The following is a 144,179-nucleotide window of genomic DNA, read 5'->3' as shown; positions in this document are numbered from 1 at the left end:
CTGGATTTCATCAGGAAAAATTAAAATGAATGCATTTTCATCTCTGACCACCTCTGTACTATGTGCACATCCTCTGACCACCTCTGTATCATTCATGTCCGCATCCTCTACCACCTCTGTATCATTCATGTCCGCATCCTCTGACCACCTCGGTACCATGTCTGCATCCTCTGACCACCTCCTCTGTATCCTGTCCGCATCCTCTGACCACCTCTGTACCACGTCTGCATCCTCTGACCACCTCTGTACCATGTCTGCAATCTCTGACCATCTCTGTACCATGTCTGCAATCTCTGACCATCTCTGTACCGTGTGTGCATCTTCTGACCACCTCTGTACCATGTCTGCAGTCTCTGACAATCCTCTGTACCATGTCTGCAGCAGCTAACCATCTCCTGTATCATGTCTGCAATCTCTGACCATCTCTTGTCTTGTATCATATCTGCAGTCTCTGAGAGGGAGCCTGGAGAGGCATTGAAAGTTAGAACGTCCCCAGGATGGGGATTACGGGAGGAGTCAGTGTGGACTGTGGAGAGGAGACTATAGGATAAATAGGATAAATATAGGATAAAACCAGAGCCACCAAGCTGGAGCTGACTGACTGAGCCCTGCACGGTGCACCAAAGAGGAGGTCAGTCTTTCCGGCACTGCACTCGATAGACTCTACACCTTCATTCCATCGATAACAATAGTGTCCATGAGGATTTAAACTACAGGACAGCTTCTATTATGAGCCTGTCCAGATAAAGTTCCACCTCACAGTATGGGAACATTGCTCTGGCCATGCTCCATGAGCCACACTTTTTTTCACCACAGGTGAAATTGTTTTATGTTTGGGAATTACAGCGTTTGAAGTGTTAAAGCCCGTATGGTCCCTGAGGAAGATCTACTCTGTATGTGTAATCGAAACGGGTCAGTCATCAGTCTGCGGGCCTCCTTCCTTCCTTCAGCTTGTTTCCATACTCGTCTCCCATACATATGTTTTTATCATTGGCTATTTATGTTTTTCATGTTGTAATTCACTGTACCGCATAATAAATTTTGTAATTTTTATACTTATCACTGCCTGGTGTCCATTTAAAGTCCCATTTTTGAGGAATCTTTTTTCTACTGAAAGGAGGCCAGTGACATCGCCGTCAGGCCTGTCTGGGGGGGGGGGGGGGTCACTGGTGTAAGGAGGGAGTGAATACAATAATGTAAGGGGGCTCTGATATAAAGGTTCCCCCTTATATCAGTAACCCCCCTTATGTTAGAGTATTCACTCTGCAAAAGGTGGACTCTGATCTCCAGAGTGCCCCCCACATCAGAGTTCCAGGTGTTCCCCTTTACATCAGTCTACAGGGGGAATTCTGCAAAACCTGATTTAAAGGAGAACTCTTATATAAAAGGCAATGCTGCAGACCCTAATGTAAGTGGGAACTCAGATGTAAAGGGGAATGCAGTGGACTCTGCTAAAGGGTGGTCTTTGGTGACCAGAGCTCCCCCCATTTTACATCAGAGTTCCCCTTTAGATCATGATCTGCAGAATTCCCCTTTATGTCAGAATTCTCTTGCACTGTAAAGCCCTGTACACACGGTCGGATTTTCCGATGGAGAAAATGTGATCGGATTGTGTTGTCGGAAATTCCGATCGTGTGTGGGCTCCATTAGACTTTTTCCGTCAGAATTTCTGACACACAAAGTTTGAGAGCAGGATATAAAATTTTCCGACAACAAAATCCGAACGTTTAAATTCCGATCGTGTGTACACAAATCCGACGCACAAAGTGCCACGCATGCTCAGAATAAATTAAGAGACGAAAGCTATTGGCTACTGCCCCATTTATAGTCCCGATGTACGTGTTTTACGTCACTGCGTTCAGAAAGATCGGATTTTCCGACAACTTTGTGCGACCGTGTGTATGCAAGACAAGTTTGGCCCAAAATCCGTAGGAAAAAATCAGATGGATTTTGTTTTCGGAATGTCTGCTCAATGTCCGATCATGTGTACAGGACATAAGGGGGAATCCTGCAGACTCTGATGTAAGGAGGAACTCTGTGTTTTTGACATTTGTTTAACTTAAAGACATTACTAATAGCACTAGCTATATGTTTATAGTGTAAATATTGATCTTTGCATTGTTTAGCACTGAAAACGGGCGTTTTGGGTACTTTTGCAGTGTCAGTAAAAAAAAAAAAATCGGCTGTCAGTAAATTGCATGATTTTTGCCAGTAAAAATTGGTGGTTTGTAAATTTTGGCATCCTGCCAGTAAATTGCACTTCAGGGGGGTTGGAAACACTGAATCCTGGTAATCAACTACAAGAAACGTCTTCCCTCTATGCTTGCCAACAAGGTTTTCTCCACCAAGTACTAAGTTGTATTTTGCATGGGGATCAAATACTTATTTTACTCACTGAACTGCAACTCAATTTATAGCATTTGTTTTATGTGGTTTTTCTGGATTTTTGGTTGATATTCTGTCTCTATCATTTAAAATACACCTATGATAAAAAAAAAAAAATATAGACCCTTCATTTCTTTGTAAGTGGGCAAACTTACAAAATCTACAGGGGATCAAATAATTATTTTCCCTACTGTATAATATTTGGGTGTTCTAAGTAATTTTCTAGTAAAAAATACAGATTTTTATTTGAAAACAACAAATGTAAAAAAAATCCTGGTCTTAAAGTGGTTAAACCTTTGCAAACTCAGATGGCAATCACACCTCAGTCAGCACTATTCCCATGACTGCTTTATAAATATATTTATGATTATATTACAATAAAATGTAACCACGTTCTTTCAAAAGAATATAAATAGAACTCAAACATTAAAGCTTAGATGAAAGCAGAAATCAAAGAGGTGAAGTTCAGCATTGCAGGACGATGGATTCCACAACACATAAACTCTATCATGTACATGGAATGGATCCCAGAAGTTATCTTGATATGTATTTCTCTAATAAGGAGGACATGGTCTTTGCAGAGGATTGTTTAAAATTTCCAATGGCAATGATTCACTATAAGCTCAGCTCTGGTAGGTACAGCATATATTAATATTTTCAACATAAAGACTAATGTTGTTAATAAATCTAAGAGTATCACTCACATAAATGACAGTCCCCATAGCTCTGACCTCACAGCTTCCTATTTCTGGTAGAGAGGGAATGCTTTATTTCTTTTTTTTCCCTTCAAGAAAAATTTTATTGAACAAAAGAAATCTTACATTGAGACAAGACATACAAGGCAAGTTGCTGATAATGTGGGTAATACATTATACATGGGAGTGAGACATCATAGTTATTAGCTGAGGCAAACCAGTTTAACTTTAGTGAGTGGTCTGTTATTGCCCCAGACAAAGGGTTTCAGTATGGCCTCCATCAACCTGAAATGCCTGAATATTAGATAGACTGGTGAGTGCCACAGTATATATAGGATTTTTGGCAACAGGACTATCTTTATGAGATTTATTTGGCCCATCACACCCAAAGGGAGGCGGTCCCAAGTCTGGGTTTCTTGTTTAAGCATTTCATAGAGTGGAGTTACATTCAGTGCTATATAGTCCGTTGGATCTCTGGTGGTCCGTATGCCAAGATATTTGATGCTGTCAACTCTTTGTAGGGGAAGTTCAGCTCTGTCTATGGTGGGTGGGTAGCTGTCGAGTGGGAGTATTTGGGACTTGTCCCAATTAATGCGGAGCCAGAGAAGATTCCAAAGCACGCTATGAGGGTTAGGACCGTGGGAAGAGAGACCTCTGAGTCCTCCAGAAATAGTAAGGTATCGTCAGCGTAACTACTGATAATTTCTGTCACCTCCCCTTTGCTGAGTCACACTATCTTTAGGTGTGTGCGTATAGCCACTGCTAGTGGTTCTGCCGCCAGGGCGTAGAGTAGTAGCGACAGAGGGCACCCTTGTCTTGTGCCCCTGGACAGGGGAAAGCACTCGGAGGGCCATCCATTAGCAATCACTTTTGCCACAGGGGCCTGGTATAGCAGCTGTGCCCACTTTATAGACCTTGGGTCTAATCCAAATTTATTCAGACAGGTCCAAAGGTATCCCCATTCAACCGAGTCGAATACTGTAGCTGTATCTAAAGCAACTATTATCCTGGATCCAGATCTATCGTGCACCGATTGAAGGTTGTTAAAAAGTCATCTGAGGTTGAAAGAGGTGTTCCTATCTGGCATAAAACCTGCCTGATCCCCATGTACAAGTGACAGTATGACCTTATTAAGGTGGTTAGCAAGCACTTTTGCCAGTACCTTAACATCTACCTGCAAAAGGGAGATGGGCCGATACGACTCAGGGAGATGGGGGTCTTTACCTGGCTCTGGAATTAGTACTATGGTGGCCTCACGCATAGAAGCTGGCAATTCAGACTTTTCAAAAATAGAATTATAGAGTGATAGTAGTTTAGGGACAAGTAGTTCTGAATAGGTGGAATACAATTTCACTGGTAGGCCATCTGAACCCGGGGCCTTGGACCTAGGAAACTGTGCTACAGCTCCAGCAATCTCATCTGCTGTGAGCGGTGCCTCCAGTTCCTCGACCTGCTCCTCCGTTAACTGTGGAAGAGGCAGATCGGAGAGAAACAAATCCATCACAGCTGTATCGCCTGGGGCTCGAGTGGTATATAGTGAGGTGTAGAAATCTCTAAATTGTGATGTTAACCTCCTGGGCTCCGTCACTAAAGTACCTTCAGGGGAGTAGAGTGAAACTACTACTGGTGGTCTTTCTTCACAGTGTACCAGATAGGCTAAAAGTTTCCCCGCCCTTTCCCCATGCTCAAATGAGTTCTGCCTGTGGAAAAACATTTTGCGTTTAGATTTCTCATAATGTAGTAGGTCAACTACCTTGGACCTTAATTTAATAGCGTGAGCTTTGTCAATGGTGGAGTCCCTGTGATATTCACTCCCAGCTGTAGTCAAATACTCTGTCGCCTTGTCAATAGCTTGTGCGGAGGTGCGTTTGATCTGATTCATGCCTGTCGTGAAAGTCATGCGAACGTGTAGTTTAAACGTGTCCCAGACTGCTTGTGGTGTTGCAGTGCCCTCATATATAGTGAGGTATTGCTCTCAGCCTGTGGCAATGTCATCATCTTCTGGGAACAAAGTCAGCCAGAAGGGGTTTAGTCTCCAAGTAGCTGATGGTATTTCATGGGGTAGGGACAACATGGCCCAATAGGGGCAGTGGTCAAAGAGTGATCTGGGGGAGAACCCTGTTTTAGTCAATCTTGGTTGTAGGGATTGGGACATAAGAATTAGGTCTATACAAGACATGGAGTCTAGTAGTATCCTGGCAAATCGAGTCGGGTGGGTAGGTCGTGGGGAAGTCGTTTTTCTACATAGTCTATCCATATTAGGATCAAGGACATTGTTGAAATCACCTAACCACAGTGCTGGAATTGAGGAGTGCATAGCCATAAAGTCAAACCCAGTGGATAAGATGGTGGAATTAAACGGTGGTGGTACGTAAAAGGCTAATAACAGTAGTATATCCCCATGTATTTTAACTTTCAAGAACACGTATCTACCCCAGGGGCGGATCCGGGGGGGGGCAACGGGGCAATTGCCACCCCCGAGAAATTTGTTGCCGGCCGGGCGAGTGAGATAGCGGGCGGGTGAGATAGCGGGCGGCTCCATGGACGGGTGAGATAGCGGGCGGCTCCGATAGTGGGCAGATCAGGCGGCGTGGTTTGTGGGCGGGGGGCGCTGTTTGTGGGCGGGCCGGGCTGCCAGGTGGCTCAGTGTGTTTGCAGGTGAGAGTGAGAGGCTGAGAGCAGGCTCTGTGTGGCAGCTGGCCAATCATTTAGCCAGGGGCGGGGGAGCAGAGAGATGACATCATCTCTCACCGCCAGCCCTGCATCCCTGCAGTAACTTCCGCCCTCACTGGGCAGGCAGCACTGGGAGTCTGGGACACAGCAGGAGACAACCAAAACACCACCTTAGCCGGCAAGTGGCAATCCGCAAGGTGTGGCAGGTGACATGGCAAGTGACAATCTGCATCTGGTGGCAGGCAAGTGACAATCCACAAGGTGTGGCAGGCGACGTAGCAAGTGACAATCCACAACGTGTGGCAGATGTCGTGGCAAGTGACAATTCGCAATGTGTGGCAGGTGATGTGGCAAGTAGCAATCTGCAAAGTGTGTCAGGTGATGTGGCAAGTGACAATCCACAAGGTGTGGCAGGTGATGTGGCAAGAGGCAATCCACAAGGTGTGGCAGGTGATGTGGCAAGTGGCAATCCGCAAGGTGTGGCAGGTGATGTGGCAAGTGACAATCCACAAGGTGTGGCAGGCGACATGGCAAATGACAATCCGCAACGTCTGGCAGGTGATGTGGCAAGTGACAATCCACAAGGTGTGGCAGGTGATGTGGCAAGTGACAATCCGCAACGTGTGGCAGGTGACGTGGCAAGTGACAATCTGCAAGGTGTGGCAGGCAACGTGGCAAGTGACAACTCGCAATGTGTGGCAAGTGACACACTCAGGTCTCCCACAGATTCCACATTATGGTGAGTTGAACTATTTCATTTTATATTACAATGTAATTATATAAATAATGCGCCTCAATCATCCTGACACTGTAACAACCATGGTGGTGGGATGATTGAAGCGATAACACCAGCAGTTTCCCCGATAAACTGCCCACAAAAAAAACAGATTTTCTGGCAGTGCCCCTCCCGAGACTGGACTCTGGATCCGCCCCTGATCTATCTTCTGGGTTGATCACTGAGTCCTGGAGCTCGAAGTGTGTATGTTTTGAAATAAGGACTAACACCCCTCTAGACTGGGCAGTGTGGACTGAGTGGTAGGTCCAGCCTATCCACGGGCATTTGAATGCCTTCAGCACTGGGCCCTCAAAATGAGTTTCCACCAGAACCGCCACATCAGCCCATTCTTTTTTAGGTAACGAAAATATAGCAGACCTTTTCACTGGATCCCTCATGCCTCAGACATTCCAGGTGAGGAACTTCAAGAAGGCCATAGTATCAGATGTGAAATAGATCGTGGCGCTCCAGAACTCAGCAGCCCCGGCAGGTTAAAGTAGTATAAATCATGTTTGAACAGTCTAGTTGGCTTGTCATTGTAGCATGAATAGAATTCTATAACATAATACATGCACCTGTCCCTCAATATTAATAAGCTTACATCCCCCCTCCCCGCCCTGCACTGACCCAAACTTGTGCGGGCATGTATCCCTAACTGCCAACGTGGCATAAACAGTGTCCAACCAATGAAGGAAAAGTTAGAAATTGACAGCGTTTGCGGATGTGGTTCTAACATCAGGGTGACAGGAGTGCTGTCATGTACAGAGAATCTGTGCATCTCGGTGCTGATCCTCTTTATATTTAAATATTTTTTTATTGAACAATGTACAAGATATGATACATACATTTGTGTTCTGTTATCTTTCGTTCCATAGTACTGTAGCATACTACACATTTTTCTCATTATAATAACTGTATGTTACATTATGTTGAGTAAATGCGATAAACCTGTTGTGGTGTTTATTCATGGCCTCTCCATCTTTGGATTAAGCGATCTCTCAATATGGTCGCATCCTCCGACATGAAGCCATGTTTGCTACAACTTGCTTTTAGTGCTTCTAGCGGTTACAAATACTGTGGCTGTCTGCATTAGTAAGTTATTATTTGCTTGTACCTTCATATATAGAGTATCTCTAGTCTTAACAATTATTTAAGGTAACATAAAGAAAAAGAAAACAAGTAAACAAATATAGTTTGTCCCAACAGTCTAATTGCTTCCCCTGGGTAGATGTCTCAATTTAACTCACTTTTACTTTCAATAAGTCAATCGTCTTGAGTACCATGTATTCCATGGTGCCCATAGTTTGGATATCTTCTCATAATTCCCCATAGCTGATGCGTGTAAAACTTCATATGTACCGTAATTGTGAACTGTGGTTATTACTTCTGTAATGGATGGGGGCTCTATATCCTTCCAGTGTCTAAGAATTGTAAGCTTGGTTACCAACAATATGTGGGAAATTATCGTTCTAACCTGGTTCGGAATAGATTCTAGGTTTATTGATAATATAGCCATTGATGAGCTTAAAGGAGGGGTTTGGTGCGAAAAATTTCGTATTATGCTTTCTATTTGCCTCCATAATGGTTTTATTTTAGGGCATTTCCATAGGATGTGGGATAACGTGCCGCACTCTCCACATAATCTCCAACATTCAGGAGAGGAGTTGTGATAGATTTTAGATATACGACGGTGTGAGGTACCACTTGTGGAATATTTTTTGCTGCATCTCCCTTAGGTTAGTGCTTTTAGTGGAGTTGTATATATTGTTGAAAGTTGTTTCCCATTTTTCCACCGGGTAATATTGTCCTATTTCCATTTCCCAAGCTGGTATGTTTGGGGATTTGGTGCAGACCTTTTTTTCTTGGAGACCCAGATATAGGGTTGATATCCCTTTTAGTTTTGTTGTGGTTTGTGTTAGATATTGGAGTATCTTTGTTGGTAAGTTAGTAAATATGTTGGGGTGTTTTTTCAGGAATTGAGTAATCTGTACGTGTTTATAGTATTCTGTGTGTGGTATACCAAATTCCTCCTGTATCATGTTGAATGATTTAATTGAGCTACCCTCTACTAAGTCCTCGATGTGTTGTATACCCCTCGTCTTCCATGTCTTTAAGTTAATATCTGGAATGATATGGCTAAGTGCGGAGATCTGGAGCTTAAGTGGAGCCAATGTGCCCATCCAATCTGGGTAATTTCTAAGATAACCCCATGCTCTTATTGCTGCAAGTATGGTTGGGGATAGTTTTACATCTAGGGAAAAGTTCATATGGGCTGTCATGAGAAAATCTTTCAATGATTTATTTTTTATTTGGATTTTTTCTATCTCTGTCCACAGTGTAGACAGATCCCTCTCCGATGTCATCCAATTTCTTGTTTGTGCTAGTATAGTTGCAAAGTAATAGTCCTGCATGTGTACGTGTCCCACCCCTCCTGCTGTCCTGTGCTTTATAAGCGTAGTGAAGGCACATCTTGCCTTCTTTCCTTGCCATATGTATCTATTTATTATAGGTTGCAGGGAATTAAAGAAAGAGTTTGGTAGTGGGATTGGAAGGGTCCTAAATAGGTAGAGTATCTGTGGCAGAATTTGCATCTTGAAAGCTGCAAGTCTGCCCAGCCACGAGAGTTCAGTTTTTGCCAGTTTTTTTAGTTTGTCGGGAAGCTGTTTCAGAAAGGGGATGTAGTTGGCTGTCAATAGATCTCCAGACTTAGGAGTTAGTGTAATGCCCAAGTATTTTATTCCCTCCTTTTTCCATATGTATGGGAAATTTTGTTGTAGCTTGTGACTAACCTGTGGCGATATTCCTAGGTTTAAGATATAGGACTTAGATTTGTTTACTTTATAGTACGATACTCTATTGAATGTTTGTAGGGCCTTATGGACTGATGGTAGGGAGGTTTCTGCATTTGTGAGCATCAGTATGATGTCATCTGCGAATAGGCTGATGGTATGGCTTCTTTGGCCTATCTGTACCCCGGAGATGCTTGGGTGTGTTCGCAGATGGGTTGCCAATGGTTCCATTAATAAGTTAAAGATCAGGGGGGAAAGAGGGCACCCCTGCCTCGTCCCGTTCGTAATCTGGAACGGGGCGGATAGCGCTCCTGCTATGAGTACTTGTGCTGATGGATGTGTGTATAAGGCCATAATGGCTGAGTATACTGAACCCTCAAACCCAAACCTCTCCAGTACTTGAGAGAGAAACTGCCAATGGATTCTATCAAACGCCTTCTCTGCGTCCAAAGCGAGGAGCAGAGAAGGCGTTTTACTTCTGTCCGCAATGTGGATTACGTTGATCAATCTTCTTGTGGCATCTGAAGTTTGCCTTCCCTTAGTGAACCCTGATTGATCTATGTGAATAATTTCAGGAAGAATGTGCATTAACCTGTTCGCTAATAATTTTGCATAAGTCTTAATATCCGTATTTAATAGGGATATAGGTCTAAAATTTTGTGGGGAATCCGGAGCTTTCCCTGGTTTAGGCAGTGCAATTATAGTTGCTTTCAACATCTCTGGAGGGAATGACGAGGAGGCAACAGCAGCACCGAACATCTCTGTCATATGTGGGGTTAGTATATTGTGAAAGGCTTTATAATATTCCCCTGAAAAGCCATCAGGTCCAGGGGATTTGTTTATAGGCAGTGACTGTATGGTAACACTGACTTCTAATTCTGTAATGGGGGAATTCAGTGTATGAAGGTGTTCTGCGGTAAGTTTAGGTAAGTATATATTTTGTAGGAATGTTTCTATATTTTCTATATTGGGTTGCGGTATAGTGGAGTCATTTTTAAGATTATATAAAGAGCCGTAGTAGTGGCTAAAGGCATCGGCTATTTCTTGTGGGTGTTGGTGTTTGATTTGTGTTTTTGGATGCGTAATATATGGTATGTGTGTTTTATGTCTGTGACCTTTTAGTTGATTAGCAAGTAATTTCCCTGCTCTATTACCGCTAGTATAGTATGTCAGTTTTAACTTCCTGGAGGCCTTTTCAAAGTCCTCCAGTAGAGTTAGCCTCAGCTCTGTACGGAGCATATTAAGTTGATCTATCAATTTTTGAGAAGTAAGTGTCATATTTTGCCTCTCCAAAATTTCAATTTGGTTTATGATTCTCGTTGTCTGCTGTTGCCTCATCCTCCTGGTCCTTGCCTCTTGTTGCATCAACACCCCCCTTACAAATGCCTTGTGGGTATTCCACAGGGTGAATGGATCTGAGACCGACCCCTTATTGAGTGAGAAAAACTCCTTCATCTGCTGTTCTATGTACAGCTTGGTCGGGCCATGCTGGAACAGCCTGGGGTTGGCTCTCCATATGGAAGTGTTTTTAATCTTAGAAGGTTTCCCCACTTGTAGCTCCACTGGGGCATGATCCGACCAAGCTATACTGTGTATTTTAGCATTGCTACATTTAAACAGCAACCGTTTATCAACCAGAAATAGGTCTATTCTACTGTAAGATTTATGACAGTGGGAAAAAAAAGAGTAGTCTCTTTCATTAGCATTGAGGCATCTCCATGCATCATACAGTGAATACTTGCGAAGTATAGGTTGTAGAGTTGGTGGAGATCTTTTAGGGTTGGATGTTGAGTCCAGAGCAGAGTCAGGCACCATGTTGAAGTCTCCGCATATCACTGTTGCTCCTTGGCGTACCTGATCAATTTTCTTGAGGACTGAGTGCAGGAATTTGGATTGCCCTGCATTTGGGGCATAAATGTTTGCCAAAGTGAAAGTTTCAGAGTTAATGTCACACACCATAACTATGTAGCGGCCTTGTGGGTCCAATAGGATCTTATGCAGGAGGAATGTTATTGTATCCTTAATTGCGATCATCACCCCTTTCGTTTTAGCTTTTGCGTTTGCGCAGAAAATATGGGGGAATCTCGGATGGGAGCATTTAGATGGTGAGTCAATGTGGAAGTGGGTTTCTTGTGTGCATAGGATGTCGGTGTTTTTTTGTATCGCTTCCTTCCATAAGGACTTTCGCTTGGCCGGGTGATTAAGTCCCTTTGCATTAATGGTCAGGAAATTCACTGCCATATATTCGGTTTATGTGATGGGGTGTTTGACTTATAATATAAGTGTCACTTACTTCGTCTAGGTGCTTGGCCTGTAGGTTGATTTCTTGCTGGACGTTGAGACTTCCTGGAGATGACTTTTCTTGGTTGGTGCAACATCCTCCCAGGTGTGAAGCAATGGTCTTGACTGTCGGCGTGAGAAGAGAAGAAAAAAAAAGGAAAAAAGAAAAAAAAAACTTGTAGGAACTGAGGTTCAACATTTGTGGCTGCGTGCCAACTAGCAAGTAGAAACGTTAAAGTGTGACTCTCGGTCACTCAGGTAATAACTTGTGGGTAGTAAGTTTAAATAAACTTAACGGAATGGTGGTGTGTACTCCAACGCGGGTCGTTGGTGGTGTGAATTGCCCATGCTGGTATCAGTGGTGAGTGCGGGCATTCCTGCGGTCAACCGTGCGCCATTCTGGACTCAGGCTTGTGTTGGGGCTTCTTGATCTAGGGGGTGTCTGGTTGTCTGAGATTATCCCCCAAGAGCTGAGTAGTGCCATGCCTTTAGCTAGGGAATCCATCACATACTCCTTGCCTTCTTTTGTTACGATCAGTTTGGTTGGAAAGCCCCATTTGTACCCAATCTTGTGGTTTCTGAGTGCTTTAGTTAGGGTCGTCATATTTCTCCTTTTTTGTAGCGTGTATTGTGATAAGTCTGCGTAGAATTGCAGGTTTGAATATGGCGATGGAATCGCTTCCCTCTGCCTTGCAGCCGCCATTATTCTTTCCTTGGTGTGGTAGAAGTGAAGGCGCAGGATCACGTCCCGCGGTATGTCTTCTCCTAGGTAGGCGGGTTTAGGTAATCTGTGGATTCTGTCCACCGTAAGATCTAATGTCGATAATTCTGGTAAAATGGCTGTGAATAGCTGGGTGGCATAGTCCCTCAAATCTTGTTGTTTAACGGTTTCTGGGACCCCTCTGATCTTCAGGTTATTTCTTCTGGATCTGTCCTCAATGTCCGCCATTTTGACTTTGATCCCCTCTAAATCTTCATCTTTGGCTTCATTAGCATCTACCAAGTTGTTTATTGTTGTAGCGTATTCCCCCATTTTATGTTCTATATGGGTCACTTTATTAGTCACTGATTTGATCTCATTACTAAATTTGTGCATACAGGAGATCATATCTGAGTGCAGTGATCCTCTCAGTGACACTAACATCTCTTTTAGCATAGTATCTATGACAGGCTGGCCGTTTGTAGGGAATGTATCAATGGAGTCAGGCAGCTCCCTGGTGTCATCACCTGAGTCAGGGGGAGAGCTCACCTCAGTGCTGTCATCCATGGCATCCGCCTTGAATCTGGACTTCTCCGGGCTCCCTGTTGATGGGGTGGCTGGGGGAGACCTTGAGTCTTTAGGAGGGCTGCTTCTTTTTTGTGTTTTCAATTGCTTGCAGTTGTTTTTAGCCGCAGATGTCGGCGTGGACGCCGGGCCGGCGCCATCTTGCCTGGCTTCATAGGAGTAAAACTCTGTCAGTCTCATCGGCCGGTTCCCCTCCTTTTTCCTCCTGGTCATGGTATGGTTACGTTCCCTGGGTTCGTGCGGACCGGAACGCCGTGGTTTGCGCTCAGGATCGGTCCTGGGCAAGGTGCTGTGAGCCGCGTTATTCCAGCTGGTGATGGAGCTCTGCTCTTACACGTCCATCTTGGACTCCGGCTAGCTCCGCCCCCGGTGCTGATCCTCTTTATCCCACCCAGGTTGCAGGAGTAATAGAACGGGGTGAAACTTCACTGCATAACGATGCATAATGAAGGACTTTGCTCACTTTGCTTGGTGAGCTCTCTAGGGAAGTGTCTTTCTCCGCCGGAGTAGGCTATTGATGGCGGGTATTGTTAAAGTAATGGAAAAGCAAAATAAAATAAACGGGAACAAGAATTGACCCCAAAGGTGGGAGTGATAGGCACGGTATGTTCCAGAATGCGAGTATCTGAAAGTAAAGGCATAGTTCTGATGCCTGCTATATTTGCTATTGATCAGTCATTTTGCTGCTTACCAGGAGTTCTCATCCAGGGTTGATCAAAGTGAGCATTTTCATCAATGTGACTAGGGAAATTAAACTGTGACTATCTCAGTGCTTAGGGAGCTGGCTAGAGTAAAAAGTGTAGCCAGCTCAGGTAGTGGGAAGTGGGACAAGGCAATGTACAGATACTTATCTGTGTGTCTCTCTCTCTGCTCAATCCACGCCAGGGCAGCTTCAGCTCCTCAAAGAAATGCGCTCTGTCCTCTCCTTCCACGCGTAGTCGCGCGGGGAATAACATGGCATACTTAACATTTTTAATGCGGAGGTGCCTCTTTACTTCAGTAAAGGATTTACGTCTACGTTGGATCTCTGCAGAGAAGTCAGGGAATATGGCAATCATTTTGTTTCTGAAGGGAATGTTCCCTTTCTCCCTGCTGAGGCGTAGGATGGCATCTCTATCCCTGAAGTTGAGAAACTTTGCGATGAAGGTGCAGGGGGGTGCTCTAGTCGGTGGAGGTCTGCCTGACATGCGGTGTGCACGTTCAATGACAAACGTGGAGGAGAAGGCTTCCCTCCCATAGGTATCACACAGCAGCTTTTCCAAGAATGTAGGGGGGTCCTTCCCCTCCACCCCCTCTGGCATACCAATGAACTAGAGATTACATCTGCGAAGTCTATTTTCGATGTCATCCTGTTTCTGCAAGATCTGGTTCACTTGTAGCTGCATGGCTTCTGTGGAATTCTGGAGAGGGGAGAGAATCCTCCATGCTGCTGAGGTGGGCTTCTGCCTCCGTGACTCTCTCCCTTAGTTTTTGAAAGTCCTGCCTCACTAGTGATATATCAATTTTCACCTCCGCGATCTGTGTGGTGAGGTTTGTCTGACATGCAGTAAATTCTGCCTGGCATGCCGTGATAGCTTCAAGCACTTTAGCTGTATCTGAGCTTGGGATGTGTCCTCCTCCGGTGGATTGCTGCCATCTTGGTCTGGGGGTTCTTGATCCAAACGATGATATTTCCCGAGTTTGGCCACTGCATCTTTGCTTTTCTTTGGTGGTGACATGCTCCAGGCAGGTTCCCCTTGCTGAGGTGGTGATCAGCGGGCTTTCGGTGCAGTCTAGGGTCACAGGATTTGCAATAAAGGATATTCGCCCGGCGGAGCTCAGGTCTTTAGCATCCTATCCCATGCCGCTCCAGGCTACGCCCCCTTGGCAATGCTTTATTTCTTACTCAAAAATCAAGCTGTTTCTATATATAAAAAAATATATACCTCACTATGGGCTCTTCCACATTTTGTTAAAAACTGCAATTAAAATTTATTTGATTGATATTTTATAACACTGAGGTACTTGAATTTAAATTGAATTTGTTAATAAATAACAAAGATCAACACAAAAAAATTGGGTTTCCTCTGGAGCAACCAACCATGCTCTGATTTAGTATCATTAGTTGAATGAAGTCTACTTTTGGGTAATTAATGTTCCTGGAGTAAGCAAGTCCAAGATAAGGGTTTAGCCCAGTACTAATTAAGGTTGGGTTCTAGAAATAATTTTTAGAAACTTCTCCAGTGGGTTTTAAAAAACATTTTATTGTGAAAAGCTGTCTTGGGTGCCACTTCCATGGGAGGCAAACAACAACTTCAAAACTTATGCCCTGTACACACGACCAGTTTTGCCGTTGGCATAAACTCCGAAGGTTTCTCCGACGGAACTCCGCTCAAGCGGTCTTGCCTACACACGCTCACACCAAAGTCCGACCGTCCAGAACGTACAACACTTACGACGGGACTAGAAAAAGGAAGTGCAATAGCCAGTAGCCAATAGCTTCCGTTTCGTACTTGCTTCAGAGCATGCGTTGTTTTTGGTCCGTCAGAACAGCATACAGACGAGCAGGTTTCCCGATAGGAATTGGTTCCGTCGAAAATATTTAGAACATGTTCCATTTCTAGGTCCGTCAGAATTTTAGAAAAAAAAGTCTGATGAGGCATACACATGGTTGGAATAGATGATGAAAAGCTTCCGCCTGTCTTTTTCTGTCGGACATTCCGCTTGTGTGTACACGGCATAAGCCTCTGTCCATTTACTCCATCCAATGGCACAATAAAGGGATGCATAACTCCAACTTGAGGTGGAGAGGTCAACAGTGGCAGCCTGATCCAAAGAAGATTATTGTAAAAGAGAATCATAAACTGGTACCACATTATGATGAGATGATAACAAACAATAATTTATTTCTTATGACTGTTTTATTTGGTGAATATGTCACTCAGTCATTATATTATCACTTTTTATGTATTTGCTTGCAAAAGGTCAGTTCACAAACATTATCATACTTGTTTTCTATCTTTAAGGCCCATTTTACACTTCTAAGACTTGTCATGAAACTTTGGACCCCAAAGTCACATGACAAATTTGCACTCCATGTTTTCCAATGAGTACTGTTCATATTTGTGCAACTTAAAATGGTTGTAAACCCTTTACAACCACTTTATACTACAGACAAGACCAGAGGCGTAGCTTGAAGCTTGTGGGCCCGATGCAAAAGTTGACCTGGGCCCCCTCCACTACCACCCACCACTTCCACCGTGTGTGCAGATACACCCACTGCACGCCAAGACACTCAAAGTGGCTTAAGAGTTTAGAGTTCCCAGAGTTCCTCCTTACATTAGAGGCCAGGGATCACTGCTGGAGAATCAGAGGACAGGGACCCCTGGCAGTTCATTTGGCAGGGCTACTTTCCCATTCCAGCACTATAAACAGCTCCTCCCCCCCCACAATACACAGGGCTGAAATCACATTCCTTTACACACAGTCTGTCAGTCTTCACAGGGTGTATCTGGCTTTTATGTTGCCGTTCTGATCTCTGAAATCCCCTGGTTGGAAGGGCAGTGCAGTTGCAGTAGGCAGATACACACTATGCAGATCATGGCTGTGACAGACCTAGCCGGGAGAGAGACTTTTGGAGGGGACTGTATGCTAGCCTCTTGCCAATCGATCATGGGCCCTGGCATTTGGGGGAATGGTGCTCTTTGTGAGCTGTATGCCTGGGGACCCTTGAGGCGGTATTACTGTGGATTCGGGTCCTGGTCCCCCAGACTCTGGGGACCCTGGATTTGCCATATTAGAATAGTGACTGATTCATACCGTTGGGACTCCTACTGTTAAATGCTAATGTCATCAATTCCAGCTAATATGACTCCAACTCCAGTAATATGAGCCGGAGGTATGCACCTCCACTGTTAGTGTATAAAAGAGCCTGTATTTTTGAATAAAAGAGATTCCTGGTTGAACTTACATACAGCCTGCCTGGTGTTTGTTCTGAGCTATCACAATTGGGTTAGAACGGCACATAGCTGTAGTTCTAATCCCGGAGTATTGGATGACCGAACAATCAGATGTTGCGATCTGCAATCTGATTCTATAGCTGCAGAGGAGTGTTGGGAGAGTGGAACCGAGCAAGCAAGGGGCTCGTTACAATGGCTGACTGGCTGTGGTGTAAAGGAATGTGATTTCAGCCTTGTGGAGGAGGAGCAGTATAGAGTGCTGTACTGGGAAAGAAGCTCAGCAGCTGGGTATAGAATCCACGGCGGAGGGGATGGTCAGGAGGCTTTGGGGGGGTGCAACTTAGATCTGGGGGGGCAAAGCCATGTGACACAAAATCTGGAGCCTGCAGCCCATAAGGAGGTGTTAAGGGATTTGTTTTAGCAATTTCTGAAGGTTTCTCTGTCAGTGTTGGCAAGTGGTGGGGGGAGGTCACCTCCCGGAGGTGTGTGTCTTTTCCCCAGTTGTCAGGGAAGTGGGGTAAGTGGACATCCCCGGATGGGGGAGGGTACAGAAAATCCCAGCTAGTGACTAGAAGACACTGAGTGGTGTCTTACCTCACCAGTGACATCGGTCCCATCGTGGCTACAGGACAGTTCTCTCCTCCTCTTAACTTGCTTAGCTTGGTTACCATTCCATGTTGCCAGCACACAGTACAGATACTTCCCCATTCTGGGCAAGTCTATAATTAGGCTTACTTGTAGCTACACTGGATATCTCCTAAACCTTCATGGTTTAGGAGATATCCCTGTATTTGCATGTGCCAACGTCATTGGCACATGCGCACTTAAGTAAACGGAACATACGTGCCGTTACCAGTGGCTCCCGTGCGCATGTGCGGGAGTGACATCATCGTGGCTCTGGCCAATTACAGTGAGATGTTGGCTGCCAGAGCAGTGAACGAGCACAGCTGCGGGGGCTTCGATCTCAAGTAAGTCATTCATAATGAGCTAGTAAGCTATGAATGCAAGCCCATTATGCCTTTATATTGCAGGGTTTTTTTTTAACTTTTTAAAAAGGTTAAAACTACTTTAAGACTCAGAACTTTTTCCTTCCACTTTTAGGAGCGTCAGGCGTTTTGTTTTTTTTTACATATTAAAAACGTCTCTCTATTTTATTCTTTGTGTCCACATAAGCTTTTAGGAGCTTTTAGTGGCATAGGCGTTTTCAAGCTGCAAAAAACAACCCCAGGGCCAGCGCATTCTTGAGCAGCAGCATCACAGCTGTAAAAATGGCTGACGCGGCTAAACGCATGTTAATGCTATATACAGCGTTAGGCCGCGTCAAGCGTTTTTAAGCTGTAGTAATTGGATTTGGGAGGGGAAAATAGAAGAGGGCAGAGAAACACTGCTAAACACTAATGCAGCTAAACGCAGCTAAATGGGCATTAACGCCAATGCAAAATGCTTCTAAAAGCGTGTTTTTCCTGGTGTCAGTACTGGCTTTGCAGCTTGTTTTTTTAACGCACTGTGTGCATGAGGCCTTAAAGTCACAGTGACTTAAAAGTAGTTCCTGTACTACTTTGATTGGACTTTCGTACAACATGAGGGCCATAGACTTCAATGTAAACCCTCAAAAGTCGCATGAAAGTCACACCTGATTCATATACATGTGTGTGCGACTTTGTAGAGCACACACAGTCACATGGTCAAAGCCAAAGTCGCAGCAAACTCGCACTAGTCCAAAGTAGCAAAGTCGCATGAAGTCACACTGTAAAGTCACAGTGGAAATCATACAATTTTGAAGTCGTACAAGTGTGAATGGGGCCTAAATAATCAGAACAGATGTAGAGCAAAGTGACTGTTTCTCTGCAAATGGCCCTCTGACCCCTTTATACTCTCCTTATTCTCTCTCTCTCTCTCTCTCTCAGCTCCTTGCTCATCTGGTGCTTTCATATAGAGGATAATGTGACATATAATGGTGGCTAACCTAGCAGGAAATCCCAGAGCCATATTATATGTTGGTTGGGAATAATTTTTTAAAGCTATTTTCAACTAGCAGTGTCATTAAATGCCAAATGTTATGAAAATGTGAAATCTCTTTTTTGGCAGTGAAATTAGTTTCGGGTAAGATAACATCTGAATCTCTAATATTCCTCCAGGTCGAGCTGGAGGGTACATTTTTGATTGGCATCAGCCTTGGTTCCATCATTCACCATCTTTATTCCACCTCTAAATTTTTCAAAAAAATAGTCCTATTAAAATTCCAAGAGAAATGTATTATGGAACTGAACAGATGGCTATATGACCGTACCGGAGCATATGATTGGTTGCATACATCATCAGCTGCAGCTGAGTTAGAAGGAACGAGGTGACTTGTCCCCTTTCTGATTTTTGCATTTTAGGTTGCAGAAGATTGTTTTTTTAAAGGCAACTTCTATTGTTTTTGAGTATATTTAATTCATTAAGTTGTTTAAAATACAAACTTTCTTGATCATACATCACGGGACACAGAGCAGCCATAGTAATTACTATGTGAGTTATACATCACCTATAGGTGAATGGACACTGGTACACTCAAATAAAAGGAGGCCCCCCCTCTATATAACCCCTCCCATACCGGGAGCACCTGAGTTTTTTTGCCAGTGTCTTAGGTGTTGGTCACGGTTATGTTGTGTTAAAGATAGTTCCGCTAAAAAGGATTATCATAACCGGAAGGTTGTCTGGCAGGGTGCTATGCAGGTCCAAGGGAGAGGAACCCCATATACAAGGGACCCAGTCCTTGAAGGTCTACCATGACATGCCCACCGTGATGGGTGAAGATTGGGTCTGTCTGTACTCCAGCAGCATCCTGCGGCGGGAATGGTAAGTGAGAAGATTCTAAAGTATTACACTTGAGGATTTCTCTATTGAGTAGCTTGTGCTAACCTGTTGTCTCCACTAGAGAGTGTGAAAGAACATGCTAAGTTTTCATTTACCATGCTTCAGCTCCTGTTCAGCATTAGTGTCAGATTGTAAGCTTGCTGTAGGCCACCAGGTAAGGGCAGGGGTCTCCTGCCTGTGGGCGTTGGGTCCCCCTGGAAGAGCACCTTCCCCCCACCACCCTCCCCCGCCATTCTGTTCAATCCACGCCATCCAATTGTTCCATCTGATCGAACCACACCATCCGATCGGACCACGCCACCAAATCGGACAATGCTAAACGCGTGTGAGCTGGAATCTGACTTCTTTTGTAAGTTAGGAGGGGGAGGCGATCCTAGGACGTCCGGGGTGTGGCTTAAGTGGCCAACGTGCACGAGGAATGCCCTGCACAATGCACAGCGCAGGTGCAGGGCCCATTTCCTTAAAAAAGTTTGCTTCTATGTAAAAAACTGGTTGGCTGGTGTAATAAAGGACACAGAGCATATATGGGGCATGTAAGCTACATGGTTGGTGTACACAGGCAATTTTAAAAGGCATATCTACTCAGCATCAGGCTGAGAAAATTATTAGCAGCATAATATTAATTGTTGGACTAGTGCTAGGCAGTAGATGCACGGTGTTAGTACCTCTGCTTTGTGCTTAGGACTATGTCTTCCCCTAATACAAGGTGAAATGCCTCAGGTAGAAGTGCAAGGGTGTTACAGTCAGGGTCTGAGGATCCTAGTCATGCTTCCGTGCCTATCAATGTCCTAGAGATTTGGGCAGTACATCTAGCATTAACAGTCTGGACATACAGATTGCAAGGCTGTCCTGTCCGGATACAGTCCGATAATGCCACGGCAGTGGTCTATATCAATCACCAAGGGAGCACCAGAAGTTGTGCAGCCAAAAAGGAGGTGAATCATGTTCTGATATGGGCAGAGAAGCATGTGCCTTGCCTATCAGCAGTCTTAATTCCAGGGATAGAGAATTGGCAGGCGGATTTCTTGAGCCGTCAACAGGTTCTCCCGGTAGAATGGTCTCTCCACCCCGTCATTTTCTTGGCCATATGCCAAAGATGGGGTACCCCAGACATAGCTTTATTGGCATCCAGGTTCAACAAAAAGTTGGACAACTTTGTGTCGAGAGTAAGGGATCCTCTTGCACAAGGGATAAACGCGCTAGTGACCCCATGGGATCAGTTTGCGCTGATTTATGGGTTCCCCCCAGTTCAGCTGCTACCCCGGCTTCTTCACAGAATCAAGCAGGAATGAAAGCTGGTGATTTTAGTAGCCCCAGCGTGGCCCAGAAGATATGCAGAGATCATCAGAATGTCAGTTGGGAGGCCTTGGACTCTCCCAGATCGTCCAGACCTCCTGTCGCAGGGGCCAGTATTCCATCCTGCCTAAGACCTCTTTCACACTGGGGCGGTTTGCAGGCATTATTGCGCTAAAAATACCGCCTGCAAACCGCCCCTAAACAGCCTCCGCTGTTTGTTCAGTGTGAAAGCCCGAGGGCTTTCACACTGAAGCGGTGCGCTGGCAGGACGGTAAAAAAAGTCCTGCGAGCCGCATCTTTGGAGCGGTGAAGGAACGGTGTGTTCACCGCTCCTAAACCGCTCCTGCCCATTGAAATCAATGGGACAGCGCGGCTATACCGCGGCAATACCTATAGCCACGCTGTATGAGCAGTTTTAACCCTTTTTCGTCCGCCAGCGGGGGTTAAAACCGCACCGCTAGCGGCCAAATACAGCCGCAAAAACGACGGTAAAACAGCGCTAAAAATAGCGCTGTTTTACCGCCGACGCCCCCACCGCCCCAGTGTGAAAGGGGCCTTACAGTCGCTAAATTTGACGTTCTGGCTTTTGAAGCCCATATTTTAAAGAATCGAGGGCTTACAGGTTCTATGGTAACCACCCTGATTAATGCAAGGAAGCCAGCTTCCAGATCCATTTATTATAGGGTCTGGAAGGCCTATATTTCCTGGTGTCAGGCTAGAAAATGGCATCCTAGAATGTCATAGGTAGAATTCTTACCTTCCTTCAGTTAGGGGTAGAAATGAAATTGGCCTTGAGTACAATTACAGATTTCAGCCTTGTCAGTAATTTTTCAAAGGCCGCTTGCCTCACATTCCTTGGTCCGAGCGTTTATACAAGGGGTTATGCATATGGTTCCACCGATCAGGAAACCCTTGTGCCCATGGGATCTGAATCTAGTCCTGTCGGTTTTACAAAAACTGCCTTTTGAACCAATACAGGATATTTCTTTAATCTTCTTGACAAAGAAATAGTTATTTTTGGTAGCGGTAATTTCCGCAAGAAGGGCATCAGTGTTGGCAGATTTTTCCTCTAAAGAGCCATACCTCATTGTCCATAAGGACAAAGTAGTGCTGCATCCCCACCCAACCTTTTTGCCTAAGGTAGTGTCAGGTTTTCATCTGAACCAAGATGTGGTCATACCCTCCTTTTTTCCTCAGCCTCGTTCTGCAGAAGAAAAACTTTTGCACTCTCTTGATGTAGTAAGAGCAGTTAAAGTCTATCTGAAAGAGACAGCTCAGATAAGGAAAACTGATGTTTTGTTTGTGCTGCCAGATGGCCCTAGGAAGGGGCAGGCAGCAGCAAAATCGATCATTGCAAAATGGATTTGTCAAGTTATTTCTCAGGCCTATGACCTGAAAGGGAAAGTTCCAGCTTTTCAAGTAAAGGCGCACTCTACCAGGGCAGTCAGTGCTTCTTGGGCAGTGCATTACCAGGCTTCTATGACTCAGATTTGCAAAGCTGCAACTTGGTCATCAGTTTATACATTCACAAAATTCTATCAGATGGATATAAGATGGCAGGAGGATGCCGCCTTTGGGCGCAGTGTACTGCAGGCAGAAGTTTAGATCCTCATGTCTGATGGTGACCTGCCTTATTTGTAGTAATCCATGCGCCCCACCACACTGTATAGCCAGGTGGGTGATCATCTTCCCGGCTATTTAGTGGGCAAGATATGTGTGGTTAAAGAGAATCCTTTTATTACAGGCACATATACAGTAAACCTGCCTTATTTGTGTCTCCCTCCCCTCAGTTGGCATTGCTTTGGGACATTCCACATAGTAATTACTATGGCTGCTCTGTGTCCCGTGATGTACAATCAAGAAATTAGGATTTTTATAACAGCTAACCTGTAAAATCATTTTCTTGGAGTTCTTCACTAGGGATGAGCCGAACACCCCCCGGTTTGGTTTGCAGCAGAACATGCAAACAGGCAAAAAATTTGTTCAAACACGCGAACACCGTTAAAGTCTATGGGACATGAACATGAATAATCAAAAGTGCTAATTTTAAAGGCTTATATGCAAGTTATTGCCATAAAAAGTGTTTGGGGACCTGGGTCCTGCCCCAGGGGACATTTATCAATGCAAAAAAAGTTTTAAAAACAGACGTTTTTTCGGAGCAGTGATTTTAATAATGCTTAAAGTGAAACAATAAAAGTGAAATATTCCTTTAAATTTCATACCCGGTGGTGTCTATAGTATGCCTGTAAAGTGGGTATGTTTCCCGTGCTTAGAGCAGTCCCTACATAAAATGACATTTCTAAAGGAAAAAAGTCATTTAAAACTACTCGAGGCTATAATGGCAATACAGATAAAAGAAGTCATTGAAAAAAATGGCATTGGATCCCCCCGAGCACGTAACAAGGCAGGCCGCAAGAAAAGAGGGAGGGACGAGAGAGCGCCCCCCTTCTGAACCATACCAGGCCACATGCCCTCAACATGGGGAGGGTGCTTTGGGGTAGCCCCCAAAGCATCTTGTCCCCATGTTGATGGGGACAAGCGCCTCATCCCCACAACACTTGCCCGGTGGTTGTGGGGGTCACGTAAACGGGTGGCCCCACCCCCCTTTGGCGCCCCGGGAAAAGCCATAGGGAAGTTTATTTTTTAATAAAGGACTTGTCCCAAGCCGTGTCTTGTCATTTTTACCATTTTGACACTTTTTTTTGTAAAATGGTAGGGGTACATTTGTACCCCGTTACTATTTCACACAAGGAGGAGGCCGGGATCTGGGGTCCCCTTGTTAAAGGGAGCTTCCAGATTCCGATAAGCCCCCTGCCCGCAGACCCCCACAACCACTGGGCAAGGGTTGTGGGGATAGGGTCTTTCACCACTGCCCATGTTCAGGCTAGAGCAATGTTTGGATGTATTGTATTGTTTTTCATTTTTGCTGCCAGAAGGGCGATACCTTGTGACTTAGTGTATTAATATACATGTCCTTATGACAAACGGCGCCATATTGTAGGTTGTATACACCGGACATTGTGCCATTTTAAGCCACATCTGCTCCTATATGTCCCCCAGAATAGCGGTGCCATGTTTTTGGCTGTTTAAACCAGTCACTGTTCCACATGATGTCACATCCTCTTTCACATGTTAAAATGAGGCTTGGAACTCTTGTCCGGGCACCATTTTGGCAGAACCAGGAAGTAATCCTCCTCTACATATGAAAACGAGGCTTGGAATGCAAGCCCGGGACATGGGGGTGGTGGAAGTTGTCTCCAGCCTGTCTGCCTTGCCGCCACCGGTGGTGCACTAACTGCATCACCTTGTCTTGGGATGTTTAAGTTTGAATTGTTTTGTGCAAGCTGTTCATGTCCCAGGTATTCTGAATTCCATTGCCAATTCATTGCCTCGTTTCCAGTGGGAGAGGTTCGGAAAGCTGGCACTGGAAGCGGAACAGTGGGGGGGATCCTTGTCCCAAGCAGCTGTGGAGACTGGCATTGGAGTAGCAGGGGAGCTGTTACATCAATTTGTGAGGAAAGGTACGTGGGCTGTATATATGTCGGTTTGGGGTGAGTGGTCTGCTTTGGTAAGTGCAGTCGGTGGTTGTTTTTTCCACTCTGGATCAATTGTCTGCTTTTGGATTTTTTTTGTTGGGATGGAATTTGCCAGGGGCACATCAGTTTTGCAACTGAACAGGGGAATGGCCGCTTTAGATCTCCTCTTCTGGATGCATGGCTTGAGTGATGTTACCAAAGACTTTATGGTGAGACAGGCCATGAAGGGTTTTCAGCACGGGAGCGTGAAGCTAGATACCAGGCACTCAGTATCATTTGATTTGCGTCAGGAATTAGTGGAGGAGTTGCCCGGGGTCTGCACCTCTACTTATGAGGTGCGGCTGTTCACTGTGGCTTTTTGCTAAGCTCAGGGGCATGGTGGTTCGCCACCGGAAGCTGGAGGATCAGTCTTTCTGCTATTGGAGGGATGATGGAGTTCACCTGAATGCAGTAGGGACAGATATTTGGTCTTTGGACCTACAGGAGGGGGTGCTGAGGGGGCTGCAGGTGTGGAGGGATTCGCTTGAAGGAGGTGTCACTCAAGCTCATGTGGCGGGTCAAGGGGTCTTTGGGGGTCAGTAATTACATGGTTATAAAATTGTGGGGCCCATCTAAGGTATGGCACTTCCACTTGGTTAGTGGTGGTTCTCCCAGGAGCGAGGTCTCCTGGGTGAAGGGAATATGGAATTATCTGTGATGTCGTAATGTCTTCGAGCTAGTTGGGGCACGGCTGAGGACATGGATGATTCCAGTTAAAATTGTGCCTTAAGGACACCTAAAGACCTCTTGTTGGGCATTACATTGTTGAATTTGCACTTATTGGTATGTTTTAATATTATATTATTTTATTCTTTGGTTAATAAAATTGTCTCCTGTGGCCATATAAAACACACGTCACTCAGTCTGTGTCTTTATTCTAAGTTTGTAAGGACCTAGGTTGACAAATCCTTTAGTCAAGTGAGACCTGGAGAAGAAAATGGATGGAGGGGCTGCATGACTAATGGAGGAACAAGGTCAGGGAACGGTCAGCTAGGTCAGTGTGTTTGGTGGGGGTGTAGCCCTTATCTGATTGGAGACAGAGGTCGAAGGGGCAGGGTTCAGATTAGAGGGTCTTTGTGGTGAGGTAGTTCTCTCACATTCCAAGGAGTCAGGAGAAGTGGCACCTTCCCACACACCCACCCTGGTGTTATGGATTTACCGAAGTGGATAGGTAAGTGGTTGTATTTATGTGTCTAAAGTTTTTATAGAGTTTATATATTATATATATATAATTTACTAAATGGTGTATGTTGCTTATTTTGTCAGAGCAGTCGGCGGGTTAAGGGGTCTTTGGGAGGTCAGTAATTACATGGTTACAAAATTGTGGGGCCCATCTAAGGCGCTTCCACTTGGTTAGTGGTGGTTCTCCCAGGAGCGAGGTCTCCTGGGGGAGGGGAATATGGAGTTATGTGTGATGTCAGAATGTCTTCGAGTTGGTTGGGGCGAGGCTGAGGACATGGACAATTCCAGTTAAAATTGTGACTTAAGAACACCCAAAGGCCTCTTGTTGGGTTTTACATTGTTGAATTTGCACTTATTGGTATGTTTTAATATTATGTTATTTTGGTTAATAAAATTGGCTGCTGTGGCCGTATAAAACCCATATCACTCAGTCTGTGTCTTTATTCTAAATTTGTAAGGCCCTAGGTTAACAAATCCTTTAGTCATGTTTTACGCATTGTTTTGGTAGAGGTTTCAGTACTTCAGCATGCTCCCACAGAGATTATCATATTATATTTTATATACCAAACACTTAACTTATTGCTTCCACTTTTTTTCTCAGTGGACACTCTGATTGGTATGCATGGTTTATTATGCTTTTTTGCAGTGCCGTCACAAAGTAATCTAGAGCGATGTTTAGATGTATGAGCATTATTTTCAGCAAAAATCCCCCCCCCCCCACAAAATTGAGCACTAATATGCATGCTTACCCCCAAGTACAAATCTGCCCCCTGCTGAAATCCCCCTCCGAGCACAAATCTTTGACCCCCCATCCCCTAAATCCCCCCAACACAAATACCCCTCCCCAAAAAGTCATGCCTCCTGCCACAAATCCTCTACCCCTCAAAATTCCCTCCAAGTACAGGTACCCTCCCCCTCAACCTCCTGGCAGCACCCCCCTCCTCTCATGAACCCACAGTGCCCAGTGCAGCCAGTTCTGCCCACCCCTTGTCCCAGGCCTGCTTTTTTACACATGAACTTCCCCACCAGTGTAGCACATTGAGAGGGTGGTCTTGTATTTACACTAGTAATATTTGCATATTTGAGCCATTTTGAAGGTTTTTTTGTGATTATAGTCTATTCCATTATCAAGGAGAGTATCACCATCCTTTCATACGCATTTAATCAGATCAGGATTAAGGCCCCATTCACACTAGCGCGTTTTTTGATGCATTTTGCATTTTGCAGAAATGCACGGGAATTTTTTAACATGGGTTCCTATGGAACATGTTCACATCAATGCTTTTTTGTATCTCTGCGTTTTTGGAAAGGGTCGGGGACTTTTTTTCATGCAAAAAGCAGCGTTTTGCATGTAATGGTTTTCAATGGACAAGCATCAAAAACGCAAGTGCACCGTTTTTGCAGCATTTTTGATGCGTTTTTGGTGCGTTTTTGGTGCGTTTTTGCCTTTTTTTTTTTTTTTTTTGTAATTTTTTTTTAAGACTGTAAAAAAAAATGAAAAAAAAAAAAAAAAAAAAAAAACGCAAAACGCAAATCGCGGCAAAAACGCGGCAAAAACGCCGCAAAAACGCTGCAAAAACGCGGCTCAAAAACGTGCCAAGCATGAAAAAAAAACCTCCAAAAACGCTCAAAAGCAACATGCATAGGTGTGAATCGAGCCTAAGGCCCCATTCACACTAGCGCGTTTTTTGATGCATTTTGCATTTTGCAGAAATGCATGGAAATTTTTTAACATGGGTTCCTATGGAACATGTTCACATCAATGCTTTTTTGTATCTCTGCGTTTTTGGAAAGGGTCAGGGACTTTTTTAAACGCAAAATGCAGCGTTTTGCATGTAATAGAATTCAATGGGCATGCAAGAAAAACGCAAGTCCATAATTTGAGATGCGTTTTTGATGCGTTTTGCATTTTGCTTTTTTGGAATCACCATGTGATCAAACACCTGCCCTTTAAAAATAAACTACCCAGGATGCCTTGAGAACCAGCAAATCCCAGTTTGGACTCTAGCAAAAATGGTGAGAACTGAACATCTTATCAGCTTGGTGAGGCCAAGAACATATCTTTATACTCCTTCTGATCCCCAACACAAGGATTGTAGAAAACGGGACCAGGGGTGGCTTGAAATTGCCAAGGAGCTGTATCCACAATGGGATCTTTTCTCCAAGAAACAAGCAGACCTCAAATGTAAGTAATAGATAAAAAGTTTACACACACTTGTTAAACTTTGAGTTTTCAGTGATGTTGAAAAATTTGACAAAGAGAAATCATTGCTAGAAATTTTTAAACCTTAATGTGACCTATAAACTGTACAAACTCAACAGAAAACTTACTAAAATCTTTTATTGGGTAGTCAATATAAGAAACTCAAATAATGTTGTTTTATAAGTGTGCACATCCTCTTCTAACTGGGGATGCAGCTGTGTTCAGAATTAAGCTATCACATTCAAAAACATGGTAAGGAGTCAGTCCACACCTGCCATCATGTGCCTCTGACTAACCCCAAACAAACTTCTGAATTAATTAAAGATGGAACAAGTTCATCAATTATATATGTTTGTTTCATTTTTAAACATCACATAAACCTGACATTTTACCAGGGGTCTGTAGATTATTAGATCCACTGTAATTATGTATGTGTTCATGTGCATGATCCAAACATTTTTGACAGTTTATGTTTTTTAAATTATTTACTGACCTAAATACATGTATTTAAATTAGCTATTTTTTTGAGGATCGAGTTAGTGGAGTTCTGCTTTAGATTTTGGCCAATATCCCTTAAATTGCGCGAATTTCCCTCAAATTGGGTTAAATTTCCCTCAAATTGGGTCAAATTTCCCTAAAATTGGTCAAATTTCCATAAAATTGGGTCAATTTTCCATAAAATTGGTCAAATTTCCATAAAATTGGGTCAATTTTCCATAAAATTGGTCAAATTTCCATAAAATTGGGTCAAATTTCCCGCAAATTGTGTTAAATTTCCATAAAATTGGGTAAAATTTCCCTCAAATTGGTCAAATTTCCATTAAAATGGGTTACATTTCCATAAAATTGGTCAAATTTCCATAAAATTGGGTCAAATTTCCCGCAAATTGTGTTAAATTTCCATAAAATTGGGTCAATTTTCCATAAAATTGGTCAAATTTCCATAAAATTGGGTCAATTTTCCATAAAATTGGTCAAATTTCCATAAAATTGGGTCAAATTTCCCGCAAATTGTGTTAAATTTCCATAAAATTGGGTAAAATTTCCCTCAAATTGGTCAAATTTCCATAAAATTGGGTTACATTTACATTTACATTACATGGGGCGTTTTGAGCGTTTTGAGCGTTTGAAACGTTTTGCGCGTTTGTGAGCGTTTAGGAGGCGTTTTGAGCGTTTTGAGCGTTTGAAACGTTTTGCGCGTTTGGGGCGTTTGGGGACGTTTTGAGCGTTTTGTGCGTTTGAAACGTTTTGTGCGTTTGAAACGTTTTGCGCGTTTGGGAGCGTTTTGGGGCGTTTTGAGCGTTTGGAGCGTTTGAACGTTTTGCGCGTTTGGGGGCGTTTTGAGCGTTTGAAACATTTTAAGCGTTTAGGAGCGTTTTGAACATTTGGAATGTTTTGAGTGTTTTAAGCGTTTGGACCGTTTAGGACCGTTTGTGAGCGTTTGGAGCGTTTGGTGAACGTTTTGAGCGTTTCAGCCGTTTTTGTATGTAAAAACGCCTATGCCATTTGCATCTCAAAAATGCCTAGGTGGGCATAAAGCCATAGACTAACATAGACAGGCGTTTCAAAGCTGGCCAAAAGGCAAGAAAAAAATTGTGTACATGGACACATAGGATAACAGTGAATTAGTTCAGGTGCAGTTGGAAAAACTGTCCAACTGCCTCTGAATGCACGTTTAACAGCGCCTCATGGGCATGAGGCCTAATGTTCATTGAATAAAATTATTACACCAAAAAATGGACAAATTAGGATATTTGTTTTTAATAGTATCTTAATGTCAGATACACATTTTTCAATGCATAAAAAAAGTACAGCATACGTTGCAAAATTTGACAAACATAAGCTTCAAAAAAACACACATTTACAATGTTTAGAAGATCTGTTACATTGGGTCTATCTAGGCTATTGCATCTAGCTGCCATGGCAGCTGACCTTCTGGAGACATGAAATATGAACATAAAGTTTCACGTAAAGCAGCACCACTCCTGCTGCCCCGAGTGGATGTCATTTCAGCTCTTGTCATGGCCTGATTGGCAAGGGTGTCCTCAAATTGGAAACCGTCATGCTCTCTAATAAAATTATGGAGAGCACAAATAGCTTTCACTGCCTGTATAGCGTGTTGCATCTTTAGATATATTGGTGTGTGCAACAAACGCCATTTGTTGGCCAGTATGCCAAAAGCACATTCAACAACTCTCCTGGCCCGAGTGAGTCTGTAATTGAACACTCTTTTTTCTTGGCTCAAAGAGTGGCTTGAATAGGGTCTGAGAAGGTGTTCCCCTAGCGCAAAAGCTTCATCAGCCACAAACACATACGGCATTGCAGGCCCAATCGTTCCAGGGAGTGGTGTATTGGCTGGTAGTGCCAGCCTATTTTCTTGCAGAAGATGCCCTAAGGTTGAGTGGGTAAATATACTAGAGTCTGAGCTTCTGCCATAGGACCCTATATCAACATATATAAAACGGTAATTGGCATCTGCCATTGCAAAAAGCACAAAAGAAAAATATTTTTTATAGTTATAAAAGCTGCTGCCACTGCCTACTGGCTTCTGGATGCGTATATGTTTTCCGTCAATAGCACCCACGCAATTTGGAAAATTGCACTGCTGCCAGAAGATATCTGCTATCTTTGCCCATTCATCAGTTGTAGGTTTCGGGAAGACAACCTCTTTAAGAACGTCCCAAATGATGGAACACGTGTCCCGGATTAGGTAGCTAGCAGTTGATTTCCCAATCAAGAACTGATAATGTAAACTAGAAATGGAGTGTCCAGTTGCCAGGTATCTGAAATTAAAACAAAAATATTTTTTCATTGTTTTGCAGTAAAAGCTTTGCAAACCAGATGGCGGAGCGCAAAGGATAGTTTTAATAGTCATTTGAAAAAGGAAAAGAGTATGAGAAGTGGTTCAGGTGCAATGTCTTTCAAACCATACTCCTATGCGAAAGACCTTGAGTTTTTGAGACCTATTCTGGAGATGCGAAGGTAATTATTTTAAAAAGGATATTATGATTCTGTGTTTCTGTGCAATTATTACCCACACACCCTAAAAAAAATGGTCTGTTTTGTTGTGATTTGCAGCACAGACACCTGCTGGGAGGATGAACCTGCAGAAGAAGAATCATCAGTGCAAACACAGGAGCCTACAAACCCACAATCTCCAAATCAGGAAATTGCAGAGATACCTGGAGAAGAGGAACAGGAGGAGGGGGCTGCTGCACCATTGCGCACTACTAAAAGGGGGGGTGCCACCAAACGGCAAATTCAGAAAGAGTCTGATAAAATGTACAGTTTATTAAAAGATCTGTCAGATCGTTTCACAGGGCAATTGACACTCTCACAACAATTTGCCAATACCCTGGTGCCCTATTTTGATCAGGTGCCCGATGCTATGAAAATGGATATGCAAATTTCTGTCATGCAGACCATAAAATCATATATCCCCAGTCCCCAAAATATTTATCACACAGACAGAAGTCTTCCAATGCAACCAACACAGACAACCAATTATGCTTCTTGGCAAAATCCCCCTTTATCTTACCAGATGCCTAGGCACCAAACTTACAGAGCTGAAAATCCTTACGAATCTAGACAAACACTTCGACGGCTTGACCACCACCAACCTCCTCTACCTCCACCATCTGCACTTGGGCCACCAGGATCAGGTTTTGGAGCACCAGATGTGGGCAATAGGGGTCCACCTTACCATTTCCAAAATGTCCCAAGTGTTGCTCAGGAGCAGCAGTATGTAGAAAGTGCTCCTTGTTTGTCATCCCAGCAACCTGAATCATGCCAAGACCCATTTAATTATCATACTTTATAATTTAAAATGCTAGTTATGTTTTTGTTATATTTGTAAAAAACATATGGTGGAAACCTAACTGAACTCATTTGTCTATTGAAATTGCGATGAGCCTAATACTTCGTTACTTATTTTGTTATCGGAACATTGTTATTTTGAAAGAATGAAGCAATTCTACACATTATATGTTTGTGTTCAAAATTACAATTAAAATCATATTTAAATTATTTTGTGGAAATATAAACTTTGTGTGCCTGTTCATTTGATTAACACTTTGTGTGTTAAAGTCTAAAAGCAAAAAGTTTACATTTACCTTAATGTAATTATTAGCCTTTCAACTGGTGGAATACAATCTCTGAAAGATGTGTTCTGACGTTGCAGCTTGCTGCTGAGTAAACCAAGCAAAACATCAAAACTGTGTGGGCAAAAAAGGACATTGAGAAAACCACAAGCACAATGTCACCTAGACAAGCACCTACATTGAGCCTATTTAGTCATTCGATTTCACTTTAAAAATTTGTTTAGGGGTTAAGACTAACCCTAACCCTACTTTAAATCCTAACCCTAACCCTACTTTAAATCCTAACCCTAACCCGACTTTAAATCCTAACCCTAACCCGACTTTAAATTCTAACCCTAACCCTACTTTAAATCCTAACCCTAACCCTACTTTAAATTCTAACCCTACTTTAAATCCTAACCCTAACCCGACTTTAAATTCTAACCCTAACCCTACTTTAAATCCTAACCCTAACCCGACTTTAAATCCTAACCCTAACCCGACTTTAAATTCTAACCCTACTTTAAATCCTAACCCTAACCCGACTTTAAATTCTAACCCTAACCCGACTTTAAATCCTAACCCTAACCCTACTTTAAATTCTAACCCTACTTTAAATCCTAACCCTAACCCTACTTTAAATCCTAACCCTAACCCGACTATAAATCCTAACCCTAACCCGACTTTGAATTCTAACCCTAACCCTACTTTAAATCCTAACCCTAACCCTACTTTAAATTCTAACCCTACTTTAAATCCTAACCCTAACCCGACTTTAAATTCTAACCCTAACCCGACTTTAAATCCTAACCCTAACCCGACTTTAAATCCTAACCCTAACCCGACTTTAAATTCTAACCCTACTTTAAATCCTAACCCTAACCCGACTTTAAATTCTAACCCTAACCCTACTTTAAATCCTAACCCTAACCCGACTTTAAATCCTAACCCTAACCCGACTTTAAATTCTAACCCTACTTTAAATCCTAACCCTAACCCTACTTTAAATCCTAACCCTAACCCGACTATAAATCCTAACCCTAACCCGACTTTAAATTCTAACCCTAACCCTACTTTAAATCCTAACCCTAACCCTACTTTAAATTCTAACCCTACTTTAAATCCTAACCCTAACCCGACTTTAAATTCTAACCCTAACCCTACTTTAAATCCTAACCCTAACCCGACTTTAAATTCTAACCCTAACCCTACTTTAAATCCTAACCCTAACCCGACTTTAAATCCTAACCCTAACCCGACTTTAAATTCTAACCCTACTTTAAATCCTAACCCTAACCCGACTTTAAATTCTAACCCTAACCCTACTTTAAATCCTAACCCTAACCCAACTTTAAATCCTAACCCTAACCCGACTTTAAATTCTAACCCGACTTTAAATCCTAACCCTAACCCGACTTTAAATTCTAACCCTACTTTAAATCCTAACCCTAACCCGACTTTAAATTCTAACCCTACTTTAAATCCTAACCCTAACCCTACTTTAAATTCTAACCCTACTTTAAATCCTAACCCTAACCCGACTTTAAATTCTAACCCTAACCCTACTTTAAATCCTAACCCTAACCCGACTTTAAATCCTAACCCTAACCCGACTTTAAATTCTAACCCTACTTTAAATCCTAACCCTAACCCGACTTTAAATTCTAACCCTAACCCTACTTTAAATCCTAACCCTAACCCGACTTTAAATCCTAACCCTAACCCGACTTTAAATTCTAACCCTAACCCGACTTTAAATTCTAACCCTACTTTAAATCCTAACCCTAACCCGACTTTAAATTCTAACCCTACTTTAAATCCTAACCCTAACCCGACTTTAAATCCTAACCCTAACCCTACTTTAAATCCTAACCCTAACCCTACTTTAAATTCTAACCCTACTTTAAATCCTAACCCTAACCCGACTTTAAATTCTAACCCTAACCCTACTTTAAATCCTAACCCTAACCCGACTTTAAATCCTAACCCTAACCCGACTTTAAATTCTAACCCTACTTTAAATCCTAACCCTAACCCGACTTTGAAACCTAAACGAACTCTAAACAAGATTATGGCTAGGTAATGGTACTAAATCAAGAACTCACCTTTTAATAGACATACGTGTGTAATCCATAAACTTGTCTTCATGGGCTCGGAGGTCGTTGTAAATTATCCAGAATTGACCTCTCTGCTCCCTATTGGCAATCACTGGATGCACCCAAAATCTTCATTTTCTCCTTTGTTCTTCTTCTTCAGCTTCCTCTTCAAGCAAAACTGCAGCAGCAGCTGTGGCTACTGCTAGAAAAAAGGACATTGAAGCCAGGATAATCTAAGCACCAAAAGACAGCAAGACTAGGGAGGAAGCAGGAAGTACTAATGTCAGCTGACATTCTGTGATATAAGCAGTGATGTTTTCCAATTGGTTCTTTATAAAACGCATAATGAAAACCGCAAAACGCGGCAAAAACGCGTCAAAAACGCAGCAAAACGCGTCAAAAACGCATGTTAAAAAACGCGGCAAGCATGAAAAAAAAACCTCCAAAAACGCTCAGAAGCAACATGCATAGGTGTGAATCGAGCCTAAAACATTTCTACCATGAGGGCTCGTTCACACCATACGTGCATGAAAACTGATTTGAACTAAGCGAAAACCGCACAGATTTCACTTGCAGAGACATCAGTTTCACACCAGTTTTCATGCGTGTCAGTTATGTGCGCTGTTCACACCAATGTTGATGCCATGTCAGTTTTTTTCCCATGCAGAAAACTGCATACACGTTGCAGATTCCTGTGCAGAAAAAATCTGCATGTTGAGGTGTGAACAGGGCACAAGGCCTTAGCCCCTGGATCACACCATGATGTAGAGACTCCAGTTTTTCTGCATGCATTCTGAAAGGGCAAAAAAAATGATGGTTCTCTATGTGCCCTGTTCACACCACAACACTGGTATCACGTGTGGATTTTTTCTGTGTGGAAATCTTAAACGTGTATGCAATTTTCCACACAGAAAAAAAACTGACATGACATCAACATCGGTGTGAACAGGGCACAGAATTGACATGCATGAAAATTGATGTAAACTGACGTGAAACTAATGTTTCTGCAAGTAAAATCTGCATTCCCTTCAGTTTCCATCATTTTCACACACGTATGGTGTGAACGAGCCTTTAATCTTGCCTCAAGGTTACTTTTTTCTATGGGCTACATCACAGTCCTGTGATATTTAACCACACATATTTACCTCTGAGTTCAGCACTTAATTTATTCCTGTGGACTTATTTTTACGTTTACATATTCATCATCTTTGCTGGATTCCATGATATCTCATGAACCTACACAGACTATTCATTTTCCCTTTTTTTCTCAGTTGGAGATCATCTATTCACTCAAGTGAATCTTGTAAATAGACTCATCCCAGTTTATTGTGTCCCTATTGGTTACTTTATCAGTTTTTCTCCTGTCTTAAAACATGTATTTTTTTTTTAGCTTTTTCATACTAGATATTTTAAAGTGAACACCAATAACCAAACAACATTAAAAAATGTAATCCTTAAACTTCTACACTTGTTCAATCATATTTTTGAAGCCTCCACATATAGACAAATTGGATAATCTTAGATTTCATACCCTCCTCTGCCCCACTCAGATGCAGATGTCACCCAGTTCTCTCAGTGTCATTCAGCCTATGGGGTTCCCCACTATCACATGACCGCACTAACCTACTGTACCATTACAAAAGGATAGGGATGGGCGAAACACCCCCTGTTCGGTTCACACCAGAACTGGAAATGTTCTAACCCAAACGGCGAACCCCATTGAAGTCTATGAGAGCCTAACAGGAAAAGTCAAAAGTGCCCATTTTGAAGGCTTATATGCAAGTCATTGGCCATGGGGTATGGGGGTCTGGGTACTGCCCTGGAGGACATTAATCAATAACATTTTACTTTTTAAAAAGTAGCAGTGATGTTAATTATGCTTAAAGTGCAACAATAAAAATGTAAAATTCCTTTACTTTCCTTTAGTGCCTGGGGGTCCCCTTAATGTGCCTGTAAAGTGGCGCATCTGTAGCATGCATAAAACATGCTACAGCAAAAATGAGATTTCTAAAGAAAAAACTAAAATGACTTGAAGTTATAATTGCCGACACCCAGCTATTGCAAAAATAAAGAAAAAATGGTATTGAGTCCCCCCTAGTCCATACCGAGAGTCGTGTCTGCTTGAACATTATCCTAATCCCGATATGGATAAGTTCACTAAAATCATTAAATATGAAACCCTATTCCTAGCTAGAAAACTAATTGCAAGAAGTTGGATGAGGGCTGACCCCCCTATACTCAACTCCTGGATTTGTTAAAAACTAATAATACATTGCTTTATAAGAAATTGCCTTATAAGAAATTTATCTATGTCCATAGAGGCTGCCTGTCCAAATACAACAAAATGTGGGATAGATGGTTGCAATCGTAAGCAACATGTGGGTGACTTTGAAATATGTGTTTCTATGCCACATGAAGGATAATGGACCAACTTGTGTACTGCTTTGCCCCATGTTATGGTTGCCCAATCAGGGCTGGGCTCAGTCCTTCCTTCTCTGAGCTGGTCGCTCTGCTGTTGGCTAATTGCCAGCTCCCATCTCTCTCCACAGTTACTCAGCTGTTGTTGATATCCTGCTTGTCAGTCTTGCCTACTTAAGCCATCCAGTCCAGAGGAGCTCTGCCTTTGCCTTGGTCGACATCACATGAAACATCTCCTGTGTTCCTGTTTAAAGACTGGCTTTGCTGACATCCCTTCTGGCTCTGGATCATACTTGCTGTTCCACTACTTTGGTCCCTGACTTCAGGCTTGGCTGACTATCCGTTCCGGTTACTGAACTTTGGCTATGTTTTGACTACGTTTATTCTTTTTACTTATCTTATTAAACAAGTGTGATTTGACTGTACTTATGTCTCGGTCTGATTTCATGGTTTCTGACAAAGGGTCCTTTATTAATGGGCCACATGCCTTCTATTTGTAAAATTCCATTGACCTTATCACACCTATGCTCCACTTCCACTAAAGCCCCATACAAACTATCAGATTTTCTGCTGATTTTTTCCTTCAGATTTACCAAAACCATATAATATGAAGTCAAACCTTAGGAGTTTCAATTTGTATGCAAATCAGGCAGGCCCTTGCACTACATGGTTTTGGTAAATCTGAAGACAAAAATCAGCAGAAAATCGGATAGTGTGTATGGGACTTTACTGTTATTTGTACTCAGTTGACATGGATACCTTGTTTAGGAGTCAACCGCTTTGTTATTGATTGCAATATTGTATTACACTGTCCATTGTACTGTATAGTGTTGTATAGGGATGAGCTTCGAGTTCGAGTCGAACAGCGAACAATTTGGGGTGTTCACGGCAAATTCGAAAGCCGCGGAACACCCTTTAAAAGTCTATGGGAGAAATCAAAAGTGCTAATTTTAAAGGCTTATATGCATGGTATTGTCATAAAAAGTGTTTGGGGACCTGGGTCCTGCCCCAGGGTACATGTATCAATGCAAAAATAAGTTTTTAAAACTTATTTCTGCATTGATACATGTCCCCTGGGGCAGGACCCAGGTCCCCAAACACTTTTTATGACAATACCATGCATATAAGCCTTTAAAATTAGCACTTTTGATTTCTCCCATAGACTTTTAAAGGGTGTTCCGCGGCTTTCAAATTTGCCGTGAACACCCCAAATTGTTCGCTGTTCGACTCGAACTCGAAGCTCATCCCTAACTTCAGTTTTTTCGGGAGCAGTGATTTTAATAATGCTTGAAGTGAAACAATAAAAGTATAATATTCCTTTAAATTTCATACCTGGGGGGTATCTATAGTATGCCTGTAAAGGGGCGCATGTTTCCCGTGTTTAGAACAGTCTGACAGCAAAATGACATTTCAAAGGAAAAAAAGTAATTTAAAACTACTCGCGGCTACAGTATAATGAATTGTCGGTCCGACAATACACATAAAAGTAAACGGCATGGGATTCACCAACAGGGGAACCCTGAACCAAAATTTTTAAAAAAATGGTGTGGGTGTCCCCCTAAATTCCATACCAGGCCCTTCAGGTCTGGTATGGATATTAAGGGGAACCTAGCGCCAAGATTACAAAAAAAATGGTGTGGGGGTCCCCCTCAAAATCCATACCAGACCCTTCAGGTCTGGTATGGATTTTAAGGGGAACCCCGTGCCAAAATGTAAAAAAAAAAAATGGCGTGGGGTCCCCCAAAAATCCATACCAGACCCTTATCCGAGCACGCAAGAGTGCCCCCCCTCCTGAAACGTACCAGGCCACATGCCCTCAACATTGGGAGGGTGCTTTGAGGTAGCCCCCCCAAAGCACCTTGCCCCCATGTTGATGAGGACAAGGGCCTCATCCCCACAACCCTTGGCCGGTGGTTGTGGGGGTCTGCTAACGGGGGGCTTATCGAAATCTGGAAGCCCCCTTTAACAAGGGGACCCCCAGATCCCCCCCCTGTGTGAATAGGTAATGGGGTACAAAAGTACCCCTACCATTTCACAAAAAAAGTGTCAAAAATGTTAGAAATGACAATTCCTTTATTTAAAGTCTTCTTCTTTTCATCTTCTTCGGGTCTTCTTCCTTCCTTCCTTCCTTCTTCCTTCGGTTTCTTCCTCCATCTTCTTCTTCCTCTGCTTCTTGCTCCACGGTTCTCGTCCCGCATCTTCCTCCGCGGCGTCTTCTTCCCCACTTCGTTCTTGGGCCGCTTCGCATCTATGGGAGGATCCCGCTGTGTGACGCTTCTCTTCTTCTGACACTTCTTAAATAACGGAGCGCAGGGCCACCCAGTGACCCCGCCCCCTCTGACGCACAGGGACTTGACGGGGACTTCCCTATAGCATTCCCCGTGATGTCAGAGGGGGCGGGGTCATGGGGAATAGTTTTTAAAAAAATATTGTTTTTTCAGGAGCAGTGATTTTAATTATACCTCAAAGTGCAACAATAAAAATGCAAAAAATCCTTTAAATATAGTGCCTGGGGAGTCCCCTAATGTGCCTGTAAAGTGGCCCTTCAGATCGGGTATGGATTTGGAGGGGAACTCCACACCAAAAAAAATGGTTTGGGTTCCCCCAAGATCCATACCAGACCCTTATCTAGGCATGCAGCCTGGCAGGTCAGGAAAAGGGGGGGGGAGGAATGAGCGAGTGGCCCCCCTCCTGAAACATACCAGGCCACATGCCCTCAACATGGGGGGTGGGTGCTTTGGGTAGGGGGGCTCTGCCCCACCACTGTGGTCGGTGGTTGTGGAGGTCATCAGGCGGGGGGGCTTATCAGAATCTGGAAGCTCCCAGATCCCGCCCCAATGTGAAAACCTAGCAAATTGTGTCCCTAAATGTAAATCAATTGTCAATAACTCCGCCCACCAACCTCAAAAAATAAATAAACACTCCCACCTCCAGGAATGCCACTCCCACTGAATGCCTGCTCTGCGCTTTGACATTTCTTATAAGTAAGATAAGGGGCGGAGCCACCTGGCTACATCACCTGGTGTCACCGCCCCTCTTTTGACCTCATGGACTAGTGCATGCTGGACCTGTGATGTCACAAGGGGCCCCTGGGTGACGTGGACAGTTGGCCCCACCCCTTACCTATATGAAAAATGTCAAAGTGCAGAGCAGACATTTGGCTGGAGGCCATCCCAGGAGGCATAGCAATTTCATTTTTTTTTTTTTTTAAATTGTATTTTTATTAAATTTTTACAAAGAAAAGATTACAGAACGTTTGAGTATAGGAATGAATCAAAGGTTTAAAACACAAAAAAAAATGTTCACAAAGGCAGGACACAGAAGTTTACTGCACATCTTAATATAAAGAATGTACATCAACTTATAAGCATAACAAAACATATGCAGAGGTAATACATGTAAGGCAAAGCTGATTTAGGGTATATAAGTATGGTCAAAAAACTCCATAGGGTATTAATTTACTATATACCTAGGAGGGATGGGAGTGAGGCGAGTCTCTGCAAGTAGAGTCAGAGAGTGGAGCATGAAGATTTCAGGATTTGATGGATGAAAGTTGTGCCCCATATTCCGAACTGTCCCAAGGCTCCCAGATTTTGTCAAATTGGGGTATAGTATCACGCACAATGGCCATCATATATTCCATGCTGCGAGTCTCTGCAATAAGCTGAAGAAGTCTAGACCATGGTATTGCATAGCCAGCATAAAGGAATCAGTCTCTTAGCAGCAAGGAGGATGTAAGAAATTAGCCTATTACTTTTTTTAGTAATACCAGAAAAAGGAAGGCCCAGTAAGTAATGTAGTGGGTCAAGCGGTAGAGATACCTCCATCACTTTCTATATTAGCAACATCACTTCATGCCAAAAGTGCTGTATCAGAGCACAATGCCAAAAGATATGAAATATAGACCCCACAGCCTGCCCACATCGCCAACAATTAGCTGAGCTTGAAGGGTCATACTTATGGATGATTTCTGGGGTCTTATACAAGTGCATGAGGATCTTAATGGATGTCTCCCTCTGTAGGACACATTTGGAAGACTTGAAAGTGGAGGACCAGATCTTATCCCAAATCTGAGAGCTAATGGGCCGACCTATCAGATCTTCTCATATACAAATGCGTGTCCTCAGTGAGGTTGGGGGGGTTGACTCCTGGAGGATGTGGTAGATGGAAGAGACCAAATGTAGTTGGCAAGAGCCCTGCGCACATATATATTCAAAGAGGGAGGGTTTTTCAAGAGTCAGAAATGGAGCCTAAGAGTGAAAGAAGTGCCTAATTTGCATATAAAATGAAACTGGTGTAGAGGTATGTCAAATTTTTCGCAGAGGGAATCAAAAGTATGAAACCTACAAGAGATTGAATGGACCAAGTTTCGGAGCTAAAATAAGAAATTATTTATCCAAGGGAGAATATGTCCCAAGGATAAACTATCAGGTATAGATGGATTAAATAACACATTCATAAGAGGAAAACACGGGGAAGAAATAGAGAAGTTCTTAAGGCATTTACGCCATATGGTTATTGTGAAATTCATTGGTGCCGTACATTGTCTAAAAATGGGGTATATATAGTGCAAATGAGACCAGACTAGGGAGTAGGGATGAGCCGAACACCCCCCTGTTCGGTTCGCACCTGAACATGCGAACTGGAAAAAAGTTTGTTCGAACACGCGAACACCGTTAAAGTCTATGGGACACGAACATGAATAATCAAAAGTGCTAATTTTAAAGGCTTATATGCAAGTTATTGTCATAAAAAGTGTTTGGGGACCCGGGTCCTGCCTCAGGGGACATGGATCAATGCAAAAAAAGTTTTAAAAACGGCCGTTTTTTCAGGAGCAGTGATTTTAATAATGCTTAAAGTCAAACAATAAAAGTGTAATATCCCTTTAAATTTCGTAGCTGGGGGGTGTCTATAGTATGCCTGTAAAGGGGCGCATGTTTCCTGTGTTTAGAACAGTCTGACAGCAAAATGACATTTCGAAGGAAAAAACCCATTTAAAACTACTCGCGGCTATTGCATTGCTGACAATACACATAGAAGTTCATTGATAAAAACGGCATGGGAATTCCCCACAGGGGAACCCCCGAACCAAAATTAAAAAAAAAATGATGTGGGAGTCCCCCTAAATTCCATACCAGGCCCTTCAGGTCTGGTATGGATATTAAGGGGAACCCTGGCCAAAATTAAAAAAAAAAATGACGTGGGATTCCCCCTAAATTCCATACCAGACCCTTCAGGTCTGGTATGGATTTTAAGGGGAACCCCGCGCCAAAAAAAAAAAAAAACGTCGTGGGGTCCCCCCAAAAATCTATACCAGACCCTTATCCGAGCACGCAACCTAGCAGGCCGCAGGAAAAGAGGGGGGGACGAGAGTGCGCCCCCCCTCCTGAACCGTACCAGGCCACATGCCCTCAACATTGGGAGGGTGCTTTGGGGTAGCCCCCCAAAACACCTTGTCCCCATGTTGATGAGGACAAGGGCCTCATCCCCACAACCCTGGCCGGTGGTTGTGGGGGTCTGCGGGGGGGGGCTTATCGGAATCTGGAAGCCCCCTTTAACAAGGGGACCCTCAGATCCCGGCCCACCCCCTCTGTGAAATGGTAAGGGGGTACTTACCCCTACCATTTCACTAAAAAACTGTCAAAAATGTTAAAAATGACAAGAGACAGTTTTTGACAATTCCTTTATTTAAATGCTTCTTCTTTCTTCTATCTTCCTTCATCTTCTTTTTCTGGTTCTTCTGGCTCTTCTGGTTCTTCCTCCGGCGTTCTCGTCCAGCATCTCCTCCGCGGCATCTTCTATCCTCTTCTCCTCGGGCCGCTCCGCACCCATGGCATGGGGGGAGGCTCCCGCTCTTCTCTTCATCATCTTCTTCTCTTCTTCTTTTCTTCTCTTCTTCCCTTCTTCTCTTCTTCATTTTCTTCTCCGGGTCGCTCCGCACCCATGCTGGCATGGAGGGAGGCTCCCGCTGTGTGACGGCGTCTCCTCGTCTGACGGTTCTTAAATAACAGGGGCGGGGCCACCCGGTGACTCCGCCCCCCTCTGACGCACGGTGACTTGACGGGACTTCCCTGTGACGTCACGGGGAATGCCACAGGGAAGTCCCATCATGTCCCGTGCGTCAGAGGGGGGCGGGGTCACCAGGTGGCCCCGCCCCCCGTTATTTAAGAACCGTCAGATGAGGAGACGCTGTCACACAGCGGGAGCCTTCCTCCATGCCAGCATGGATGCGGAGCAGCCGGAGAAGAAAATGAAGAGAAGAAGAGAAGAAGGAAGAAGAGAAGAAGATGAAGAAGAAGATGAAGAGAAGAGCGGGAGCCTCCCCCCATGCCATGGGTGCAGAGAGGCCCGAGGAGAAGAAGATAGAAGACGCCACGGAGGAGATGCTGGACGAGAACGCCGGAGGAAGAACCAGAAGAACCAGAAGATGAAGGAAGATAGGAGAAAGAAGAAGCATTTAAATAAAGGAAATGTCAAAAACTGTCTCTTGTCATTTTTAAAATTTTTGACAGTTTTTTAGTGAAATGGTAGGGGTAAGTACCCCCTTACCATTTCACACAGGGGGTCCCCTTGTTAAAGGGGGCTTCCAGATTCCGATAAGCCCCCCCCGCAGACCCCCACAACCACCAGCCAGGGTTGTGGGGATGAGGCCCTTGTCCTCATCAACATGGGGACAAGGTGTTTTGGAGGGCTACCCCAAAGCACCCTCCCAATGTTGAGGGCATGTGGACTGGTATGGTTCAGGAGGGGGGGCGCACTCTCTTCCCCCCCTCTTTTCCTGCGGCCTGCCAGGTTGCGTGCTCGGATAAGGGTCTGGTATGGATTTTTGGGGGGACCCCACGCCGTTTTTTTTTTTTTTTTGGCATCGGGTTCCCCTTAAAATCCATACCAGACCTGAAGGGTCTGGTATGGAATTTAGGGGGAACCCCACGTCATTTTTCTTTAAATTTTGGCCGGGGTTCCCCTTAATATCCATACCAGACCTGAAGGGCCTGGTATGGAATTTAGGGGGACTCCCACGTCTTTTTTTTAAATTTTGGTTCGGGGGTTCCCCTGTGGGGAATTCCCATGCCGTTTTTATCAATGAACTTCTATGTGTATTGTCAGCAATGCAATAGCCGCGAGTAGTTTTAAATGGGTTTTTTCCTTCGAAATGTCATTTTGCTGTAAGACTGTTCTAAACACGGGAAACATGCGCCCCTTTACAGGCATACTATAGACACCCCCCAGCTACGAAATTTAAAGGGATATTACACTTTTATTGTTTGACTTTAAGCATTATTAAAATCACTGCTCCTGAAAAAACGGCCGTTTTTAAAACTTTTTTTTGCATTGATCCATGTCCCCTGGGGCAGGACCCGGGTCCCCAAACACTTTTTATGACAATAACTTGCATATAAGCCTTTAAAATTAGCACTTTTGATTTCTCCCATAGACTTTTAAAGGGTGTTCCGCGGCATTCGAATTTGCCGCGAACACCCCAAATTGTTCGCTGTTCGGAGAACTTGCGAACAGCCAATGTTCGAGTCGAACATGTGTTTGACTCTAACTCGAAGCTCATCCCTACTAGGGAGCATGAATGAACAACACCCCCTTCTCAATGTCAGCCCAGTGACTAAAAGCTTGTAAGCTAGACCAGGAGGCAATGGCCCTTAGGTGCGAGATGTAATAGTATTTAGCAATATCCGGTGCCCCCAGGCCCCCTAGATCTCAAAGCAAGGACAACTGAACTTGCAATGCGATGTGCCTTACCATTCCAAATAAATCTCTGAAAACTTCTCTGGATGACCTTAAGTTGGGAAAGGGGATGGCAACTAGTAAGGTTTCAAAGTAGTATAAGAACATAGGCAGGATGGACATTTTCAGTACATTAATCCTTCCAAGGAGGGAAAGGGGACACCTAGCCCAGCTTTGTAGAGATTTATTGATATCTGCAATCAAGGAAAGGTAATTTACCGAGTAAAAAGAGGAGTAAGTGGGAGTAATATGAACTCCCAGGTATTTAAGAGAGGTGGAGCACCACCTATAGGGATAGGATTCCTTGAGTTGAGATAGAAGAGACGGTGGTGTGTGTAAAGGAAGGGTTTCGGTTTTTGTAGTGTTTGACTTATAAGCAGATATGGCACCGAATGAGGACAGAATGTTGTGTAATGAGGGTAGGGACAACAACGGATTTGTGATAGTTAGTCGAATGTCATCCGCAACAACAATAGCTTATACTCCCTTTGTCGCATCACCACCCCACGTAAATCTGGATAGATACGAATGGACTCGGCAAGAGGTTCCAAACACAGGATAAAAAGTAGTGGGGATAGGGGACACCCCTGCCGAGTGCCATTAGTTATGGGAAGGCTAGGCGACAAAAAGGATGACATCTGAACTTGAGTCGTGATTTGTGAGTATAGAGCCTCCAAAGCTTTGAAAAAAAGGCCTTTTAATCCACAAGCTCGCAGACTGGAGAACATATAAGGCCAGCTCAACCTGTCAAAGGCCTTTTGTGCATCCAGGCTCAGAATAAGAGCCTGGCGGGGAGATCTATTCAATAGATTGATCAAATTTATAGTGCGGCGAGTGTTGTCTCCAGCATGTCTATTTGAAACAAAACCCATTTGATCCCTGTTAATCAATTTGGGAATATGTTTGGAGAGTCTAGACGCTAGAATTTTTGTAAGTATTTTGTAATCTGAGTTTAGGAGAGCTATAGGTCTATAACTATCTGGGACGGAAGGGTCTTTACCCGGTTTATGGATAACTGAGATATAAGAATGTGAAAACTGGGGATGCGGGGATTGTCCTTTGAGCAGAGTGCCATATAAAGTTAGCATTTGGGGAGATAGGATATCCAGGAAGGTCTTATAATAGAAGCAGGGCAGTACATCTGGGCCTGGTGATTTATGAAGTGGGAGATCCTTAATTGTATTTTGAAGTTCTTCTGCAGTTATAGCTGTGTTTAGATCGGTCAGGTCGGAGGGGGACAATTTTGGAAGTTTAAGAACAGAAAAGAATTTGTCAAATTTTGCTTGGGTAAAGTTAAAATGGTTATCAGGGGTAAGGTAGTTATACAACTGGCGGTAGAAGCTGCCAAAAATCTTGGACATCTCCATGGGGCAATGGGTTCTAGACCCATCAGCCCGAAGGAGATAATCAGGAAAAGAGTTAAAGGGTCATGGACGCAGTTTATTGACCAGCATCCTGTGTGGCTTATGATGTTTCGCCCAGAATATGGATTTGGCCGCCTTACCAGGGTGCAAGGACTTTATCTGTTCCTTGAGGGAGGTGACCCTACGCAATTTCAACACTCACAACAGCCAGCGCTCTGCTTTCTGCAGGGCATCCGTCAAGGACTGTAAAAGTCTGTTTCTGTCTTTCGGGAGCCCTCCGTGATACAGGCACCACGGAAGACCAGCTTGTGCACCTCCCACAGTGTGGAAAAATCTGAGACAGACCCCAAATTGAATTGAAAAAACTCCTTTAGGTCTGTTGCCAATTTTGTGCGTGAGATCTCAGATTGTAAAACATGGTCATTAAGGCGCTAGTGACATGTTCTGGTGGGGGTCTGAGATAACATAACATCCAATACAATAGGGGCATGGTCCGACCAAGTGATGGGGAGTATGTCAGAATCTACAATGCAAGGTATGGGTGGGGCGAAAATAAGAAAATGATCCAGGCAAGAGTACATTTTGTGGGCCATGGAGTAGAAAGTATATTGTTTAGCCATGGGGTGTTTAATCCTCCAGGAGTCAAAACGTTGGTGGGATCTAATGCATTTGCGAAAAGAGTTGGCTTGGGAGGTGATCCTCTATGAGGGGACGTCTCTAATTATGGCTTGTCTATCTCTAGTGGGGGACATGATCAAGCTGAAGTCTCCTCCAAAAATCATAAAGGGTTGAGAGTGATATTGAGGCGCGTCAAAAACCTTGTTGAGGAAATCAACCTGTCCAGTATTGGGAGCATATAAATTAACTCGGGTGAAAGAAGGGGTCATGTAGCCACACTCCAGGATAAGTGCGATAGTGGAAAGTGCGTCTCTTGGAGCATGGCCACATCCGCACCTGAGGATCTGAACTCCTTCAGAGCCATCCAACGCTTCCGAATGGAGCCCAGACCCTTTAGATTATACGACATGATTCTCAATGCCATGAGAACAAATCATCAATGGTAGCCAACATTGGCATATAGACCCTGTGGAGAAACATAACATAAAAGGCATGATAACTGTTAGATGAATAATTATGAACATAGCAAAGGGAACTAGCCCTATGGTATCTGTGAAAGAACATATATACCTCACGGGAAGAAACCCATATCAATAGAGATAAAACAAAGTGTTGCGACCTTAACCTACAAAGCTGAGAAACGTGAGCGTTGAGGTGTGGAGGCTTGCTTCCTTGATTGGGGGTCCAGGCGCGGCTGGGAATAGTAGTAGGAAATGGACGGGCTTGTCCAGGGGGAAGTAGCAAATCTTCTTCAGGCAATGGGGGAAGATTTAAACTTTTCACAAAGGCTTCACCTTCCTGCAGATCCCGAAGGCTGTATTGGACCCCATCTCTGGACACGGTTAGACAAACGGGGAATCCCCAGTAATACTGGACCCGGTGATGTTGCAGGTGCGCTGTTATTGGTCGTAGGTTTCTCCGTTTTGCTAATATGATGGGGAGATGTCACTAAATATCTGTAGCTTAGCCCCCTGGTACGTGATCTTGCATTTATTGCATGTGGCCAATGTCAGGGCTTCCTTGCTATCATAAAAGTGAAACCTCACAATTACATCTCTGGGCCTAACTCCAGCCGGGGATTTCGGACCCAGAGAATGATGAGCCCTGTCCAGGTGCCAGTCCACATCCACCACCGAGGGAGCCAAGGTGTTAAAAAGCCCCAGAAACGGAAACATAGATTTTGGCTTCTTTCCCTGTTCTCCAAGTCCTCCTGCTGTAGCTGGGAGACTGTGTGTTTAAGGCTGGAGTTCTCATCTTCTATGACCTGCACATAATTCACCATTTCCTCAAATTTATGCTCTAGAGTGTCCGTGCGTTCCCCAATTTGGGTGATTTCCCCCCTTAGTTCTGAAGATATTTTGCTCACAGCAGCCGAAACGGATTGGGTAATTTGCTGAAGCAGAAGCTGCAGTTTAGCATCCAATTTGGCATCTAGGATGTCTGGGGTTAGAACTGCTGGTGTAAGAAAGGGTATGAGGCCCGGAGCCTGTATTGCAGCCTGTATTGCAAGGGAAGGGAGATTCCCGGCTTCCTCCGCCCCCAGCGAAGGATTCATCATTAAGACAAGTAAAAGAAGGCGCAATACAAAATACCTTATATACCATTGCCTATGCACACAAGGGCAGGATCCATACAAACATATATATGGCATATATATGGGTGGAGTAAAAAGTCATTCAAGGCAGCCGCCAGAAAGAACCAAAAAGCCAGGTCCAATGTGCTAGAGAAAAACAAGGAAGAGGGGCGCCACTGAATATGTATCAAATTAAATTTATTATTAAAAACAATAGCCACTCACATGTAAAACTGAAGTGTAGATCTCAGGTACATCTCATAACACAAGAAGGAGCAGAGGACTACAAGTGGCAACAAGTCCGGATGCACTGTCATCACCTCTCATAGGCTGAAGCTGCACTGAGCCAATGTTGTAGTCCATAAACACACCAAGTACAGGAGAGCAGGGGAGCCGTCTAATATGGTGTGGATTCCAGGAGACGAAGGTGAGGGCGTCCAAGCTGGTACTTCCGTGTATAGCAGTGTATCCCACAATGTCTCGTCCGGCGTCCGTGATGGAAGTAAAGCACGGCCGTGTGATCGGAGCCAGAACGAGGCTTGGATCGCAAACACAGTGGCGCCGAGCTGTGACGTCACTCCTGTGCGACGCATTTCCGAGATAGCTCGCTATCGATGGAGGAGATAGCGGCACTCCTTTATCAAGCATAGGGGAGTGATACTAGACTGAGATGTTATATAGTCCATCAGGGGGTGGGGCCGGGATAAAAAACATTAAATACACATTGGTAAAAATCAAATGAAAAACCAAACGGACATAGAATAAAATAACATAAAAGTAAAATTAAAAAAACACAGATAACATGGTTCTATGAAGCAGTAGATATTACAAAAACTAATCATAAGAATAAAGGGAAAAAGAGCAGGTATTACTGCGTACATAATTAAATGAAACCAAAGGAAGCATTGGCCCTGGGAGTGAATATATGTGGTATAAAATGGGAGATGTTGGATGAGAAGGCTCATATGAAGTATATAATTATTTTAAGTGAAAATTTATTTTAAAAAGTATATTACGGTTATGAAAAAAACGTCCCTACCTAGGGAGTAAATGAATGTGGGTGGTAATATAATGGAATAATCTAAAAAATATTAATAATAATAATAAATGATAAATGATAATAAAAAATATATAATAAATGATAATAAAGAAATAATAATAAAAAGAAAAAGAAAAAAATAATAATAATAAAAAAAAAAAAAAAAAATCTATATATATATATATATATATATATATATATATATAAAAAATAAAAATAGAAAGGGAGTATAATATGTTATATATATTAATTAAATCTGAACTCCAGAGGTACTTGGACTATGAAGGTAAATGTTTAATAGGCATATTAAATAAAAAGGCTCATATGGAATATACCTATATTTTATAGTAAGATGTTCCTGTTAAACTAGAATATCCATATATAGAGAATAGGTAGATATTAGTAGTGGTTTAATAATAATAATAAAACCACACATGATATTAATATCTAAAGGTAGCATAATCTAAAGGACAGAATACAAATATATTATCCAAAGGTAAAATAAAATAAAATAAATATATATATATGTGTGTGTGAGCACACACACATCTATATGGAGATAATGTATGAGAAAATATCTGATCTGTAAAAAACTTTTATAAAACAGTAAAGATTTCTATACTCTCGTTGAGGCCACCAGGCGAAAGAACATCGAGAGTATACATCCAAAAAGTCTCCCTGGCACAAAGCTTTTTGAAACGTTCTGCTGCAGTGAATCATTCGGGAATTTGTTCTTTTGTTCTTTTAAGGATCCATCATTGCAAACGGATCGGCGGGGGAACTGGAGGCCGAGGATTGCGGCCTAGTAACATATCGGTCCATGTCAGAAAGGACGGAGTCTGAAGCTCTCTCAGAAGACGTCCGCCATGATCAAGAGCCGTGCATGCACCCCCTCAATCTATTTTTATTTTTGGGGTCGGCAGTGCGGCGGGTGGCGTGATTGACCATGGATTTACATCGAGGGAAACCATTTCTTTCCAGATACTTATAAGTCGCCCATCTGCAGATCCCCACAACCAATGGTCACAGTTGTGGGGATGAGGCCCTTGTCCCCATCAACATGGGGGCAAGGTGCTTTGGAGTGGCCCCAAGGCACCCATCCTCCATTTGAGGGCATGAGGCCTGGTATGGTTGGGGTGGGGGCGTTTGCCCCCCTTTCCTGACCTGCCGGGATGCATGCCCAGATAAGGGTCTGGTATGGATTTTGGGGGGGACCCCAGGCCATTTTTTAAAATTTATTTGGCTTGGGATTCCCCTCCAAACCAATATCAGACCAAGCCATTTTTTCTATGTTTTAACTGGCACTTTTTTTGCTCAGCTGTCAGCGGGGGAAACCCCTTGACAGCTGATGACTCATCGGTGGAAACCCCTTGACAGCTGATGACTCATCGGTTGTTAAGGACGCTGTGGCCAACTTCCTGGCCCTGCTCCTTAACAACCATGATTGGGGCACAGAATGCCCTGTGCAGCGCTCATTGGCTTGGCCTCCTTCAGGATGGTATTGCATTTCCTTCTCCCTTGCTTCGGAAAATAGGACACTACTATCTTGTTGTTTATTTGAATTAGAGTTTTCTTACTCTTGATTAGAGAAACCAAGAAGTACAATGTTTGTCATGCTGCTCAAAGTTCCAGAATATTGAAGACTTTTATTCTAAAAAAAACATTTCTTTTAAAATAAACCACTTTGAAGCAAAATAATGGTCAGTGAGCATCAATGCAGCCTGATTAGAGCCCATCTGCAGCCTCAATGTAGCCTAATCTGTGCCCATCTGCAGCTTCAGTGCAGCCTGATCTGTGCCCAATATGCAGCCTGATCTGTGCCCATCTCCCCCATCAATGCAGCTCACCTTCTCATGTCTCACAGGAAATCACTGAGCCATTATCTCCTGTTTACTCGGCTCTCAGTGGGCAGTCACATACACAGTCCCGCCTCTGCCATCGGCATTGGACCAGCTCCTGTGGTAGACAGAACACTGGTCCAATGCCGGTGGCAGAGTCGGGACTGTGCGTGTGACGTTAGAGCTGACTGGAGAGCCGAGTGGAGAGGAGATGACAGCTCGGTGAATTCCAGCAGCACTTGTCCCCCTCCGAGGTATGCTGTCGGTGTATAACACGCACCCGCGATTTCCTCCCCTATTTTCAGGGGAAACAGGTGCGTGTTATACACGGATAAATACGGTAATTAATTTCTTGCTAGGGACTGTAGCTGCATAATATTAATGTGAGGATAAAAAAAAAAGGATTCTGGTGCTAGGTAGAGTTTTTTTTTATTCATGGAGTAGTCAGTCTTGTAGCCCTGTAAGGTTTGACCCATCAGTATGCTGCCATGTCATGCACAGGAAAGGACTATTATGCAGGCTGCAAAAATGAGAAATGTTCGGCCCTGTCTCCCGGAAGTGGGAAACAGTACCTGTCAAAAACAGGTACCCATTCCCCCTTCCCTCTAAAAGGTGTCAAATGTGGTCATGAAGGGGGGGACGGATAAGCGGAAGTTCCTCTTTTGAGTGTAATTCCACTTTAACAGGCGTTGACCAAAGAAACAAATTGTGATAAAGGGACAGCAAGAGCCATTTACTGTGTTTGGATGTATTGTACGCTATGTGGTAAGAAATATCAAATAACATTAAAATAAATGCACACATTATATTGCCTCTGTTTTTTAAGGTGCTATTATCACACTTTTTGGAGTTAATTTCCTAAAGACAAATAGACATTGCAAGGGAAGTTGTACTTTGCAAGGGAATTTTAACCTGCACTTAGCGAATAAGGTGAAGGTCTGCTGACTTCCATTATCTAATCACATGCAAGTAATTTTTTTTCACTTTCTTTGTGCTTGATTGTGCTATTCTTTGCAAAGTGAAATATCACCTCATTCACTAAGCTCTGGGGAAAACGCTCTTGCAAAGTGCAACTTCACTTTCAGAGTCGACCAGCCTTTTTGCCTTTAGTAAACCACCCCCATTGTCTTACCAGTTCAAGGAACAACAAGCAAAGACAAACATGTAATTTCAGTGACAATAGCAGACCTCCAGAGGACCTAACTTAAACATAAAATATGACCTCCTATTGACTGCAATGTAATTTAATTTCAAAATCCTAGTGTAGCACCCTCCAGTGTGTACTACTAGAAGGAAGATTAGCCACTAGCCGACCAGCGCACGGAGATGTATGTCGGCACAATGGCACGGCTGGGTAAATGGGCGTACAGGTACGTCCCCTTTAAATTGCGGCATAGTGGGCACTCTGCATACTCTGTGACCGTGCCCGCGGGTCCTGCGGACTTGATGTCTGCCGGGGGCCTGCGATCATGTCATGGAGCAGAAGAACGGGGAGATGTCTTTGTAAACAAGTCATTTCCCCGTTCTGCCTAGTGACATGACAGGGATCTACTGCTCCCTGTGATCGGAGCAGTGATCGCTGTCATGTCAGTGGTAGCCCATCCCCCCACAGTTAGAATCACTCCTTAGGACACACTTAACCTCTTGATCGCCCCCTAGTGTTTAACCCCCTCCCTGCCAGTGTCATTTACATAGTAATCAGTGCATTTTTATAGCACTGATCATTGTATAAATGACAATGGTCCCAAAATGATGTCAAAAGTGTCCGATGTGTCCTCCATAATGATGCAGTCATGATAAAAATCGCAGATCGCTGCCATTACTGATAAAAAAAATGAATAATAAAAATGCCACAAAACTATCCCCTATTTTGTAGACGCTATAACTTTTGCGCAAACCAATCAATATATGCTTATTGCGATTTTCTTTTCCAAAAATATGTAGAAGAAGAATACACATCGGCCTAAACTGAGAAAGAAATTAGTTTTTTTATATATTTTTTGGTGATATTTATTATAGCAAAAGTTAAAAATATTGCTTTTTTTTAATTGTTTCTCTTTTTTTGTTTATAGTGCAAAAAATAAAAACCGCAGAGGTGATCAAATACCACCAAAAGAAAGCTCAATTTGTAGAGAAAATAAGGACATCAATTTTGTTTGGGTGCAACGTCGCATGACTGCGCAATTGTCAGTTAAAGCAATGCAGTGCTGTATCGCAAAAAGTGCTCTGGTCAGGAAGGGGGTAAATCCTTTCGGGGCTGAAGTGGTTAGGTAAACTATAGTCTAGCCCAGGGATAAACCTGTTGCTGGATCTAGGTCAGGGTTATTAGAGGACAGGGCTGGTTGACTCATAGCAGCTCTCTGATGCCTCCACCCTGTTTCTAGAATGTTGGACAACATTCTGGAAGATAATGGGCAAAGCTAGGAGGGTTTGCCTTGAATATTTAGGGGTCCTTAGCCAATCCCCAGGTTGGGGGCCTAGTAGGGAACTAATGAGCCATGACAGCAGAGGAGTTAAGTGGCAGAAGGACAAGCAGTGTTGAAGAGAGTCTGTCGGTGGCCCTTGAGGGACCCCTGCCAGGAGGAGTTTTACCTTGGGCTGGAGCTTGAAGGGCTGGCCTGGAAGGATCCCATTACAGGAGTGGGAAGAGAAAGCAGCCAGGTGGGCTAGCATTTCTTCAAGCAGTAGAACTGGGACAAGTGTCTACGAAGAGGCAGAAGGTTGTGTAAGATGCTGTTCACTCCACATTGCAAGTTTACCAAGGGACTGTTCCTAGCCTGTAATGGGCTATTGCTGAACTAACTAGGGACTGTTAGTTCCCCCAGGAGTGAACCAGCAGGAGCTGTACAATGGAACCAAGTTTGTGCAGGTGGAAGGAAGAAGAGGAATCTGTAAATAGGGAGGAAGTTGTCCCCGGTTTTAATTGTTGGAGATTTTCAAGTTGGGTATCCCATAATCTTTTAAAGTTACCCCATCCAATGTATCATCCCCTAATAGGGATGAGCCGAACAACCCCCCAGTTCGGTTCGCGGCAGAACATGAGAACAGGCAAAAAATTTGTGCGAACACCATTAAAGTCTATGGGACTCGAACGTGAAAAATCTAAAGTGCCAATTTTAAAGGCTAATATGCCAGTTATTGTCATAAAAAGTGTTTGGGGACCCAGGTCCTGCCCCAGGGGACATGTATCAATGCAAAAAATAAATAAATTAAAACGGCCGTTTTTTGGGAGCAGTGAAATATTCCTTTAAATATCATGCCTGGGGGGTGACTATAGTATGCCTGTGAAGTGACACATTTTTCCCGTGTTTAGAACAGTCCCTGCACAAAATGACATTTCTTTTTTTTCAAAATTTTATTTTTATTCTTTTTTTTTTTAAAAGAACGTATATAAAATTGTTACATAGTGATATCAAACAAAGAAAAAAGAGGAACAAATAAACAATGTCCATACATACAGAGCACAGGGGTGATCTGTACAGCTTGTCAAAAAGGCAAAAAAAAAAAAACAACTGATAGGTAAGTAATAGAAATCAAAAACAGAGGGCCTTCATAAAAGTAAAAAGACAAAGTGTTTTTGTATAGGATAAATGATAAACAGGAGACTCAGGAAGGTACCAAATGGCATATATATTGACAAGGGGGGAGGAAGGGTACGTAATCAAGGATAATATAATGTTAATGTAATTTATGATGTGACACTTGGCATAGGGTTCCCATATTCCGATCGATCCCAAGGTTTCCAAACTTTATCAAACTGGGAGATAGCATCATGTACAGAGGCTGTTAGATATTCCATTCTCTGAATCTCAGCCACCAGGTGAGGAAATCTGGACCACGGTGGAGGTGTATTAGACAACCAGCACAATGGAATAAGCCTTTTGGCAGCTAACAAAATATAGGAAATTAGCTGATTGACTTTTTTGGTTATGCCTGAAAAAGGGAGACCCAGTAGATAATTTAAGGGATCGAGCAGAAGGGACATATCCACCACCTTTTGTATCAGGAGCCTCACGTCATGCCAAAAGGGTTGGATCATAGAACAGTGCCAGAAAATATGAAATAAAGAACCTGTATCAGTCCCGCAGCGCCAACAGTGTGACAAAACTGAGGAATCAGATTTGTGAATGACATCAGGGGTTTTGTACCAAAACAATGTTAATGGATGTTTCCCTTTGGGTTACACATTTGGAGGACTGAAAGTAGAGGACCAGATCCTATCCCATACCTGGACCGAAATAGGTCTACCTATAAAGTGGGACATCTCCTTGTGTAGTGATGTGTGGTCTCAGTAAGAGGGGTCGACTCATGGAGGATACGGTGGATGGAGGATATTAAATGTAGTTGGTGAGGACCCTGGGCGCATATATACTCAAAAGCGGTTGGTTTATCGAGAGTCAGGGTTGGGGATTTGGAGTGAAAGAAATGTCAAACCTGTAAATAAAAATGAAATAGTTGGGGAGTATATCAAATTTCTCATGTAGAACATCAAAAGTATGTAATCTCTTGGAGCTGGAAGAGGGGGCCATTAAGCCATGGGAAAACCCTGCCCAGGGACAGACTGTCTGGTATGATTGGGCTAAACAGTACATTCACAAGAGGAGAGCAAGGGGAAGCAAAAAGAAAGCCTTTAAGGCATTTACGCCAGATGTTAAAGTGAAGATCATTGGCGCAGTACATTGACGTTTAAAGAAGGGATCTAGGGATGGGAGGGCATTCCAAACGAAAGAACACGGGTGAACCGGATATAACACTCCCTTTTCAATGGCTGTCCATTGATTTGGTGCATGTAAGGAGGACCATAAAACAATAGCCCTCAAATGTGAGGCGTAATAATATTTAATAATGTCCGGGGTGCCGAATCCCCCCCCCGGGTCTTGGGGTAAGTATCACCGAACTCGCTATGCGGTGGGCACTGTCACCCCATACGAACTTTAGAAAGCTCCTCTGAAGTGCTTTTAGTTGAGAGGAAGGGATGGCAACTGGTAATGTTTTCAAAGTGATATTGTAACCTGTGTAAAATAGTCATTTTTAGGACGTTAATCCTACCCAACAGAGACAGGGGATACTTTATCCAGGTCAGCAGGGATTTGTTAATGTCTAGAACCAGAGGGGGATAATTAACATGATAAAGGGAAGAGTAAGACGGGGTAAGAAGGATACCTAAATATTTGAGGGAGGTAGTGCACCATTTGTAAGGGTATGAATCTTTAAGCTGAGATAACATGGAGGATGGGATGTGTATGGGGAGAGCTTCAGTTTTAGAAGTGTTAATCTTATAACCGGAAATGACACTAAAGGAGGACAATAATTTGTGCAGTGAAGGGAGAGATATTAATGGTTTGGTAATAGAGAGCAGGATGTCATCTGCGAAAAGCGACAGTGTATATTCCCCCTATCGCATCACCACACCACGGATATCTGGATGAATGCGGATGAACGGCCATTTTGTAAGTGTATCTCCAGCCAAAAAAATCTATTTTTAAGCTTTTTGAATAACATAGGGAAAGGTTATCATCACCCCTGTAACATTTGTTTTGCTTTCTGTGCCCCTGTTCAGAAGATTTCACCTCACTTTCTGTCCCAATGACAATTCGATTTAGAAAATTTGGGGTTATTGGGGAAACAAGGATTGGTGATAAAGCATTAGTGGAGACACCTTTTTCCCATATTAACTCTTACAGGAGAGAATTTCCATTTCTAGGGGTAGATTTTCTCTCACTTCCCGTTGTCTCCCTCCGTTTCTAAGGAGGAGTCGTTTGTAAGTTGGATGTTTGAAAATAGGGGACCGCCTGTATATACTATACGGCCTGCCCTGTACACTCTGCGGAAAATTTGGCCTTAGGTGTTGGTGGTACCAGAACACTGTAAGCCCTCACAGTTACTCTTGGTGGGTGCTTGAACGGGCCCTGCTGTGAAATATTATCAAGAATTGTATTTACATGCCCCTGTTGAACAGGGGCAGAAAAATTGGGCATTAGGCGGTGGTGGTGGTGGCACAACACTGTAAAGCCTCACAGATACTTTTGTTGAGCGCAGGAACAGGCCCTGCTGTGAAATATTAGATCAGAAATTGTAATTACGCATCCCTGTTAAACAGAGGCAGAAAAATTGGGCCTTAGGCAGTGGTGGTGGTGAAAATATTCCTAAAAGCTATCATCATGAAGATTGAGGAGGAATAGGATAGTCACTCAACATATGCAGTCTTTAAGGGATCCTACTTTCATACAAAAATAAATCGGTTACATCAGCATCAGGTGCTTGGTAGCTGATGACCCAAGACTGACTCATTTTTATGAATGTGAGCCAATCAACAGAGTCTGTGGACAGGCGGACCAGTGGTCCATCCTCAAGACCCAGTAACCCAGTGGATGTTCTGGTGGAAAGGTCTCCAAGTCTGATCTTGCCCCTAGATATTCCTGCACAATGTAATTCAGACGCTGGCGATGGTTGCTGGAACTGATCAGACCTGGCGCTGAGGACTGAAGAATTGTCTGAAGGCATCGGTCAGCCGGCCACCTTCTGCACCACTGTTTCTGTGACTGAACAAAGCCTCAGCAACACGTTGTCCAGCACCAGGAAATTGTAACCTCCCAGGCTCTGGAATCGCATTGCACAAACCTTTCTGCAAGGCCTCCCGAAGATGTTTCATACTCTGCTCCCTCTGTGAAGGCTGGATAAGTTCTGCAACCTTATCCTTGTAACCGGGGATCAAGAAGGGTTGCCAGCCAGTAATGATCCCTCTCCTTGATACCATGAATCCTAGGGTCCTTTTGCAGGATTTTCAGGATCAGGGAGACCATGCAGTGTAAGTTTGCAGAGGCATTTGATCCTGAACCTCTGGGTCACTAAGGATCAAAGGATACTCAACCACCTCCTCCCAGCCACATACAACTCCATGGGTTTCTGGGGACTGCAAACCATCCCTTGAAGACTGCTGCTGATGCTGAGTGTTATCCTCCACCTCTATGCTGACACAATCCTCCTCCTCCTCTTCTTCTTCCTGTGTGATCAGCGGGCCTACAGGAATACTAGTATCTGGATAAAGGGGGCCTTGAGAGGTAAGGAAGTCCTCCTCTTCCTCCCGCTGTTCTGCCCCAAGTGCCCTGTCCATTATTCCACGAAGCATGTGCTCCAACAGGAAGACAAGAGGGACAGTATCACTGATGCATGCACTGTCACTGCTCACCATTAGGGATGAGCCGAACACCCCCCGGTTCGGTTTGCACCAGAACCTACGAATGGACAGAAAATTTGCACGAACGTTAGAACCCCATTGAAGTCTATGGGACTCAAACGTTTGAAATCAAAAGTGCTAATTTTAAAGGCTAATTTGCATGGTATTCTCCTAAAAAGGGTTTGGGGACATATTTAAAGGAATAAAAGTCATTTAAAACTGCTTGCGGCTTTAATGTAATGTCGGGTCCTGACAATATGGATGAAAATCAGTGAGACAAATGGCATGGGTACCCCCTGTCCATTACCAGGCCCTTTGGGTCTTGTATGGATATTAAGGGGAATCCTGCACCCAAATCAAAAAAGGAAAGGTGTGGGGCCCCCAGGCCCTATATACTCTGAACAGCAGTATACAGGCGGTGCAAACAAGACAGGGACTGTATGTTTGTTGTTAAGTAGAATCTGTTTGTAATTTTGAACTGGTACATTTTTAAAGTGTAGCTCCAGCAAAAAAATCTATTTTTAAGCTTTTTGGAAAACATAGGGAAGGGTTATCACCCCTGTGACATTTGTTTTGCTGTCTGTGCTCCTCTTCAGAAGATTTCTCCTCACTTTCTATCTCAATGACAAATGTTTTTAGAAAATGTGGGGTTTTTAGTGAAACAAGGATTGGTGATAAAGCATCAGTGGAAAGGAGAAACGTTTTTTTTATTAACTCTTACAGGAGAGAATTTCCCTTCCTAGGGGTAGATTTCTTCTGTTGTCTCCTTCCATTTGCAAGTAGGAGTCGTTTGTAAGTTGGATGTTTGAAAGTAGGGGCCTGCCCTATATACTCTGCAGAAATTGTGGCCTTAGGTGTTGTTGTTGCCACAACACTGTAAGCCCTCACAGGGCCCTGCTGTGAAATATTAGATCAAGAATTGTATTTACATGCCCCTGTTGAGCAGGGGCAGAAAATTGGGCCTTAGGCACTGGTGCTGGTGGTGGTGCTGGTGACACAACACTGTAAGTCCTCACAGTTACTCTTGTGGGCGCTGGAACGGGCCCTGCTGTGAAATATTAGATCAAGAATTGTAATTACATGTCCCTGTTGAACAGGGGATGAAAAATTGGGCCTTAGGCACTGGTGCTGGTGCCACAACACTGCAACCCCTCACAGATACTCTAGTTGGAGCGCAGGAACGAGCCCTGCTGCAAAGAATTGCATCAAAAATTGTAAGTACACGCCCCTGTTAAACAGGGGCTGAAAAATTGGGCCTTAGCCACTGGTGGCGGCACCCAGAAACAAAAATATTCTTACAAGCTATCAGCATGATCATTGAGCAGGAAGAGGATAGTCACTCAGCATCAGCATAGGCAGTCTTGAAGGGATCTGATATTTCAAAAAAATGTATTCGGTTACATCAGCATCAGGTGTTTGGTATCTGGTGGTGATCCAAGACTGATTCATTTTTATGAAGGTCAGTCGATCGACAGAGTCGGTGGACATGCGTACCCTGTGATCGGTTACAAAGCCTCCAGCAGCACTAAATGTGCGTTCCGAAAGAACGCTGGACGCAGGACAGGCCAGTAGCTCAGTTGCATACTGTGCAAGCTCTGGCCAGTGATCCATCCTCAAGACCCAGTAACCCAGAGGATTTTCGGTGGGAAAGGTGTCCAAGTCATATCTTGCCCCTAGGTATTCCTGCACCATGTAAAACAGACGCTGGCGATGGTTGCTGGAACTGATCATACCTTGTGTCTGCGGGCTAAAAAATTGTCTGAACGCATCGGCCAGACAGCCACCACTCCTTCTTTGACTGACCAAAGCCTCGGCAACACGTTGTCCAGGAACAGGAGTTTGTAACCTCCCAGTCTCTGGGAACGCGTTGCACAGACCTTTCTGCATGGCCTCCCGAAGATGTTTCATCCACTGCTCCCTCTGCGATGGCAAGATAAGGTCTGCAACCTTACTCTTGTAACATGGATCAAGGAGGGTTGCCAGCCAGTAATGATCCCTCTCCTTGATAGCACGAATACGAGGATCCTTCTGCAGGCTTTGCAGGATCAGGGATGCCAAGCAGCATAGGTTTGCTGAGGCATTCGGTGCGGAGTCCTCTGGGTCACTAAGGATGACATGGTCAGCAGCAACCTCCTCCCAGCCACGTACAAGTCCATGGTTTTCTTGGGAATGTAAATGATCCCTTAAAGACTGCTGCTGATGCTGAGTGCCAGGCTCAGCCTCCATGCTGACACAATCCTCCTCCTCCTCTTCCTGTGTGATCAGCAGGCAGGCAGGAACACTGTACCTGGATAAAGGGGGCCTTGAGAGCTAAGGAAGTCCTCCTCTTCCTGCCTCTGTTCTGCCTCAAGTGCCCTATGCATTATTCCACGCAGCGTGTGGTTCAACAGGTGGACAAGGGGGACAGTGTCACTGATGAATGCACTGTCACTGATCACCATCCTCATGGCCTCCTCAAATGGTGACAGGACAGTGCATGCATCCCTGATCATGGCCCACTGGCATGGGGAAAAAAAACATGCTCCCCTGACCCTGTCCTGGTGCCATAGTAGCACAGGTACTCATTGATGGCCCTCTGCTGCGTGTGCAGCTGCTGCAGCATGGCCAAAGTTGAGTTCCACCTGGTGGGCATGTCACAGATTAGGCAGTTCTTGGGCAGGTTAAATTCCTTTTGGAGGTCTGCCAGCCGAACACTGGCATTATATGACCAGCGGAAATGCACACAGACTTTCCTGTTAAGCACGTGAGCCAAACAGGGCACATGGGTCAGTTGTCCCTGTCAGAGGGCGGAGAGGAGGTTGGTGCCATTGTCGCAAACCACCATTCCTACCTTAAGTTGGCGTGGTGTCAACCACCTCTGAACCTGTCCCTGCAGAGCTGACAGAATCTCTGCCCCAGTGTGGCTCCTGTCCCCCAAGCACACCAGCTCAAGCACTGCATGGCATCTTTTGGCCTGCGTATTTCTGTAGCCCCTTGAACGCCTATGGAGTACCACTGGTTCTGAGGATAAAGCACAGGAAGAGGCCATGGAGGAAGAAGAAGGGGAGGGGGTGGAGGAGAGAGGTGTGTCAGAATCACCAGTAGTGGCATTTTGGAGGTGTGGTGGCGGAACAAGCTCCAACACTACTGCACCCTTCCCAGCTGCCAGCAGAGTCACCCAATGCGCCATGAAACTTAGGTAACATCCCTTTCCATGCCTGCTGGACCATGAGTCAGTGGTAATATGCACCTTACCGCTGACCGCCCTGTTCAGCGAGGCCAAGACATTGCCTTCCACATGCCGGTAGAGAGCCAGAATCGCCTTCCGTGAGAAAAAGTGGCATTTGGGAACCTGCCACAGGGGAACCACACATTCCACAAACTCACGCAAGGGGCAGAGTCTACCAACTGAAAAGGTAGCAGTTGAAGTGTTAGCAATTTTGCCAAGCTAGCATTCAACTGCTGAGCATGTGGATGGCTGGGAGCGAACTTCTTTCTGCAGTGCAGCAGCTGGGGCAGGGAAATTTGCCTGGTACAATCTGATGTTGGTGTACTGATAGCAGATTGCCCGCAAGTACTTGGCTGTGACATACCTAATTCTACACCTTCATTCCTCTCAGTGCAGGTCTCAGAGAGGACTGAAGGTATAGTGGGGTTGGAGATCCCAGCTGATGAGGAGCAAGGAGAGGTCCTCTTTGTTCTTTGGCATGGCAGGTCAACATATGTCTGGTCAAACATGTGGTGCCCAAGCGGGAGATGTTTTGGCCATGCGAGGTACGCTTGAGACATATGTTGCAAATAGCAGCGGTGGGATCTGATGCACTCGTCTCAAAAAAAGCCCACACCAAAGAACTTTTGGAATAACGTGCAGAGACAGCAGCGCCCTGCACATGCAGAGCTCTATGGTGTGATGCAGTCAGTGTGCTGCCCTTAGGCTGGCCCCTGGAGGGCATCCTGCCTCGTTGGTGATGTGCCTCCTCCTCCTCTCTCCTATCAGGCACCCACGTGGAGTCAGTGACCTCATCATCCCTTCTCCCTCCTCATCACTGGAGCAAACCTGGCAGTATGCTGCAGCAGGGGGAACACGACTGCCAGATTGCTGTCCTTCTTGGACACCTCCTCTGTCTGGGCTCACGTTACTGCCTTCCTCTAGCTGAGTACCATCATCGGAGCCTTCAAAATGCTGGGCATCCTCCTGGGCATGTACCCAACACTATGGTGAAACAGTTTGGGGGACTCCTCAGGAGGACATGGTGGGGCTAGGGAAGGAGTCACTGATGCCATTGAGCCGAGACAAGAGGCCGCATTGGCAGCTGCTTTGCCAGAAAAGTACCCTGAGCCTGGGTGAGAGAGGATGAGGAGGATGAGGATGGCTTGGTCATCCACTCGACCAAGTCTTCAGCATGTTGCTGCTCAACACGGCCAGCTGCCGAAAAAAGGCCAAGCGTATCCCATGGCCACGTGCTGATGAGGATGCCCACGACCAGCACTGTTGCCTCTAGACACAGAGCCTGCTTGCCCTCTTTTATTGGTTTGTGACTGTCTGTCTCTCCTTGTTGGCCTTCCAGACATACTATTGGCCTGTAGTGAGATGTAGCTGCACAAAACTGGGATATATACTGATTATACTGCAGCTAGCAGAATCAACTGTCTGCCTGTAGTATTAGAAACCAAAATAAGTGTAGCGCTTTTGAAGAAAAATCAGATGTAAAGTCTATGGACTGACAGTTCAAAATGCATGTATCCAAAGGCAAGATATCCTTGAGAAAAAATTATTTTCTCAAAATCCCCTGGAACAGATCTCTTCAAGGGTGTAAACCATCTGGAGAGAAAGCCCACACACCACCACTGAAAGTGAAAAGGCTTACCGGACTCGGTGGACTCAACAAGGCATACGCTAGGTGGAGTCAGACAGGCTTGGGTGGTGCTGGACTGTAGGTGGCCCAGAAGGGCAACGTTGGTGAAGTGGCTTCCACGAAGCTGTGTTCCTTGGATGATAACGAACCCGAAAATATGAGGCAAAACAAACGTGGATCGTATCCCTCGGACCAGCGTTGGAACCAATGATGATAGCAGCAAGTGAAGGGAAAGAAGGAATTGCCAAATAGTGTAAATCCGTATAAATGGGAATTTATTAAAAATAATATACACTCACATGAAAAGATATCTAAAAACAGCGCTGTAAAGAAGTGTCGACAGTGGGGTCCTACCCGACGCGTTTCGTCTGCATAGACGTCGTCTGGGGGGTTCCCCCCACTGTAGCCACCAAAGTATATATAGGGAATATGTCAAAATTAATGAAAAACAGCTCCACGGTAGTGAAAAACGTCACTTCCGGTATCGGAGGAAAATGGCCGACCGGCGTGCGTTCCACGCCTCCGATTGATAAAGACCGGAAGTGTGGAAAATAGACTGCCCCTAGGATTAACATGAAAAAAACGACCAAATAGGTGATGATGATTGCACAAGAATCCAAGATGAGTGAACATAGGAAGTGATGTGCGGTAGTATTGGGCGTGTAAGTGGCGCAACGATGTGCGCGCGCATCAAATTAGGAAAATATGCACAGCGCATGTGCATGAGGCGCGTGCATCATAGGACAGTGAAGGGGCGGAACGGCAGCACTAGGGATGACACTCACAGCGCATGTACGTGGGGTGTGTGCGTCATAGGACGGTGAAGGGGCGGAACGACGGCAATCTAAGGCCAGCCCAGGCAATGTGTCAAGTGCGTGCATAGTGGTAACCTCCCAAGGAAGCGGGCCGATGTAAATGCCAAGAGAGACGGTTGGGTAGCTATAGTAACAGACCACAACAACGGCATAACATGCAAATAGGAAAAACGTAAGAAAAACGTAAACAACACAATGAAAAGTGACATGATGTGACGGACTGGTGACACAAAGGTGTAATGAAGTCCCCAAAAGAAAAATCTATAAATAAAGTGAGAACAAATGCATGGAAAAAGTGCAATGATGCAAATTTAACCAATGATATAAAGAAACTGGTGATGTTAACCCATAAAAGGAGGGGTAGATAATATTCAAACTCGTGGAGCTGGTTTACACGATATGGTAATCACAAATGTGGTAATCAATGAACATATGTACTGAATAACATGTGTCTGTATATGGAACATATCCGCAAACCCAAATTACATTATTATAAGCTAAATTAAATAAATGTCTATACCTATCGGACTAAAATAAATAAATGTCTATACAAGTGTGGCCAAAGTAAGGTGTATAGAATAAAAAAAGGGAAAAAAGGGGTAAAATACATACAAATAAATGGAATGTATATACAAAATATATAAAAATGTTATTATATTAAAGGTGTTATTATATAAAAGGAGAGAGAGTCGCCTCAGAAGATGGAAGGCAAAAATTGGGGCAACAAAAACAGGCTTTGTTGATGAAAGCATTAACATCTATTTCAACATTCATACCTAATGGAAAGAGTGTACAGAGCTCATGGATCCAATAGGAGGTCTCTAGACGGGACACACCCCTGGTCATGGCACCACCCCTCCAAGGGGGGACATATCTGTCGATAACCACAAATTGCATCCCGTCAATCACGCGGTTGTGATGTAACTTATAATGGCGGGGGACAGTGTGTTTGGTGTCCCCGCTTTTAATAAGCGCAATGTGTTCCGCCACTCTTATGGCAAAGGAACGGATGGTGCGGCCCACATATTGTTTCCCACATTGACATGTAATTAAGTACACGATATAGCTGGTGGTGCAGGTACAAAATTGTTTGATTGAATATGTTTTGTGGGTAACTGATGACATGAAGGATACAGTTTTCCTCCCTATGCCAGAATTGTGTAGGCAAACAATACATCTTTTACAAGAGTAAAATCCCTCCATCTCATAAAAGAGAGGTTGGCGTACGGGAGGGTTGATGATGTTTGGGGCGATCTTGCTTTGTGCACTGAGGTTTCCTGCACTGAGGTACCGCACATTCCACAAATTCACGAAAGGGGGCATAGTCTACAATCTGAAAAGGTAGCAGTTGCAGTGCTAGCAATTTGGCCAAGCTAGCATTCAGACGCTGAGAATGTGGATGGCTGGGACCGAATTTCTTTCGACAGTTTAGCAACTGGGGTAGGGAAATTTGCCTGCTAAAATTCAATGTTGGTGTACCGCTAGCAGATTGGCCGCAAGTACTTGGGACACCTATTTCTATACCTTCATTCCTCTCAGTGCAGGTTTCTGAGAGGACTGGAGGTATAGTGGGGTTGGAGATCCCAGCTGATGACGAGCAAGGAGAGGTCCACCTTGTTCTTTGATGTGGGTCTTTTAAATGCTGTTGCTAACGGACTGCATGGGAGGTCATCATATGTCTGGTCAAGCATGTGGTGCCCAAGCGGCTGCTGTTTTGGCCATGCTTGATACGGACATATGATGACATATGTTGCAAACAGCAACGGTGCAATCTGCTACACATGTGTCAGAAAAAGCCCACACCAAAGAACTTTTCAAAATATGTGGGGAGTCAGCAGCACCCTGCACCTGCTTAGGTCTGCGGTGTGATGCAATAGGGTGGCTGCCCTTAAGGTGCCCCCTGGAGGGCATCCTTCCAAATTGGAGATGTGCCTCTTCCTCCTCTCTATCAGGCACCCAAGTAGTCAGTGACCTCATCATCCCCTCCCTCCTCGTCACTGGAGCAAACTTGACAGTATGCTGCAGCTCGGGGAACATGACTGCCAGTTTCTTGACCTTCTTGGGCACCCCCTCTCTCTAGGCTCACGTTACTCCCTTCCTCAACCTGGGTACCATCATCGGAGCCTTCAAATTGCTGCGCATATTCCTGCAGCATGTACCCGACACTGTGGTCGAATAGTTCAGGGGACTCCTCCATGCATGATGGTGGGGCTAGGGAAGGAGTGGCTGCTAACATGAAGCCGATGGAATAGGCCACTTTGGAAGCTGCAGTGGCAGGCAAACTGCTCTGAGCCTGGGTGACAGAGGATGAAGATGGCTTTGTTATCCATTCCACCAACTCTTCTGCATGTTGTGGCTCAATAACACGGCCAGCTGGAGAAAAAAGGGACTAGCGTGCCCCACGGCCACGTGCTGAGGATGCACCGTGTCCATGACCAGCACTATCGACTGTAGACACAGAGCCTGCTTGCCCTCTTTTTGTGGCCTGTGAGCGTCTGCCTCTCCTTGGTGGCCTTCCGGACATGCTGTAAATTTTGTTTAGCAAAACCACACTACACTGTATTGTTTACTGTGTACACCACCAGAAAAGTAGTAGCAAGTGCACTGGGGGTGCGTGGTACTGTGTACACCAACAGAAGTGTAATAACTATGGGTGTACTGTATGTATTGTGTATACCACCAGGAAAGTAGTAGCAACTACACTAGGGGTGCACGGTATTGAGTACACCAACCGAGGCTGTTTTTTGGCCTAGGTTGACAAGGTCCAGGGCAGCACTTTGTGGGGGGGGGGCGGCGTATGAGAGAAAGCCCCCATCTTCCTAATTCCAGGCTCCCGCGGCTGCCCCCCACACACATGCAGCCCACATCGGCTGGCATGCTGTAGTGGTGCTGCTGTGTATGGATGTGCTTTGCAGTGTAGTGGGGCATGTGATTCACGCCCCCATAAGCAGCCGGTGACTGGCGGACGTGGAGCCTTATGCTCTGTCTACCCTCCTCCACACTGCTTTCCTTCTCCTCTGCACCAGGGCAGGGTCTGGCTGTGATGTCAGGAGGAAGAGAGAGAGAGGAGCACGAGGAAATCCCCCAGGACAGCAGCAGGTAAAATTTATTGAATAAATTATATCAGTGTTATGGGCACAGTAGCAGCATTTGATGGGTACAGTGGTGACATTTGATGGCACAATAGCTACAATTGATGGGCACAGTGGCTGCCTTTGAGGGCACAGTGGAGGGCACAATGGCTGCATTTGAGGGCACAGTGGCAGGGTTTGATGGGGAACAGTGGCTACAATTGATGGGCACAGTGGCTGCTTTGATGGCACAGTGGCTACAATTGATGGGCACAGTGGCTGTAATTAATGGGCACAGTGGCTGCAATTGATGGGCACAGTGGCTGCAATTGATGGGCACACTGGCTATGTTTGATGGCACAGTGGCTGCATCTGATGGCACAGTGGCTGCATTTGATGGGCACAATGATGGTCACAATGGCTGCAATTGATGGGCACAATGGCTGCATTTGATGGGCACAGTGGCTGCAATTGGTGGGCACAGTGGCTGCAATTGGTGGGCACAGTGGCTGCAATTGATGGGCACAGTGGCTGAATTTGATGGCACAGTGGCTGCATTTGATGGGCACAATGGTGGTCACATTGGCTGCAATTGATGGGCACAGTGGCTGCAATTGATGGGCACAGTGGCTGTGTTTGATGGCGCAGTGGCTGCATTTGATGGCACAGTGGCTGCATTTGATGGGCACAATGATGGTCACAATGGCTGCAATTGATGGGCACAATGGCTGCATTTGATGGGCACAGTGGCTGCAATTGATGGGCACAGTGGTTGCAATTGATGGGCACAGTGGCTGCAATTGATGGCACAGTGGCTGCATTTGATGGGCACAATGGTGGTCACATTGGCTGCAATTGATGGGCACAATGGCTGCATTTGATGGGCACAGTGGCTGCATTTGATGGGCACAGTGGCTGAATTTGACGGGGCACAGTGAGGCTGTAATTGATGTTTTTTTTCTGAAGTTTTTAGTTTGTTTGCACCCCCCAAAAATTTTGAGCATCAGCTGCCACTGGCATGTGCAAAGTGCTCCATGCATGCTAAAATCAATGCAAACCCATTAAACTGTCCACATTTAGTGAAAGTGCATTAATAAGCAGATCATGATATTGCAATAAAGTGCTCCATCAATGCAAACTCATTAAAACTCAGCAGCTACAAATACTGTAGCTGCTGACTTTTAATATTAGGACACTTAACTGTCCAGGGATACCGTGATGTTGACAGCTCAGCCGATTTTCGGATTGGCTCTCGGGTTTTGCCACCATCATTCATGTTAAGGGAAAACGGTCGGTTCCCTTCTGCAAATGTGCGAAGCGCGTTGCACTTTCTGAATGGCCCAGTGAAGGAAGAAGGAGGGGGGCCGAACTTCAAAGGGGGCAGCGCAGTGTCCCGGGAGTGGGGAAAGGTACCTGTCAAAAACAGGTACCCGTTCTCCCCTCCCCCCTGAAAGGTGCCAAATGAGCCTAAAGAGGAAGGGTGTGGTTTACAGATGATAGCATGGGTCTTAAACAGGAAGGGGTGGGACATATTTAAATTAGGGGGGTACATGAGTTTAGTCAGGCCTAGGGCAGCACAAAACCTAAATACAATACACCACTGACACCAACAGAAGTTTAATAACTATGAGTTCACTGTATGTATTGTGTACTGTGTACACCACCAGAAAAGTAGTAGCAACTGCACTAGGGGTGCACGGTACTGTGTACACCAACAGAAGTGTAATAACAACTATGGGTGTACTGTATTGTGTACACCACCAGAAAAGTAGTAGTAACTGCACTGGGGTGAACAGTATTATGTACACTACCAGTCTAATAACAACTATGGGTGCACTGTAGGGATGAGCCCGATGTTTGAGTTGAACGTAAGTTTGACTCAAACATCGGGTGTTCGCCTGTTCACCGAATAGCGAACAATTTGGGATGTTTGTGGCAAATTCGAAAGCCACAGGGCACCCTTTAAAAGTCTATGGGAGAAATCAAAAGTGCTAAATTTTAAAGGCTTATTTGCTTGGTATTGTCATAAAAAGTGTTTGTGGACCTGGGTCCTGCCCCAGGGGACATGTATCAATGCAAAAAAAGTTTTAAAAAAGGATGTTTTTTCGGGAGCAGTGATTTTAATAATGCTTACAGTGAAACAATAAAAGTGAAATATTCCTTTAAATTTCGTACCTGGGGGGTGTCTATAGTATGCCCGTAAAGTGGCACATTTTTCCCGTGTTTAGAACAGTCCCTGCACAAAATGATATTTCTAAAGGAAAAAAATCATTTAAAAGTACTCGCGGCTATAATAAATTGTCTATGGGAGAAATCAAAAGTGCTAATTTTAAAGGCTTATATGCATGGTATTGTCATAAAAAGTTTTTGGGGACCTGGGTCCTGCCCCATGGGACATGGATCAATGCAAAAAAAAGTTTTAAAAACAACCTTTATTTTGGGAACAGAGATTTTAATAATGCTTAACGTGAAACAATAAAAGTGAAATACTCCTTTAAATTTTGTACCTGGGGGGTGTCTATAGTATGCCTGTGAAGTGGTGCATTTTTCCCATGTTTAGAACAGTCCCTGCACAAAATGACATTTCCAAAGGAAAAAAGTCAATCAAAAGTACTCGGGGCTATAATGAATTGTCGGGTCCGGCAATACAGATAAAGGAATAGATTCTGGACATCCGCACTCTTGGATTAGCCTTGTTTATTTGAGAAGATTCACATCAAAATCAAAGGTAACAGCAGACAAAAGAGAGCTGACGTTTCGCACTAACCTTAGTGCTTACTCATAGCTGACAATCACATGACAGGAAATGGAATAAATACCATTTCTAGATGTTGTACTCATGTGGCCAAGTAATTAGCTGATGACCCAGACTTTTATTGAGCACAGGTGTGGGTGAAGTCCATAGTTAGCCATCATGGGCAACACCCCTTGATAATATAACAATTTCTCATACTCAATTGTGATTGAGAAGTAATGAAATGGATATATAAATGATACATGAAAGAAAGAAAGAAAACAGTGTAGTGCCGTAAATGAATTGTTAAAATATGTATGAATGAAAAATGTATATATACAAAGAAGAAGAAAGGAAACGTGAATGAATGTGCTAATTAGGCAAAGCAAGAAGCACAAATGTGTGTGGAAATGAAAACTGTGATATAAAGTGAATGAAGGGAGCTGTTTATGTATAATACATGTAAAATACTACCAATAAACTTAAATATTTAAAAATGAAAATGTGAAGATGATGCTAATAAATGTGATGAGTGCGATAGTGAATGTGAAAGTAAAATAAATGTAAAAATGAATAATTGGGAAATGAAAAGTAAAATGAAAAAAAAGGGAGTATATATAGATTAGTTTGTATGTAAATATGAATGGGTTATAAATGCCCCTAAATACAGATCTGTACAAGCATTGGTGCTCCCATGATGAACTAACTATGTCCATATACTATAATGTAAAAAACATTGTAACACTATACATAAACAATGCATGGATAGATGGGATATACAAATGCAACAATAGCCAGTCGTGAAAAAAAAGAAAAAAAAAAGAAAAAAAGGGAAGAGAAAAAAAAAAAAAATGAGTAGAATCAAATGACAATAGATCTATCCATGTGCATAAAAAACAACCATTATATCGACACAGCTTGTATTAAATGTCAAAATTCGGTTACACAAATGATACAGACATGTAAGTGAGAGTAAATAAAAATACATAAAACATTTATCTATTAAAGATGTGCATATATGCCCAAATAGAAATCAGCACTAATGAACACCTAAAAACCCTGGAGGATAATATGTAAATAAAGAAACAACCCCCTTTTTTTTCTGTGAAAAAGTGTTTACAAAAACCTTCTTTTTATACATATATAGTTATTAATCGTAGGTACAAACAAAGTAAGTACCGTCACTAGAAATAGGGGGGAGGGGAATACCCAAGAAACGGGAGAAAGGTGTACAAATAATATTTAAAATAAATGTAATATATAATATATAAATCCAAGTTCAAAACTTACAGCAGAATCCTTAATTCTGATATAATTTTATTCTTGTATATGTTCCTTAATATCAGAATTAAAGGCACTTCTATCCCTCAAGGAAGAATCTATACCTCGAAATTGTATATAACTGTATCATGGCCAACAATCGATGGCCCGATGTAGAACGGGAGGATAAGAAAATGGTAACCGTTGTAATGCCCCGTACACACGGTCGGACATTGATCGGATATTCCGACAACAAAATCCATGGATTTTTTCTGACGGATGTTGGCTAATACTTGTTTTGCATACACACGGTCGCACAAAGTTGTCGGAATTTTCGATCTCCAAGAACGCAGTCACGTACGACGAGACTAGAAAAGGGCAGATCTGAACCAAGCACGGCACTCTTTGGGCTCCTTTTGCTAATCTCGTGTTAGTAAAAGATTGGTGAGAGACGATTCACGCTTTTTCAGACTCGTGGTTTTCAGATCGTTTTCTGCTGTTCAGTTTGTGCTTGTGGGTTTGTATCTGCTCTTCAGTGCGTGCAGCGAGTTACGCGTGACTTTATCATTGTGTTCTTGTTCGTTCATTACTGTTTTTCAGTTCGCTCTTCACAGGCCTTGCTGTTCTTCAGCGTGTTCTGTTACTTCGTTCTGAGCAGCCGACCATTTTCTAGCCATGTTTCGTATGCGTACTCCTCGTAGAGTTCATACTGTGCGGGGGCTTGGTGTTGGGGTCCTGACCTTGACACAAGTCCAGTCCATGAACAGGGTGGGGAGGAGTTCATGGACCAAGAATTGGTTGCTTCAGCATGACCAGTTCTGTCATATGCCTTTGCTCCGTGAGATCCGTGAGAATAATCCTGATGATTTCAGGAATTTTCTCCGGATGACGGACCCCGTATTTCACTGTTTGTTGGCTTTGCTGACCCCTTATATTAGCAGGCTGGATACCTGCATGAGGCAAGCCATCACTCCGGAGCAGAGGCTCGTCGCCACCCTGCGGTACTTGGTGACAGGGAGAAGTCTGCAGGACCTCAAGTTCTCGACAGGCATCTCCCCCCAGGCTCTGGGGATCATTATCCCAGAGACCTGTTCTGCCATCATTCAGGTCCTGCAGAAGGAGTATATGAAGGTAAATTCGGTCAAATTTTTTTTGAATGCGGTAGAATTTTTTCGAATTTGATAGTTTTTTTTCGAATGCGGTAGAATTTTTTCGAATTTGATAGTTTTTTTTTGAATGCAGTAGAATTTTTTCGAATTTGATAGTTTTTTCAAATGCGGTAGAATTTTTTCGAATTTGATAGTTTTTTTTTCGAATGCGGTAGGATTTTTTCGAATTTGATAGTTTTTTTCGAATGCGGTCGAATTTTTTCGAATACGAAACTAAACGAATCCCGAAAACGAATGTAACGAATGCAACTAATTTAACGAAACAAATTTAGTTAAATAACGAATCGAAACTAAACTAAACTAAACAATTTTTTTCATCCTGCACATGTCTGTTCCAGGTGTCCCCCTTTACATCAGTTTGCAGGGGGAATTCTGCAAAACCTGATGTAAAGGGGAACTCTGATGTGAAAGGCAATGCTGCAGACCCTAATGTAAGTGGGAACTCTGATCTAAAAGGGAATACAGTGGACTATGCTAAAAAGTGGTCCCTGGTGACCAGAGTAACCCCCCTTTACATCAGAGTTCCCCCTTAGATCATGATCTGCAGAACTCCCCTTTACATCAGAATTCCCTTGCACTGTAAGGGGGAATCCTGCAAACTCTGATGTAAAGAGGAACTCTGTGTTTTTGACTTTTGTTTAACGTAAAGACATTACCAATAGCACTAGCTACATGTTTATATTGTAAATACTGATGTTTGAACTGTTTAGCACTGAAAACTGGCATGTTAGATACTTTTACAGTGTCATTAAAAAAGTGGCTCGGTCAGTAAATTTCATGATTTTTGCCAGTAAAAAATTGGTACTGTTTGTAAATTTTGGCATCCTGCCAGTAAATTGCATTTCGGGGGGTTGGCAACAGTGAATCCTGGTAACCAACTACAAGAAACGTCTTACCTCTGTGCTTGCCAACAAGGTTTTCTCCACCAAGTACCAAGTCATATTTTATATGGGGATCAAATACTTATTTTACTCACTGAACTGCAACTCATTTGTTTTATGTGGTTTTTCTGGGTTTTTGGTAGATATTCTGTCTCTATCATTACAAAAATAAACCCATGATAAAAAAATTATAGACCCTTCATTTCTTTGTAAGTGGGCAAAATTACAAAATCTGCAGGGGATCAAATATTTATTTTCCCCACTGTATAATATTTGGGCGTTCTAAGTAATTTTCTAGCAAAAAATACAGATTTTTTTCTTGAAAACAACAAAATGTAAAAAAAAAAAACCTGGTCTTAAAGTGGTTAAACTTTTGCAAACTGAGATGGCAATCATACCTCAGTCAGCACTATTCCCATGACTGCTTTATAAATATATTTATGATTATATTACAATAAAATGTAACAAGCTTATTTCAAAAGAATATAAATAGAACTCAAACATTAAAGCTTAGTTGAAATCAGAAGTCATTGCAGGACGATGGATTCCACAACACATAAACTCTATCATGTACATGGAATGGATTCCAGAAGTTTTCTGGATTTATATTTCTCTAATAAGGAGGACATGGTCTTTGCAAAGGATTCTTTAAAATTTCCAATGACGATGCTTCACTATCAGCTCAGCACCGGTATGTACAGCATAGATTGATGCTTTTAACAAAAAAAGACTAATGTTGTTAATAAACATACACTAACATACATGGGAGTCCCTATAGCTCTGACCTCACATTTTTCTTACTAAAAAATCAAGCTGTTTCTATAAAAAAAATTATTCACCTCACTATGGGTTCTTCCACATTTTGTTGTGTTACAACCTGCAATTGAAATTGATTTGATATTTTATATCACTGATGTACATGAAATTGAATTGAATTTGTTAATAAATAACAAAGATCAACACTAAAAAATTGGGTTACCTCTGGAGCAGCCAATCGCCCTCTGATTTAGTATAATTGGTTGAATGAAGTCTACTTTTGGGTAATTAATGTTCCTGAAGTAAGCAAGTCCAGGATAAGGGTTTAGACCAGTTCCAATCAAGGTTGGGTTCTGGAAATAATTTTTAGAAACTTCTCCAGTGGGTGTTAAAAAGTATTTTATTGTGAAAAGCTGTCTTGGGTGCCACTTCCATGGGAGGCAAACAACAACTTCAAGATTAAGCCTCTGTCCATTTACTCCATCCAATGGCACAATGAAAGGATGGAGAACTCCAACTTGAGGTGGAGAGGTCAACAGTGGCAGCCTGATCCAAAGAAGATTATTGTAAAACAGAATCATAAACTGGTACCACATTATGATGAGACGATAACAAATGATAATTTATTTCTTATGACTGTTTTATTTGGTGAATCACTCTTATGCCCCGTACACACGGTCGGACTTTGTTCGGACATTCCGACAACAAAATCCTAGGATTTTTTCCTACGGATGTTGGCTCAAACTTGTCTTGCATACACACGGTCACACAAAGTTGTCGGAAAATCCGATCGTTCTGAACGCGGTGACATAAAACACGTACGTCGGGACCATAAACGGGGCAGTGGCCAATAGCTTTCATCTCTTTATTTATTCTGAGCATGCGTGGCACTTTGTCCGTCGGATTTGTGTACACACGATCGGAATTTCCGACAACGGATTTTGTTGTCGGAAAATTTTATCTCCTGTTCTCCAACTTTGTGTGTCGGAAAATCCGATGGAAAATGTCCGATGGAGCCCACACACGGTCGGAATTTCCGACAACACGCTCCGATCGGACATTTTCCATCGGAAAATCCGACCATGTGTACGGGGCATTAGTCATTATATTATCACATTTTATGTATTTGCTTGCAAAAGGTCAATTCACAAACATTATAATACTTGTTTTCTATCTTTAAGGCCCAGTTTACACTTGTACGACTTGTCATGTTACTTTGAACCCCAAAGCCACATGACAAGTTGCACCCCATGTTTTCCAATGAGTACTGTTCATATTTGTGCAACTTTGACTCAGGACTTTTTTCCTTCCACTTTTAGGATTAAACACATCTCTCCATGTTATTCTATGTGTCCACATAGGCTTTTAGGAGCTTTTAGTGGCATAGGCTTTTTTAAGCTGCAAACAACCCCACTGGCCAGCATGTTCTTGAGCAGCAGCGTTACAGCTGTAAAAATGCCTGACGTGGCTAAATGCATGTTAATGCTGTATACAGCGTTAGGCCACGTCAAGCGCTTTTAAGCTGTAGTAATTAGATTTGGGAGTGGAAAATAGAAGAGGGCAGAGAAACACCGCTAAACGCTAATGCAGCTAAACTCAGCTAAATACAGCTATGCAAAAATGCGTTTTTCCTGGTATCGGTACTGGCTTTGCGGGCTCGTTTTTTTTTTTAAAAACTGTGTGCATGAGGCCTTAAAGTCACAGTGATTTTAAAGTAGTTCCTGTAATACTTTGTTCAGACTTTCACGCAATATGAGGGCCATAGACTTCAATGTAAACCCTCAAAAGTCGCATGAAAGTCACACCTGAATCATATACATGTGAGTGCGATTTTGTAGAGCACACGCAGTCACATGGTCAAAGCCAAAATCGCAGCATAGTCACATTTGTCCAAAGTAGCATCAAAGTTGCATTAAGTCACACTGTAAAGTCGCAGTGGAAATCACACAATTTTTAAGTTGCATAAGTGTGAATGGAGCCTAAATCATCAGAACAGATGTAGAGCAAAGTGACTGTTTCTCTGCAAATGGCGCTCTGATCCCTTTATTCTCTCCTTACCCTCTCTCTCGCTCTCTCTCTCTCTCTCAGCTCCTTGCTCATCTGGTGCTTTCATACATGGAGGATAATGTGACATATAATGGTGGCTGGCCTAGCAGCAAATCCCAGAGCCATATTATATGTTGGTTGGGAACTATTTTTTAAAGCTATTTTCACCTAGCACTGTCATTAAATGCCAAATGTTATGAAAATTTGAAATCTCTTTTTTGGCAGTGAAATTAGTTTTGGGTAAGATAACATCTGAATCTCTAATATTCCACCAGGTCGAGTTGAGGGTACATTTTTGATTGACATCAGCATTGGTTCCTTCATTCACCATCTTTATTCTGCCTCTAAGTTTTTCAAAAAAATAGTCCTATTAAAATTCCAAGAGAAATGTATTATGGAAATGAACAGATGGCTACATGACCGTACCGGAGCATATGATTGGTCGCATACATCATCAGATGCAGCTGAGTTAGAAGGAACAAGGTGACTTGTCCCCTTTCTGATTTTTGCATTTTAGGTTGCAGAAGATTGTTTTTCAAAGGCAACTTCTATTTTTTTGAGTATATTTAATTTATTAAGTAACTTAATTACAATTTCTTGTATTTCAAAAGTTCAAATCTATGTTTTCATCCAGCAGATGGAGCTCTCAGCTCTTTATAATGTTTTTATTCCAGCTCTCCTTATCTACTGTGCTGAAAAAGCACATTCACATTGTTTAAAGTGGAAGTCCAGTCAAATCTAAACTTAACCCTGCTCTCACCCCCATTCTAAGCCATATACTAACTACTCTGTAAAGGAAGGATGTCTATGCTTACCTATTCTGAGGGCCCTCCAGTCCAAACCAACTACAGATGCCCCATAGTAAGCCTATAGGTGAAGAGTAATCATCGCTCAAGGTTGGTCTCCACCTGTACCACCTCCACTGCACACTACCAGGTGCTTGCCCTGTCCATTACAGGATTCACAGTAGAGGAAAAGGGTCTGGTTGGCCGCACATCTGATAAAATCACTTTTATTAAGGAGACATATTCCAAATAGACACTCCACAATGTACAATTGAGGGAAAATAGCACTAGCTGGTGTGCCATTTTCCCTCGATTGTACATTGTGGAGTGTCTATTCGGAATATGTCAAAGTTAAGGTGATTTTATCGGATGTGTGGTCAACCAGATCCTTTTCCTCTACTGTGAAGCCAATACCAAACAGGGCCAGTACCTGGTAGTATGCAGTGGAGATGGTACAGGTGGAGACCAACCTTGAGAGGTGATTACGCGTAACCTATAGGCTTACTATGTGGAATCCTTAGCAGGGCCGATCCTAGGGTCACAGGCGCCTGGGCGCAGAAATATTTCTGGTGACCCCACATGGGCGTGGGCATCTTACCAACTCCTCCCCTTTACAAATGTTTCTATGGCAACAACTCAAACACAGAGATGCTCCCCTAATAATTCTTTGTTACCTTGGGATCCTCCCATGATCTCTTAACAATAAAGAAAATACAGGAAGAGAGTACACTATTGAGACCTGGAGGGGAGTCTCTCTGATGCACACACAGAGGGTTGCCTGTTAGAAAGAGCCCCCAGACATAATACAGGATACAGTCAAAGACTGCAGACATGTTACAAGAGACGGTCAGAGACTGCAGACATGCTACAAGAGACGGTCAGAGACTGCAGACATAATACAGAAGATGGTCAGAGACTGCAGACATAATACAGGAGATGGTCAGGGACTATAGACATGATACAAGAGATGGTCAGAGACTGTAGACATGATACAAGAGATGGCCAGAGACTGCAATCATGGTTCAGGAGATGGTCAGAGACTGTAGACATGATACAAGAAATGGTCAGAGACTACAGTCATAGTACAGGAGATGGTCAGAGACTGCAGACATGATACAGGAGATGGTCAGAGACTGCAGACATGATACAAGAGATGGTCAGAGACTGCAGACATGATACAGGAGATGGTCATAGACTGCCGACATAATACAGGAGATGGTCAGAGACTGTAGACATGATAAAAGAGACGGTCAGAGACTGCAGACATGATACAAGAGATGGTCAGAGACTGCAGACATTATACAAGAGATGGCCAGAGACTGCAAACATTATACAAGAGATGGTTAGAGACTGCAGATATAATACAGGAGATGGTCAGAGACTGCAGTTCCTATGGACGTTAGTCACCTGACCCAGCGATACTGCAACGGTTCCTCTGATCAGGAGTCTGCTCACTCTGCATTGCCCGTGGCGACTCCGCTGGGTAGCACCCAGATCTGTATTCTGGCAATGACTCCATTCCTTGCTCCACCAGGGATGGTGCTAGACTGTGTGGCTTTCTCTCTGGTGGCGCAGGGCAGCGGTGTTCTCTCTCTGATGGTGTTCTCTCAGCACTGTCCTCTCCCTCTGGAGTCCTGGGAGTACTTCCCTGAAAGCAAAGCTTTCAGGGATCTCCCATTCATCTGAGCATGCTGTGTGGGCTGCAGTTTCCGTGTTACAGTGGGGCTGCCAATCCTCGGGACTACATGTCCCACAATCCTCTTCTCTGCTCATTTTTCTATTCTATTTCTTCCCTGGCTGATATGAAGGCGGGGGAAGAAACACAGTGGGAGGCTGTGCTAGCCAGCGCTGATCACTAGTACAGCAGTGCATGTGAGGAGGAGAGGGAGGGGGGAAAGAAGAGCCCGCAGCTGCAGTGGTGTCACTAGGGCTGTTGTTACCAGGTGCGGTATAACATGGTGTCACCCCCCCTACACCAACTATAGTCACCCCTCAGTACAGACGCACTCCACTAAGTATAGACCCCCCTTCGTCAGTGCAGACTAAGTATAAACCCTCCCTCAGTACAGAAACCCTTCATCAGTATAGACCCCCCAAGGACAAACCACCCCCCTTCATTAGTACAGACCCCCACCAGGACAACCCCCCCTCCATTAGTACAGACCCACCCAGGACAAACCCCCCCTCCATTAGTACACACCCCCCAGGACAAACCCCCCTTCCATTAGTACAGACCCCCCAGGACAAACCCCCCTCTATTAGTACAGACCCCCAGGACAAACCCCCCTTCATTAGTACAGACCCCCAGGACAAACCCCCCTCCATTAGTACAGACACCCCCAGGACAAACCCACTCCATTAGTACAGATCCCCCAGGACAACCCCCCTCCATTAGTACAGACCCCCCTGGACAAATTCCCCCTTCATTAGTACAGATCCCCCCAGGACAACCCCCCCATTAGTACAGACCCCCACCAGGACAAACCACCCTCCATTAGTACAAACCCCCCCAGGACAAACCCCTCCTCCATTAGTACAGATCCCCCAGGACAAACCCCCCCTCCATTAGTACAGACCCCCCAGGACAAATCCCCCTTTCATTAGTACAAACTCCCCCAGGACAACCCCCCTCCATTAGTACAGACCCCCTGGACAAACCCCCCTCCATTAGTACAGACTCCCCACCAGGACAAACCCCACTCCATTAGTACAGACCCCCAGGACAAACCCCCCTCCATTAGTACAGATCCCCTCAGGACAAACCCCCCCTCCATTAGTATAGCCCCCAGGACAAACTCCCCCCCTCCATTAGTACAGACCCCCCCAGGACAAACTCCCCCTCCATTAGTACAGACCCCCCCAGGACAAACCCCCCCTCCATTAGTACAGACCCCCCAGGACAAACCCCTCCTCCATTAGTACAGACCCCCCAGGACAACCCCCCTCCATTAGTACAGACCCCCAGGACAAACCCCCCTCCATTAGTACAGACCCCCCAGGACAACCCTCCCTCTATTAGTACAAACCCCCCAGGACAAATCCCCCTCTATTATTAAAGACCCCCTCTCCATTAGGGTACATAAAAACACCCGGGCGACAGCTAGAGAGGAGAGGACACTGTGCAGCCGCCCGGGTGGAGAGCAGATCGAGACAGGCTTGGGCAGGAGTGAGAGACAGAGGAGGAGAACATGTGTCAGGCTTGGACCGCCCCCCCAGCGACGTCACTGCACAGCTGGTCTCTCTTCACACAGAGACCAGCCGCTCCGATCTCCGGCGGCTGCTCTCCTTCTCTGACAGGAGGAGGGAGGGGGGACGGGCTTGAGCAGCGAAAAATACAGCGGCGGCGGTGACCTGCTGAGAGAGCGCCCCCTGGACACAGAGAGGAGGAGGAGGAGGAGGGAGGGGAGCACTCTTCCGCGCCCCCCACCTCTCTGGCGCCTGGGTGCACTGCACCCCATGCCCCCGCCTGGGATCAGCCCTGATCCTTAGTCGGTTGTCCCTCCAATACACTGAAGCCGTCTCTGGGAGCCATTCATGTGACCAACCAGACCATTTTCCTCGGCTGTGAAGCCTATGGGTAATGTCACCACCCAGGCACTGCAGCTGTTGTCGGCGATCTCTCTTCTCCAAGGAAGCCGGCTGCTGAGAAGATCATGTGACTGGACCAAAACACCTGGTACCTATTTCCTTTACAGGGTAGTTAATATAGGCCTTAGAATAAAGGTGGGAGCAGGTTGAAGTTTAGAAAGTATTTGATTAGACTTCTACTTCAATAGCTCAATCTATAACTTATAAATAGAACTTAGATCAGCAATGCCTTGGATTTGAGCAGTTCCATCTCTCTCTAGTTTTTCTGATTGTCTGCATTGGGGACACCCAAGCTGATGTCTAAGCATTTCAACAGTGTTGAAGTCAATAGGGGTACGTTTTTGATGGTCACTTTTGGCCCTTTGATAAGGGAGGTGTATTAAAAAATCCCAGCAGGCTTGTGTTTCATGAGCAGCTGGTATTGATCATTAACATGCAGAAGAGAAAAGTACAGAGATCTTGCACTTACTGTAACTGCTCATTAACCACTTGCTTACTGAGCACTTAAACCCCCTTCTTGCCCAGGCCAATTTTCAGCTTTCAGCGCTGTTGCACTTTAAATGACAATTGCGTGGTCATGCAACACTGTACCCATATGACATTTTTATCTTTTTTTCACACAAAAAGAGCTTTCTTTTGGTGGTATTTAATCACTACTGGGGTTTTAATTTTTTGCTAAACTAATAAAAAAAGACTGAAAAAAAAGAAAGAAAACAGTTTCATAGTTTGTTATAAAATTTTGCAAACAGGTAGTTTTTCTCCTTTATTGATGTGTGCTGATGAGGCTGCACTGATGGGCACTAATAGGCTGCACTGATGGGCACTGATAGGTAGCACTGATGAGGCGGCACTGGTGGGCACTGATCAGGAGGCACTGATGAGGCTGCACTGATGGGCATTGATAGGTGGCACTGAAGGGCACTGATAGGCGGCACTAATAATTGGCACTAATAGGTGGCGCTGATGATGCAAAACTGGTGGGCAATGATTGGCAGCACTGGTGGGCACTGTGGGCCTCTCTGTGTGAGTGACCGATGTCCTGTTTACAGAAGCCAGTGATCAGCTTTTTTTTTTCTCTTCACACTGTCAGCACGTGGTAAAAAAAGCTTATTACTTCTGTTTACATCACGTGATCAGCTGTCATTGGCTGACAGCTGATCACGTGGTAAGGGATCTGTGATCCGCCAAGTCTCATTGACTGGATGAATAAGGTGAATATTTATGCATATAAAAAGAGAAAAGTACACTGATGGGCACTGATCGGCTGCACCGATGGGCACTGATAGGTGGCACTAGTGGGCACTTATCTGGAGGCACTGATGAGGCTGCACTGATGGGCACTGATAGGTGGCACTGAAGGGCACTGATAGGCGGCACTAATAAGTGGCACTAATAGATGGCACTGATAGGCACTGGTAGGTGACACTGATAGGCAGCACTGACAGGTGGCACTAATGATGCAAAACCAGTGGTCACTGATTGGCAGCACTGGTGGACACTAGTGGGCACTGATGAGGCGGCAGTGCCTCTCTGTGTGAGTTACCAATGTCCTGTTTACAGAAGCTGGTGATCTGTGTTTTTTTTTCTCCTCACACTGTCAGCACAAGGAAAAAAAAGCTTATTACTTGCTTCTGTTTACATCACGTGATCAGCTGTCATTGGCTGACAGCTGATCACGTGGTAAGGGATCTGTAATCCACCAAGTCTCATTGACTGGATGAAAACGGTGAATATTTATGCATATCAAAACAGAAAAGTAATAATCATTTTCTATAACGAGATGTATTTTATATGTATATATTAAAACTGAATTCTAGGCAGATATATAAGACTCAGATTAACGGAGCTCTGTAATCATTTTAAATGTAAACAGTGTAAGTACCTGAATCCAACCTGTTATCCGCCTCTTGCAGTCTCTGTACTACAGGACTGGAGTGTGAGAGGAAAAAGCAGCACATGTTCATGTGGCGATAGAAGGAAGGAGCAGCGTGACAGAGAGACAAGACCATCACTGTGCTGCTTCTCATATCACTGTCCAGTCACAGAGTGGGGAGGGTCCAGGACAACCTGGAAGGAAGTGGGTTCAATGATCCCGGGCCATCAGACCGAGGACATCAAGTGGCAGAAAAATGGTAACATGGGGGATATCTCTGGACTGAAGGTGAATATTGTAGAAAAATCTGGTTATATTATTTTATCTTTTAACATGCTATTCATCTTGTTATTTGTATCTGGAGTTCTGCTTTTTTTTTTTTAAATCCTAAAATTGATAGATATAGTATAGAGTAGATATAAAATAAAATCCTGTTTATTTGTATTTGATCAGAAATTAGTTTGATGTGTTTTCCAGTGTAGCACCCTGATGTTTAGGCAGGGTTGCTCCTAAATTTACCTGCCAGATGTATTGGCCTTTGCCAATTGTTAGGAATCAATTGAGTTCACCCTGGAATTGCTGCACTTCTCTCTTCTGTCACTAGATGGCCGGGTATCTGGTGACATTAGATAAGACAAAGGCATTGCAAGGACGGATTAGGAATGGGTGAGGTGTCTCAGCCAATGGGCATGGATCTTCTTGGGTCCCTTGGCCTGCTGGGAGAGCCTATTTGTTTGGGTGGGGTCAGGTGATCGGGGTTTCTGTGCCAACTGGACAGTTTTCTGGGTGGACGTGTATTGTGCTAGCCAGGGCTGCTAGGCCAGAATTTGGGCCTATCCCTGGCTCATCTGGCCGCTAGGCTGTCTGAGGGCCTATCCAGAAGCAAGAGAGCAGCGTAGGGTTGGTATTGCAGTCCAACCAGAAGTGACGGTTCTACCGGCCGGAGAACCTGTCATGGTCTGAGGTAGAGGGGAAGTTGTCGCCACTAAAGGACCATCCACCTTGTTATCAGGGACCACAGTGAGTAGCTGAAGCAAGTGCTGGAGCTGTATTCTCACCAACCGGGGACAGTGAAGAATCAGGTAACTTCAGCAGGTGCCAAGCTAGGGACCCAGCCAGTGGGGTGACAATTGAGGAGTATCTAGAGTGCCAAGCCAGGGACCCAGCAGGGAAATGGGGGTGATGCTTGAGGAAGATACTAAAGTAAGAAGATTAGAAGAGCTCACGGGATTCAGTGGCAGTGAATCAGCAAGTCTAGTGAGAGAGACTGAGAGCTCAGTGGGCTGGGAATCTCCAAGAAGTGATTGTATAAAAGTAAAGGAGTTTGTTGCAATTTGTGTTAGGAACTGTTCTAAGACTGTTGCCATAGGAGACAGCATTCCTACACATGCAGATGTGGTGTCTTGCTGGATGCCTTTCTCTGCATGGCTGTCTACCTGTAGAAGTCTTGGAGTCTGCCAATTGAAACTGCAACTACCTAAGGGTGTCCTGGCTCCAAACTCTCTCTCCCACCGTTCTGTTCAAGAAAAAATAAATCTGTTTGCATTGAAGAAGTGTCTGGCACCCATAAATCTACCTTACATTACACCCATTATGCCTTGCACCCCACTCTATACAGAAGGATGTCAGCTGTCCCTTGCTCTGGAGGTTCTCATTAGACTAAAGGAGGCCTGGGACCTTGCTACACCAGATATGTTGGAGCAGCTAGTGCGTATTAGAATGGTGTATTAGGCTGCCCATAAATGAGCAGGCTGAATGAAAAAAAGTGATCAGATCCCCCTATCCACACATTTAAGGTGGATGAATGAATCCTCCCTGCTGTGTCATTATCTTCCTGAAGCACTGATCGAGTGTAGAAAATTCAAGAGGGTGGTTGTACAGAAATCAATCAGTAGATCGACTTCTGTACAACTACAGTGCCCATACATAGATCGAAATTCAGTCAGTCCCTGCTGAACCAGTCTAATTTTGATCCATGTATGGCCAGCTTTAGATAGTAGATACTGAAATATAAAATATTGAAAGACACATACAAATCAGAAAACTATATACTTACCTATGGTAATATTCCTTTATTAACACGTACAATATGTATGGCATCATTCTGATAGTATATAACAATATAAAAACAGGGTAAAAATTGCAGGCTATAAAGTTTAAAGGAGAAGTCCAGCCAAAGCTTGTTTTGCTGAGCTTCTCCTATGGATCACAGGAGTACAATTTGTCCGTTCCCTGCTGACTTCATAGATATCAGCCCAGGCACCGCGTCATCCCGACAGCGGGAGTCGGGATCCGCCAGGTGCCAGGTGTCCGCCAGGTGCCTGGACTGACACCCGTCTCAGCCTCTCAGCGACCTGCCCTCTACAGCTCAGTGCTCCAATGAGTGTGGAGGGAGAGGAGCAAAGAGCTGTGACTGAAAGTCTACAGCTCTCTGCTCACGGAGCTGTTTTCAGTGCAGAGGCACCGGAGGACAGATGCAGCATCAGATTGATGCTGCATTCACCGAGGTAAGTATAAATCTAAAAAAAAAAAACCCTTACTTCTCTTGTAATTATTAATATTTGAAGTAGAAGAGAAAACTACAGATCTTCCAAAGTCCTCTGTGGAAAGGGCAATAGCATTGACCCTGTCAGGTGTCAAGGAGGTAGCATAAGATGACCATATTGCTGCCTTAAAAATCTCCAATGGAGTGTAGCACTAACTCATGGTGGAGCTGCTGGTTTAAGCGGGTCTTTTACCTTAACCTTGCTTCCCTTGGTTTTACCGGCACCGGGTCTAGGGGTCCTGTTGAGTTTACTTCTGGACGACACACGCACCAACACTGGAGTACGTTTTCAATGCTTTATTGAACAAACAAACTTTAGGAAGTAGCAGGAAAGAGGCGGAAAAGGAAACTTTCAGGAGAAACTCAAATATCTTCTTATAGAATCTTAGTAACTAATGTCCCGGTAGAATTTAGATAATTAGGTGGAATGCGCTCCCCTCATGGGACACACTCCTTGCTTGTCTGGATAGGCCTCTCTCACTGGTCTAGCAGCCAGTAGGCAGCACGAATCAAAAGTCTCTGCCACAGACTTGTTTGGGGGGTAAATCCGCACTATCCTCTGCCACAGGATGTATCAGATTTTCTCTGCAGTGAAATCCAGTCACAGTGCCTTAACCTTTAAGCCGAACCGGCAACACTATGCTGTATGGTTACTTCTTTTGGATACGTCCTTCGTCCGAGTCACCAGACCCCTCTATAGATCAGCACGCTGCATGATCCCTCCAAGACGGGTCCTGCCCTGGGCTCTCCCTGGTCGTCCAGCTTCGTCACACAGGACTGACAGCTCAGGACCATTCCTCGGCCATGGTGGTAGGCCCCAGACAAGCCTCTGGGCCCACCCCTGCGCCGCTGTATCGTGGGCCTCCCGATCGGAGGACCACGAGGTAGCTCCTTAACGCATACCTGTCGGCCAGGAGGGCCAGCAGGTGGCTGTAAAAAAACCTTAGAACATGGCGTCTGTCCCATAAATACCCTCTTCCCAGAATGCAACTAGGAGGACCACCTTCACCGAGCTTGCCTCCGAGACAGAGGAGCGTCTATACACTTCGACATGTTGCCTTTCCAACACCAACCAGTGGTAACAGCGACACCCACCAGTCAGCACGGAAGCACACACAACGTCAGCCAAGCTGGAACAGAGGCGAACTTTTAACCTTCCTATCACACAATTTACTAGAATTACCTAACCTGCGGTAGATTGTAAATCTACCAGCGCTACAGGAGTGAAATCTTCTGCATGTTGCTATAGATCAGGGATCTCCAAACTACGGCCCTCCAGCTTTTGCAGAACTACACATCCCATAAAGCATTGAAAAACTCTGACATTCACAGACAGGACTAGGCATGATGGGAATTGTAGTTACTGAACAACTGAAGGGTCATAATTTAGAGACCCCTGCTATAGTCCAATGGTCTCCAAACTTTCTAAACAAAGGGTGTCAGAGAAGCTCCCGGAACAGACTCAGTACCAGGCACCCTGGCCCTGTCTGAACTTTTGATCTCATTGATACCTGGCTTGTCTATTGGATTTCTCTCTGCTATCTGCCTGCATCTGACCCCGGCCTGCCTTTGACCTTGAATCTGCCTGCTCCTTTGTACTACGCTGCCTGCCTGTTGACAACCCTGCCTGTGACATGGACTCTGAACCTGCCTGCTCCCTTGTACTGTGCTGACCGCCTGTTGCCAACTCTGCCTGTGACTGGACCTGGGCCCCCCGTCTTCTGGAGCAAAAGTCAGCATTCCTGGATGGCCTGGATGCCTTCTTTGCTGCTATGTTTCAGCTATATGAGGACCCTCAGTTAAAAGTCACCTCTGAATCCCCCTTGTACGCCCTACAACAAGGGCGTAGACCTGCAGAGGACTATGTGCTGGAATTCAGGCATTGGGGTTCTGATACGGGCTGGAATGATTCTGCCCTGCGTTATCAATTTTGCATGGGCTTATCTGATTTGCTTAAAGATGAGTTGGCACGGGTTGGAATACCCCAATCTTTGGATGACCTTATCAACCTGTCCGTTCAAATAGACTGGCGTCCAAGGGAGCGCCGCTCTGAGAGATCCACCAACCAATTCCGCCCTACCTCAGTCCTCCCCAAGGTCCCTAGTGCTACCAGCTCTGTCGGCCAATGTCCTCGTGCACCATCTACCCCGATCCTCGATACCCCCGAACCTATGCAGCTCGGTCTTCTCCGCCCGTTTCTCACTCCAGAACAGTGGCAGCGCCGATGTGTCAACAATCTGTGCATGTATTGTGGGGGATCGGGTCACTACGTGAGATCTTGCCCTAACAAGACACGTAGGTCCCTTTCAACCTCTCCTAAGTATGCACCTGCCTTGCCTAATCCTGCTAATCACCTTACTCTCTCCATTATTCTACAGCTTCCAGGACAGGATCTTCCAGTCTCAGTCATAATTGATTCCGGAGCATGCAGATGCTTCATTGACCTAACTTTTGCTGCTAACCACCGCATCCCTCTCCAATCGAAGACTCAGGGTCTCGCTGTACACCTTGCTGATTGCTCCACCCTTAGTTCTGGTCCTGTCACCCAAGAGACTATCCCTTTGCTGGCCATCATGGGCACTCACCATCAGGAACTTCTTCAATTGGATGCCATCTCTTCACCACTTTTTCCCATTATCCTGGGAATGCCTTGGTTACAGGCCCATAATCCTAACATTGACTGGGTCACTGGGGAAATTAAGTTCCTCTCCAGATATTGCCAACAGCACTGTTTGCACAGTACCTCCGTAAAACCCACTCAACTCCTCTGTCTGGACATTCACACTGAATCGCAGCAGGCAATTCCAGCTCCTTATCGGGACTTTCTTGATGTATTTAGCAAGAAGGGGGCAGAGACCCTTCCTCCCCACATACCTTATGATTGCATAGAACTTCTGCCTGGAACTGAAGTCCCTTTTGGAAGAATTTTTCCACTAACAGGGCAGGAGCTGCATACCCTTAAAGCGGGATGCCGGCCTGGAAAAAAAAAAAAAATTAAAACTCAGCAGCTACAAACACTGTAGCTGCTGACTTAAAATAAGTACTTACCTGTGCTGGGTGCCCACGATGTCGGCCGCCCGAGGCCGCCCTGTCCCTCGGCTCTCGGGTCCCGGCACCGCCATCCTAGGTAAGGGAAACAGGCAGTGGAGCCTTGTGGCTTCACTGCCGGTTTCCTACTGCGCACGCTCCGCTCTGTGAATGGCCCCGTGGTGTTCTGGGAACACACACAGTTCCCAGAAGACAACGGGGCCGCTCACCGAGGAGAAGAACACGCCGCGTAATAGGAAGAGGCAGATTAGGAAGACTGCCTAGCAACAAGGGTTTAGGTAAGTTTAATTTTTTTTTTTTTCAAATGTTTTTTTTATTTTTTTTTTAGGATTTTTGGTGATTTTTTTTTTTCAGGGTGGCCCTCCACTTTAAGGTCTATATTGATGAGAATCTAAAAAAAAGGTTTTATCCATCCATCCACCTCACCGGCTGGGGCCGGCATCTTCTTCGTCGAGAAGAAGGATCACTCCCTACAGCCTTGTATTGACTACCGGGAACTAAATAAAATAACCATCAAGAACCGTTACCCTCTACCTCTTGTGCCCAAACTTTTCCAAAGACTGGGTTCTGCAATAATCTTCACCAAACTAGATCTCCGTGGTGTCTACAACTTAATCCGCATTAGAGAAGGAAATGAATGGAAAACAGCCTTCCGTACCCAATTCGGGCACTTTGAGTATCTTGTTATGCCCTTTGGCCTGTGCAACGCACCAGCAACATTTCAACACTTTGTTAATGATATCTTCCATGACCTTCTGGACTTGTATGTTATAGTGTATTTAGATGACATTTTAATCTTTTCCTCTTCAGTCACCGAGCATTGCAGGCATGTCCGAAATGTATTAACCCGGCTCAGGCAGCATGGACTTTACGCCAAGTTGGAAAAATGCGAGTTTGAACTCCAGTGCATCCAGTTCCTTTGCCTAATCATTTCTGTCGACGGCATTAAGATGGATCCCCAAAAAGTGGCAGCTATCCTGGACTGGCCCACTCCCTCCGATAAGAAAGGAGTCCAACGCTTCATTGGCTTTGCCAATTTTTACCGGAAGGTCATAAGGGGCTTTTCTGCAATAATTGCCCCATCACTGAACTGACCAAGCAAGGGAACCGATTCTGTTGGTCCCCTAAGGTACAATCCGCCTTTGAAAAACTTAAGGAGCTATTTACCTCTGCTTCCATCCTGAAACATCCAGATCCTGCCTTACCATTTGTCCTTGAAGTGGATGCATCAGAGTTCGCAGTAGGGGCAGTACTTTCTCAGCGGCAAGGCGCCAAGGCCCTCCTCTATCCAGTAGCCTTTTTCTCACGTAAGCTCTCCACTGCGGAGAAAAATTATGATGTAGGAGATCGGGAGCTTCTGGTCATCAAGGCCACCCTGGAGGAGTGGCGCTACCTACTGGAGGGTGCTGCACATCCCATTCTAGGCTATACTGACCACAAAAACCTGGAGTACTTGAGAACGACCAAGAGATTGAAACCGCGGCAGGCAAGGTGGGCTCTGTTTTTCTCCAGATTTCAGTTCCACATCAAGTACAGACCAGGCTATAAAAATATCAAGCTGGACGCATTATCCCGCATGTTCCATGATTCCGGGGAATCCTTACCCCCAGACACCATCCTTCCTGCTGGAAATTTCTTGTTACTTCAAGGGGATCTTCTATCCCAAATAAGACAAGCCTCTATGGGTTGGTCCCCATCTGCTGAAGACAATGTAAGCATGCAAGATGGTTTGTTCTGGCACAAGGACAAAATCATGGTCCTAGAGAATCTGAGGGTGGCAGTACTGGAACTCTGCCACGACCATAAGTTTGCCAGACATTTTGGTGTTCTATAAATGACAGAGCTGGTACAACGCACATTTTGGTGGCCTCAGTTGGCAAACAACTGCAAGAGCTACATGGAATCATGCACCACCTGCGCTCGGAATAAGAATTGCCGAACGAAAGCCTGGGGCCTACTAAGACCCTTACCTGTTCAAGAAAGGCCCTGGAAAATAATTTCGATGGATTTCATTGTAGAGCTCCCTCAGGCAGAAGGTTTTTTCTACCATCTTTGTCATTGTGGATAGATTGTCTAAAATGGCTCACTTTCTACCCATGAAAGGCACACCTTCAGCATTGGAAACAGCAAAAGTTTTCATTAAGGAAATAGTGAGACTGCATGGAATCCCATCAAGTATAGTATCTGATCGAGGTGTTCAGTTCACTTCCAGGTTTTGGAAGGCTCTCTGTGGGTCTCTCGAAATTGAATTGGCATTCTCGTCTGCCTACCATCCCCAGACAAATAGGCAGACGGAGAGAACTAATCAGACTCTGGAATAGGGATGAGCTTTGAGTTCGAGTCGAACTCATGTTCGACTCAAACATCGGCTGTTCGCAAGTTCGCCGAACAGCGAACAATTTGGGGTGTTCGCGGCAAATTCGAATGCCGCGGAACACCCTTTAAAAGTCTATGGGATAAATCAAAAGTGCTAATTTTAAAGGCTTATATGCATGGTATTGTTATAAAAAGTGTTTGGGGACCTGGGTCCTGCCCCAGGGGACATGGATCAATGCAAATAAAGTTTTAAAAACGGCCATTTTTTTGGGAGCAGTGATTTTAATAATGCTTAAAGTGAAACAATAAAAATTTAATATCCCTTTAAATTTCATACCTGGGGGTGTCTATAGTATGCCTGTAAAGGGACGCATGTTTCCCGTGTTTAGAACAGTCTGACAGCAAAATGACATTTCAAAGGAAAAAAAGTCATTTAAAACTACTTGCGGCTATTAATGCATTGCTGTTCCGACAATACACATAGAAGTTCATTGATAAAAACGGCATGGGAATTCCCCACAGGGTAACCCCAAACCAAAATAAAAAAATTTAAAAAAATGACGTGGGGGGTCCCCCTAAATTCCATACCAGGCCCTTCAGGTCTGGTATGGATATTAAGGGGAACCCCGGCCAAAATTTAAAAAAAAAATGACGTGGGGGTCCCCCTAAATTCCATACCAGACCCTTCATGTCTGTTATGGATATTAAGGGGAACCCCGCACCAAAATAAAAAAAAAAAAACGGCGTGGGGTCCCCCCAAAAATCCATACCAGACCCTTATCCAAGCACGCAACCTGGCAGGCCGCAGGAAAAGAGGGGACGAGAGAGCGCCCCCCCTCCTGAACTGTACCAGGCCACATGCCCTCAACATTGGGAGGGTGTTTTGGGGTAGCCCCCCAAAACACCTTGTCCCCATGTTGATGAGGACAAGGGCTCATCCCCACAACTGGCCGGTGGTTGTGGGGGTCTGCGTGTGGGGGGCTTATCGGAATCTGGAAGCCCCCTTTAACAAGGGGACCCCCAGATCCCGGCCCTCCCCCCTGTGTGAAATGGTAAGGGGGTACAAAAGTACCCCTACCATTTCACTAAAAAACTGTCAAAAATGTTAAAAATGACAAGAGACAGTTTTTGACAATTAATTATTTAAATGCTTCTTCTTTATTCTATCTTCTTCTTCTGGTTCTTCTGGTTCTTCTGGTTCTTCCTCCGATGTTCTCGTCCAGCATCTCCTCCGCGGTGTCTTCTTCCCTTCTTCTTCTCGGGCCGATCCGCATCCATGGCATGGAGGGAGGCTCCCGCTCTTCTCTTCATCTTCTTCACTTCTTCATCTTCTTCTCTTCTTCATCTTTTTCATTCTTCATTAAGTGGAGGGGGTATGGACCAGAAGATAATTCCTGGAAACCGGAAAGCAACCTGCTTAAAAGAACTTTAAAGGGATTTTTTAGAGTGCCCACACCAATAGACTGGCCCAGATGGGCATCCGGAGGCTGCCCTTAAGGAGGGGGCACTGTCAGAGAAGCTCCCGGAGCAGACTCAGTACCAGGCACCCTGGGGTGCGCAGTTGCACGCGCCGTTGTGTGGGAACGTGTGGGGGTGCGCGCGCCCGTGTGCGTATTCAAACTGTAGGTGCACTTTGCTCGGTGCTGTCCGATCTGCAGCTCCCAGTACCCATGCTTCCTGTTAACCTGTCTGAACGTTTGATCTCCTTGATACCTGGCTTGTCTATTGAATTTCTCTCTGCTATCTGCCTGCATCTGACCCCGGCCTGCCTTTGACCTTGAATCTGCCTGCTCCTTTGTACTAAGCTGCCCGCCTGTTGTCAACCCTGCCTGTGACCTGGACTCTGAACCTGCCTGCTCCCTTGTACTGTGCTGACCGCCTGTTGCCAACTCTGCCTGTGACTGGACCTGCCTACCCTTCTCCTGCACTGCATCTGCTGCCTGTGCTCCAGCTTACCAAGGATCTCCAGTCCATTTGCACCAGGATCATGGGCCTTACTTCACCCGCCAGGCTCTCATACCATTCTGTGCTCCTGTGCCTTCTGTCTATACTACCAGGGGCCAGGAACCAGGTACGTAAGGGAGACCTTCCCCTGCTGTACTGGGCTCATCAGTCAGGTACATGGAAGTCTGACAAAGGGCCAGTTTATTGTCTTTCAGACTTTAGGAGGGCAGGACTGTGGACATTGGGAGTAGAGAAGGTCCCAACATCAGTGGGAAGAAACAATGCCCTTATCATTGGTGTCAGTGGGAGGAATCGTGTCCCATCATTGGTGTCATTGGGAGCAATTGTGCCACTTCATTGGGGTTAGTTGGAGAAATGATGCCCTATTTTTGGTATCAGTGGATGAAAGAGTGCTGAAGGGACCAGATAACAGCAGGCAAAGGGCTGCATCTGCCCCTCATGCCACAGTTTGGAGATCACTGCTCAGAGGCGTAGCTTGAAGCTTGTGGACCCCAATGCAAAATTTGACCTGGGCCCCCCGACTACCACCCACCACTTCCACCGTGTGTGCAGATACACCCACCGCACACCAAGATACTCAAAATGGCTTAAGAGTTTAGAGTGTCCAGAGTTCCTCCTTACATTATAGGACAGGAATCACTCCTGAAGTATCAGAAGGCAGGGATCACTGCTAGAGAATCAGAGGACAGGGACCCCTGGCAGATAATTTGGCAGAGCTCCTTTCCCATTCCAGCACTGTAAACAGCTCCTCTCCCCCCACAATACACCAGGCTGAAATCACATTCCTTTACACACAGACCTGTGAAATCCCCTGGTCACAATGGCAGTGTAGTTGCAGTAGGCAGATACACTCTATGCAGATCATGGCTGACTGGCTGTGTTGTAAAGGAATGTGATTTCAGCCCTGTGGAGGAGGAGCAGTATAGAGTGCTGTACTGGGAAAGAAGCTCAGCAGTGGGCATAGCATCCAGGGCAGAGGGGGTGATCAGGGGGCATTGGGGGGGCGCAACTTAGATCTGGAGGGGCAAAGCCATGTGACACAAAATCTGGAGCCTGCAGCCCCTCAGGGACCCCTCAGTAGGTGTTAAGGGATTTGTTTTAGCAATTTCTGAAGGTTTCTCTGTCAGTGTTGGGGGAAGGATACCTCTCGGAGGTGCGTGTCTTTTCCCCAGTTGTCAGGGAAGTGGGGTAAGCGGACATCCCTGGGTGGGGGGTACAGAGAATCCCAGCTAGTGACTAGAAAACACTGAGCGGTGTCTTACCTCACCAGTGACATCAGTCCCAGTGTGGCTACAGGACGGCACTCTCCTCCTCTTAACTCGCTGAGCTTGGTTACCATTCCATGTTGCCAGCACACAGCACTTCCCTATCCTGGGCTGTTCTCACATTATTCTCCTCTCTATTCAGGAAATGGCTCACAGCTTCTCCCCAGCCAATGAGAACAGAGGGGTGTGGACTGTGGAAGGCAAAGTGGAAGCCCAGTACTGGAGCGTGGCTGTGGGGCCCTAGGACAGATCGGAGCTGGACTTTGTGGAGGATATGATAATATGACACAGAGGCTGCAGGGGCCCCTGGAGCTAGGGGCATGGTTCCGATTGTGACCCCTGCAACCCCTTATGCTACACCCATGTCACTGCTATAGACAAAGATAAAGCTCTCATGAATATTCTGTAATACCAGTTGGAACTTACATGCCCTGGACAGAGTTTGCCTTTTTGATGATTTTTTTCTAGCCATGAGGCAAACGATTCTGGAAGTCACTGGCTGTCTTTTGCATGGTCTTCATGGTAGCACAAATACATTTTCTGTGGCACCATATTCTGCTCTTTTACAGGTAAATTTGGATGGTAAGAGCATGAAGTTGGTCTATGATAAGTTTTGGACAATTGGCAAGACTATTTCTTGATGTAACAATTTCCTTCCTGGGCCAATTCTGACACTTCTCACATACATGTAAAAATCTCCATTTGTTTTTGCTAGAATTATTTAGAACTCCCACACATTGTGGGAGTGGTCTGGTATGGAATTTAGGGGGTCCCCCACATCATTTTTTTTTTAAATTTTGGCCGGGGTTCCCCTTAATATCCATACCAGACCTGAAGGGCCTGGTATGGAATTTAGGGGGACCCCCCAGTCATTTTTTTTTTTAATGTTGGTTCGGGGTTCCCCTGTGGGGAATTCCCATGCCATTTTTATCAATGAACTTTTATGTGTATTGTCGGCCCGGCAATGCAATAGCCGCGAGTAGTTTTAAATGACTTTTTTCCTTTGAAATGTCATTTTGCTGTCAGACTGTTCTAAAAACGGGAAACATGCGCCCCTTTACAGGCATACTATAGACACCCCCCAGCTATGAAAATTTAAAGAGATATTACACTTTTATTGTTTGACTTTAAGCATTATTAGAATCACTGCTCCTGAAAAAAAGGCCGTTTTTAAAACTTTTTTTTGCATTGATCCATGTCCCCTGGGGCACCAAACACTTTTTATGACAATAACTTGCATATAAGCCTTTAAACTTAGCACTTTTGATTATTCATGTTCGTGTCCCATAGACTTTAACGGTGTTCGCGTGTTCGAACAAACTTTTTTCCTGTTTGCATGTTCTGGTGCGAACCGAACAGGGGGGTGTTCGGCTCATCCCTAGTCTAAACAATGTCAACAATGAGGCTAAGTTCTTGTCTCTGACTAGATCATATGGACTGTTGTGAACAGTTGGACAAATTACATTTTTTGAGACTTTTTGATGGTTTATCTGCAAGTATAATGGCTCCTTAGATATCTCAATCTGACACTTTGCTGAATGTGTGAGCCATGGCTGATATTATTAAGCTATACAGCTGGAGCACTTTTTCTTAACCCTTTATGCCTTGTACACACGAACAGAATGTCCGTCAGAAAAAGTCTGATGGGAGCTTTTCATCGTATTCAAAAATTCAGACGGACTTAGATAGGGAACATGTTCTAATTTTTCTGATGGAACTAATTACTATTGGGAAACCCGCTCGTCTGTATGCTGTTCCGACGTACCAAAAACGACGCATGCTCTGAAGCAAGTACGAGACGGAAGCGCTGGGTTTGGTAAAACTAGCGTTCGTAATGGAGATAGCACATTCCTCACGCTGCAAATTCTGTGATCTTTTAATACAGCGCATTCTTTTGTACTTTATAATGCTAGAATAATGAAGTTGATTTGCTGCTGATATTCACACAGAGTTCTCACAAACTTATTTCTTTATTATTTCTCATGATCTCATGAATAATCTTTTATTTTTGTAAAGCCAGATCTCCATAATAATGATTAGAATTATTTTTTATAGTCATCTTTTTGTATTATTTTTATTTCATCAAGATCTCCGTTTTTTGGATTATTGCAAAATTATTTTCTAGTGATCTCCATAATTTTTTTCTTTATTTTTTGTGTGTCAAGTTACCACAATAACATTATTATCTCGTATTTTTTAACCTCAAGGAGGCTGGTTGGTGTTCCTTGTTAATTTGACATTGTCTTTTTGAAATGTACCTGCCTACTCACAAACAAACTGTCCTGTTTTTAGAAAAAACACATAGGCAAGTATTTTCAGAAAATAAAACATCATTTATTCTGGGTAACAAAATAAAGAGGAAGGCAACGCTGGAGAAAATTTTGGAATTTGCAAAGCCTTTTGGCCCCCAGGGCACACATCAAGTCTGTGGGAAAAAAAATTGTTATCTTGAGTCCATATAATTTGGAGCCCAATTTGGTCCAGGACTCTCAGAGATCAGGACCAGCAGCAGATGACATATATGTCCCCAGACGGTGGTACTACACCAGCCTGCATCTTCTGTCAGACCAGACTGAACCCAGGCCATCACTTTCTTCTCTTCCCTGCAGCCTTCCTTGGAGGCTGTGGCTCTGGTGGTGGACTTGTGACAGGAGGAGGAGGAGGATGGGTGAGCTCATATATGTGGCTGTTCTGTCAGCTGGCCCCTCAACCCCTTCTGAAGGGCCTCACCAAAAATTCCCTCACAGAGTAAGCTTTGGCCCTCCTCCAATTTCATAAATCTTGTGGCTAGATAGCAGCCATAGGCCTCTTCAGCATCGGGGGGGCCTCTGAGGACATTGCTTGCTTCCCTAATGAGGCCCAGTGCTGCCTCCTCCATCATCATCCCCTTCCTGGGCCTTTTTGTTGTAAGGAGGAGGGGAGGCACCTGGGATTGGGTGAGGCTCCTATTGGGGCCAGTCACCTCCTGGCTGACACTGGGCCTGCCTACCTCCTGGCTGACACTGGGCCCGCCCACCTTCTGGCTGACACTGGGCCCGCCCACCTCCTGGCTGTCACTGGGCATGGCCACCTCCTGGCTGTCACTGGGCATGGCCTCCTCCTGCCTGCCACTTTCCAGACCCTCGTCCTGGCTGAGCTCATCCTGTGTATAAAAAAGGGACATGGTTTTAGTTTTTGCTTCATCAATCACACACAATTTTTAGCTCGTGACCTGCAAATTGAATGTTAATAAATAGAAAAGACTATCATTCTGACCCCAGCATTTTTCATTCTTGTCCCAAACATTTTTGGCCACTACTGTCTATTGATATGTAAATCTCTTTGTTTTAAATCATTAATTAGTTATCAATTATAACATCTAGTTAACATCATTAATATTAGGACAATAAATACGTCTAAAAATAATATACCTGGCTCCAGCTGGGCGCATCCACTTCTTCCAGGATGGAAGGCCCAGGTTGTTCCTCGTCAGCCTCTGCTGGAGTTGAGGGAAGGGTGGAGGGAAGGCTGCAGGGAAGGGAAGAAAGTGATTCCCTGGCTTCAGTCTGGTTGTCCAGAAACCGCAGTTTGTTGAAGTACCACAGCCTAGGTACATACACTTGCACTGCCCCTGCTCCTGATCTGAGTGATTTATGGATCTTATTATGCTCCTTCTTATACATGTTCCTCAAGATCCCAATATTCTTTTCCAAGAACTGGATGGTTGCATCGGGGACCTGAGTCTTGACAAATTCCAGAAGTTTCTCCAACGATGACCTCCTAGCTTGTTTATTATACTATAAGCTGTGTTTCACCTCCCACAAATTCCTCATCTCCCTGTACCTGTCTATGAAACTGGCCATGAATTCTGGGTCCTTAAAGTGATTCATCTTTGCTGTAAGACAATACACAAGACAAAAACACTAATGTCAGCCTAAACTCTCATAATCTTATCCCAATATAGGCCTCAATCTTGAAGCAGTATAGGCCACTGATGGGCCAAGTTCAAATTTTACCTTCGTTTAGGACGCTCGCAACTTCCGTACCTCCTTCCTCCGCACACAGAACGTACGTATGTATGACACATGTGTGTTAGCTTCATATACACTGTGCATGTGTGAAACTCTGCCCACGTCGCCCGCCCCTAATGTTCTTTCTATTCTATTCCCCGCCCCGTCTCTTTAGGCGAGCAGTAGGAACGACATGGTGGAGACACAGCAGGTGTGTGGTAATTGTAGTAACGAGGAGGAGGAAAGCCAGAAATGACCCGATCCCAGAGGAGAAGATTTAAGGCCTCAAATATGGCCTTTGTAGAGATGGTGGAGATGGTGGACATATTGAGAATGACCGACTATGATGGGAAGCATGGACCGTACACCAACCCTAATGAGAGAAAGGCCAAGATCATGACTAAAGTTATGCACAGGAATTTTGGGGTACAATGATCCAAGGAGCAATTGAGGAAACGCTGGTCAGACCTGAAACTGAGGGAGCAGGATCAGTATAGAAGAATCAAGAGAGTGCTTCTAAAAAGTAAGTAGTTGTCGTGTGTTCCTATTATTATTATGAATTTCATGCTGCGCCATGTGATTTTCTTAGCTGTTGTACAGTTTAAAATGGTGACTTTCATGTTCGTGGGCACAGTAATCGGTCGTCTGAAACATTGTTCGGCTCATTAAATAGGATGTTTTGGGCAGATACAGGTTAAATACATTTGGTCATGCCTATTTGTCTAAAAATAAGTTTTGTACATTGCTGTCTAGATGTGTTTGTAACTAGAATGAAATGCAAGCTCGATTCAGTGTAATGTAAGGAGAGGACACTCAGCAGCTGTTTACACATCTGGACTCAGGAGCACTAGTGTGGGACACAAGAACAAACTTTTTAAGGTGTCCCACACAGGTACTCCAGTGGATACTTGGGGTGTCTCCATGTGTGAAAATTGTCACAAAAAGGTAAATATTCCAGCTTTGGTAAGGTAAAAAATCATGTTTTCAGCTTGGAACTCTGCCCAAAACAGACAATTGTACCCCAATTCCCAGCAATTTTTTCATATTCCTATTTCTGGACTCAAATATCTGTGTGCTAAGTATACCTTTTGTTTCATATTAATAGGGGAGAAAAGACTTGGAGAACAACACTCAGAGGACACCAGGAACCCCCCACCTCAGAAACAAGGGGAACTCAGAACAAGACCACACCCCGAGGATCTGGAGGAAGAAGAGGTGGAGGAAGTCGGTGAAATTGTCACCACAACAGGTGAGTGTCCCAGCTTCAGGTAATATATGTATGCCTGCATATTTATAATTACATGTTTTTACTCAAATTTTTAGGTGATGTGCTGGTTGTTGAAGAGCAAGCTGAACATTTCACAAGTAATAGTGCACAAAGTCTAATACAGGACACCATGGTGTAGAATGGTGAACTTGATATCATAAGGAAGAAACTCAATGTTATGGAACAACAAATGAAGAACATGATTGAAGTGTTGGTGAGAATCCGAATTTCTTCAAAATGCCACCATTTTACCATTTGTTGGACTAAACCAAAACTTTTTTGACATTTTAAAAGCCAAATTTTGAAGATGCACACAGTGTGTCAACATGTGCTATCTGCCATCAGGGGATATCAATGTACACGTTTTGTGGGTGCAACTCTAGTAGGTGAGAGGAAGGGGTTGCACCCCAAAAACATGTCCATTGATCCCCCACGATGGGAGATAGCACATGTTAACATTAGGCATGGGATCAGGAAGGAAATACCCATTTTGACTCCCAAATTGTGTGTATCTTCAAAATTTGACTTTTACAGGGGTGACATCACCCCATCTGATGAAGGCAATATCAAGACATTTTTGACACTATATTGTCTGATATTGCCTTCAGTTTTTCTACGTTGAACTTTGTAAGTTCCAGAGTTGGGTATGTTATGTTTAGAAACATGCATGTTTAGAAAAAAAATTTTTTTTTAAATGAGGAAAAACAAAATTTACAGCAAAATTTTTTAACGCACATGTAAATGTGCACAGAGTAAAAAGTTTGCCAATCAACAATGTGTGGCTTCTTCTTTCAATGCTCAATACCAGTTTTTGAAGTAATTTTGTGTTTACAGTGACAATGGTGCTTATTTACTAAAGGAAAATCTACTTGGCATTATATGTGCACTAGGAGAACCTAGGAGACAGCCAAAAAGAAACACAAGCAATAAAGAAAATTCTAGATTTTATCAGTTTTTATTTATTAAAAACATATATACACATTGTCTGGCATTGCAATGCCCCCTACCCCTAAAATATTTTACATATTTCTCCCGAACTTCACGGGTGCTATGGGGTGCCAAGCTAGGACGGCCAGTTTCCAGGCCCGTCTGTGGATTTGCAGGAAGTGCCGCCTCAGGCCCAACTGAGGCTACATAATTGTGGGCATTTTTTCTTAAAAAATTGTGCAATATGCAGCAGGATAAGATGTTGTGGTTGATTTTGTAGTCTGCCATGTGTATTGCTGTCAGAAACAGGCGGAACCGGCTGGCCATTATCCCGCAGGCATTTGCAAAGACTCTTCTGGCTCTGTCCAGCCAGTAGTTAAAAACCCTCCTCTCCGGGGTGAGGGTCCTCTGGGGGAATGGCCTCATCAGGTGCTCGCTCAGACCGAATGCTTCATCAGCAAGAAAGACAAACGGGAGTCCTTCGACGTTGTCCGCATCAGGTGGCAATCCCAGGCCACCAGTCTGGAGACATTGGTAAAACTCCGTCTGGGCGAAGACTCCTCCATCCAACATCTGGCCATTCTTCCCCACGTCCACATAGAGGAACTCATATTGAGCCGACACCACCACCATTAACACTATACTATTAAACCCTTTATAGTTATAATAGTAAGTGGTGGCATGATGTGGACGTGCTTCCCATCTATAGCCCCTCCACAGTTGGGGAAGTCCCAATGGTTGGCAAAATGTGAGGCCACAGTCTGCCATTCCTGTTCCTGTGGCATTGAAGGAAACAACAATAAAACATTTGTACACATTTCAGGGCATATTTGGGGTAAAGCACTACAATGGAGCTGACAAAATACATTGTTAAGTAACTAGGCTAGGTGTTTATGGGCCCAGGATAGCATGCTGGGGAGGTTAGTGAAGGAGAAAACTTACCTTAATATAGTCCTTCTGCAGGACCTGAATAATAGCAGAACAGGTCTCTGGGATAATGATCCCCAGAGCCTGGGGGGAGATGCCTGTTGAGAACTTGAGGTCCTGCAGGCTTCTCCCAGTCGCCAAGTACTGCAACGTGGCGACCAGCCTCTGCTCCGGAGTGATGACTTGCCTCATGCAGGTATCCTGCCTGCTAATATAAGGGGTCAGCAAAGCCAACAGACGGTGAAAAACGTGGTTCGCCATCCTGAGAAAGTTCCTGAAATCATCAGGATTATTCTCCTGGATCTCACGAAGCAAAGGCATATGAGAGAATTGGTCACGCTGGAGTAACTAATTCTTGGTCCATGAACTCCTCCCCACCCTGTTCATGGACAGAGATTGGGTCAAAGAATGAACCCCAACAGCAAGCCCTCACACAGCACAAACTCTGCAACGAGTACGTACACGCAATATGGGTTCAAAGCAGTCGGCTGGTCAGAATGAACTAACAGAATGCACTGAAGAACAGCAAGGCCTGTGAAGAGCGAGCTGTAAATCAGAAACGAGCAGACAAAAACACACTGAAAAAACAGTTGCGAGCTGTCTACACGCTCTGAAAAGCAGATACAAACCCACAAGCACAAACTGAAGAACAGTAAAAAAGCACGAAAGCTGAAAAGCGCTAATCGTCTCTCACCAAACTTCTACTAACACAAGAAAAACAAGAGATTAGCAGAAGGGGCACAAAGGGTGACGCGCTGGCTATTGCACTTCCTTTTTCTAGTCCAATCATACGTGTTGTACGTCACCGCGTTCTTGATGGTCAGACTTTGGTGTGACCGTGTGTAGGCAAGACTGCTTGAGCGGAATTCCGCCAGAATTCTGTCGGAGAAACCTTCAGAGTTTATTCCAACGGCAAAACCGCTCGTGTGTACTTGCCATAAGATGCAATTTCCTGCACAATTGACCTTTGTTTTGGGGTCTAAACCTATCAGATTATTTTAACTTTCATTTGTATATTCACTTTTTAGTGATCAGGTATAAAGTGAGACCTGTAGGAGAAAATGGACGGAGGGGCTGCATGACTAAGGGAGGAACAAAGGCAAGGAATGGTCAGCTAGGTCAGTGTGTTTGGTGGGGGTGTAGCCCTTTCCTAATTGGAGGCAGAGGTCGAAGGGGCAGGGTTCATATCAGAGGTCTTTGTGGTGAGGTAGTTCTCTCACATTCCAAGGAGTCGGGAGAAGTGGCAGCTTCGGTAACCCCCCGCTGGAAGAGAGAGACAGAATGAGTGAAGTGGAAGCCTTGTTGGGCCAGGTCAGGCCTGCTGCAGAGGATCGGGGCCCTCAGTGGCTGCAGCAGCAGCTATCAGACATGCTGGGGGGGTCGTGAATGGCTCCCTCACCTGCTACTTCCCCATCTGCTTAGAAAAGGGCTAGGAGGGTTCCCCCTCCTGAGCACCTGAGTCCTTCACCTGTCCCCCAGGTCCAGCATCCACATAGGAGCCCCTGTCTCAGGGACCCTCCAGGGCCTGCTGCTGGGCTTCCTGCTCCAAGTCCCAGCGGTGACCCCAGGAGGAATCCTCATCACCGTCGGGAGCCGAGGGCAGAGGGGGCATTCTGCTCTTACCCCCCTTTTTCCCCCTCTCTTCAGATACCAGAGTTTGCAGCTGCCCCCTGCTGAGGTGCCAAGCGGAGGGGCTGCTCAGCGTGGGAGACAATCGGGAACATGCAGTGGGGGATGTCACAGCCCCTCAGCTGCTCCCGGTGGGAGATCATCTGCCCTGGATGTATCCACTTTACTCCCCTGCCTGCCGTTGACTCTCTCTGTGGCTTCAGTGCAGAGAGGAGCTTGACCAGCAATTAGATCAGCTATTGACAGCAGGAGAGTTTGGGTGCCCTCTGCTACAGCCTGGTAATGCCAGTGGAAGGAGGCCGGAGACACGATCTGGGGGATCCGCCCCCTTAAAGAGACAGCATGTCCCTGCTGCAGCTGAGGGTTCTAAGGTACCCCGCAGCTCATCATCCTTGCAAGATACAGCTGGGGCAGATGATGATGCTTCCCGGAGCCCTGAGCTAGAGTCAACAGAATGCAGAGTTACACACTTTGGAATCTATTGGAACACGCTTTGGGATTCCTCTGGCGCCTGAAACCATGGAGCGTTCTGCCACGGTCATCCAATTCTGGGCTATTGTTATTGACACGCGAATGATGGAATGTCGCTTGCCGATTGACAATTTGGAAGATCTTCATCGGATGGTTGACGAAGTCTAGACAGCAAAGAGGGTTAGGCTTGAACAATTGCAGTCCTGGGTATGCTTAACTATGCCTGCCGCATTATGCCTATTGCTCTAAGTTTCGGGATCGTCAAATTTGTTTTCATTGCGACAACATGGGGGTGGTGGAAGTTGTGTCCAACCTGTCTGCCTCGCTGCCGATGGTGCGCTTACTATGTTACCTTGTCTTGTGGTGTTTAAGTTTGAATTGTTTTGTGCAAGCTGTTCATGTCCCAGGTGTTCTGAACTCCATTGTCTCGTTTCCAGTGGGAGAGGTTCCGAAGGCTGGCAGTGGCAGTGGAACAGTGAGGGGTTCTTTGTCCTGAGCAGCTGTGGAGACTGGCATTGGAGTAGCAGGGGAAGCTGTTACGTAGATTTGTGAGGGAAGGTACGTGGGCTGGATATTCGTCGGCTTGGGGTGAGTGGACCTCTTTGGTAAGTTCGGTCGGTGGTTGTTTTTTCCACTCCGGATCAATTGTGTTTGCTTTTGGATTTTTTTTGTTGGGATGGAATTTGTCAGGGGCACATCAGTTCCGCAACTGAACAGAAGCTTGGCCGCTTTAGCTTTCCTCTTCCGGATGCATGGCTTGAGTGATGTTACCAAAGACTTTATGGTGAGACAGGCCATGAAGGGTTGCACGGGAGAGTGAAGCTAGATACCAGGTACCCGGTCTTGTTTGATTTGCATCAGAAGTTACTGGAGTAGTTGCCCGGGGTCTGCACCTCTGCTTATGAGGTGCAGCTGTTCACTGTGGCTTTTGCATGGGCCTTTTTTAGGGCATTTCAGATTGGGTAACTGGTTAGTAAGAACAGGAGTTGTGTGGGTGGGCTGCGAGCCTCGGATATGACAGTGGCTGACAACTGCATCTGGATTTATATTGGGAAATCTAAAACTGATTAGTTGGGAAAGGGGGTTACTGTGTCCTTGTTTCGGGTGCTGCCAACCTCGGTTTGCCCAGTCTCTTCTGTTCTGCAGTTTGCTGAGGCGAGGGGGTCGGCACTTGGTAAAAGAGTCGGTGCCTTCTTTGCAGCACGAGGATGGATTGTCATTGTCGCGATTTCAGTTTTTGGCTGTTTTTCGCTGTTGTTTGGGTGGGTCGGGCAGCAGGGTTTTTCCCAGTTCAATACTCATTCCTTTCATGTGGGGGCAGCTACGGAGGTGGCCAGATGGGGTTTGGAGACTCAGGTTGTGAGACGCATAGGGAGGTGGGAGTCTGATTGTTTTAAGATTTATGTTTGCCCTCATTTGCATTGAAGTTGTCAGCTGTTCTTTACATTGTGGGTTTTTGGTGTGGCACTCTGTTTTCCTTTGTTTTTCTTTCAGATCTTCCTCCTGGGCTTGTCTGGATCTTGGGGGATTCCTGTGTTTGGAGGGCTGTGAGGGATGATGCTCATCCTGAAGGGAGGCAACTTGGCAGTCTACAGAGTGAGGCTATTCTGAAATGGCTGGGGAGTCGGGGCATGATATGGGGCCAGGTTCTTACTGCATTTCATTACTATTCTAAAGTCGACAGGCCTCCAGATGTTTTAGTGCTGCGGGTTGGTGGTACTGAGTTGGGGGTCCGGGCCACCAGGGACCTGGTGAGGGATGTCAAATTTGATGTTTGCGCATGATGCGCAATTTTCACGGATGCATCATTGTATGGTCAGATATCGTGGCTAAAAAGGTTTGGTGTTTTGCTCACTTGGTCGTCTGAACAAGGCAAGAATTAAGTTAAACAGGGAGGTAGGCGGGTTTGTGGCTAAGCTTGTGGGCATGGTGGTTCACCACCGGGAGCTGGAGGATCAGTCTCTCTGCTATTGGAGGGATGATGGTGTTCACCTGAATGCAGTAGGAACAGTTATTTGGTCTTTGAGGCTACAGGAGGGGGGTCTGGGGGAGCTGCAGGTGTGGAGGGATTTGTTTGAATGAGGTGTCACTCAAGCTCATGTGGCGGATCAAGGGGTCTTTGGGGGGTTAGTAATTACATGGTTACATAACTGTGGGGCCCATCTAAGGTATGGCACTTCCACTTGGTTAGCGGTGGTTCTTCCAGGAGCAAGGTCTCCTGGGAGAGGGGAATATGGAATTTTGTGTGATGTCAGAACGTCTTCGAGACGGTTGGGGCACGGCTGAGGACATTGACAATTCAATTTAAAATTGTGCCTTAAGTACACCCAAAGACTTCTTGTTGTTGGGCATTACATTGTTGAATTTGCACTTATTGGTATGTTTTAATATTATGTTATTTTATTCTTTGGATAATAAAATTGGCTGCTGTGGCATATAAAACCCATGTCACTCAGTCTGTGTCTTTATTCTAAATTTGTAAGGACCTAGGTTGACAAATCCTTTAGTCATGTCTTACACGTTGTTTTGGTAGAGGTTTCAGTACTTTGGCATGCCCCTACAGGGATTATCATATTATATTTTGTATACCAAACATTGCTTCCACTTAGACTTTTCTCAGTGGACACTCTGATTTGTATGCATGGTTTATTATGCTTTTTTGCAGTGCCGTCACAAAGTAATCTAGAGCCATGTTGAGCTGTATGAGCATTATGTGTCAGCAAAAATCCCCCCTCCCAAAAAAAAATCTGCATGCTTACCCCCAAGTACAAATCCGCCCCCCCCTGCTGAAATCCCCCCTCCGGGCACAAATCTTTGCCTCCCCATCCCCTAAATCCCCTCAACACAAATATCCCTCCCGAAAAAAAAGTCATGCCTCCTACCACAAATCCTCTACCCCTCAAAATTCCTTTCCAGGTACACATACCCTCCCCCTCAACCTCCTCGCAGTGTCCCCCTGCACAGTGCCCAGTGCAGCCACCCGTCCTGCCCACCCCTTGTCCCACGCCTGCTTTTTTACACATGAACTTCACCACCAGTGTAGCACATTGAGAGGGTGGTCTTGTATTTACACTAGTAATATTTGCACATTTGAGCCATTTTGAAGTTTTTTTGGATTATAGTCTATTCCACTATCAAGGAGAGTATTATCATCCTTTCATATGCATTTAATCAGATCAGGATTGAAAACATTTCTACCATGAGGGCTTGTTCACGCTATACGTGCATGAAAACTGATGGGAAATGAAGTGAAAAACGCGCAGATTTCACTTGCATAGACATCAGTTTCACATCAGTTTTCATGCGTGTTGACATCAGTTTTCATGCATGTCAGTTATATGCTCTGTTCACACCCATGCATACACATTGCAGATTCCTGCGCAGAAAAAATCTGCATTTTGAGGTGTGAACAGGGCACGAGGCCTTAGCCCCTGGATCACACCATGGTGCAGAGACTCCAGTTTTTCTGCATGCGTTCTGCAAGGGCACAAAAAAATAATGGTTCTCTATGTGCCCTGTTCACCCCACCACAATGGCATCATGTGTGGATTTTTTCTGTGTCGAAATCTTAAATGTGTATGCAGTTTCCCACACTGAAAAAACTGACATGACATCAGCATCGGTGTGAACAGGGCACAGAACTGACACGCATGAAAATTGATGTAAACTGACATGAAACTGATGTTTTTGCAAGTAAAATCTGCATTCCCTTCAGTTCTCATCATTTTTCATGCACATATGGTGTGAACGGGCCTTTAATCTTGCCTCAAGTTTACTTTTTTCTGTGGGCTACATCACAGCCTTGTGATATTTAACCACACATATTTACCTCTGAGTTCAGCACTTAATTTATTCCTGTGTGCTTATTTTTACATTTACATATCCATCATCTTTGCTGGATTCCATGATATCTCATGAACCTACACAGGCTATTCATTTTTCTCAGTTGGAGATCATCTATTCACTCAAGTGAATCTTGTAAATAGACTCATCCCAGTTTATTGTGTCCCTATAGGTTACTTTATCAGCTTGCTTAGATTGTGGTAGTTTTGCCCCTATCTTACACAATATTTCTGTTAAACATTTGTGTATTGTCCCTTTTTCCTTTTATGAATCTTGGACATTTTCTTGTAATTTTTTATTGAGTTTTACAATTGGGATTTAGTACGCAGGTTTATTATCATGGCACAATCTCAACACCACCTATGTTTTTCTCCTGTAAGACATGTATTTTTTTTAGCTTTTTCGTACTACATATTTTAAAGTGAACACCAATAACTAAACAACATTAAAAAATGTAATCCTTAAACATCTACACTTGTTCAACCATATTTTTGAAGCTTCCACATATAGACAATTCGGACAATCTTACATTTCATACCCTCCTCTGCCCCACTCAGATGCAGATGTCACCCAGTTCTCTCAGTGTCATTCGGCCTACGGGGTTCCCCACTATCACATGACTGCACTAACCTACTGTAACATTACAAATGGATAGGGATGGGCCAAACACCCCCCTGTTCGGTTCAAACCAGAACGGGAAATGTTCTAGCCCAAACGGCGAACCCCATTGAAGTCTATGAGAGCCGAACAGGAAAAATTAAAAGTACCCACTTTGAAGGCTTATATGCAAGTAATTGGCCATAAAAGGGGTGTGGGGGTCTGGGTACTGCCCTGGGGGACGTTAGTCAATAACATTTTTCTTTTTAAAAACTATTTTAGCAGTGCGCATGCGCGGGACCTCCAGAGCGCCACGCTAACTGGGAGCTCCGCACCGCTCAGGCCCTCCAGAGCACAGCACACTTGCTATATCTAGCGGATCCCAGTGAAAAGACCAAACATCGCACCCTAATAGTCCCGGCATCAGCCTAAATGTCCGGAACCCAGACGAAGAAGGACGTTAAACGGCAATTGAGCTTTGGCCTAGCTCCCCCTGTGCTTCCCAAGATGGCGGCCGCAACCTCTCCATGCGGGGACACTGTGATCCAGCAGGGCCCAGCGAACCCTCTGGCAATATCTACAACTGCCACAGCACATGTGAGTAATCTCCTGGGCGCCCAAGGCTACTTAGCATCCCCTGCTTCTACTGAATCTCTTCTGAGCAGAATGCAGAACAGTAACCCATACTCTCCCCTACTCAATTCCCCTGATAGCATTGCGGACTCCCCACAGCCTTCTCCCATTACTAATAATCATCCTCCAGAAATGGCTCAACTTCTCAGCAGCTTTTCTGACATGCTGCCTGCAGGGCTACCACAAAATGCAATGCAAATCACCTCTTCAATTAAAGCTGATCTTCAGAGTCTAGGAGCCGGAATGGATGCTATTGAACATGCTGTAGATGAATCTGCAGCAGGCACCAACCAACATGCTTCCTGTATCCAGTCTTTACAGGATCAACTCGAAAATGCTCTATCTAAAATTGAAGATTTAGAGAATAGAAGCAGACGCTATAACTTCCACGTACGAGGCATTCCTGAAGCTAATACTGATATCTCTGACACCATCAAATCTCTAATCAAAGAAATCATCCCTGACATCCCAGACCATAAGCTCGAATTGGACAGGGCCCACAGAGTACTACAACCCCCCCCCCGCCAGGACGGACTCCCCCGGGATATAGTAGTCAAGCCACACTTTTACGGGGTAAAAGAAGAAATAATGAAAAGATCTCGCTTTAAGGATGGCATCACTTTATTTGGTAACAAAATCCAAATTTTTGCTGACATCTCCCCAACCATGATTCAGAAAAGAAGATAACTCAGACCACTTCTGGACATTCTATCACAGAAGATGATCAAGTATGGATGGGCCTTTCCCTTCCGCTTCAATTTCACTACAGAGAAAAATCCTACAAATTCTCGAATTTCCAAACAGGCGAGCACTTACTTCTCCACCTTGGGCTCATATCTCAGGACCTGCCCCCACACAATTCAGAGAATCGGCCAACCTCATCCAAAAGGTCTCCACCAAACAGCCCCCTTACCCCATTGTGGGTGAAACAGCAAATGAAGAAACAACGGGAATCCATGCCCCCCAGATGAACTCTGTTGTCATTTGATCCATTGGGCCAAGTCCCTACCTTTTCCGTTTCAAGGGAAACCTTTGATGTTTGATGTTTGGTGTAGAAGCCTCTCCTATACACACCCAGTCTTTTTTAAGACCTACTGGATTTACTCTCCCCTTCCACCCGTGACCTTTTTTTTTTTTTTTTTTTTTTTTGCCATGATACCCTGACGCACTTTTGGCAACGTATCCCCACATCGTATGAAGACTGCAAATCTTTAAATTTCACAACTCAAGAAGAAGCTTCAACTCGGGACACTTCTGAATCCCCCAAAGCATCACCCTACCCCACCTACCTTCTCCCCATTCCCTTTTCCCTTCCCTCCCCTGTTACTCCCCTTCCCCTCCCTACCCTCTCCTGATATATTGATCCTTCATCACAGGAATGTTCAGCAAGATACGAGGCTGGACTTTCACCTTTTTATTTTTAATGTTTGGTCTATTCCAGTTTACAATGTCCATCTCACACTTTTTGAGATGGTAATTTAATATCATTTAATGTTACTTTTGATAGGGTAAAGTAAGTAATTGTTATAGGGGGACCTCCCCCATATTTGGTTCTTTTTAGGGATGCTCTGCGGCCGGAGTGGGGCTAAATGCCACTCTACCTATTGTAACCGAGAGGAATTTTGATCCCTTGGTGACAATAGATTTGCAGCCCTATTTTGGGTTGCTTTTTTACTGAACCCTTCATTTTTTAGGGTTTCAGTGCAGGTTCTGATCCTGCAATCAAAGGGTCCAGGGTTCTTCATACGCTGGACTCCATCTTTCTCATCTTCCTCTATTCTCTTGTCTCTTTCTGTTCTGTCCTTTTTTCCCCCGCCCTTCTTTTTCCCCCTCCCAGGTGCCTTCAAGGAGAGCTGGCCGTGTCTGGCATCTTGAATCCCAAAGCTGCAATCATACTCCCCAGATGGATGGATCAACTCCTCTAGACCGGGTGAGAAATAGTTTATTATTGGCGAACATTCCCCACAATGCCCATGGCTGACGAACCTCCCCCACAGTCATTTCTTAAAATAGCGTCCTACAAAACACAAGGCCTAAACTCCCCAGTGAAAAGGCGCAAGACCTTCCATAGCTACCACTCAAAGTGGTTGGACATCATCCTCATTCAAGAGACCCACTTCCCGAAGAGCTTTAACCCATCCTTCATGTACCGTAATCATCCTATCTTCTACCTGGCCAACGCTGATGACAAAAAAAGAGGAGTAGCTATCCTCATTTCCAAACGCACTCCCTTTACTTTAACCCAAACTGTTAAGGATGAGGAGGGAAGATACATTCTGGTAAAAGGCCATATAAATGTAACACTTTTCCCCATCACATCATACTATGCTCCTAATAAAGGACAGGCTTCCTTCTTCTCTGCCATGCTTACCTCTCTCTCCCCCTACCTGGAGGGCAAGGTGATCATGGGAGGGGATTTGAATATTGCCTTTGATTATATGCTTGACAAATCTGCACGAAGCCATTCCAAGCTCAAACGACCCCCAAACAAAGCCTTCGTATTGCTCAGCTTCTACATTCCCTAGGACTGATAGATACATGAAGAGAATTAAACCCTAATATCAGAGACTACACTCACTTTTCAGCCCCTCATAGAACTTACGCACGTATAGATCACATTTTTCTCCACACCTCTGACATACATTTAGCATCTCAAGCAACTATTAGTGAGATCCCTTGGTCAGACCATTCCTTGGTTTCCACCAAAATTTGTGGTTTCCTAAGCAAAGCGAGCCCTCCACAGTGGCGCCTCAATGAAGCCCTCCTTTCCAACCCGGTAAATTGTACTATGATCGAAAAAGATATTATGAAATATTTACGCATTAATGATACACCAGATATTTCTCCAAGCTCTTTATGGGGAGCTCATAAAGCAGTAGTAAGGGGCAACCTCATACAACTAGCATCACAATTAAAATGAGAAAAACAAATAGATCTTAAAAACTTACAAAAAAATTTCCAATCCACATGTAAACTTCACTAACAACACCCCACTTCCTCCTTGCAAGCTAAATTAGACGCATCCAGGATTGAACTAAATACTGCTCTCACATCTAATGCAGAAAAACATTTAAAATGGGTAAGGGGGAGATTCTACCTCAACTTTGACAAATTTGGACCCCAGCTTGCCTCAAAACTTTCACCCAAACATAGATTTCAAACCCTACCCAAAATTAAATCCCTGTCGGGCTCCTTAACCCAAAACCCCAAATACTGCAAACATTCCACGCTTTCTACTCTAAACTATATTCATACCCCACTCTGGACAATACCCACAAACTTAATACATTTTTTGACAATATCCCCCTCCCTAAAATCTCTGAATCCCATTGCTCGTTAATGGAAGCCCCTATTTCTGTAGAGGAAGTTATGGAGGTTATAAAAGACATTAAAAAGGGTTCAGTCCCAGGCCCAGACGGTTTCTCGAAACTTTATTACAAGAAGTTTGGAGCAGTCTTATCTCTACTCCGAACCTAAAGCCCAGATCAGAATCCAAGGACACCTATCAGACTCTTTCCCCATAACCAAAGGGACTAGACAAGGATGCCCTTTATCCCCTCTTCTCTTTGCCATAGGCATAGAAAATTTGGCTATTGCAATAAGACACCACCCAGACATCCATGGCGTTAAATGTGGTCAATCAGCACACAAATGCGCTCTTTTCGCAGATGGAGTTCTCCTCTTCATCACATCCCCCCTCATTTCCACCCCCAATGTCCTATCACTCCTAAAAAATTTTGGACAGATTTCAGGCCTTCAAGTCAATATGGCCAAGTCTATTGCCCTCAACATTTCTACCCCTTCACTCTTAGTGGAAAGCTTAAGGGACCATTTCCCCTTTGCATGGAGCTCGACCTCCATCCCTTATCTAGTCATACAGTTAACCCCCCAAATAGACCAACTATACCACTTTAACTATCCTCCCATGTTCAGAAAGCTTAAATCTGATCTCGAACAATGGTCACTACATAAATTGTCCTGGTTAGGACGGTTAAATGCGGTCAAAATTACTCTACTCCCACGGATTCTATATATCTTCCGATCCCTTCCCATTCCTGTCCCCAAATTACATATCCACAAATTACAATCCTCGATCATCCAATTTATCTGGAGTAAATCAGACCACAGGCTTCCTAAAAAGACACTCTTCAGACCAAGAAAAAAAGGGGGTCTTGGACTGCCCAATCTCTGGTGGTACTACCAGGCAGCACATCTTAGCCAAATATCAGCTATTTACTCTAGAGGTCCAAAACCAGAATGGATAGAGATGGAAAGACAAGCTATACCCAACTTTACTATAGACTATCTTCTTTGGCGTCCCTATAAATATAGACCACCAATCCCCTCCCCCTCCCTTTCACATTCATTCGCATTGTGTGACACGTTATATAAACTAAACATTATAACATCTAAATGGCATAATAATCCCCTTTTCCCACCAGGCATGAACATAAAAGCATTCCAGTGGTGGCTTGATAAGGGTTTATATAGAATAGGTCATTTTTTTAACTCTAGTGGTCCCCTCAAACTGACCCTCTGCACATCAAAGTTGGTCGGATTCGAGTGGGATTTAGACACCTGGCACTCACATTTTGTTTCAGCCTTTAAGGGGATCCTAAACGTCTCCCTAACCGAAGCAGACCTTAAGGTTATGTCCCGATGGTACCTAGTCCCAACTAAATTGGCTAAATTTTGCCCACAGTCCTCCCCTCTATGTTTCAGGGGATGTGGCCACCTGGGCTCTCTCCTACACACTTTCTGGGAGTGCCCAAGAATTAGAGGCTATTGGAACAAAATCTTCAATGTAATACGCAAAGTCACTGGCAAAGCGCTCCCACAAACCCCAACAATAGCACTCTTAAACGAAAAAGTCCCCAAAATTCCTAAATATGACCAAATTCTAATCCATTATATACTCATTGGAGCTAAACATACCCTAGCCCGGGCTTGGAAATCTCCTAAGGTCTCCTTCCACTTAACCAAACAGAAAATCTCCTGGATCATGTACCAAGAAAAAATTTCCAACATTATCCTAGATAAGACTGAAAAATTCAAACACATATGGGAACCGTGGGCCCGTCATATTGTCGTGACCCTCTAGTCCCTAATTCAACCATAACCTTGTTTTTTAAGTCTCCCCTCACAGATGCCTCACACCCCACTCCAGCTCTCCTCGAAGCGTAGGCCTTCCTCCCCCACCCTTCTTGTACCCCCTCTTCTTCTCTTCCATATTCTATCTCTCTCCTTCACCTTACTTCCTCCTATATACTCTTCTCTCCCACCAGATCAGAATGGTGGGATCTGAAGCGGAAGTTACAATATTTTTCTCTTTTACCTCTATGATTTGTTTGGTTCTCATACAGTATATTTTAATTTGGTTATCCACCTTAGTTTAAACTCAGAATTTAGCAGAACAGATACTGGCTCAGAGAGGATGATTTCTAAGCATTTTGTTATCATAAGGAACTCATTTATTTTGCCTCATTCTTTATGAATAAACTAGGACATATTTATCATCCAGGGACCAGAGGCCGTTGAAGCCCGGACACAGCATGATCCCAAAATGGGGTGTCTGGATTTCAAGGCGGATGGTAGCTTAGTTTGCATATCAAGCAGGGCTCCCACTTTGTCTCCGCTTATCATTGTTGCATAGAAGCTATATATATGAATACTTCCTTTACATTGTATCTCCTGCTAATCTCTGGTTCATTGTTTTCTACATAAATAACATCAGTTGTCTTTTTGATCCCCCTGTGTGGGAAGAGAATTATTGTTTTTGTTGTTTTACTTCAATAAACACTTTGAAACTCAAAAAAAAAAAAAAAAAACTATTTTAGGAGCAGTGATTTTATTACAAACGATTTTTATTTTTTAAGAGAAATAAACAAAAAAGTAACATTTACAGTACTACAGGAGACACATTTTTCACGGACCTCTGCCCCTAGATACCTACATACAAAATACCCCACGGTCTTTTTGTCAAATGGATAAGATAAAAAATGGGGAGTAGCCATATGTATCGCTAAAAAGATCTCATTCACACCTACCAAATTAATAAAAGACAAAGAAAGCTGCTATATTATGGTAACAGGGAAAATCAACGAAAACATAATCATCCTACTATCCTATTATGCTCCCAATACAGGGCAAACACAGTTCCTTTGCTTAATGCTAGCAGTGATTATGCCCCGTGTGATGGGACATGTAATTTTAGGAGGGGATAGCAACACTTCCGTAGACAAATTTTAGATAAATCTAACCCCAGGAAGGCAATTCTAAAACACACCCCAAAGCAAAGTGGGGGAATAGCACGCTTACTACACAGCTATGATTTGATCGATATATGGAGATGCTCATTCCACCACCAGGGACTACATGTTTTACTCCCATGTACACAAAACGTATTCCCGTGTAGATCACCTATTGACATTATTCCCACTACTTTCATATGTCTCATCGGGTAAAATTCTCCCTATGGCATGGTCAGACCATTCCTCGATCCAAGTCACACTAACAAACCTATGGTCGAAACCATGACCATCATCTTGGGGACTAAACGAGTCCTTATTAAACGACCCTATTATTGCAAAAGAAGTTGAAACGGCTCTCCAACACTACTTTCAGGATAATCCCCCCTCGTCCTCCACCCCAGCCATGATTTGGGCGGCCCATAAGGCCACCAGCCATGGCAAACTGATACAAGTACTAATTATGTGGGGGTCTTGTGAGCCAAAGATGGACTGATGCCTCTGTGAGGTGAAACAAATATAGATAAGCTGCAAACACTAACCACGTTTCATTGCGTGCATAAACCAAAAAATATAAATAAACGTGCCTGCGCTGAAAAAACAGATATATCCCAATAGTTGGGAGGTGCATATATAGTGTAAAACTATACTACAAAATTTCAATATAAAAAAAAAAAAAAATGCTAGTAATATATAAATTATAGAATGAATACAATCCTTATATAAAAGTATCCCATAAAGTGCAACATGCAAAAAAAACAATATATATATGTGGTTATAAATATAAGATCAAAGTGCAAAATCCAGTGTCCACATTTAAAAAGTTCAATTCATTGATATCAACACATAAAGTGCAAGTAAGTGGTGTCCACAAAAAACAGTGTTCCTCATGCTCCTCCTTAATGGTGTTCACAATCCAGCATGCTTCAGTGCTCTCCTGTGACCCCCCGCTTGTGCTTGCGCTCACCTCTGAGCGTGTGACACGGTAATTAAACGGTGTCTAAACACGCATTGGAGCCACCCCTTGGGCTCATACAGGGTATGCTGGTATAAACTCCACCACTCTCAGATGTCATCAGATAGTAATATGTAGGTGCGTGAGTGCACCAATCTTTCCAGAGAGTGTTTGTATAAAACAAGCGTTTGTATGGCGTGCGGTGTGTCGTTCCTCATCCACCTCTGTTGCTGACAGCTCCGTCCTACCCTACCCTAAGAAGGCAGACGCACTGACGTCATCGTTTCTTTCTCACTGCGAACGGGTGCATGCAGGCCGGCCGGCTGCTATACAATACATGCTGTTTATTCGTTGCATCTATGTAAGTGTGCTACTTTTACTTTTACTTATTAAATTGTTTTATACGGATTCACACTATGGAGGATGTGTCTTTCATTCCCTTGGGTTCCCCCTGTTGAATTCTGGTCCTTATGACGGAGAGTTCCGGGTGATCCTCCCTCCATGCTGAGACCGATGGTGGTGTCCCCGAAGAGTGGATTGTGAATACAAGCTTTGATTAAGCTTACCTCTGGTAAGCGCACATTTTTTATAGGTGGTGGATCTTCCTCACGAGGTGTTTTTGTTTATTTGAGGCATCAATCAATACTGGTGGAATTATCTACATTAAGGACTGTTTTTTATTTGAAGTCACTATTAGTTTACGGACTCATTCTTTTTTATCACCTTCTATAATTTATTTGCTTTAAAGTTTATAACACAGTCACAGTTATCTATAACTATTTAATTAATTACAATCATGCTGTGTTGATATTTGGGTTTAGAATAATATATTATGTTGCCTTGATTTTAAGTAATTGAGATATTCTGGTTGATGGGAATTTTATTCACTTTAGTCTTCTAGCGCGGTTCTATTAATTGTTTTATACCCTGTATGAGCCCAAGGGGTGGCTCCAATGCGTGTTTAGACACCGTTTAATTACCGTGTCACACGCTCAGAGGTGAGCGCAAGCACAAGTGGGGGGTCACAGGAGAGCACTGAAGCATGCTGGATTGTGAACACCATTAAGGAGGAGCATGAGGAACACTGTTTTTTGTGGACACCACTTACTTGCACTTTATGTGTTGATATCAATGAATTGAACTTTTTAAATGTGGACACTGGATTTTGCACTTTGATCTTATATTTATAACCACATATATATATTGTTTTTTTTTGCATGTTGCACTTTATGGGATACTTTTATATAAGGATTGTATTCATTCTATAATTTATATATTACTAGCATTTTTTTTTTTTTTTTATATTGAAATTTTGTAGTATAGTTTTATACTATATATGCACCTCCCAACTATTGGGATATATCTGTTTTTTCAGCGCAGGCACGTTTATTTATATAAACTGATACAAGTAGCTTCCAGAGTGAAACAAGTATGAGAACAAACGATCAGCCAACAAAATGAGGAGTTGCAACGACTTATGTGCAAACAAAGAGCCAAACAGCATCTTGATCTTAGAGACTAGATTGATGCAGCCTGTATAGCCCTGAATTTGAGCCTCACCACAAGAGCAGAAAAATATATTAGATAAAAATATATCAGACATCAATACTACACCATGGGAGATAAACCCAATAAACTTTTAGCGAGGAAACTAACTCCCAGACCATTTACACCTGCTCTACCTAAATTGCGATTGCAGGACAGCTAGATAACCCAAAATCTTCAGCTAATACTGCAGGAATTTTTCACTTTTTATTCCAAACTATATGATTCCCCTACCCCTCTCCATAAGGATAAGGCGGAGGAGTTCCTCCGAGACATCCAGCTCCCAACACTAGACCGAGATCATGTAGAGCTAAAGGATGTGGAATTTACCGCAGGAGAAGTAGCAGCAGCTATTAAAAATCTAAAGGTGCCAAGATGGATTCTCTGGCCACTACTATCGCACATATGCAGAGGTTCTGACCCCACATCTGTGCTCTTTCTACAACGAATTAAGAAAGGGCTCCCCTTTACCATCACACGAAAAAAGCACCTTTATTCATATTATACCAAAACCGAATAAAGACCATGGGGACTGCGTGAATTACTGCCCGATATCGTTAATAAATGTAGACCTCAAGATAATGACAAAGATCTTAGCTACTCGCATAAATTCATTCTTATCAAAGTATATCCACCCAGATCAGGTAGGGTTCGTTCCCAATAGACAAGCCGCAGATCAGACCAGACGGATTATCGATATCATATCTGCTCTGAATTTGGGCTGGGATGGTGGAGGACAGAGGGGGTTCAGTCCAAAATTCTTGACTACGCTTAAAACTATATATAGCTCTCCCACAGCGCGCCTCGTAGTCAAGGGCTATCGGTCACAAAATATAGGTATACGCAGAGGGACCCAACAGGGATTCCCACTATCCCCCTTATTGTTTATTATGGCGTTTGAACCACTAGCCATCAAAATTCAAGATCATCCAGATATACAGGGAGTTCACTGCGGAGACCACAAACATAAATGCGCGTTGTTCGCGGATGATATATTGCTACTTCTCTCCTCCCCAGTCACCTCTCTGCCCACTCTAAACATAGTACTACATCACTTCACTTCAATTACAGGCCTGAAAGTGAACTATTCAAAATCTCAAGCACTCAATGTATCCCTACAAACACATATAATCCAGGCTTTGCGAAACTCATTCTCATTTAAATGGCAGAATGAGGCCCTTCCGTACTTGGGTATCTTTTTAACCCCCACCCTCTCCACCATATATAAACAAAACTACCCTCCACTGTTCAAAAAATTATCAGAGGATCTCAAAAGATGGTCAAACAACCCCCCATCATGGTTCGGTCAATTGTACTCTGTTAAAATGGCCATTCTACCTAAGGTACCATACTTGTTCCGGACTCTCCCAATAGCAATAGTAAGATCTGATCTAGGGAAGTTTCAGACAAAACTGCTGGGGTTTATATGGGGGAATAAAAGACCAAGGGTGAACATTATACACACCTAAACTGAGGGGTGGCCTAGGAGTACTGGATCTGATCAAGCACTACCATGCAGCGTAACTGTCCCAACTGATTCGATTCCACACATGACAGCCCAGACCACTCTGGATGATAATGGAATCCTCCCTATATCCAAATAGAGAGATTAGCCACTTAATGTGGGTGAAAGGGACAGATAGACTGACAATATTGTGTCCGACTCTATCTTTCTCTCTAAATTTATGGGACAGACTGGCAGCTACATACAAATTTAAATCCCCACACACCCCATTAGCCCCATTGTTTGGTAATCCTTCATTCACCCCGTGTCTTCATCCTCAGGAATTTACATGGTGGACTAACAAAGGTCTGCTACGAATAGCGGACTTCTGTGACCATAGAGGTGCTTTGTCGAAACAGGTCCTCCCAAATTCAGAACTATATTGCTATACCCAGCTCATTTCCTAGTGACATTAAATCGCACTTCGGATCTAACCACATCCACCCCAATGGAAAATTTTTGCAGGACCCTCGACAAACACACCGGTCACATATCGCAGATCTACAGTATTTTAAGTTCGACTTCTCAAAAACTGTTTTACATGCAAAAATGGGAGCAAGATTTGGCAATCAACTTAGACTTGAAGAATGGAGCAAAGTAACACAATGTGCTTCTAGATCATATATCAATACCTCGTTGATAGAAGCAAACTATAAAGTCTTGATGAGGTGGTATATGGTTCCAGCGAGGGTAGCAACCTTTTGTCCTGGGGGCCTCCCCACAGTGATTCAGGGGATGTACCATAGATGGCACCATGTTCCATACATGGTGGACATGCCCAAAAGTGTGAAGGTTCTGGATACGAACATACAATTTCATATATTTACTGACTCAAGTGAATCTCACTAAGTCACCCCTACAGGCAATGTTGGGACACCCAGTGGAGGGGACATCAAAACACATGAAGAGACTCATCGCCTTCATATTTGTAGCAGCAAGAATATCGATTGCAAAATCTTGGAAATCCCCAACGATTCCTTTTCACTTGCTAAAGTCTAAACTGTCATGGATAATGGTGAACGAATGCCTCTCGGCAATTTTAAACGATAAAATGGCTTTGCTTGATAACATATGGGACCCCTGGATTAACTACCTCTCGGCTACATAATGAGATGAGAGTGGCTCGGGAGTACTTTTCTCCAGGGCAAGAGTGCACCCCCTACACTATCCTCTAACCTTCCTTCTATCATTCCTTACCTCTCTCTCTTTTCTTTCAACTTGAATTTGCCTCTGAGGGCCCATGGACCAATTATGGCTCCTTGCTCAACTCAGCAGGTAAACTCAAGTTGAAAGAAAAGAGAGAGAGGTAAGGAAAAGGTAAGGAGAGAGAGGGGACCCCTTCTCCCTCTGTGGAGGTGACAGAGGGAGAAGGGGTCCCCCCCACAGTTCTCCGTGCTACAAGTTGGAGCACATCTGTGCACTTCCTGGAGGAGGTTTTCTTTTTATTTTCTTTGTTTTATATTTTTTTCTTTCTTTTTTCGGTTTAGGTCTGACCATACTTTATAAACTTAAAATGAGGACAATGATACACAAAACTTCACGTAAATACAAGGTAATTTGTGATGTAACTGACTCATAACCAATTTGTTACCTGTTCCATTACTTCATACTAAGATGGTAAATGTCGATCTTGTACTTGTTAAAAATTTTCTGAATAAAAATATTGGAAAAGAAAAATTCCTTTAAAGAGAATTCAGTCAGGAGAATTATATGGCAAATCTTGCCCATTTTTTAAAACTTTACAATCTAAACCCATACAGGTAGATTTGGTAACAGAAAATTCTCAGTTAAATGTATTCAGAAAGCCTGTAAATGGGATTGTTAGAACAAGAGATGAGGGATGCTTTGAGACAGGATTTGTCAATAACATTAAGAATTGTTCAACAAGTCTTTCTATGTGTTACCCAAAGAATGGTTATGCTATTCAGCAAAAATTCTACAGAAAATGTTGAATTGAAAAATGTTAGAAGTACAGTACAGCACGCATTACTCTGAAAAATTAAAGAGGAGAAGTGAATGGATATACAGTTTGCTTCAGTCTTCTGGGGTTGATTTAAAACCTACTTTGTTTGTGAAAACAAGGTTTTATATCATGACAAAAAAAGAGAAATCATGTCCTGTCATTTAAATACACAGAATAATAAATGAATACACATATCATCTCACTCATTTTTAAATTTTTTCCAGCTACCCCCCAAGATGTCCTTACTCAGATACACCACCATTCCCAGGGCCCACCACCCCTTGGAGTGTTGTCCGCCCCCGACGCTGTCATGTGGGGGTCCTGCGCGGGCCAAATGCCTCCACAGCTCCCGGAAAAGATGCCCTTCGGGGAGCCTCCAGCTCTCATTGTTGCACTTCCATTGCATGGTAGTTGTGAGTATCTTTACCACCAGGGTTTATTCCCAGTTACATTTTTGCATTTCTCTATAAAAGAATTGACTTTGAAACCTAATATGTTCTATTTCAGATATACACATTGTTGCTCCTGAAGAGTGGATACAAATACTCCATGAAACGCATAGAGCCTCTATATATGCAATGTGTAATACCAATGTAACACAGATACATGTAATATAGATGAATTACTGTGACCTATGTACCAATCTGTATGGAATCTTTTTATACAATAAATATACAATTTCTTGACCACTCACTATTGACTGTGCTCTTCTTTCAAAGTCCCGCCTTTTCCCCTTTTTTCCCCTTTTTTCATATTGACAGGGATGGAGGCATGAGACCAGGTCTCTGCCTCATTCAAAGTCCCAACTTCTCCCCATATTCTTGCTAACTGCAAATAGGGATGGAGGTGTGCAGTTTGTATAGAGTCGGGTCTGATCTTAGCAATCAGTACAATTTTATTGCAGTTGGTTGTAAACATGCTATCCAATTCCATTAGTCTGTTCTATTTGTCCTACCCGTGTTTAATCTTGCCAAGGAATTACCTATTTCACAGGCTGTGTATGCCTGTCTTATTAATCAATTTATTATTTTATCTCCACACCTGCCATGGTTGGTGCCCCTTGATCTGGATCCTTGAGCCAATGGCTCACTTCATGTCCGGGAGCTGCAATGCACACCGTGGGGTCTCCTCCCCTCCCCTTGTTTCTCTGGGAGGGTTGGGATACCACCGCGCTGTACATCAACATCATGCCCCTCACACTATGCATGTGGCATCCATTCAAGCACCTTCACGCTGCCAGTGTCTTCCATCAGCAGCATACCGGGTGTAATTTTGGCACCAAACGCCGAGAGACTTGGCATCCCAGCCACCGGTGCCTCCCCCTCACCTTGCACGTTAGAGTGATGTTTGGAGGTGATTGGCGTGCATGCCCTTATATGTCCCATTTGGGGTCGGTCTTCCCCACAGGTTGGTCTTCCCTCCTCACTTTGCCAGCACACAGCACTATACTCCATTGTTTCACAATTTTCAGCACCAAGTAAGGCATTTAGGATAATGTATTCACTCACATCTATTGTAATTTATTTCACCTTTTTCTTTTGAATATGGTTAGTAAACATATTTTCCCAATTTTTGATTTATGGTTTTGTTTTTTTACTGACATCAGCACTGTCACAGGTCCATTACCCTGCCTTTTTTGATTACACTTTCAATTTTACACACATACTTTCTCTTTTAATCTTTTTTTTTTCTCTCTCATATCATCTCACTCACTTTCACATTTTTTCCAGCTACCCCCCAAGATGTCCTTACTCACATACACCACCATTCCCAGGGACCACCACCCCTTGGAGTGTTGTCCGCCCCCGGTGCTGTCATGTGGGGGTCCTGCACATGCTGAATGCCTCCACAGCTCCTGGAAAAGATGCCCACCAGCTCTCATTGTTGCACTTCCATCGCATGGTAGTTGTGAGTTTTTTTACCACCAGGGTTTATTCCCAGTTACATTTTTGCATTTCTCTATAAAAGAATTGACTTTGAAAACTAATATGTTCTATTTCAGATATAAACATTGTTGCTCCTGAAGAGTGGATACAAATACTCCATGAAATGCGCAGACCCTCTGTATGTGTAATATAGATGAATTACTGTGACCTATGCACAAATCAGTAGGGAATCTTTTGATACAATAAATATACAATTTCTTGACCACTCACTATTGACTGTGCGCTTCATTAAAAGTCCCGCCTTTTCCCCTTTTTTCTTTTTTTTTTTTTTAAATTAAGGAGTATAGGTCAGTTTAAGAAAAATAGAGCAAAGTAAGATAATTAGAAATGTTGTTATTAAAATATGTTTTGTATGTCATAATAAAACATTAGAATTTTGGTATGTAAAATGAATAAATAAATGAAGGTATATTTTGCATTTATTTAAATTCTCAATAATGATACTACATTCTTTTTTTAGGATCTGACTTGTAAGTTACCAAAGGAAAGAAATTTAATATTTCTAGACCTTCCAGATGGAAACAAAATCTTGAAGTTTAAGAATATCAGTTCTGGGAGAAGAACTGACAGAAGAGATTCATTCATTAAAGAAGAAGAATAAAAAACTCTCGAGAACCTCTGATAAGAGAGGAAATTCTAAAAACAATGGACTTCTGATTTTTTGACTACTGACTATATATATATTAATATATATATATATATATATATATATATATATATATATATATATATATATATATATATATATTCATTTTTATGTGACAGGTCATGTTTATCATATCAAGATAAGATATTTTTTACACATCAATTTTTACAATCATATATAGTATATTTTCAGAGTTGAAAGGGTTAAACATCCTTACAATAGAGTCGTTCTAGTTAGAGGGAGCATCTGGTGTTAATTAAGACAGAGTACATTTTTCTTAAAGGTACATAAACAAGATAGGATTACTTTTACATTGTAATATGTATTTAGTTTTGAAAGCATCTCACATATATGAACAAATTGAAGTTAAGAACATATTTTATGTTTCATTTTGACAAGGTTAGAAAGGTTTTATGGATTATAGATTTATTTCAAAGTATTGTACAACAATGTTACATTTATGAATTATGAAATTAAGAGGATTGATTTATTTGGTAAAAGAAAAAGAAAATAATAAGGGTGAAAATATTTTTTATGGTATGTGAAGCAAAAGGTTTATGAAGTTCACTTTTCCTTATATGGAATTAAATTTAAAAATATATATTCAAGTCAATTATCTTAAGATCTAATTGTATGGATGGATGCAAATGTGATGCATTTGAGATATAAATGGATTTAGATTTAGAATTATATGGACTTAAGAAAATGATAAGATTGTTTAATATATAATTTTGAGAGGGAAATGTTAGAATATCAATATTTATAAATGGTTTGGGTCTTTTGAGAATGATTGACTTGCTTATGTATATCATCATATATTCTAGGTATGGATAAAGTGATATATATATACATAGATAGATAGATAGATAGATAGATAGATAGATAGATAGATAGATAGATAGATAGATAGATAGATAGATAGATAGATAGATAGATAGATAGATAGATAGATAGATTTTTACATATGTTTATGTAAAGATTTATTTGAAGCTTCAAATACATTTATTGGAAAAGCAGTTCTATGTAGAATTCTCATGTGGTATCAATTAGTTTCACCCCCCACCCCCCCCCCATCGTAAGAGATAAGGTTACATCCTTTTCCAAAGACACAAAGTTTATATATGTTAAGTTAAGAATATAAGTTCTTTTTTTACATTACAACATTTCTTGTTTAGGATATTAATAAGAACACTGCATTTTAAATGTATATATACTGATATGTAGTAGGATTTTAGATGTTTAAAGGAAACTTTTATATTGTATAAGTTAAATGAGTCTTATTTTAGTTACTCTCACATAGTTCATAGCCCCACCCTTAGGAATGTTAGATTGAATGACACCCACCTTTTAGAAAGGTGGGAGGGAATATGCTTATTCAAAGTTCCCGGTTTTTCTGTGGGACTATAAGAAAAAAACAAACCTTTAAAGCAGCCTGAATAGGAAAAGGGAGGGGTTGGTTTTTTAGAAGTAGAAAAGCTTGTAACAGGAGGGACCAAAGGCAGACATTCATTCCAGCTCTCCATGAGGACACACTCACACACATACATCTTAAGACATTGATGCTACTTTTACACACAGACATATCTGATTTAAACTTCATTTTAATAATAATAATATATTTTTATATTCTAAATTTTGACATGGTTTATAATGTGATAAGTTTAGACCCCTAAATAAAGGTCAATTGTGCAGGAAATTGCATCTAAATGGTTATGAAAAAAGGCACCAGCTGTGTAACTTAATAATATCAGCCATGGCTCACACATTCAGCAAAGTGTCAGATTGAGACATCCAAGGAGCCATTATACTTGCAGATAAACCATCAAAAAGTCTCAAAAAAAGGTAATTTGTCCAACTGTTCACAACAGTCCATATGATCCAGTCAGAGACAAGAACTTAGCTTCATTGTTGAGATTGTTTAGACCTGTGTACATGCTGGGATGTGCCCCAGCTAACAACTCATTCACCAGAGTAGTGCCTTCAGGTGAGGCATAAATCATAAGCAATAAAGATAAAAATAAATATAAATATAAACTGGCCAAGTATCAAGATCCTGTATAGAAATCAGGCTCTAAAGTGCATAGCTTCAATAAGTACACAATGGACCAAAGCCCCCGACACCAGGGAACCCGGACGTACTCTCTGTGACCCATGATAAATGCTTAAGGGTACCCGCTCATGTTGTCAAGGTCCCACGAGTTGGATGCTACTGACAAGTGAGGGTGCATGCTGAGGAGAAGTCCGCCCAGACCCAAAGCATACTGAAGAAATAGTCCAGCACGCCTCACCCGGCCCAAGTGATTAGCAGGTAAAAGGTAGCTCTGTGTAACTATAAATAGGTAACCTGTAAAAGTGTTTAAAGTGTCACCTATGGAGAATTTTAAGTACCATAGTTAGGTACCATACCACGGGCGTAAGCAATTTTAAAGTGTGACATGTTAGGTATCTATTTACTCGGTGTAACATCATATTTTATATTTTACCAAAAATTGGGTATTGTATTGTGTTTGTGTGCAAGTATATTAATTTACTTGCACAACTATGACCCTTCAGTTATTCAGTAACTACAATTCCCATCATGCCTAGTCATGTCTGTGAATGTCAGAGTTTTTCAATGCCTTATGGGATGTGTAGTTCTGCAAAAGCTGGAGGGCCATAGTTTGGAGATCCCTGGTCTATAGCAACATGCAGAAGATTTCACTCCATTGGAGATTTTTAAGGTAGCAATATGGTAGTCTTATGCTACCTCCTTATCACATGACAGGGTCAATCCTATTGCCCTTACCAAGGTGGACCTTGGATGATCTGTAGTTTGCCCTTCTACTTCCAATATTAATAATTAAAAGAGAAGGTTTTTTTTTTAGATTTATACTTACCACAGTGGAATCTAGGATGGAAAATGACCTGGGGGTCCTAGTAGATGAGATGCTCAGCAATGGCATGCAATGCCAAGCTGCTGCTAACAAAGCAAACAGAATATTGGCATGCATTAAAAAAGGGATCAACTCCAGAGTTAAAACGATAATTCTCCCACTCTACAAGACTCTGGTCTGGCCGCACCTAGAGTATGCTGTCCAGGAGCAAGTACAAAGAAGGGCAACAAAGCTAATAAAGGGTCTGGAGGATCTTAGTTATGAGGAAAGGTTGCGAGCACTGAACTTATTCTCTCTGGAGAAGAGACGCTTGAGAGGGGATATGATTTCAATATACAAATACCATACTGGTGACCCTACAATAGAAATAAAACTTTTTCGCAGAAGAGAGTTTAACAAGACTCGTGGCCACTCATTAAAATTAGAAGAAAAGAGGTTTAACCTTAAACTACGTAGAGGGTTCTTTACTGTAAGAGCGGCAAGGATGTGGAATTCCCTTCCACAGGCGGTGGTCTCAGCGGGGAGCATCGATAGCTTCAAGAAACTATTAGACAAGCACCTGAATGACCGCAACATACAGCGATATACAATGTAATACTGACATATAATCACACATAGGTTGGACTTGATGGACTTGATGGACTTGTGTCTTTTTTCAACCTCACCTCACCTACTACGTAACTATGTAGTACTATGTAGTAGATGCTGCATCTGTCCCCCCGGCACCTCTGCACTGAAAACAGAGCGATTGAACACCGTTGATTGCTCAGTTTTCACAGCTCCATGAGCAGAGAGCTGTAGACTGATCCCGACTCCCATTATCGGAATGACGCAGTGCCTGGACTGATATCCATAACGTCAGCAGAGAGGGGACTTCAGTCCCCTCTCTGCTGAAAGCGGGTCACAGGAGTGCAAAACATAGGAGAAGCTCAGCCAAACAAAGCTTTGGCTGGACTTCTCCTTTAAACTTTATATGTAATGTTCACCCTGATTTTAGATTGTTATATATTATCACTATGATGCCATGCATATTGTACGTGTTAATAAAGGAAAATGACCACAGGTAAGCATACAGTTTTCTGATTTGTATGTGTCTTTCAATATTTTATATTTCAGTATCTACTATCTAAAGCTGGCCATACATGGATCGAAATTAGATCGGTTCAGCAGGGACTTTGTATGGGCACTGTTGTTGTACTACTGATCGACATCTGTACAACCACCCTGTTGAATTCTCCACGCTCGGTCAGTGCTGCAGGAAGACAATGACACAGCAGGGAGGGTTCATTCATCCACCTTGAATGTGTGGATAGGGGGATCTGGTCAGTTTTTTTCATTTAGCTCGCTTATCTATGGGCAGCCTAATACACCACTCTAATACCGACTAGCTGCTCTAACATATCTGGTGTAGCAAGGTCCCAGGCCTCCTTTGTTCTAATGAGAACCTCCAGAGCCAGGGACAGCTGACATCCTTCTGTATAGAGTGGATTGCAAAACATAGTGGGTGTAATGTAAGGTAGATTTATAGGCGCCAGACACTTCTTGAATGCAAAGAGCTTTATTTTCTCTTGAACAGAATGGTGGGAGAGAGAGTTTAGAGCCAGGACACCCTTAGGTAGTTGCAATGTCAATTGGCAGACTCCGAGACTTCTACAGGGAGACAGCCATGCAGGGAAAGGCATCCAGAAAGACACCACATCTGCATATGTAGGAGCACTGTCTCCTTTGGCAACAGTCTTAGAACAGTTCCTAACACAAATTGTAACAAACGCCTTTACTTTTATACAATCATTTCTTGTAGATTCTCAGCCCACTGTGCTCTCAGTCTATCTCACTAGACTTGCTGATTCACTGCCACTGAATCCCATAAGCTCTTCTAATCTTCTTCCTTTAGTATCTTCCTCAAGCATCATCACCGCTTCCCTGCTGGGTCCCTAGCTTGGCACTCTAGATACTCCTCAAGCGTCACCCCACTGGCTGGGTCCCTAGCTTGGTACCTGCTGAAGTTTCCAGATTCTTCACCATTCCCGGTTGGTGAGAATACTGCTCCAGCACTTGCTTCAGCTACTCACTGTGGTCCCTGGTAACAAAGTGGTCTGTCCCTTAGTGGCGACAGCTTCCCCTCTACCTCCGGCCATGACAGGTTCTCCGGCCGGCAGAACCGTCACTTCTGGTTGGACTGCAAACCACAATCCCAACCCTACGCTGCTCTCTTGCTTCTGGATAAGCCCTCAGACAGCCTAGAAGCCAGATGTGCTGGGGATAGGCCCAAACTCTGGCCTAGCAGCCCGGGCAGCACAACACACATCCACCCAGAAAGTCGTCCAGGTGGCACCGAAACCCCGATCACCTGACCCCACCCAAACAAATAGGCTCTCCCAGGTGTAGTAATATAAGAATATGTGTAGTAGTATCGTGGGTATGATCATTAATTCGTAAGTACTCTTCCGCAGCAACCAAATTCTTCCAGAGAGATGCACTTTATTGACTTCCAACACAGAACAAAGTCCAAAGTCCACAGATGACAAAAAAATCCGACACAGTAGATATAATTCAGAGTCCCATTTTCCTAGGTCTGTGCCTTCACAGTCATACACAGACAAAACTATATCAAAACTAAATGCCAGCTTGAATGTCCTCTCTGAAATACTAGTCCACTAGGAGGGAGTTTCTGCTAGGTCAACCCAAAATACTCTTTGATCTTATTGTTACCCCCTCAAGTCTAATTACCATCAATAAATACTTCTTCTATGGTCCTTTAAACAATGTACCCTTTGAAATGTTCAATTAGGTTTACAGACCATACCTCACCTCACACACCTAGGTAGACTTGCATAAGATCAACACATCAAAGGGTCTTCAGCTGTCCCCTTGATATGTTAAAATTCAGTTGACTTGGACAAGTCAACTGAATTTCTGGTCAACATGGCACTCCAGTACAACATTTTACATAAATTGGCCAACATATTACAACACCAGCAGGTCAAGGGACCCAAGAAGATCCCTACCCATTGGCTGAGACACCTCATCCATTCCTAATCTGTCCTTGCAATGCCCTTGTCTTATCTAATGTCACCAGATATCCGGCCATCTAGTGACAGAAGAGAGAAGTGCAGAAATTGCAGACTCAACTGAACTCAGTTGATTCATAACAATTGGCCAAGACCAATACACCTGGTAGGTAAATTTAGGAGCAACCCTGCCTAGACATCAGGGTGCTACACTGGAAAATACATCCACTAATTTCTGATCAAATACAAATAAACATGATTTTATCCTATATCTATATACTATAGCTATCAATTTTAGTATTTAAAAAAAAAACAGAACTCAAGATACAAATAACAAGATGAATAGCATTTTAAAAGATAAAATAATACAACCAGATTTTTCTGCAATATTCACCTTCAGTCCAGAGTAGGGATGAGCTTCGTGTTTGAATCAAACACATGTTCGACTCAAACATCGCCTGTTCGGTCGTTCGCCAAATTATGAATGATATGGGCTGTTCGCACCAAACTCGAGTGGCGCGTCACGGCCCATAATTTACTGCGGCATCGCAGTGCATTGCTGGCTGATGATTGGCCAAGCATGCACTATGACCCGCATGCTTGGCCAATCACAGCGCCGTCTGTACAGAGAGCCATAATTGGCCAAAGCCAGGGTGGCTTTGGGCAATTATGGCTCAGGGGGTTTAGTACACTCCCCACACTATATAATGCCACCTGCACAGCGGCCCTGTGTAGTGTGTTCCGGCATTGAGAGAGAGATAGATAAACAGAGAGACAGTGTCATTTGGTTTAGGTTAGATAGAGTAGGCAGGCGAGTCAGTTAGCTGCACTTACAGTGTATTGTGTATATATATATATACATCCTAGGTGTTGTATATATACATATACATTGTATTCAGTTTAGCTAGATCCGTTCCTGTTATTCTCTTCCTACCACTGACAGGCAGGCAGGTGTTTTTACAGTATTTACAGCTATCGGAAGAAAATTGCTGGTGTTCTTCTGATCCTATTAGCCCTATTAGCTACAGTATTTACAGTTAGTGTAGTGCGTCCTCTGCACAGTGTGCACCTAAAGCTACCTGAAGAAAATTAGTGGTGTTCTTCTGATCCTATTAGTACAGTACCGCAAGCAGCTGTAGTATTTACAAGTTAGTGTAGTGCGTCCACTGCACAGTGTGCACCTAAAGCTACCTGAAGAAAATTAGTGGTGTTCTTCTGATCCTATTAGTACAGTACTGCAGGCAGCGGTAGTATTTACAAGTTAGTGTAGTGTGTCCTCTGCACAGTGTGCACCTAAAGCTACCTGAAGAAAATTAGTGGTGTTCTTCTGATCCTATTAGTACAGTACCGCAGGCAGCTGTAATATTTACAAGTTACTGTAGTGCGTCTTCTGCACAGTGTGCACCTAAAGCTACCTGAAGACAATTGCTGTTGTTCTGCTCCTATTAATACCACAGGCAGGCAGTTACAGTATTTACAGTTAGTGTACTGTGTCCTCTGCACAGTGTGCACCTAAAGCTACCTGAATAAAATTGGTGTTGTTCTTCTGATTCTGTATTAATACCACAGGCAGGCAGCTACAGTATTTACAGTTAGTGTACTGTGTCCTCTGCACAGTGTGCACCTAAAGCTACCTGAAGACAATTGCTGTTGTTCTGCTCCTATTAATACCACAGGCAGGCAGTTACAGTATTTACAGTTAGTGTACTGCGTGATCTGCACAGTGTGCACCTAAAGCTACCTGAAGACAATTGCTGGTGTTCTCATACTAATAATACTACAGGCAGGCAGATTCTGCTAGCTGCAGTATCAGTATATATATACATCCCAGCTTTGTGCAGCTACATCTCACTGCAGGCCATTAGTATGTCTGGAAGGCCAACAAGGAGAGGCAGACAGTCACAAGCCAATAAAAGAGAGCAAGCAGGCTCTGTGTCTAGAGGCAACAGTGCTGGTCGTGGAGACAGTGCATCCTCATGAGCACGTGGCCATGGGACACACTTGTCCTTTTTCTTGGCAGCTGGCCATGTTGAACCGCAACATGCGGAAGACTCGGTAGAGTGGATGACCAAGCCGTCCTCATCCTCCTCATCCTCCTCATTCTCTCTCACCCAAGCTCAGGGTACTTTGTCTGGCAAAGCAGCTGCCAACGCGGCCTCTTCCCTTGGCTCAATGGCATCAGTCACTCCTTCCCTAGCCCCACCATGTCCTCCTGAGGAGTCCCTCGAACTGTTTGACCACAGTGTTGGTACATGCTCCAGGAGGATGCCCAGCGTTTTGAAGGCTCCGATGATGGTATCCAGCTAGAGGAAGGCAGTAACGTGAGCCCAGAGAGAGGGGGTGCCCAAGAAGGACAGCAATCTGGCAGTCATGTTCCCCCAGCTGCAGCATACTGCCAGCTTTGCTCCAGTGATGAGGAGGGAGGGGATGATGAGGTCACTGACTCCATGTGGGTGCCTGATAGGAGAGGGGAGGAGGAGGAGGAGGCACATCACTAATGAGGCAGGATGCCCTCCAGGGGCCAGCTTAAGGGCAGCACACCGACTGCATCACAACGCAGAGCTCCGCATGTGCAGGGCGCTGCTGTCTCTGCACGTTATTCCAAAAGTTCTTTGGTGTGGGCCTTTTTTGAGATGAGTGCATCAGATCCCACCGCTGCTCTTTGCAACATATGTCTCAAGCGTATCTCGCGTGGCCAAAACATCTCCCGCTTGGGTACCATATGCTTGACCAGACATATGTTGACCTGCCATGCAGTTCATTGGCAAGTGTACCTAAAAGACCCACACCAAAGAACAAGGAGAACCTCTCCTTGCTCCTCATCAGTTGGGATCTCCAACCCCACTATACATTCAGTCCTCTCTGAGACCTGCACTGAGAGGAATGAAGGTGTAGAATTAGGTGTGTCACAGCCAAGTACTTGGGGGCGATCTGCTATCGGTACACCAACGTCAGATTGTACCAGGCAAATTTCACTGCCCCCAGTTGCTGCACCGCCGAAAGAAGTTCGCTCCCAGCCATCCACATGCCAAGCAGTTGAATGCTAGCTTGGCTAAATTGCTAGCACTTCAACTGCTGCCTTTTCAGTTGGTAGACTCTGCCCCCTTCCGTGAGTTTGTGGAATGTGCGGTTCCTCAGTGGCAGGTTCCCAAACACCACTTTTCCTCACGGAAGGCGATTCTGGCTCTCTACCAGCATGTGGAAGTCAATGTCTTGGCCTCGCTGGACAGGGCAGTCAGCGGTAAGGTGCATATTACCGCTGACTCATGGTCCAGCAGGCATGGACAGGGATGTTACTTATCTTTAATAGCGCACTGGGTGACTCTTCTGGCAGCTGGGAAGGATGCAGGACAGGGTGTGTTGGAGATTGTTCTGCCACCACGCCTCCAAAATACTACTGGTGGTGATTCTGCCACACCTCTCTCCTCCACCCCCTCCTCTTCTTCTTCCTCCATGGCCTCTTCCTATGCTGATTTGTCTTCAGAACCAGCGGTGCTCCGTAGGCGTTCAAGGGGCTACGCAGGCCAAAAGATGCCATGCGGTGCTTGAGCTGGTGTGCTTGGGGGACAGGAGCCACACTGGGGCAGATATTCTGTCAGCTCTGCAGGGGCAGGTTCAGAGGTGGTTGACACCATGCCAGCTTAAGGCAGGTATGGTGGTTTGCGACAATGGCACCAACCTCCTCTCCGCCCTCCTGAGTACCTGTGCGACTATGGCACCAGGACAGGGTCAGGGGAGCTTGTTTTTTTTTACCCAACGCCAGTGGGCCATGATCAGGGATGCATGCACTGTCCTGTCACCATTTGAGGAGGCCACGAGGATAGTGAGCAGTGACAGTGCATGCATCAGTGACACTGTTCCCCTTGTCCACCTGTTGGAGCACACGCTGCGTGGAATAATAGACAGGGCACTTGAGGCAGAACAGAGGCAGGAAGAGGAGGACTTTCTTAGCTCTCAAGGCCCTCTTTTTTCAGACAGTGTTCATGCGTGCCCGCCAATCACACAGGAAGAGGACAAAAGGAGGAAGAGGAGGATTGTGTCAGCATGGAGGTGGAGCCTGGCACTCAGCATCAGCAGCAGTCTTTAAGGGATCATTTGCAGTCCCAAGAAACCCATGGACTTGTACGTGGATGGGAGGCTGCGGATCATGTCATCCTTAGTGACCCAGAGGACTCCGGATGGAATGCATCAGCAAACCTACGCTGCATGGCCTCCCTGATCCTGCAATGCCTGAGGAAGGATCCTCGTATTTGTGGTATCAAGGTGAGGGATCAATACTTGCTGGCAACCCTCCTTGATCAACGTTACAAGGGTAAGATTCCGGACCTTATCTTGCTGTTGCAGAGGGAGCAGAGGATGAAACATCTTCGGAAGGCCTTGAAGAAAGGTCTGTGCAATGCGTTCCCAGAGACTGGGAAGTTACAAACTCCTGTTCCTGGACAACATGTTGCTGAGGCTTCGGTCAGTCAAAGAAGGAGCGGTGGAGAAGGTGGCCGTCTGACCGATGCGTTCAGACAATTTTTTAGTCCGCAGCCCTAAGGTATGAGCGGTTCCAGCAACCATCGCCAGCGTCTGTTTTACATGGTGCAGGAATACCTAGGGGCAAGATCTGACTTGGACACTTTTCCCACTGAAAATCCTCTGGGTTACTGGGTCTTGAGGATGGATCACTGACCAGAGCTTGCACAGTATGCAATTGAGCTACTGGCCTGTCCTGCATCCAGCGTTCTTTCGGAACGCACATTCAGTGCTGCTGGAGGTTTTTTAACCGATCACAGGGTGCGCCTGTCCAACTACTCGGTCGATCGACTGACCTTGATAAAAATGAATCAGTCTTGGATCATCACCAGCTACCAAGCACCTGATGCTGATGTATCCGAATAATTTTTTTTGAAATGTCAATTCCTTCAAGACTGCCTATGCTGATGCTGAGTGACTATCCTGTTATGCTGAGTGACTATCCTCTTCCTCCTCAATGATCATGCTGATAGCTTGTAAAAATATTTTTGGTTCTGGGCGCCACCACCAGTGGCTAAGGCCCAATTTTTCAGCCCCTGTTTAACAGGGGCGTGCAATTACAATTTTTGATGCAATATTTTGCAAGGAGGGTTCATTGCTGCACTCAACTAGAGTATCTGTGAGGGGTTGCAGTGTTGTGGCACCAGCACCAGTGCCTAAGGCCCAATTTTTCAGCCCCTGTTTAACAGGGGCGTGCAATTACAATTTTTGATGCAATACTTTGCAGCAGGGCTTGTTCCTGCGCTCCAACTAGAGAATTTGTGAGGGGTTGCAGTGTTGTGGCACCAGCACCAGTGCCTAAGGCCCAATTTTTCAGGCCCTGTTTAACAGGGGCCTGTAATTACAATTTTTGATGCAATACTTTGCAGCATGGCTTGTTCCTGCGCTCCAACTAGAGTATCTGTGAGAGGTTGCAGTGTTGTGGCACCAGCACCAGTGCCTAAGGCCAAATTTTTCAGGCCCTGTTTAACAGGGGCGTGTAATTACAATTTTTGATGCAATATTTTGCAGGACGGTTCATTCCTGCACTCCAACTAGAGTATCTGTGAGGGGTTGCAGTGTTGTGGCACCAGTGCCTAAGGCCCAATTTTTCTGCCCCTGTTCAACAGGGACATGTAATTACAATTCTTGATCTAATATTTCACAGCAGAGTCCGTTCCTGTGCCCACCAAGAGTAACTGTGAGGGCTTACAGTGTTGTGGCACCAGCACCACCACCACCAAAGGCCCAATTTTTCTGACCCTGTTCAACAGGGGCATGTAATTACAATTTTTGATCTAATATTTCACAGCAGAGCCCGTTCCTGCGCCCACCAAGAGTAACTGTGAGGGCTTACAGTGTTGTGGCAACACCAACACCTAAGGCCTCAATTTCTGCAGAGTATATAGTGCAGGCCCCTACTTTCAAACATCCAACTTACAAAGGACTCCTGCTTGCAAACGGAAGAAGACAACTTGAAGTGAGATGAAATCTACCCCTAGGAAGGGAAATTCTCTCCTGTAAGAGTTAATATGGGAAGAACGTGTCTCCTCTCCACTGATGCTTTATCACCAATCCTTGTTTTACTAAAAACTCCACATTTTCAAAAAACATTTGTCATTGGGACAAAAAGTGAGGTGAAATCTTCTGAAGAGGTGCACAGACAGCAAAACAAATGTTACAGGGGTGATAATCCTTCCCTATGTTTTCCAAAAAGCTTAAAAATAGATTTTTTTGGCTGGAGCTACACTTTAAAAATGTACCAGTTCAAAATTACAAACAGATTCTACTTAACAACAAACCTACAGTCCCTGTCTTGTTTGCACCGCTTGTATACCGCTGTTCAGAGTATATAGGGCCTGGGGGACCCACGCCTTTCCTTTTTTTAATTTGGGTGCGGGGTTCCCCTTAATATCCATACAAGCCCCAAAGGGCCTGGTAATAGACTGGGGTAGAGAGGGTACCCATGCCGTTTGTGCCACTGATTTTCATCCATATTGCCGGGACCCGACATTAAAGCCGCAAGCAGTTTTAAATGACTTTTATTCCTTAAAAATGTCATTTTGTGCAGGGACTGTTCTAAGCACGGGAAATACGCGCCACTTTACAGGCATACTATAGACACCCCCAAGGTACAGTATCTGACCGCGAGATTGTGTTTCCAGCGCGATACCATCACGCTGGTTCTCGGCGACAGGGTACTGTGCATGTTTTCCTTCCGCGATGAGTGACAGGCAGTGCTGACAGCTGTCTGGTATGAATCCTGAGGCGGGAACACCGCGCCAAATTTTAAATGAAAAAACCGGCGTGGGTTCCCCCCCATGCGCAGGGACTATGGGGCCACGTCCCCTTATGACGCCAGAGTCCCTGCGCATGCTGGGACCATGACGTCGTAAGGGGGCGGGGTCACCGCCTATATAAATGGCTCCGCAGCTCGCACACAGCATTCGAGCCGGAGAGAGCATCGTGTCAACATTGGGGAAGAAGAGAAGAAGCGGCGAGACAGCGGCGACAAGACAGCGGCGGCGAGACAGCGGCGACAAGACAGCGGCGGCAAGACAGCGGCAGCAGACCGGGCCCCTCGCTGGCAATAGAGCTGGAAGAAGATAGCGGCGGGGCCCAGGAGAAGAGGCCGAACACCGGGAGAAGAGGCCGAACACCGGAAGTCGGAATGAGACCCCCTGAAGTTGGAAGAAGATCCCAGAGCTGACTAATAAATTACTCTTAAAACCTGTGTACTGTGTTTTTTTTATATTGACACTTTTCCCTAGGTGAATGGGTAGGGGTATCATGTACCCCAAATTCATTCACACAGGGTGGGGGGCCGGGATCTGGGGGCCCCCTTATTAAAGGGGGCTCCCGGATTCCGATAAGCCCCCCGCCCGCAGACCCCGACAACCAACGGCCAGGGTTGTCGGGAAGAGGCCCTTGTCCTCATCAACATGGGGACAAGGTGCTTTGGGGTGGGGGGGCCCACAGGGCGCCCCCCTCCCCCAAGGCACCCACCCCCCCATGTTGAGGGCATGCGGCCTGGTACGGCTCAGGAGGGGGGGCGCTCGCTCGTCCCCACCCCCTTTCCTGGCCGGCTGGGCTGCGTGCTCGGATAAGGGTCTGGTATGGATTGGGGGGGGACCCCACGCCAATTTTTCGGCGTAGGGGGTTCCCCTTACAATTCATGCCAGACCTAAGGGCCTGGTATGCCCCTGGGGGGAACCCACGCCGTTTTTTTCATTTAAAATTTGGTGCGGTGTTCCCGCCTCAGGATTCATACCAGACAGCTGTCAGCACTGCCTGTCACTCATCGCGGAAGGAAAACAAAGTTTTCCTTTCCCGATCAGCGAGCTATCTCGGCGCTGGCTCCTGCGACGGGGCTCGCAGGTGTCAAATCTCACCGAGAAATGCGGCGAGATTGACACAATATCGCGGTCACCTACTGTACAGTCTGGTATCAGTGTACAATATAAATAATGATATCAAAGCATAGTAACAGAAAGAGTCATGGCAAAAGCATATTTCGGAGCGTACAGAATACATCCTGAGTAAATCAATACAGGAAAGTATTGCCTATACATGGTCTAAATACTTCACGTAGTCACTAGTTTTATGTCTGAAAAATGAGTTTATGGGATTTCCAAGGCTCCCATCTATGGTCAAATAAATGCATTTTGTCCTGTAGGGTATATAGAATCCTCTCCATAATCATTATCATATCAATTCTATCTCGGATGGAGTTTAGAGGGACAACTGGGGACTTCCAGTGAAGGGCAATGACCCAGAGGGTGGATATACATATTGTGTGTATAAGGCATTCCTCTTTGCGGAGGGGTCCTGGAATTGGTGCTCCAAGTAAACACATCAGGAGCGTGAGATTCAGAGGGGTTCCAGAGATTGCAGAGGCGACCGCAGTCACCTTTTCCCATATCGGGGTGAGAATACTACAATCCCAAAAAATGTGTTTGAATGTGCCCAACAGTTGGCAGCCTCTGAAACACAATCCCGATGTTCCAGGGTACATTGTTTGCAGTCTGGAGGGTGTGTAGTACCATCTAGTGAGGACCTTATAGGCCGTTTCTCTAATCGCTAGCGATTTGGTGGCTTTAAGAAGGTTTGCTAGCATGGTATCCCAGTCCTCCTGAGTGAATCGTTCATTACAGTCGGTTTCCCATTTGGTCCGATATGGAGGATCATCTGGAAAACCCAATACTAATGTATCTTTATAGAGGGTAGAAATGAGGCCTTTACCTCTTGGGTTATCATGGCAGATCTGTTCGTAAGAGGTAGAAGGAGCAGAAGGAATAAGATTGACATGGGAGATATAAAAATGCCTAATCTGCATAAAGCGGAGATATTCTCGTAGTGGTATTTGTTTATGTGTGCGGAGGAGTTCAAATGTGGCAAATGTATTTCCAAGGTGGAAGTCTGCTAAGGTAGTCAAAGAGTTAGATTTCCACCAAGCAAAGTTCTCAGGGTGAAGAAATGCTGGGGTAAATAATGGTTCCCCAAGAAAGGATGAGGCTGGTGGGGCTGGTGAAATCAGGCCAAGTCTAGTGTTATAGCGGTGCCAGAGTGGGAAACTATCAAGTTGAGGGGAGTAAGCTTATGTGTAACATTGGAAGGTGACCACAAAATGGATTGGAGGGAGTAGGGCAGAATGGAAGTAATTTCAAATTTTACCCATGGCACCCTCGAATCCAGAATGTTCCACTGCGCTATCTGTGAAAATCGTGCCGCCAGAAAGTAGAACCAAAGGTTGGGTAAACCCAGTCCTCCGGTGGATTGGGATCTATACAGAATGTGTTTTGAGAATCTAGGCCTCTTATTCTGCCAAATAAATTTGTTAACTTCTTGCTGTAATCTGTCAAGATATGTTTTTGGGATATTAATAGGGAGGGAATGGAAGAGATATAAAAGTTTTGGCAATAGGGTCATTTTTACTGCCATAACTCTGCCTAGAAGGGATATATGGTAGGAACTCCAGGTTTTAAGTAGGTTACGTAATCAGGTCAGACATGTGGGATAGTTAGCATTAAAGATAGATGAAAAGTGTGGGGTGATAAAAATACCAAGATATGGGATTTTATCGTTTGACCATTGGAGAGGGAAGGATCCTTGGAGCAATTCACACTGGGCAGGGGGTATATTAATAGGAAGGGCCATGGATTTGGTCATATTTACCGTAAGTCCAGATATAGAGGCAAATTTGTTCAGTACCACAAATAAATTAGGAAGGGAAATTTGAGGTTGGGTCAGAAATATCATGACATCATCTGCGTACATACAGAGTTTGAAGCCCCTGTATTATGTGCGCGCCATGCATCAGCTAGTTGAAAGGACTGTAGTGATTTAGACATGGATTTGGGGAAAGCTGCCGAGGCGTGAGATGTGGTGTTTCTATCCAATTGAGGGTGGGCTACAAGGTTGAGATCTCCCCCCACAAACATATGTGTTGAGGAGTATCTTTCAAGGGTCCTGAAAAAAGTGGCAAAGAAAGAGGCCTGGGCTACATTGGGTGCATAGACATTTGCAATTGTTATATCCCTGCCTGATATCAACCCTTTAATAATTTGAAATCTGCTATCAGGGTCCTTGTAGACTTGTTGTACCGCTAAAGGAAATGTGTTATGCAACAATATAGCAACACCTCTACTTTTCGTCTGATAATGAGTGAAAAAAGTCTGCTTGAAGGGGCAGGAGGCGGAGCCTAGCAGAGCAGACATGCATTGTTAGAGCTCCACACCGCTGAGGAGAGAAGAGAAGGACAAAGCGGAGCCTGCAGGCTCAAAAGGTATCCATTTGAACCTTTTTACCCCTGGGAACAAACTGTGAAAGTTTGGGCAGGAAATATGGTACTGGGAGGAAGCCGTGGCAGAAATAAAAATCACCTCACAAAGAGCTCACAGGCACTCACTGCAGCTGAAGCAGCTCCAGTCACCTCACAAGATACAGCATCAGGGCGCTCTCACAGACAGAAAATGTCACAGCAAGACTCTCCATTTGAGTCAGATACAGAACAAATCCTCTCACAAACTTCTCCACAAGCCTCCTCAGTATCCCCAGTAATATTATTACAATTTGAAAAGATGCTTCATAAGGCTTTAAAACAAACCTCAGACCAAATAACAAAAAGCCTAACCAAAGAAATAAGAGAGCTGGGAAACCGCACCGCAGCCTTAGAAATAAAAATGGATGAAATTGAAATTACAACCCAAGAAAATATAACAGAATTGGAACAATTAAAAAAAGAGAATTTAATACTTCAAACTAAGCTTGAAGATTACGAAAATAGAGCCAGACGTTCAAACTTGCGCATAAGGGGAATACCTGAAACTGTGACAGACCTGCAATCTACTATTACTGCTCTATTACAAGAACTAAAGCCAGATATCCCTATTGAACGTTTAGAACTGGACAGAGTACACAGAGCCCTCACAGCCAAAAAGAAAGATGGACCCCCACGTGATATAATCACAAAATTTCATTATTACAGAACGAAAGAACAAATACTAATTGCTGCAAGAGAAAAAAAGGAACTTAATTTTCAAGGACACAATTATCAAATTTTTGCTGACCTATCCCAACTTACTATTACTAAAAGACGATCCATGAAACCCCAACTAATGGAACTGCAACGCCACAACATTATGTATCAATGGGGCTTCCCCTTTTCAGTCAGATTTAACTACCAAGGTACAATTTACAGAAGCAGATCAGCAGATGAACTACAACAAACCCTTTTAAAATTAAATCTGACAGAACCCACAAGCAGCAACACTCCCACACGCAGAAGAATGGCATCATCTTCACCTTCAGGCAGCACCCAGAAAATATCAGAACAAAATGGGAATCATCATTCTCACAAAAGAGGCCGTTATGCCACATCATCCATGGACCAAGAAGATTCAATGGACTGACATCCTAATTCCTGATATCTCTTCATTTATTATACTAAGAGATGGTTCTCTATAAAAAACCTGTATTTATAACTGAATGTAACTGCATTCTGATAGTCACACACTGTGTGGGATCATGTTACATTCCAGTTATATTTCTTATTACTTCTGATTCATATAGCCTTAGAATATATAAGTGAAATAAGGAAATTCTTGTTCAGTTATATATTATCAGGTAATAACAATAGATTTATTACTTTTTAGGACAAATATGTTCAATAATCCAGAAGTAATGGAAGCTTTTTCTTTCTTTTCTTAAAACAAATATATTATTACCTAACTAGTTCCTAGAATTATGTTTTTGTTTATTCTAATCTGAAGCAATACAACCTCAATTTTATGAGTTAACATATCTAAACAGTTACATATGAATAAAATATGTAATTGTTTACTCTAAAAGGGTTAAAATCCCAAAATAATTCAAACTATCTTCATCAATACCAAAGTTATTAACAATACCTTTCTAACTGAATTATTTAGCCCAGGGCAAGACTAACCATATACAACCACCCTGGAATAAATAATTTCAACAAAAACTATATTCTGCACTCCAATTAATGAAACATCATTTTGATGTCTTTTGACATAGCACTTCTCTCCTGTAAGCGGAAGATCCGTGTACCCCCATTAGCCCTCCTCATTCTCCCAACCATATTATGTGGGAGTGTGACGAAGGCACTTATTCCCCTGAGAGAGATATTTATTCTCTTTCACGGGTAAATTGTGATTACTTGCAAAAAATAATTTATACAATGTATCATCTAATCTCATATGTTTTTTGTTTACTCTTTACTCCAGAATTCACTGGTTTCTTTTCTATCTATTCATCTCTTCAGTCCACACAGGTTGATCTGCGCAGTCAGCTCTGCATAACAAAAAGTAAGTCAAAACTATTTGATCTGTTGCCATGGCACCACTGAATATACTTTCCCTGAATGTTCAGGGAATAAATGTCCCTCAAAAAAGGACCAAAGCCTTCCGTACTTTCCATAACAAGAAGGCTCACATAGTATGCCTCCAAGAAACACACTTCACCAAAGATTCTACTCCAAAATATATTTCTCCTTTTTATCAACAAATTTACACGGCTTCTGCCTGTACCAAGCAAAGGGGAACTCTAATTGCATTTCACCGATCCACACCATTCACCTTATCATCAGAAATTAAAGACCCAGAAGGTAGATACCTGATACTCATGGGTTACATAATGGATACAGCAATCACGGTGATTTCCTACTACGCTCCTAACAAACAACCTACACCATTCCTCTCACATATATTACAAGTGATTAATACACACAAAATAGGAACAGTGATAATGTGTGGGGATTCGAACCAGTTCCTGCTCCCTTTTCTAGATAAATCACCTTTTACACCATCCAAAATAACCTCTAGATTACCTTTTTCTCAACTTCTTTCCAAATACAATCTGGTAGATTCGTGGAGAGAAAGTAACCCAATGAAAAAGAAATTCACTTATTTCTCGCACCCCCATCAAACCTTCACCAGAATAGATCATATTTTTCTAACAATAGGAATGATACCAGAAATTATTGCATCAGATATAATTCCGATTCCGTGGTCTGACCATAATGCAGTATACACTACTATAGCCTCAGCCATACCAAAAGCGCATGACCCAACGTGGTACTTACCGGACATAATGCTCAAACACCCACTACATCAGATGGCCATTGAACAAGCTTTAAAGGAATACATATCAATTAATAATACAACAGACATCTCCCCAATAACACTGTGGGAAGCTCATAAGCCTGTCTTGCGTGGTACAATACAAAGACAAATGGAACTATTTAAACGAGAACGCAAAAATCTAGCAAAAAAACTAGAACTCAATTTTAATGCAGCCTACATATCATTTCAAGATAATCCATCTCAGAGTACAAAATCTCATCTGGAAAAATCTAGATTGGAATACGATCTATTTCTCACTGAGTCAGTTGATAAATCCCTCAAACGCTCCAAACACAATTTGTACATGAATACAAACAAACCAGGTACATATTTGGCTCGGGCATTAAATTCAACTAACAAATCTTTCAAACCAATACGTTTGAAATTATCAAAAAATGTTTACACTTGTAATCCAGTTAAAATAGTCCATAAATTTCACTCACATCTCTCAACTTTATACAAGACAAGCAATGAATTTAATCCTACAGAGGCTGAATCCTTCTTCTCAAAAATAACCTTACCTGAGTTATCTCAGAATCAAAAAAGCAGTTTGGATGAGCCTATAACTATAGATGAAGTTGCTAACGCCATAAAAGACCTAAAACTTAACAAAAGACCAGGCCCAGATGGCTACTCGGCTTTATACTATAAAACATTCTCAGAAATACTCTCTCCCATTCTCACTGAAACTTTTAACAAACTTCTAGATGGACATTCTTTTCGGCAAGAAACACTAATGGCAATTGTTTGTATGATCCCAAAACCCCTTTCTGATGATACTTCCTGTGTGAATTATCGGCCTATCTCTCTGTTAAACCTCGATATTAAATTATTAGCAAAAATAATAGCAAAACGCCTCAATAGCATTATAGGAAAATTAATACATAGAGATCAAGTAGGCTTCATGCCAAATAGACAGGCAGGCGATAATATACGCAGGGCAGTGTTATTGGCACATATTGCTAAAAAACGGAAAATCCCTTTATGTTTTCTATCTCTCGATGTTAAGAGGGCATTTGACACAGTATCCTGGCAATATATGCAATATTCATTACAAAAATGGGGTTTTGTACCCCACTTTTTAACATGGATCAAAGCATTATATAATAAACCCAAAGCCTATATAAAATATGCTGGATACAAATCTGAAGCCTTTAATATCGAAAGAGGTACCCGACAGGGTTGCCCATTATCTCCCTTATTATTTGCCCTTATACTCGAACCCATGGCCCAATACATCAGAACAAACCAAACTATAACTGGCATTGAAGTAGGAGGTATTACACACAAATTATGTATATTTGCAGACGATATATTACTTTTTCTATCATCACCACAGGTCTCTGGTCCTAACTTAATACCAGCTCTTGATGGATTTGCAGCCCTATCCGGCCTCATGATTAATCTTAAGAAATGCCTAGTGCTTAATATTTCACTCACAAACATGGAATTGATCCCGGCTAGGGCTGCACTCCCATTCACATGGGCAGAAAAATCAATTCCATATCTTGGAATTCATTTAACAGCATCTCATTCTGACTTATTCTCAACCAATTATCCTCCTGTATTAAGACAGATCACAAATCTAATAAAACAATGGTCGCAACTTCCTTTATCCTGGATAGGGAAGATTAATGCAATCAAAATGACTATTCTACCCAAATTGCTTTATCTATTCAGAGTCCTCCCTATTCCAATTCCTTCCTATTTTTTGAGAATAGTACAAATAAGAGCAACTTTGTTTATATGGGGCTCTTCTAAACCACGTATACCTATACACACACTACATCTTCCCAAAAATAAAGGAGGCCTGGGATACCCTAATTTTACTAACTACTACAGAGCAGCACATTTGGCCAGTCTGTCCAAATACCATGCAAAACAGGAAATCCCATTATGGGTATTTATAGAGGCTTCAGAAAATGACCCTCTATTAATATCAAATTTATTATGGCTTGATCCTAAAGACCACTTTAAAATTCATAATCCCATAACTAAACACTTCTTATCTCTCTGGGATAAACTAAAAACCAAATATCAGTTACAATCTCCACACAATCCTCTCCTTTCTTTTATCAGAAATCCGGCCTTTTATCCGGCATGGATCTACCCAAATTCTTTTAAAGCTTGGACAACATCAGGCATTCAGACACTAAATGACTTCATAGCATCTAAATCATTTCTTTCATTCCCATCGCTTAGAGAAAAATATGATCTACCAAACTCTGAGATATTTAGATATCTCCAAATCAAAAATTTCTATACACCATTCCTAAAGGGGGATACACCATTATCCCAATTATCCATTTTTGAATCAATCTGTACAAAAGATCCATTTGCTAAAGGTACAATTTCATCACTTTATAATCAATTATATGGAGTAGCAAATCTTAATAGACCCTCTTACGTTCAGAGGTGGGATGAGGACCTGGGACGAACTTTAGAAGACACGGACTGGTCTAACATATGGCTCACATCTAAGTCATCTTCACCCAACATCTTAGCACTGGAGACAAATTATAAAGTCCTAACTCGCTGGTACCTTGTACCCGCTAGAGTGGCAAAATATTCACCTAATACCTCAGCTCTTTGTTTTCGGGGATGCCCAGAAATAGGCACATATTTACACATATGGTGGACGTGCCCAGTAATCCAAACCTTCTGGAAGGAAGTCTTCGTGATTGCATCTAAAATATTTAAAAAAATAATACAACCAGATCCATATTTAACTTTACTTAATCTAAAACCGGAATGGTTAACAATCTCTCAATTCAAACTTATGATCCAATTAATAACGGCTGCAAAACAAACAGTGGCCAAGGCATGGAAATCTCCTACATTGGTACTAGCAGAAACAATTCACAGAATGAATAATACAATGTCCCATGCTAAGATGGTAGCCATCGATCAAAATCAAATTCCAAAATTTGAAAAACTTTGGCATCCTTGGATAAAACAACAGTTCCTGTCAAACTTCAATGACTCTGTCCTGTTGCCATGGTAACAGATTAAATGACTTACAGAGACACCCATTCTAAGGCTTCAAAGAGAACTAAAAAGAATAATAAACTGACGAGCGGGACAACCTTGTGGACCATACCTCTACCTTTCAACCCTTTTTCTTCTTTCTCTTTCCTTTTCTCCACCTTACGATTAAAGCTCATTATCAGAATTTATTTGACCTATATACACTCTACTTGTAAACAATATGTATAGTAGGTATAAATCATTTAAATA

Source organism: Aquarana catesbeiana, linkage group LG10 (assembly GCF_042186555.1).
Source record: "Aquarana catesbeiana isolate 2022-GZ linkage group LG10, ASM4218655v1, whole genome shotgun sequence".
In the NCBI taxonomy this organism is placed as follows: Eukaryota; Metazoa; Chordata; class Amphibia; order Anura; family Ranidae; genus Aquarana; species Aquarana catesbeiana.
The sequence above is the reverse complement of the archived record's forward strand: the minus strand, read 5'-3'. Positions refer to the sequence as shown.